The sequence below is a fragment of the Anabrus simplex genome, chromosome 1 (genome assembly GCF_040414725.1).
Source record: "Anabrus simplex isolate iqAnaSimp1 chromosome 1, ASM4041472v1, whole genome shotgun sequence".
Lineage (NCBI taxonomy): Eukaryota > Metazoa > Arthropoda > Insecta > Orthoptera > Tettigoniidae > Anabrus > Anabrus simplex.
Genome location: NC_090265.1, coordinates 1581608494 through 1581731388, shown reverse-complemented (window position 1 = coordinate 1581731388; position 122895 = coordinate 1581608494). Strand labels below are relative to the sequence as shown.

General features: G+C 40.1%; 1 protein-coding gene across 1 annotated transcript; it reads right to left on the bottom strand.

Moving 5' to 3' along the window:
* Positions 1 to 33238: 33238 nt before the first annotated feature.
* LOC136881027 (protein obstructor-E) lies at positions 33239 to 109635 on the bottom strand. The gene is made up of 4 exons (XM_067153626.2): positions 109490 to 109635; positions 53029 to 53256; positions 48797 to 48985; positions 33239 to 34793 (listed from the first exon to the last, which is right to left on the bottom strand). The coding sequence occupies exons 1-4, from the start codon at positions 109533 to 109535 to the stop codon at positions 34501 to 34503; spliced, it is 756 nt and encodes a 251-aa protein (XP_067009727.2). The 5' UTR covers positions 109536 to 109635; the 3' UTR covers positions 33239 to 34500.
* Between the last annotated feature and the right edge of the window lie 13260 nt (positions 109636 to 122895).

Here is a 122895-nt window from a genome sequence, read left to right as displayed (position 1 = left end):
ATACTTGATATCTCCCTTTCCTTCACTGTCACTTTTGTCATCAAACTACAAGGTGTCCACGTCGGATGTGTGACCTGACAATCCAACCTAAGTAAAAGTATTCTTCTTGTCTAGTGTTCAGTGGGTGATATACTGCAGAATGCTTCATATTTGGTCGTCCTGCTATGCAATCAACACCTCACATCGGCTGACCATTTTCTTCAGATCAAATTCCCTAGTAGAGGATATTCGTAGACTTCTTGGGCATGCTTTACTTTTCCCAGGTATAAATAATTTCTAATTCTAGTCCCAGTTAATAAAAATACACACAGCTGTACAGACAATAACGCCACATGGGATAGCCTACATGCACTGAGACATGACGAAAATTTTCCCGTGTGGAAAGGACCAAACGGGCTTCGACTAAGAGATGCAAGTTCAAGACACAACCAGAAGAAATGGAACATCTAAGGCTTGTCAACTTTATGCGACTACGGAAAGTTGCAATCAATTTAGCATTTATACCAATGCAAGCTACTTTACACAAAATGTACGTTTGAAAATCTGCTCTCAGCAGATCGTAAGGCCATGAAGATTGGTACTGGCTTAAATCTTCATAATGTAAATCAATTTATAGTAGGTTCATTTTATGTAGTTTAATTCATTTACAGTAGATCACCGTGTCCCAAGCCCCAACAATAATAATGATAAGTTCACTTCCCGGTCCTGGGTACCTCAGCTCGTGTACATGGGCGTGCTGTACACGGCTGATGGTCTGCGTAACTGTGACGCCCCTTTTAGATCACGTTCATATTTTCATGTTTTCTATCAAAACTGGGTTAATTTCACTGATACACTCCGTAACCTGTAAGCCTTTAGGGTAAATTTGTTTCCTGTTACTTCATAATTGAGTTTATGTAAATAATAAATATTCTTTTAATTATAAATTACAGCTGTAATTTAGTCGCAATTATTGAAGGTATCGGTGGTCGTTTGTGAAAAAACGACAGCGTTTTTCTGCAGGTAAAATAGAACAATATGGTAAAATATTAAGAGGATAAGTAATGGTGATATGTGAAGCCAAGTGTTTCTCATACTCAGGACTTAAAAATCTCGTAGGTTATGGTGATGAACCAAACTGTAGAGTGAGTTAATTAAATAATTATTTTAGTAGTATAAATTGACTCTTAGCACTTGTGTACACTCAATTTTCAACTTTGTAGAATTCTTTTCCTTTAGGGGATTATAAAAGTGTTTGAATTAGTGGTTATCTATTAGATATGAAGCGAAACATTCTTGTCATCAAATGGTGGTAGAGATCGTCACTTTCACTCCGCAACACTCAGCACCGCCTGAGGGAATTATGGTGGTGCACTGCGTTGCTTAATCCCAAAGAGAGTTATGCAGCAATATATCTCATTTTATTAAATGCTATAAGGTAAGTAGTATAATAAGCAGAATAATTTTCCCATCTCATTATACTACAGTTAAACTCCTAAGTAGTGGAAGTTCAACTTTCTCACAATTTAGACAATTGAATGTCCTTTTTCTGAAAGGAGGTTACCTTTGTAGGATATTGAAATTACTACACGTTGTATTTATGTCACTAATAACACTCCAGCCTATCTTATGTGATGTCGATGTTGAACATTTTGTATACAAAACCTATATTTGAAACACCGTGGCTTTTGATTGATTGATTGATTGATTGATCGATTGATTGATTGATTGATTGTTGATTGATTGATCGATCGATCGATTGATTGATTGATTGATTGATTGATTGATTGATTGATTGATTGATTGATTGATTGGTTGATTGATTGATTGATTGATTGATTGATTGATTGATTGATTGATTGATTGATTGATTGATTGATTGATTGATTGATTGATTGATTGATTGATTGATTGATTGATTGATTGATTGATTGATTGATTGATTGATTGATTGATTGATTGATTGGCACATCAAAGAGTGTTACAAAAACACGGTTGCTAGGTAACATTGTCTGACCATCCAGCCTGCACGGTTGCTATGGTTAAACTTCCATCACACATTTTGTTGCGTCACGTTACACAAATTTTTGGATGACCCCCATCCATAAGACATATTTATGTCAAAAAATCGAAGGGAGGCATATAAGGGTACCATACCAGTTATTTATTGCCCATTGAAACAACAAAGGAGAGCTCTACAACAATACAATGTTGCTTTCTCAATTTGAGTTACTGAATACAGCACCCACCAGTAGGCCTACATTTTAACATGTCTCCTTGCGTTGGTGTGTGCCTGAATTCGTCTTGGTGTAATGCTGGTCCAAATTGTCCCGCTCCTCAATGGTGATCCGTCGCAGATCTCGCAGATTGCTTGGTGAGTCTCGAAATCTATAAATACTCTTCTTTAACTTTTCCTAGGCATGGAATGTACGATTTATGTCCGGGTAACACGGCGGCCACTCTAGTCGAGCGATATTGTGATCATGAAAGAAGTTATTAACGAAAACCGCACGATGGATGTCCATTAAGACAAATTTTCCTCCGAAATGCTGGCGATATGGTGTCACCATGGTTCGGAGGATGTCGTCCCTCTATCGTACGACCATGACATTGTCGTGCATGACTACGAGTGGCGTATGGTGGTATTCGAAAACATCATGAATCTCCACCCTTCTGCACGTGCTGGACAGTGTGTCTGAGACGTGAAGACTGACCAGATTGCCTCCAAATACGTTGGCGACGATTGTCAGGAACAAGGTTTATGCGACACTCATCGGTAGAAAGGACTTTATGCCAGTTCTGTAGGGACCATTCAGCGTAATGCTGGGCCCATCTGTACTGCACCCCAAGATGTTTAAGTTTGTGAGATGGGCCTCGCCTTGGTCGTCGAGAGTGAAGTTGTGCCTAGTGCAATCTGTTTCTTAAAACTTGAGCTGAAATACGGTAACCCTGTATCTCATAAAAATTACAGGTAAATTCACTATCACTATCACTATCAGCCATATTCAATCCTTTTTACGATGTGGCCTCTTTAAGTCCAAAGCAAGGTGGGTTTTCATGAGGTCTCTCCATCTGGGACGGTCTTGAGCGATGTTCTGCCAATTGATCCCAGTAATCTTCCGGATGTCTTTATCCCATCTGTCCGGTGGTCTTCCCCTTGGTCTGAGATGATCTTTCGGACACCACTCAAGCACAAGCTTTGTCCACCTACCATCAGTTCTCCGAGCAACATGGCCTGCCCACTGCCATTTTAGGGTAAATACCCTTTCTAAAATGTCACTGACCTTTGTGACTGACCTGATGTAATCTGCTCTCTTCCTGTCTTTCTTCGTCAAGCCTAGCATGAACCGTTCCATAGCTCTTTGGGTTGTTCTGAGTTTTTGCTTAACAAACTCGCTCAATGTCCAGGTTTCACAACCGTAAGTCAGTACGGGGAGAACACTCTGGTCAAAGACTATCATCTTTAGGTGGGGTGGCATGTTGGATTTGAAGACTGAAGAATTTCTTCCGTAGGCTTGCCATCCTAGTTTGATACGTCGGAAGATTTCCGGTCTTAAGTCCCCTTTCATGTTTACAAGTTGCCCAAGATAGACAAATTCATTGACCTGTTGTAATGTGGTGTTTCCCACATGCAGCTAAATGAGGAATAATTAAACCATACGGAGTAGTAAACACAGAGGAGAAAGCATTGTGGCAGTGTTCAGGGTTGCTTCAAGCTGAAATACCGAGGTAACGGTTATCGACTGCAGTCGTAGCTCTTGGACAGTTACTGTCTCCCTGTACAGGTTCCACGTTCAAACAACACCAACTTGATTACGGCCCACACGTCCATCAACTGCCCTTGTACATCATCCTTCATGATAGCATGTGATTATGTTTACATGTACACATATTCCGCTTCGTGCCATCCTAGATGCTCATGACACTGTTTAGAATACATCTCTAATGCTTCCACATTAGTGCTATAGGTTTTGCCTCCCATTTGAGCGTGTCGTTCTGCCTGTGAGTTAAGTGTAGTTGTGAGTATGTTTATAAATATCCTTAGGGTTGTCTTTACGGTCTGCACAGAGCAGGTCTAGATAGCCACACAGCTAAATGACACAAAGAATTCATGAAAAATATTTTTGCTGTGTGTAGACTCATTGATTGACGAAGTGGATTGGCAGACGCTAAAATTAATGAGATCATGGAAACGGATAGTTTGAAATGAGGATGAATAATCTGCGCTCATAAAAATTACAGATAAGTTAGGAATAAATAAACCATACGGAGTAGTGGACACAGAGGAGAAAGAAAATTTAAACTCAAAGTATAAATGACATTTATCCAAGAGTCCATCGGAAGATATGTAGAGGTTGATTCCTTCAAGTACTCACTGACTATGAGAGTGTAACCCAGAATCCACAAATAACGGCAGATCAATAATGTGCTGGCAAGTCCGAAAAGTTCTGAGTACGCCTTGACAGGTAAATATTTCTTTTTTGTTTGTTATTTGCTTTACGTCGCACCGATACAGATAGCTTTTATGGTGACGATGGGACAGGAAAGGCCTGGTGTGAAAATGGGAAACATGGGTAAACCATCTTCATGATTGCCGGCAGTGGAGTTCGAACCTACTATCCCCCGGATGCGAGCTCACCGGTGCGCGCCCGTAACCACACGGCCAACTCGCCCAGTATATCTATTTCTTAATAGTATACTTCGAAAACATAATGTTGTAATCTTTTGCATGGTTAAAGTATGTTTGTATCTTCAAGGAAAGTTTTGTCGCGATCAATGATGTATGGGTGTTGTTATAGATTATCGAACATGAATGAGCGCATGTTTGGCAAGTAACACAACATATACTAATCGAAATAAATTTAAATTTTTATCTCACACTCCTTACTTGTCTGAGAATAGGAGGTATACATAGCCACGATACTCTACCGCTATAGATGCATGAGAACTGTTCACGAAGAAGTTCACCAACCTTGGCTCGAAACTTGAATAAATTACCTCTTTTAGCCACGGCAACAACGAATGCAACAATAATGTTATTTTATTTACGTCCCATTAACTACATTTTAGGGGTTTTTAGAGACGCCGAGGTACCATAATTTCGTCCCGCGTGAGTTCTTTTACATGACGATAAATCTGCCGACAAGGGGCTGGCGTATTTGAGCACCTTTAGATACCACAAAACTGAGCCAGTTTCGAACCAGCCAATTTGAGGTCTGAAAGCCAGCGCCTTAACCGTCTGAGCCACTCAGCCCGGCAACAACAAACTATATGGTGTGCGCGCTGACGGCCTATCGCATCAGCTCATGACACGTGATATTGGTTGGAGACATTATCACAATCTTAGAAGTCTCCTTCAGTGCTACGTAAATCTCCTTGGCGTGATAAAAGGAAATGATTGAAACTCTCAGTGTGCTGGAGTGAGCACAGTAAATTCTCCCCGTCAGACATCTTAATAGACGATTGTATGAAGATCTTCTTCTTCTCCTTCCTTTATTCATGGGGTCTCTTTAAAAAGTTTTAGCGTCGACCTCGAGGATCTTTTGCTACCATGTGTTTTCCTTCATCCCCACCTAGTTATACCTGCTCCCTTCATAAAGTTGCAGGTCCTCCTTATTGGGTCATCTCGGATGTTTCTTCTCTCTTCACTAGGTAGTCCCAGTGTGGAGATTCTGATTATTTCCAGCGTCTCACATTCAATGAGTATGTGTTCAGCTGATTCTTCCGCATAGTTACATTTCCTATATACATTGTCTCTTATTACTCCAATTCTGTGTAGGTGCTTTTTAAGATGGCAGTGTCCAGTCAGCAGTTCTACTGCCTATCTTATATTTTATCTGCTGAGTTCCACCAGTTCCTTAGTATGCTTCTTGTTTGGGATCTTTATTAGTTCTTTCGCAAGTCTGCATCCTGGAACATTTTTCCAGTTTTCCATTTGTTTCTTTTGTACCCAGTTACCTATGTAAAGTCGGGCTTGTCTATAAGAGATCCCACATACTGGCTCTGGGCCCAAAAAGATGTTTCTGACCCTTTTCTTGCCAGTCGATTCGCTTTTTTCATTACCCTCTATGCCGGCATGCCCTGGTACCCATACGTTTTTAACAACATTGTGTTCTGAGAGCTTCAGGAGAAGTTTATGGCAATACCAAACAATTTTGGATGTGATCCGGACAGCTTCAAGTGCCTTAATGGCTGCTTGGCTATCTGTTAATATGAAAACGTTCTTATCTCTGTAGTTCATTTTCGGGTTTTCCTCAAGGCATGTAATGATGACTATCACTTCAGCTTGGAAAACTGTAGTGTGTCTGAATAGAATCATTTATATTTGTGTGAAGGTAGTTTCGTATTCGTGTTCGGGAATTTAATGTAAGAGTCAGAGTTCAGCAGAGTGTCGCTCAGGGTAATTTGGTGAATGGCAATGTAGCAACGTTTCACCTCGTCATTTAACACTCAGTACCCTCCTACATTCCTTATTAAACAGATGGAAAGTGCAAACTTGGCATTGCTTTCGATTTCATATTATACAGTAGCTGATGCCGTTATTCCTTGCTATACTGAAGGCTGTAATGTAATGTTTTCTTCTGTTATTTATTCACTAGCAAATGTGTGCGTGTTTCATTACAGTATTCTACCTTGTATACGATTTATACGTAAATAACTGTACTCGCAGTGAGTAAGATAACAATAAATTGCATGCCTCTTAGTGCTATCCGACGAACACCAAAGAGATGACCCCAAATGTTGTTTCCGACGTGCGCGTTGGGGATATTGGTGATAACGGCAGAACACGTTTCCTACTGCCATTCACAATCGAGTTCCAGAGTTTCTACTATAACTGTAGGCTCACATGCCTACCGCAATTCATAATCGATATCGGAAGTTTTAATTATAAAGACAGGCCCCTTTTCCTAATGTCAGTCACAATCGAGTTCTAGAGATTTGATTATAATCGAGAAATGCAGCTCTATTTAAGGTATAAGGGGTCGACATTCGACAAAAGACATAGGACCAAAGTTGTAGATCTCTCAAAATTGATGTACGATTGTGCTATCTGTTTTGTGATACGATTTACCGTTCAGCCACCAATTACCCCAAAATGAAGACCTGCACCGTCATTGAAATTGCCTCCATATATAGACTTTTTTCGAGACCAAAAGCTACACAATTGAACAGCTTGGATTTTTCATTAAAGGAAAGGGTGTGTAGGATTCGGGATTGGTACTCCTATACATACGGAGGAATTAAGCGAGAAAATAATACAGTTAAGGAAGACGACATTAATTGAAAATAGGATAATACCTTAAGTCAGCCGGATAGGACAAATACTGTATGTAAATACCAAGTGGATGTACAGGAAGAATGAAATGTCCCTCAGTAAATTGTGACGATATGAGTCACGGTATTAAGAAAGCGGTAACAGAAGAGAAATTTAGGAGTAGGGATTATTAGCTAAACAGGTATTCAGACGACTTACGGTGTTATTACATAAGCCTAAAGAGGCAAGGAAGAGGCAAGAAATTAAAGCAGAAAATAGAAATATAAGAGAAATACAGTAAAAATTATATCATATGTCAAAAACACATTACTATGTGAGATAATGGGCTACACTCCACGGTACTGTTGAAATATCAAGAGCCACAATAAGTGCTATTCGAAGACGATTGTAATTTCCAACGGTATTTCCCAAATATCCCACAGAATGGCAGCTTGACGTTTCTCTCGCCTTCTAACAAACGAACAACCACGCGTTTTATAGGAATGATGACGAAAAGGGCATTACGTTACCTCCCATCTGACAAGCAGGCAGAGACGCTTCCATGGTAACCAGTACGTTCGTTGTCGGTCTGCGAGCATGTCCGTCATCCAGCGCAGAGCACAGAGCACGAAACCTGCACATACATACACATACATATCACACGTCAACGTAGTCAACTCCGGTTCAGAAGACCCTGGGTTTGATTCCCGACTGGATCGGAGATATTTACCCTTAAGTGGTAAATTTCCCTGGCTCGGTGGCCACTTATTTTTAATGCCCAACATTCCTGCAACTCATACACCACACACAATGCTATCGTTAAGTACAATAATATGCAGTTTACCACTTACGGAGATGCCGCCCACCCTCCTCCGAAGGCCTGCCTTACAAGGGCTGCACCAGGTTAGAAATAGCCTCACGAATTATATTATTATTATTATTATTATTATTATTATTATTATTATTATTATTATTATTATTATTATTATTATTATTATTATTATTATTATTATTATTATTATTATTATTTAAAAATCGTTACGGCCTCATTGGACCACGTTTGTTTAAGATTTCCAACCACGTTTACGTATCCTTACCAAACATGTTCTGTCCTCTGACCAGGGATGACATTTCGCTGGTTTGACATCATCTTCAGGTAACCTCCAACAATCGTGGATTTTTTGTTTAAATATGAGTCTATCTAGGACACTTTGTTCCGTTATCCCGCTCAGCCTCAAATCATCAGCCACTCCTTGGTGACATTATTATTATTATTATTATTATTATTATTATTATTATTATTATTAATATTATTATTATTAATATTTTGCTATTTGCTTTACATCGCACCGACACAGATATCATTTGCCTGGTGTGAAAATGGGAAACCACGGAAAACCATCTTCAGGGCTGCTGACAGTGGGGTTTCGAACCCACTATCTCATGATTACTGGATACTGACCGCACTTAAGCAACTGGAGCTATCGATCTCGATATTATTATTATTATTATTATTATTATTATTATTATTATTATTATTATTATTATTATTATTATTATTAAATAATATGTAACCCTGTGTTCAACAGTCAAAATCAGCATGTAAATGTAATTAGAAAATTGATATGAACATGTTAACGTTCATATCTTATTAAAAAAGTTACACTTCCCATGTGTCATACGTGTCAATTATACAGAATCATAATAGGTATTACGAAACTTCCTTTATATACAGTATATTTCTCAAACGGAAACGTCCGACCGCACTTGCGGATGATCGCATGGATCCGGAACATAAAACAAATACTTATTTCCATCCGGGCCAGACTCTCTAAAACTATTCTTGGAATAAAACAAGCTTTTCGTGTGAAATCGAGTTCATAAAAATATCTGTACAGACAATATTTTTGTCTAGATTTACCTCAGTCAATCGCATTCCGTTAAAACGAGTTTCAGTATTTATATTATAAAGAAGAATATTTCGACACATGGAACTTTTACGACTAACTAGTGAGGTGACATGCCTGAAATATGAAGTAAGTTCAGAAATTCAATAGGATAAGGCACTACTTCACAAATCTACGGAAACAGTTCTAACGAATAGTCTCACACCCAACGCCACCCGAAAAAAAGAATGAACGAATGGTGTTTTATGCTCCTCGCATTTAATATTTTATCTGACTTATGTTTAATTATTATCAAAGTATAATGTACCTCTCCCGTATATTCTAACCCCATAGATACTGACAACACACATTACATATTAAGATTTAATATTGTTTCTGAGAAAATGTACCTGCGAGCAACTAACTTGTACAATGCCGTGCGCTCATCCATTTCTTTTCTTTTTGAGCGACTGTGCGTTATTTTATCAGCTTTCCAAATGTTCATAACTTGTTGGTTAACCATTAAATGCACAGCATTGCATATGTGCAAAGAAGAATTTACTTGCCTTTTATATCTGGTTTACGATTTTACAGGTGTGCATTGTAGACCTTGTAGACAAACTCGGTAGGTAACGCTAATGTATTAAAAAGAGCAATCGTTTATTTTTTTTGCTAATAAGATGGAGTAAAGCGTGAAGTTTAAACAGTTCGTATAAAACAAATACAATGTTGTTTACCTCAGAGAATTCGTGAGCAAGGACATTCCTAAGACTGAAGTGTGACAGTAGATACAGTTATTGTACAGGTTTCCACATATCAATACGTAAAACATTCAAAACTCTTAACATCTTGACTGATCCAAACATATAAAAAATATGTATTTTGACAAATATTTTTTAACATTTTTCTGATAACAATATATTACTTCTGGAATTAAAAACCATAATATTTGAAAGAAATGATAAATAGCGCATTTAATGTTTAATGACTTTAACTCAGAAAAAGAACTGAATTCTCATTACAATGTGAAGTAAATCCAAACAAACACGGTACATATTGTTTTTGAAATCTGATTTTGAGAAACCTCAAAAATACCATTTTGGCCTGGTTCTTTATTGCTGAGTTTTAGAACCCATGTATTATAGTTGGAATCTCTAGAAATTTACACTAATTTTATTTCAAAAATCATTGGACGGCAGAGGGTAGAATATTTTAAAGTTGACTGGACAAGAGTTGGAAACAGCGAGGATGTAAATCCTGCTGGCACATTCATTTAAAGTCGTTTGAAATTTTCAAAACATCTGCAGTTAATCTTATTGTCGTTTCCACTTTCCCGTCGTTCAAATGTAAAATTAGGATTTTCTTTTTTCTTTTCTAAGTGAATGCTCTCCATTTTTTGAAACCCCTTTCAACGTGTCAGTAAATTCAAATCATAATACGGAATTCTTATATTTTCTGTAAACGTCGTAAATTGATCAATAGTAGATAAAACGGTTATAACGTTTTTCTTTAAGCAAAATTGCAGCCACGCGAATCCGCTTGTTTCAATTCTGGCAGCACATTGGTATTGTGTTGAATCTTATTCGAATTCATTGCAGTATGTGTTGCCAAATCTCTTCGTCCACTTAAGTCCTACGAGCACCAAAGTAAAGGCCACGTACCTCTCATGTAAAATCAACTGTAGGGACATAGTTTGACCTCATGCCATCAGTTGAAGATGTGAGTCAATGTAGCGAATATGGTACAATAAATTCACTGAAACAAAAGTAATTTTCTTTGAAAACTAAACCATTCGTGGTTGTCAGAGTTTCATTTTATTTCCTTGTAAAGGAGAGGTAATAATTTATACGTGGTGTCAATTTCAGCTGCTGAAACTTTGACGCTGTGAATTACAGACAGAATGTCCGGTTCCATGGCTAAATGGTTAGCATGCTGGCCGGCAGGGTCGGGAATTTTAACCACCATTGGTTAATTTCCCTGGCAAATGTGTTGTATGTGTTGTCTTCATCATCATTTCATCCTCATCATGACGCGCAGGTCACCAACGGGAGTCAAATCCAAAGACCTGCACCTGGGGATACGAACCCGTCCTGGAATCTCCCGGCACTAAAAGCCATACGAAATTTAATTTTACAGGCAGAATAGGGATTTTATATATATAAGTAAAGTACAAACCAGCTGTTGAAGCCAAGAAGGGTGTGGTGAATTATCACCACATCTGTTCATTTGGAGCTGCCATACATTTTTGACAAAAAGCATTTATTTCACGCTCTTTCCTTGAGGTGATTTCGAAATAGAATATGGATGATAATTATTTTCGGCACGGATATCACAAATTACTAAACAGCATGAAAGTACAACTTTATTTATGAGTAGCTGCACTTCGATGAGAAAAGTAAGTTAATACCACGCTTTAGTAATATATTATAACGAAGATATCTTAGAAAAGGGACCGGGATTTTAAGCAGGTATAAAATGCAAAGAATGTTCGCGAGATTGTGTGCCTGCTTCTCACCCCGAAGCTTCGGGTTCTAGTCACAGCCAGGTCAGAGATTTTTACCTGGACTAGTTCGAGATCCATTCAACCTACGTTATTACAGTTCAGGAGCTACCTAACGGTGAGATAGCAGCCCCGGTCTAGAAAGCTAAGAATAATGGCCGAGAAAATTCGTCGCGCTGATCACGTATCACCTCCTAATCTGTAGGCCTTCGGTATGAGCTGCGGTGGCTTGCAGGCCAAGGTTCATCAGGGCTGTAACGTAATGGGTGTGTGGTTTGTTACTTGGTTGATTGGTTTGTAGAATGCAAACGAGCATCGAATTTCCTGTTACCCATTATACTGTTGTGACGGGGGAGTTGCGTAAGTCGCAGGGGATATAACCAGTCGTACCCTAAATACCTGCACAAATCGCAGAATATAATCGTCGTGCGGGCAATGGGACACTTGATACGCGTTTGGTTTCTAGTCTACTACTGTATGAAATTCATAGCTCTACTTATAAAGCTTCGAACTTAACATATTCATTTTATGCCTTTCGGTGGACTATGGATAAAAGAACTCCCAACAAGAGAGAGTTCCGAACATTTGATATATAAGGTATACATTAGTATTCCTATTGTCTGGTTCTTGGTCTGAATGATTGATGTAGTGGCCTTCTGTTGGGAGTTCCAGGGTTCAGTTTACGGGTTGGTCGGATATTTCAACAGCGTCTGGTTAGTTCCGCTACCTCAGGGACCATGTGTTTCTATTCGTCTCAATACACCTATCTCCATATAAACACAACATACTGCACTGCCAACCAGCAGAGAAATATACAATATATCCCTCCACATGGGGAAGGGCTAGGTCCACATATAAGACACATTTAGCACCCGTGACCCCATTAGGGGGCGGGAAAAGTGGATATGATGACGAATGAGGCAACGGTATTTTCATTACCATATTTAATATCTTATATAATCGTACGGACCTAATTGGTGCCAAAATAATGCGCCGGTATATTCCCCATTGACAAGTAACATTATTAAAATTGAACGAATGCGGCCGTACATCGCATTAGGAGTATTTCGTTCGATTGCTCAGCGGATCCCAGAGAAACAAATCAATTTCACATGAAACCGTAGGTTAAAAATACAAAAGTGCATCTTGATGATAAATGATTCAGCGTGACGACCCCATCTTCTTCCTCCTCTTTTCTTCGTCATGTACTGATACTCTCATCTCAAAGCGTAGGTTTCTGTCGTGTAATAGGCACGGCTGGCAAACGAACATCCTGAGAATTATGTCGCTATATGCATGACCGTAGATACTATGGGATGTTATCCATATGTAATTATCATAAATGTGGGCTAGGGCTGTTCAAATACTGAATGATATAATCAATTTATAAAATATTGAGAGAGATGCTTTTCCCGTTTGTTGCATCCCAATAAGAGAGATATGTGGGAGGATTAAGACTTATCAATCAAGGGACAGAACAATTGAGGATATAAACAATAAAGTTAGCCGGCGGTGACTTTTGACAAACACGCCACTAATAATGAAACAGCTGACTATCTCACTACTGTACATTCCACACAACTTAAAACTCACAAAAGAAATACACCAATGGCAAAAAATGAATCAAATAATACAAATTGTATTTTAGAAATATAGCTGGTAGTTCACTCAGATTCACAATTAAACTAGGCAGGTTCGATCCTGGTTCAGTCCGGTGGTAATTGAAGGTGCTCAATTAGGTCAACCTCGTGCCAGTAGATTTACGGTCAATTAAAAGTACTTCCGTTGGACTAAATTCCGTCATCTAGAGATCGCTGAAAACCGTAAAAGTAATTCGTCGGACGTAGAGCATTTTATAAATATTTGCCTTACATCTTACGAACACAGATAGGCCTTATGGCGATGATGGGATATGAAAGGGCTAGAAGTGGAAAGGAAGCGGCCGTGGCCTTAATTAAATTAAGATAAATAATAAATAAATTAGATAATTAAATTAATTAAATTAAATTAAATTAATTAAGGTACAGCCCCAGCATTTTTCTGGTGTGAAAATGGGAAACAACGGAAAACCACCTTCAGGGCTGCCGACAGTAAGGTTCGAACCCCCATACCTCCCGAATTAAATCTCATAGCCGCACACCCCTTAACCGCATGCCCAAATCGCTAGGTGTAAAGCAATTATAATTATTAATTCTCTTAAAACTACATTCCAACTGCAGGATTCACCATATTTGTCAGTTAAGATATGTTGAAGTGAGTGGGAAACAAATTAGGCAAAATGTCACCAAACTGACATTATTTAAAGGTCAGTAAAAACGTCATTTGTCAGGTATTTTTACATCTCATTGAATTTAAAGTAATTCTCTATTATACAGTCTAGTACTTACGTGTCTCGATTATAACAAATATATTGTCAATAGTTTGTATGTGCATATAAAATTTGCTTCTCTTATTGATTGTACGTAACATTTGTAACCTCTATGTGTCTTAATTGTGATACCAGTGAGAATATTCTAGGTAAATGCGTGTCGTATCGTAATTAGTTGTTAAAATAGTAATACAAATTTGAAAACGTGTATATATTCTTTATTGTTTATTACCGTATTTATAACACAATTAGATTATTATGGTGCAGGCAATGAGTTGACGAGTTAACAGAAGTTGTTCCGGCGAAGCACTCGGACAACTCAGCGCACACCACGTTGCCGCGCCCACTTCCCGCTTGCTTGCAAAAAAATAACGGAGCTGCTTTCAATTTTCTTCAAAGGTGACAAGTCATCCACCAGTCAAAGTAGTATAATCTGGGTCGTAGGGTCGAACAGTAGTTTCCTATTCTAATCGTTGCATTTCTTCCACCAGATGGAGCATCGTCCCGGTCATTACAGGCGCTAAGAGTTCCGTGAGAAAAGTGAAAGGGAATGAGAACGTCGTGGAGTCAGGCTGGCTGCAGTAAGCAAGAGCAAGTGCTGTAGTGATGGGTAGTTCGCGAACGAACTAGTTTTCGGGAACTACTTCACTCCCACGAACTGTGAAGTGTTTACTCGTCTCTCGAGAACTACTTCGCGAACTGTAGGATTTCACGAGTGTGAAGGAATGGGAAGGAACTTGTTCGCGGACGAACTACTTCAGCGGTTGCAGAGTGCTCTGGTGGGAAAATTACACATTTTGAAATAGTTCGTGAAGTAGTTCTTTCTTGGGAGCGAGAGTGTTGGAATCTGACGTTTAGCGCCACCGGCGAGGAAAAGGTTGACCAACGCTCAGATGTTATAAATTTATGTTTCAGTCAGGAGATGAAATCACCACCAAGAAAAGGGTTCTCCTGCGATAGCAAATCCACGTTTAAAACATCTCATTTTCAAGTCGACAATATTTAACAGAAATTTTGATTATCTTTGAAAAGAAATAGATTTTTCCTACACTTACATTTCTGAGGGTTTGAGGGCGGGGGGAGTGTGAACTGACATTACCGGTAATAGGAACGTTCACCTCTATAGCATTTATGAATGTTACTACAGAGAAGTGCACCTGCGTGCTACCTGTTGTCCGCTTTGTGTACTTCCTCGCTCTGGAAAGCTCGCGAAGCGATGAAGCCTTGTGTGAAGGGAATGAGAAAGAACTTGTTCGCGGACGAACTACTTCAGCGGTTGCAGAGTGCTCTGGTGGGAAAATTACACATGTTGAACTAGTTCGCGAAGTAGTTCTTGAAGTAGTTCTTGGTTGGGAGTGAGAGTGAATGAACTAGTTTCCATAGGTGAACTGCTTCTTCCCATTACTAGACTGCTGGTAATTACATGAAAAGCTCGCTGAGTGGTGTTAGTGTAGAAGGTAGATTGTGGCGCACCCTATTAGGAACTCCTCAAATCTAGTGTATAGACGTACTTGTTAGAAGTGGGTAATAAATTAATTCTGTGAACTAACGTGATTAGCATAATCCTTTGCGCGTTGCAGAACTACATTTATCAAGAAATCATGTCGAAGTTTCAAACATAAGTTGTTCATTCATGTGATTGTTGAACCTGATCAATTTTAACTAACGCTTTTCAAGTGTTCATCTCATTCATTTGTTACCTACAAGTGATACGTTTCTTTGAGCTTACTATTTGGTAGTGGTTTTTAACGTAGCTGGTCGGTAGATGCAGAGGGGTTCTCGGCCCATAGGTGGCCACGGCTGGTCCATGGTCCAACAGTTCTGCAGTCTGACCGGCCAACCGAGCAGATAAGTGGTGGCCCCGGCTATATCGGTCAGTCACTACTGATCTGCACTTAGGGCTGTCGCCCAGGTGGCAGATTCCCTATCTGTTGTTTTCCTAGCCTTTATTAAATGATTTTAAAGAAATTGGAAAGGTATTTAACATCTCCCTTGGTCATTTATTCCAATCACTAACTCCCCTTCGTATAAATGAATATTTGCCCCAATTTGTCCTCTGGAAATTTCAGCTTTATCTTCATATTGCGATCATTCCTACCTTTAAAGACACCACTCAAACTTATTCGTCTACTGATGTCATTCCACGCCATCTCTCCACTGACAGCTCGGAGTATCAGATGAAGATTGTCAACTGCAGAATGCATAAGCGAATTCGCTAGTAAAAATTAGTGATCCAGGCTAAGAAGAGGAGGGAATTAAACTTGCTTCTAGGAGAGAGGGTAAACGAAATTTGCTTATAATGGTGGAAGCACATCTGCATAAAAACAGAATACTTCGGAACACCAAAGAAGCGCTTTTAAGAAAACACATACCGGTGATCACTTGCATTGAAATCAAGACGACGGCACCGTCACCAAGAACCTGCAACAGTAACATAAACTCGAGGGAATCTGCATAGAGAAAATCAGAGGAATCACAGAAATCATCAAAGCAAAGAGACTGATAGATGAGTGACTGATAAATGAGGTGGTAATTACCACGATAAATCTCCTTCCTTCCCAACCGACAAAAGGAGAGCCCAAGGATAGTTGTACAGTGAATGCTACATTAAGAGAAAGAAAACGTTCCTAGAATTGTATAAAGCGAGAGAAAATGAAAATCAAGAATGCAAATAGATGCTAAAATAGTAAAAAGGATCCCATATAAGGCTAGTGGCACATAAATAAGCAGAATAAGCAAAGGCAGGCTCTTTGAAAGTGCTAAGGAAAAATACAACACCAAAGGCAACCGAAACGACAATTGAAAATTGGGAGGAACATTTCACCACCCTTTTAAACAAAGAAAACAAAACCGTAACCAAGATTGACACTAAAAGATCAGTGTCCTCGGTGCAATCAACACAAGACAAACTAAACTACACAATAAGAAAGCACCCGGACCAGATCGGAAATGCAGTACAGTACAGTACAGTGAACATATAACAGCTCAGCACATATATTCGTACCAATTCAACAGGTGTATATTAACTGGAAACGTACCAGACAACTGGAGAACTTTTTGAGATATTTATCCGTCTTAGGTCAATTCAGTGGTCTTTAGCTTTCGCGTCTGTTTTTTGTTTGTTTCGCCACCACGACGAAACGTCCTAATAAATTTCTACCAAACTTCATATTTGGAGTACACTCATCCAGGAGCGGGTTTTGGTACGTTTATGATTTAAAAATCGGTTAATAGATTTTGGGTCTATAGAAATACCAAGAGAGTTATTTAAAGTTTTCTCAATTACTGTTGCTTTTCTGTAAAATCGGTAGACTATATCTGAAAAGTCTCTTTATATTAAATAAAAAATCTTCTGTATATATTCGCTCATTTTTCAAATGATGGAGAAAATTGCTGTTTACTGTGGTATTTGGGACAGAAGGACACACTTGCAGTTCGACAGCGAGTCTACCGATTGCCATGGTAACCTTTCAGCCTACCTACCGACAATGTGCGTCATCATTTCTGTAAACTCGTGTTTGCTCGTTGGGTATTAGGATAGAGCGGCGTCAGGCAACCATTCTGCGAGATACTTGCAGAATACGATTGGAGCTTACTGTTGTATATAAGTAGTGCTAATCGTGATTGTTAATATTTGAACATTACTGTGAAATATAGTCCATTAGTTCGCACTGAAATGTGTTTTCTCGCATTTGTTATTTACATGTCTATCACTCTGACGTCAATTCTCCAGGACCTCTTCGTACACCACGTAAATACTCTTGGTCAGCTCTGACGCTAATTTACATCTTATGGGATGATGTCTTGTGTTCTGAAAGAGTTTTCTATTTTTGGCAAAAGCCAAAGATGTGTGCAAGCGTTTCATTCCCATTGCAGTGTCTGTCAGTGAAAACCGTCACGATTTCTTTCATAGCCTGCTCTCAGAGGGTGAGCATTACATTTAAAGGAATCCGGACCCTGGAAATCATAATGCTTTGGATTTTCGTTTTATTATGAAATAAAATACTGCAGATTTTCCTCTTTAACATTACATTAATCTACCCGTTTGCTCAACTGAATTAAAAATATTTTTAATATTGTGATGTTGTGGGAAGGTCACCACATACAATTTCCAAGGATACGTGTTGAGTGAAAGCATCCTTATTCTAATTTTCTGGTCTTTCCAAATACATTACATTAAGTATGTACAGCATATTTCTTTTGTTGGCTTCATTATTTGACTGGCCATTGTTTTGTCTTCATTGCTGTATTACTTGGATATATTTCTTTACATTGAGTCATTTGGTGGTTAGTTCAAGATTTGTATTGCGTTATTTCTATTGTGTAACTAGAACTTATCGAACATTCCTCGGTTTAGTAATAAAATCCATCAGATGGAAAAGCTTCCTTAGCGACACTAGTGGAACTGAGATAATTTCTAATACCACAGGATAAGATGCTGAAAATAGTGCGATTATACATGAAGTGCCTCTAGCACAAGCAAGAAGTTGCATAGATCAACAGAAGTATGTAGGGAATATTTCTTGTGCTGGCTACATGATTTGACAGGCTATTGTTTTGTTTTCATTGCTGTATTCTTTGGATATTGTTTTTTACATTGAGTCGCTTGGTTGTTAGTTAAGGATTGGTATTGTATTATTTTCATTGCGTAACTGGAACTTATCGAACAATCCTCGATTTATCCTCCTATTTATTGGATGATAATGTGAACGAAATAATGAACATTTCATTACTACAAAAGGTGATAGATAATTCAGTATTGAGTAATGTATGCTGCAAAATGATCTATACCACTAAATATCAACAGACACAAAGGACTTAAAAATCAAAATGAGAGTGTGAATAATGTAATTTGGGCAAGAATCCCCAAAAATTGTTGGTGAAAATGTATATTTATTTCGTAGTATATGATTCGATTGTTACATACAACAAAGGTAAGATTATAAATTCCGATGTGCTGCAGAAGATGGGAGTGATGCCTGGAAAATACACAGGCAATGATGTTGATAGGCAATGAGAGGAAACGGAATGTTGAAAGGAAAGAAAAGGAGTGTGAGAGGCAAGCTAGACAAAGAATGAAAGGTGTAATAAGAAGGCCAGATGAGGAGGTGTCTACTGACAGTAAAAAAGAAAAAGACTCTTTATGGTGCTGAATTCGAATAGAAAGTAAGTTTAACTTTGAACCTCGTTTTCCACAAGTTTACTCTTTTGCAATTTAAGGGACATTTTCTTGTAAACTATTAGAGAGACAGAACTAAAATTTTCCGTGATTGAAAACAATGGCTATATACATCTTTTGTAATAGCCCTTTTGAATTGATAACATATTTTATGTCAAAGATACTCTATCAAAAATGTGTATATTATTTTCAGTAACAAAAATAATTAATATCTTCTCATAAAATACCAATACATTAAGAACCCTACGGTACATGATGTTAAGTAAATGTAATATACTAATGTAAAATTTTCAACATTCTGGTGTTAATAGGTTAGAAGAAAACGTTCCTTACATTTAATATTGGAGGTATAGGAAGATAGGGTCCACTTGTCTTGTTGTTATAATTTGGACACTCGCCATACAGAACTACACCTTTGAAGTATATAACATACTGTAACTACACACGTGTATTTATACTAAAAGTTGTATTGTAAATATCATAATGCATTCCGTTATACATTGTATCTTTTTTCTTACTCAATATTGTTCTAGTCAATATAGTAACGTCTTCGTAATCAATTTTTGTTATAAAAATGCCCATGATAAATGAAAATCTTTCTGCGTACTCAAAAATCTCTCGTGCGTTCCATCTCGGATATGTTCAGTGGTTAAAGGTGTTCGAACAGGACAATGAAGAGAAAGGAAGAGCCATACGTTCAGAAGATAGATAGACAGAACATTAAGAACATGGAATTTTGTAGAACGTTTCCCTGGATAATGAATTCTAATCCCTCACTCCTCCTCCTCCTATAATTAATATTTGCTCCAGTTTTGTCCTCTTAAATTCCATCTTCATATTGTGATATTTCCTACATTTAAAAGCTCAGCTCAAGTTTATTCGTCCACTACTGTCATCCCACGCCATCTCTCCACTGACAGCTCGAAACGTACCACTTAGTCGAGCAGCTCGTCTTCTTTCTCCTAAGTCTTCCCAGCCCAAAGTTTCCAACATTTTCGTAACACTACACTTTTGTCGGAAATCACCCAGAACAAATTGTGCTGCTATTCTTTTGACCTTTTCCAGTGCTCGTATGAAGTAGTCCTGGTGTGAGTCCCATACACTGGAACCAAAGGTGTCTTACCAGAGGCATATACGCCCTCACTTTTACATCTTTAGTACAACCCTTAAATACCCTCATAACCAATTGAAGAGATCTTTAACCTTCCTTTATAACCTCGTTAATGTGACTCGTTCCTTGTATTAACATCTACGTACTTATAGTGATCCCCATGAGGTACCATCACCTCATCAACGTGGAAATTAAAACTGAGAGGACTTTTCTTCACGGTGAAACTTACAACCAAACATTTCATTCCGTTCACTATCATATCATTGTTCGCTGTCCATCTCACAAGATTGTCTAGGTCTTTTTGCAGTCACTCACAACCTTGAAACTAGTTTACTTCTCTATATAGTGTAGCACATCCACAAAAATCTCCTGCGGGACGAAATTCCGGCACCTCGTCTTCTCCGTAAGCCGTAAAAATAGTTGCTATGAAGTAGTCATTATTATTATTATTATTATCATTATTACTATTATTATTATTTTCTTTCTTTCTTTCTTTCTTTCTTTCTTTCTTTCTTAATCCGTTTACCATCCAGAGTCGGTTTTTCCCTAGGACTCAGCGAGGGATCCCACCTCCATCGCCTCAAGGGCAGTGTCCTGGAGCGTGAGGCTTTGGGTCTGGGGATACAACTAGGGAGGAGGATAAGTACCTCATTAAGACGGCCTCACTTGCTATGCTGAACAATGGAATATGGGGGATGGAAAGAACGGAGAAGATAGACAAGGAAGAGGGAATGAAGTAGTCGTGGCCTTAAGTTAGGTACCATCCCGACATTTGTCTGGGGGAGAAGTGAGAAACCACGGAAATCCACTTCGAGGATGGCTGAAGTGGGAATCGAACCCCCTTTACTCAGTTGCTCTCCCGAGGCTGAATGGATACCGTTCCAGCCCTCGTACCACTTTTGAAATTTCTTGGCAAAGCCGGGAATCGAACCCGGGCCTCCGGGTATGGCAGAAAGTATCTAACCACTACACCACAGAGGCGGGCATTATTATTATTATTATTATTATTATTATTATTATTATTATTATTATTATTATTATTATTATAACGATGGAAGTAACGCTATTCCCTCTGTAGCTAGTCTCCATGATGAATGGAACGAGGGTACGGCTCGCAGAGTCGGTTGATGAGTTATATAATTAGGGGGCTTGGGAGACATACGTAATTGTAATTACATTTTATGGTTCGACAAAGAGAGTAACGAGAAACCATCTCTCTGCCATTTTACTAGTACTTCTCTTTGTTGACACCTGTGTACACTATGGTAACTCATGGTGGTGATGTGTATCCAATCAGCCTTCGAACTAATGACTCGTCAATTCATCAGTTCATTGAAACTCATTGGCTTGCATTTACTTATGTGGAGCATAAGGATAAAATGGTCGCCAAAATTATTCCCTACTATGTATTTTTAAACACGAGGCAATTCTATAACCAGAAGATATCTGAATTTGTATTGAAGTCAAAAGAAACGAGGAAGCTCTCAAAGCTACATGTTGCCTTGGTTGTAAGTTCATGTACAATACCTGGCCTTCCTTCTGTGTAGTTAGTAGATTTGGCACTGGAATTCTAAGTGTAACTACATGGAATTGAATATCAGCGCAGTCGACTGTGATTTAAGAGTCCCTAAATGTAAACGACCTGTGACAGTAGATTTACTGACCAAAATTCAAACACCTCGGTGTATCTTATAATTTGTAGCGCCGAGCTGGATGGTTGCAGTCGCTTAAGTGCGGCCAGTATCCAGTAATCTGCAGATAGTGGGTTCGAACCCCACTGTCGGCAGCCCTGAAGATGGTTTTTCCGTGGTTTGCCATTTTCACACAAGGCGAATACTGGGGCTGTACTTTAAATACGGCCACGGCCGCTTCCTTCCCATTCCTAGGCCTTCCCTATCCCATCTTCGCCATAAGACCTATCTGTGTCGGTGCGACGTAAAGCAAATAGCAATAATCTGTAGCAGTTGAGGGGATGTTAAGCCGTAACATTAATTGGTTTGGCTTTGTCTATAAGCGCATCGATTATGATAATTTTACTGTATTCCAATCAATCAATCAATCAATCAATCAAATCAATCAATCAATCAATCAATCAATCAATCAATCAATCAATCAATCAATCAATCAATCAATCAATCAATCAATCAATCAATCAATCAATCAATCAGTACTGAACTGCATTTAGGGCAGTCGCCCAGGTGGCAGATTCCCAATCTGTTGATTCCTAGCCTTTTCTTAAATGATTTCAAAGAAATTGGAAATTTATTGAAAATCTCCCTTGATAAGCTATTCCAATTCCTAACTCCCCTTCCTATAAACGAATATTTGCCCCAGTTTGTCCTCGTGAACTCAAACTTAATCTTCATATTGTGATTTTTCCTACATTTAAAGACACCGCTCAAACATATTCGTCCACTAATGTCATTCCACGCCATCTCTCCGCTGACAGCTTGGAACATACCACTTAGTAGAGCAGCTCGTCTCCTTTCTCCTAAGTCTTCCCAGCACAAACCATGCAACATTTTTGTAACGCTACTCTTTTGTCGGAAATCACCCACAACAAATCAAGTTGCTTTTCTTTGGATTTTTTCCAGTTCATGAATCAAGTAATCCTGGTGAGGGTCCCATACACTGGAACCATACTACACTTGGGGTCTTACCAGAGACTTATATGTCCTCTCATTTACATCCTTACTACAACCCCTAAACACCCTCATAACCATGCGCAGAGATCTGTACCCTTTATTTACAATCCCATTTGTGTGATTACCCCAATGAAGATCTTTTCTTATGTTAACACGTAGATACTTGCAATGATCTTCAAAAGGAACTTTCACCCCATCAACGCAGCAATTAAAGCACAGAGTATTTTTTCTATTTGTGAAACTCACAACCTGACTTTTAACCCCGTTTATCGTCATACCATTGCTTGCTGTCCATCGCACAACATTATCGAGATCGGAAGATAGGAAACTTAAAAGGGTACACCTTTTCAATACCTTTTCCTATCTTCCATTCTCAGTTCAATACGGACAAAAATGAAATTCCTAGATTTAAATTATCGAGGTCATTTTACAGTTGCTCACAATCTTGTAACTTATTTATTACTCTACACAGAATAACATCATCCGCGAAAAGCCGTATCTCGGATTCCACTTCTTTACTCCTATCATTTATATTTACATATATAAGGAAACATAAAGATCCAATAATACTACATTCAGGAAATTCCCTCTTAGTTATTACAGGGTCAGATAAAGCCTATCTATTTTCTAGAAATATAGAGACCAATTCAGTCACTCTTTTGTCTAGTCCAATTCCACTCATTTTTGCCAGTAGTCTCCTATGACCCACCCTATCAAATGCTTTAGACAAGTCAATCGAGATAAGGCACGTTTGACCTCCTGAATCCAACATATTTGCTATATGTTGCAGGAATCCTACAAGCTGAGATTCAGTGGAATAACCTGTCCTATACCCGAACTGCCTTCTATCGAACCAGTTATTAATTTCGCAAGCATGTCTAATGTAATCAGGAAGAATGCTTTCCCAAAGCTTACATGCAGTGTATGTCAAACTGACTGGCCTGTAATGTTCAGCTTTATGTCTATCACCCTTTCCTTTATACACAGGGGCTAATATAGCAACTCTCCATTCATTTGGTATAGCTCCTTCATGCAAAGAATAATCAAATAAGTACTTCAGACATGGTACTATATCCCAACCTATTGTCTTTAGTACATCCCTAGGAATCTTATCAATTCCAGCCGATTTCCTAGTTTTCAACTTTTGTATCTTACTGTAAATATCATTGTTATCATATGTAAATTTTAATACTTCTTTAGCATTAGTCACCTCCTATATCTGGACATTACCCTTGTAACCAAAAATATTTACATACTGCTGACTGAATACCTCTGCCTTTTGAAGATCCTCACATACACACTCCCCGTTAGGTCACAGCACACTAAGCAAGCCATCAAGGCACAGGCTGTATTTTACAAAGACCTAGCGAAGTAGAAATGTTTATGACTAGTCTTGGATGTAGTGTATTTTTGCAGTCTCTATAATGTTTATTAAACATGTCAGATGAACAGAGAGTTTAGACCTTCGCTTTTCGAAGGAGCATAAAGGGTATACAAGCACGTACTGTCGATAGAGCATTTTACGGGTACATCAAAGGAAATGTACATAATTCCCGTCTAATAATATCTCCCTTAAAGACAAATCTAGCTTCGGGATTCCAGTTATTAATGAAGATATAAAGGTTTTTATCACATATATTCATCGCATAGTGTTACCTAAGATTACATCACGGAATACATCTCACGTTAACGTGCATTAGTTACGTGATGCACCCCAATTACACAAATCATAGTAATGTTTGTATGCCACAAAATCTAATTATTAGGGCCCGGATGTTTACGCAGTAATAGATTAGAATGCAAACTTACTGAAGCGAGTAATAAGTAGAGTCTACCCTCACGACGGTAATGCTATGAGTTTTGCATAAACATTAGGGGTTAGGCCCATTAGAACCCCTAGAATTTGTTACTCCTACTACACTACGTTAGAGCGGGCTAGTCGACATTTCCTACTAAGTAATTTTGTTACTAAATAATTTTGTTAGTAGGAAATGTCGACTAGCCCGGTCTAACGTAATGTAGTGGGAGTAACATAAATTCTAGGGGTTCTAATGGGCCTAACCCCTAATGTTTATGCAAATCTCATAGCATTACCGTCGTGCGGGTAGACCCCACTTATTACTCGCTTCAATAAGTTTGCATTCTCACCTATTAGTGCATAAACATCCGGGCCTTACAATTATGATCATCGAATTGTCTTAATCGGCTAATGAGTGTTATCTTGCCCAACGACAGAAGTTAGCAGCAGAGAAAAGGGGAAGATACAACGAGGATTAGAACTTGTAAATCCTCCAAACATTGCGCTGGGTGCTCTAAATCCCTCGAGTTACTTTTACTACTAGGAGAAGATAAAATAATACAATCTTTCCGGTTCTGACTTTATTTTGTATAATTTGTATCTCCTAACATCTAAGCTATCATATTGTTGATAAATTCTAAATTAGACCTAAACATTCAACGAAGCATAATTATATGAGGTTTGATTTAGCGCATGCCCAAAGTCAGCTCCTGTCTTAATAATAATTTCCTCTTGATATGTCTAGTGAAAAGTAAATCCTGTACGGTTAAACCAAGTAGCAAACGATGACAGTAGAAATAAGAGCCACTTCTAAATGTTTCTAAATCAGATCCTAATACAAGAAAGGTTGGAGGAACTCTAATTAATTTGTTAGTTTCTTTGTTCTTATTATTCTCGGTCCAGTATAGAAATCTCCAATACTGCATAATTTCATTTCGCATGTTCATTTGTAATTATTTCTATTATTTGGTACTGAATGATTAGAAATAATGTCCTCGAAACAAATTCGAAATGAGTAAGTACACGTAGATAACCAGAAGGAATATAAAAAGGCGATGACAGCTGTGAACCTCCCGAGAATGTGAATCTTAGGCTTACTGAAATTTCAGCTTCCAAGTCGTATAGTTACCAAGAAACACATTTAGCTTCTGAAATGGGTGAATGGAATTCCTTTCTGCACATTCTTTCACAACAGTGAGTCTGCCAATTCAGGTAGGTGTACACTGTTTTCATTGATTCGTGTTGTATGTCTTTTCTATATATTAACTTTTCAAACTGATGTATCCTTAACTTAACATCTTAACATATTTTTCAAACATAGGCACCGTTGGAGGAGTTGACAATGAACGATTTATCCCTCGGATACCTGAGATAAACTGTTTGTATTTTTTTTTAAAGTCCGCCTCTGTGGTGTATTGGTTAGCGTGATTAGCTGCCACCCCCGGAGGCCCGGGTTCGATTCCCGGCTCTGCCACGTAATTTGAAAAGTGGTACGAGGGCTGGAACGGGGTCCACTCAGCCTCGGGAGGTCAACTGAGTAGAGGTGGGTTCGATTCCCCCCTCAGCCATCCTGGAAGTGGTTTTCCGTGGTTTCCCACTTCTACTCCCGGCGAATGCCGGGATGGTACCTAACTTAAGGCCACGGCCGCTTCCTTCCCTCTTCCTTGCCTATCCCTTCCAATCTTCCCATCCCTCCACAAGGCCCCTGTTCAGCATAGCAGGTGAGGCCGCCTGGGCGAGGTACTGGTCATACTCCCCAGTTGTATCCCCCGACCAAGAGTCTGAAGCTCCAGGACACTGCCCTTGAGGCGGTAGAGGTGGGATCCCTCGCTAAGTCCGAGGGAAAAACCGAACCTGGAGGATAAACAGATGATGATGATGATGATGATTTTTAAAAAATTGAAGTTATAATAATAACAATGTACCCTATTTGGTTTGCTTAGTGAAAGTAGTAACTTCGTTGCCCTTAATTTGTCCGACGTAATCTTCAATACCAGATCCAAATAATGCCCCATATGTTTCGGCAACATCTTTGCCAGACTTGTTCGGCGGGTACGCAATATCTCAGGCAACTACGAATATTATACCAGTTCATCATCTTGTATTACATTCATTTTGAACTAATATGCTAAGTTGTATTTCACACATTTCTGTTGGTTAATCATACACTATGGTTAAAATTTACGTAAAATTATTTATAAATTTCAGTTATCAGTTAAACTGAATGAAATGTACATCTTAGTGGGATTTTAGTGTGACGACTAGGGATGGAACAGAGTTCCATTGTCTTATAGATAAAACGGTAAGTAGTAGATCTATGGGACGAAGTGAATGATTACATTTCGGTGGTTTTTATGTGTTAGGTGGTGAAAAGAGTTGTAACTGAATTAGTGAATGTTTAATGAATAATTTCGGTTGTTAAATACATCATTAATTTTCTGGAAAATTTTGTAAAAGCCTCAACTAATTTGCATCTACTAATTTTTTCATGTTCATTAAGTTATGTTTGTTGGGGTATATGATGCTTTTTAGGTACTTATTCATGAATTAAATACTGCAAAATAGCATACCTCATTTCTCTGATTTCCTTCATGTAGTGTCATTGATTGTATTTAAGTAGCTTTACATACACATAATTCCTATCCTTACACAACTGTACCTTACAGATATCGTAAGGATAAAAATACAGTAGGAGGTGGGACTAGGAGGGTTTCAAACATTTGTCCTAGTAGGAACTTTTTCCTCATGGAAACCTTTTTAAAAATTATTATTTCGCAGACTGATAGAGATTTCCACGTTCAGTTTCATGATCTTATGAACTGTTCTGTTTCTAACTATTGGTATGTTTTACTCATTGATTTATTTCCGTCTCCGGATTAAATACAATTCTTTTAGAACTCAGCAACGAGGACACTGTCAGCACATGAATCATCTTGGAAGCACGACTGACTCATCTTTGGGCAGACTAGAAGATATTTCTGATTCTGACTGTCACCACACTAACAAAGGATGTGGTACCGAGCTCGATAGCTGCAGTCGCTTAAGTGCGGCCAGTATCCAGTATTCGGAAGATTGTGGATTCGAACCCCACTCTCGGCAGCCCTGAAGATGGTTTTCCGTGGTTTCCCATTTTCACAACAGGAAAATGCCGGGGAAGGTCACGGCTGCTTCCTTCTCACTCCTATTCCTTTCCTGTCCCATCGTCGCCATAAGACCCATCTGTGTCGGTGAGACGTAAAGCAAATAACAAAAAAATAAATAAACAAGGGATGTCTCCCGATGCACGAAGGAATCCACACTTCATTAAATTATCCTTACATATCTGGATATAACAACATGTAAACCGTTGTGAAACTTCCAATAGGGATATGGCAAGCCACTTCAATTGGTGGCAGATTATAAAAGACAAAATACAAAATTTAATTCTGACACTGCAGAAGCAAATGTGTCTTCTTCAGTTTTGTGAGTCAATAGATTAGTGTGATTGTGGTTTAAAGCTTATTTTCTCTACATTTAAGTAAGTGTATGAGGTACGTAAAACATTTCTCTTCTAGAGGGTTTCTAATAAACTGTGATAAAAATGCACTTCGTTTGCTGAAGAATTAGAATAACACGAGTAAAACACATGACAGCAACGTGTCCGATTGTATGTTCAAAATTGATTAACATTTAATTCGAACTTTTTTGATGAGTTTTGAAATAGTTGTGTACATAAACATATGATTACACTTAAAATGTGGAAAACACATTGTAAACGAAGGAATATATTCTTTTAATGAATAGCGTATGGTCCCCGAAGAGGCAGGTCTTTCGAACTGACGCCTGTAGATGACCTGAGCGTCTGTGTGAGTAGAGTCCTGCCTATGATGAATTCTAGTGCTGAAGATGGCACACACACCCAGCCGCCGAGTCATCGGAATTAACCGAATAATTCCCGGTCAAGAATCAAACGAAGGACTTCTTGGACCAAAGACCAGCAACCTAACTATTTAGCCATAGAACCGAAATAGTCCTATACAGGCTGAAGCGAAATTCGCGCACTCGGGCATCACAGCGCGATTCCTCACATGCCAGCAATAAAAAAAAGTATCTCACAAAAATTCGTCCTGCGAGTATATCCGGGAGATAAAGGTCATTGAAGAGTGGCAATCTGGCAACAATGTAACCACATGTACGGTAACTACCTCTGTCAGCACAGACTCGTCCTGCAGTGCAGTCGGTGCAGGGGATAGAGTTTTTGGTTAGCGTGCAGGAGGTCGAGGGGTCGATCCTGGGTTGAGGCGTAAGTTTTTTATTTCGTAAATGTAGTCCAGGTGGTATGGTATGTGGCATCTTAATCGTCAACAGCGATTGCAGCGGGTCCTCTAGAAACAATTTGCACTTACATACTACGATCCTAGAAATGGACGAACATTCGTTTTTATTGGTCAGCTTTGAAAGACGCCCTTTCCACGTCGTGGGCGTGAATTTATTCGCACCACTTCATCTACTAGATGCATTACAACGTGTTCAGCGTTACTAAATTTTGTAAATGTAGGATACACGTGACCTAAGAAACGGTGTCTTACTGTATCACAGTATTAATGTCCGATGGCAATTAGCAAATAAAAAAGCGCCTCAACCCAGGATCGAACCCTCGACCTCCTGCATGCTAACCCAAAACTCTACTCACTGCACCAACTGTACAGCACGGCTAGCAAGTGCTGACAGAGGTAGTTACCCTACATGTGGTTACAGTGTTGCCAGATTGCCATTCTTCAACGTTCTTTTTCTGCCGGATATACTCGCAGGGCGATCTTTTGTGAGAGACATTTTTTACTGCCCGCATGCGAGGAGTCGCGCTGCGACGCCCGAGTGCGCGAATTTCGCTTCACCCTGTATATTCCAGTGTGACTTGTGCTATACACTTACTGCGATAGTTAAAGTCATACGTAAATTATCCATGATGCATACATGTATTATTATTTGACTAGCAAGTTGCTTTACGTCGCACGGACACAGACAGGTCTTATGGCGACGATAGGGCAGGAAGGGGTTAGAAGTGGGAAGGAAGCGGTCGTGGCCTTAATTAAGGTACAGCATTTGCCTGGTGTGAAAATGGGAAACCACGGAAAACCATCTTCAGGGCTGCCGACGGTGGGATTCGAACCCACAATCTCTCGAATACTGGATACTGGCCGTACTTAAGCGACTGCAGCTATCGAGCTCGGTTTCCCATTTTCACACCAGGCAAATGCTGGGGCTGTACCTTAATTAAGACCACGGCCGCTTCCTTCCCACTGTACACGGATTTTTCCGTAAATTATTGTAAAGGCAGTGAGTAAGATTATATTCAATTGCATATCTCATAGCGCTACCCTCGAAACAAAACAGGGAGGAGGACATACGTTGTTTCCGATGTAACGTAGACATTGGGGAAGTTTGGAGGATAATGGCAGGCCACATTTCCTACTGCAGATCAAAATCGACTTCAGAAGTTTCTATTATAACGGCAGGCTCACTTGACAACTGCCATTCAGAATAGGGATGGAGAGTTTTCGTTATAAAGTCAGACCCCTTTTTCTAATGACAGTCAAAATCGAGTTGAATAGACTTGATTATAATCGACAAACGAACCCTATCTAACGTGTCAACAATCGAGACACGACAATAAGTGATAGGACCCAAGTTGTAGATCTCTCCAAATTGAACGGCAATTGTGTTTCTGTTTTGAAATATGAGTTACCGTTTAGCCACCAATTATACCGAAAGGAAAGTCTGCACATATAGACCACGTATTTGAGAGAAAATCAATAGTTTAAGACAAAACGGAAGAAAACTGTTCTGGTTTCTTAAATAATTCAGAAATTTTTAAATCACTTGCATATCAAAACCTTCCCCGGGATGAGTATACTCTAAATATGAAGTTTCCTCGGGATCTATCTAGCCGTTTTGCCTTGATGGTGGAACAGACAAACAGACACGAAAAATATAAAACCAATGATACGGTCTTAAGTTGGCCTAAAACGGGTAAATATTTGAAAAATTGGCAAATCAAATGAAATTACAGACAGCGGACCCCCTACAACTTTATTTGTATAGATATACTTTCTTATTGTGGTCCATCAAGTTTTAAAAAATGGAGGAAGGAAGAAGGAAAGAAATGGAGTGAAATGGCGTATGGCTTTTAGTGCCGGGAGTGTCCGAGGACAAGTTCGGCTTGCCAGGTGCAGGTCTTTTGATTTGAGTCCCATAGGCGACCTGCGCGTCGTGATGAGGATGAAATGATTAAGACGACACATACACCCAGCCCTCGTGCCAGCGAAATTAAACAACGATGATTAAAATTCCCGACCCTGCCGGAAATGGAACCCGGGACCCCTGTGACCAAAGGCCAATACGATAACCATTTAGTCATGGAGCCGAACAAGGAAAGAAATAAAGAAACATGAAAGAGAAAGAAGGAACGAGGGAAGAAAAGTGGTGATATTCACAGTCAGCAATCTTGCCTAATCTTAGTTAGTTTATAACATGACCTTTTCTTTTCAATTCTACGAATCCTAGCCAGCATAGCATTAAACTGTACAGCATAAAAATGTTTCTAACTATATTATTATTATTATTATTATAATCATTCGTTAATAATATTTTGCCAAGAGTTATGACATTTGCGCTAGTGTTAAGCATCACACTGTCTCGGGTCTTTTGACGACGATGGAATAGGGCAGGGCTAGGATTGCGAAGAAAGCGTTCGTAGTCTTAATTAAGATACAGCCTGGTGTGCAATTGGGAAACCACGGAAAGCCATATTTAGGACTGCTGACGGTGGTGTTCGAACTCACTGTCTCCAAAACCCAAGCTATATTTATATAATGAACTCTATATTACTGATGTTAAGCACGCAAGAAAGTTTAAACAGTGAGAGTATCGTCGTATACATGAAATTTAAAATTCAAGAAATGAATTCGTGTTTCTGTGTGTATTTCGAGTTGTGTTTAGTTTCATGATGCATAGGTATATTATTATTTGATATATTTTCTTCTTGTGGTGTGTCAAGTAAAATCTGGAGATAGGAAAAAAGAGATAAAGAAGAAAATCAGGGGGAAAACTCAAAGGAAGAAGAGGATAAAAGTATTATAATTAGTAGTAGTAGTGTATTTTTCTGTTGTTGCTGTTGTTGATGATGATGATGATGATGATGATGATGAATCACGTGAGCAGCCTTGAGGAGAAATGAAAATAATTGAATACACAAGTATTCAGCAAAATTATGGTTAATATTTAAAACAGTTAGCTGATCTCTTTAAAATCAATTGGTTGCAGATCAGAAAAGAGTTTTCAAATGTAAGATTTTACTAATTTGTTTAAAAATTTTTGTTTTGTTTTGCTGGTGGCTTTACGTCGCACAGACACAGACAGGTCTTATGGCAAATTTAATTTCAATGAGGTGGCTGCAGTGATCCTTTATATGATAAATTATTTAATGTTGCACTTGAAACATAAATCTTCCTTTGCCACCTAAGACTTTTCATAATCATGAACTTTGCATTTCTCTGATTTATTTCCAAACTTATTTTGCATCCAGCCTCCTCTATTTCTCTAAGTCAGTCTGTCAAATACTTTGCGACCTATATACTACGTTATTGGTGGTTATTGCCACCACCATGTGCTAGATAATGTCGTTGTATTGCATATTGTCGCTCCTGATTTGTTACTTTCTGAGTTACAGGTTTCAAGCATGACAAACCTGTTATGAATTCTTCTGACAATATTTCACCTCGAATCTACACCATACTTCTGATTTTAGAAATAATCACCTTCACAAGATTTAACAGCTTTGCATGAATTCAGAATTCGCGTATGATGTATAGTTTCTGCCTTGGAATGCTCATAGGCCTTCTTGCATTCAATGAACAACCGATCTACTGTATTTATATAATAAAATGAATGAAACTCCATGGCACAACAACCTCGAAGGCTCGTAGCCTACAATGAGACTTCTGCTAATTCTAAAGGCCTGCAAATTACGAAGTGTCAGGTAGTCGGTAGAACCAATACTCGCGTCCATTATTCTTGGCTTTCTAGACCGGGGTATTAAATAATAATAAATGAAATGTAATGGCGTGTGGCCTCCGGAGAGTCCAGGTGCAGGTCTTTTGATTTGACTCCCGTAGGCGACCTGCGCGTCGTGGTGAGGATGAACTGATTATGAAGACGGCACGTACACTCAGTCCCCTTGTCAGAGGAATTAACCAATTATGGTTAAAATTCCCGACCCTGCCGGGAATCGAACCCGGGCCCTATGACTAAAGTCCAGCACGCTAACCATTTAGCCATAGAGCCGGACAAATAATAATAATAATAATAATAATAATAATAATAATAATACGTAGTAGTAGTAGTAGTAGTAGTAGTAGTAGTAGTAGTAGTAGTAGTAGTAGTAGTAGTAGTAGTAGAATTTTGGTATTGTTGTCGATGATGAACCACCAAAGCAGCCAGCGAAAGTGATTAAAAGGGTGAGAAATGAAAATTACACAATTACCTTACAATAATTATTTTAATATCGACACACAGCATGACAATGACAGTAGAAACAAAGGCACTGACCATAATGTATTGAAACTCACTACAAACAGCCTACACTTCATTTTTAACATGCTATTACCTGAAAAAAAATCTGTCAGTCTTTAAAAAAAGGTACATATCATACAGTGTTATCGGAACATGGAAAAGGAAACTGGAGAGTCAGAAGCCCATATAATCTAGGCTTTCATCGAGAATGCCATCATGTCAAGTACGCATCAATAACATAAACTATCCATGGAAACAACAACATAATACATAACAAAAACCACCATACCAAGTCAAGTAGACGATGTGGAATGGACATTTTAAATTTAATTTATGCAAATAAAGTAAAAAATGATAGTAGCAAAAGAAAGTAAATATTGAGGATTATAATTTATTCACTCTTTTAGAAATAATTAATGCCATACTTCTATGATTTTGGGCTTAGCGGAAACAGTAACGTGTCCGGTAGTGACATCAACCTGTTTCAAGGAAGCCAAGGAATCAATATTTGGCATATTCATCAGAAATTGTGTCCTTTGGACACTCATGAAAACTGTAAACTGTAAATATGAACAAACAATAATTACTGCTTAAAATGTGGATGGCGTCCAACATTTAGCATGTAAAATTATATTTGTCATGAGATATTACTGTACTGAGAGAGAATTTATAGAAGGTTCCTACATGAAATCTGTTTTTCTCAGAAGTGTTGTTGTACCACATTGTAATGAATATTTTGTTTGCAGCTCACTATAAAAGTAAGAAACACAGTTAAAAACTAGTCCTTTATTGTCTCTTAAAATTCGCACTGAACTATTCTATGACGCAACATTCAGAATCACATACATCCAAATGTTCTCAGAGTACTATTTGTTTGGTCCACGAAACCTCACATATGAAAATCTGAAATATTTCCATCTATGTTTGGAGATATTAGTTCAACCTGGAAGATTTTCAGGATTTTCCTCGGCAGTCAAAAACCACAGAAATGTTCAGAGAATATTTCTTTAAACATTTGTCGAAACTTTTCTATGTTGTGAGAACGTAGGAAACTGCTCTAAACAGCCACTGAAGTTCATCCTACGAAAATAAATGGCATTTTCTTTGGCCATAGCCGTCTTCTTATGGAAATATTTCGAGTTTCATACGAGGCTATTCCTACTGGGCTCTAGTGGTCCGTAAAATTAAATAGCACAGTGTTCTTCCCACTTAGTCCGTACAGAAGCTCACTAATTCCTCGGTCTGTTTCTCAGAGGAATGGGCACAGGGCCTTGCTGGTTATCTGGCCTTGGTCCTGGAATGTTCTGGACACCATCTCCCTCCAGTTCGTCGGGTAGGGGTGCCTGAGTGGTTGGCACATCGCAGTCTTCTGTTGGTGGCACTACACAGCGGAGAGAGCGGCGGTCGAACACGAGCATGGCGGGGCAACGCTGCAGACGAGGGTAGCCTCCCTGACATTGCCAGTAGCGGTTACACGACTTGCCCAGGGCAACATTTCCATTTGCTTCATCGTTACACAGGGCTGAAAAACAGATACACAAATTTGAAATAGACTTCAGCTTATTAGTTCATGTCGAGTACATATAGCACATGCCGATTATGTTAAGTAAAGAGCAAAAATGACCAATTAGATACCGGTAAGAACTGAACACATGACCTTCGAATTTCATGTCCAATGCTCTCATGATTGAGATATTGTGGCCGCGGTCATACTTATTCTGTTGATAGGGATCATCGATCATAAAAGCAGAATTTTTAAGAGAGGGAAGTAATTGAATAAGGAGTAGTAAATCATTTACGGGCTGCCTGGCCGAGACGATAAAGGCTTGCTCGGTTCACCCGGAAGGACGTAGGTTCAATACCCGTCAGGAAGTTGAAAAATTTCAGAAACGAGATTTCCACTTCCGGAGGTGCGTATGGTCCTGAGGTTCACTCAGCTTACACCAAAATGAGTAGAAGGTTAATTCCTGGGGGCAAAGGCGGCCGGGCGTAGAGCTAACCACTCTACTCCACTAAGTGCCGAGGTTACGGATAGTGGAAGCTTTTACCTTCCACCCCCTCCAAAGGCCTCCATGGCCTGTATGGAGATGACTTTGCTTTTTTTTGTTAGTAAATCATTTATCGATCACAAATTATCTGTGGTAAAATAACAAGAGCTCACAAATTATCTGTGATAAAATAACATGAGCTCACAAATTATCTGTGGTAAAATAACAATGGCTCACAAATTATCTGTGGTAAAATAAAATGAGCTCACAAATTATCTGTGATAAAATAACGAGAGCTCACAAATTATCTGTATTAAAATAACAATGGCTCACAAATTATCTGTGGTAAAATAACATGAGCTCACAAATTATCTGTGGTAAAATAACATGAGCTCACAAATTATCTGTGATAAAATAATATGAGCTCACAAATTATCTGTGGTAAAATAACATGAGCTCACAAATTATCTGTGATAAAATAACGAGAGCTCACAAATTATCTGTGTTAAAATAATAATGGCTCACAAATTATCTGTGGTAAAATAACAAGAGCTCACGCCTTATCTGTGTTAAAATAACAAGAGCTCACAAATTATCTGTGGTAAAATAAAAATGGCTCACAAATTATATGTGATAAAATAACAAGAGCTCACGAATTATCTGTGGTAAAATAACAATGGCTCACAAATTTATCTGTGGTAAAATAATATGAGCTCATAAATTATCTGTGATAAAATAACAATGGCTCACAAATTATCTGTGATAAAATAACAAGAGCTCACAAATTATCTGTGGTAAAATAACAATGGCTCACAAATTATCTTGATAAAATAACAAGAGCTTCAAAATTTATCTAGAGAGAATCTGGACCTCGAGTTGTATTTAGCTTGACTATTTAGTGAATACAGTAACTACAAAATTAAATAAGTAATGATAATAAAAGTGCATAAATATAAAACAAAGCAAATACATAGATATTCATAACCTTTGCAGAGAACAAAACTTTCAGCACGAAAAATTTAGTGTTGTGTTTTTGCATTTAAATTGTTCGCGCCGCTAATTCACAATAAGATGGCTACCGGATTCATCAGAATAATAATCCTTGCTGATTGTGTAGTCTGTGGTCAAATGCATTACTGAAGATATTTCAGTGTGCTATTCTGATGCACGTTTATAAAATGAAGTTCACGTATTGTAGGCATGATAAAATAAAAGTGATAACACGAAAACCATAAAATTGTGAAAGATGGTTGGTTGAAGTTCCTGATATCCTTATACCAGATTGGTCATGGAAGCCATGAGCTAAATAGTCTGCTTAAAGTTCTCCACCTAAATATCGAAGGAGGTAAAGTTAATGAAAATGATGAAGGTCATGATTCTAGTTTCAGGGATCGAAACTTTGACATCATCGGTGCCATGGAAGTATTTGTATCACAGTCAATGCATGAGGAGTTTTTGAAACAGAAGCCAGACAATATTAGAGGTTTGCTTTGCTTTGGAGATAATAATATTGTATAGGTCTAACACGCACACAACACACACCTGAAGCCAATTTCAAGTTAAATGATTGGTAGTTTATAAATAAATCAGCTAAACAAGAATACGGTTTTGTGTGACTGTCGATATTATGATCACATCAACGGGACGTGCGAATTTCTTTTTTTAAATTTATATGTTTAGGAGTATCGAGCTTGACAGCTGCAGTCGCTTAAGTGTGGCCATTCTCCAGTATTCGGGAGATAGTGGGTTCAAACCCCACTGTCGGCAGCTGTGAAGATGCTTTTCCGCGGTTTCCCTTTTTCACACCAGGCAAATGCTGGGGATGTACCTTACTTAAGGCCACGACCACTTCCTCCCTAACCCTAGCGCTTTTCTGTCCTATCGTCGCCATGAGACACGTCTGTGTCGGTGCGACGTAAAACAACTTATAAAAGAAGTAATAATAATAATAATAATAATAATAATAAGAAGAAGAAGAAGAATAATTTAGGAGTAAGTTAATCTAAATTACAGGGACGTGATCTTTCAATTTTTCATTGACTGTAATTCGAACCATGATCGCTGTAGTAGGAAGCTGTTCACGATGCCACCTGGCTATCACTAAACAAAGAAACTCCATGGTGCTACTTGCCTACAAGGCGACAGTTTCTCAATCTAAAAGCCTGGAAATTACGAGGTGACGCGAGGACAGCGTAACGACGTATCCTCCTGACCGATATTATTGTATTTCTAGACCCGGACCACTTCTCCTTATCGTCAGATAATTCATCAAGTGTTCTCACGTAGGCTGAGAGGACATCGAACCAGCCCTGGTAAAACTCCCTGTCTTGGCCGGGAATCGAATCCGAGCGTCAAGGTAAGATGTCGGCTTATTACCTTTAGGCCAATAAGCCGGCCTGGCAAATCAGAGGAACTGAAACCCACTAAATACAGAGCTCCATTACGGTAAACATCATTTGTTATAACTCTTAATTCTCTTCTTCGAAAACTCGCGAAATGGTCGACTAATTACAAGGACCTAATATGAATTCCTGTACGAAATGTGTATTCGCTGAATATTTCTTTCCCAAAGATCACACGAAGAAAAGAAAGTTGTTCGTGTTCCATTTACTATTTATTTTGTGTCTATGGGTTATGTGATAGATCTAAAGGATGACAAGCTGTATATTTTTCTTATATCGTTCCGGGGCGATAGTTGAATTTTGGAAGTGTGCATCGAATATTTTGACTACGAGGGGATTATTGTCAAATAAATCTTCAGTATCTCTTAGCTTCTTAAAGTACGAAGTGCCATCTTCACTGCCTTCTTTATTTTGTACAGTAACATATATTAACTTGGTATTTGAGAGTTCTATGCCGATTGAATGGTGAGCGTGCTTTGTGCTTTGGTTGTGTTCGTGTTGATATGTACCACTCCATAGACACACGCAATAGTGAATACATCCTTCCACATAAGGTCGGCGTCAGGTGTCCGGCCGTAAAAACTGGCCCAAATCCACATGAAGTGATAATCCCTAATAATTGGTAAAAGGTCAAAGTAGAAGTTGGTATTTGATATAATTCCTTTTTTTTACGTCGCACCGACACAGATAGGTCTTATGGTGACGATGGGATAGGAAAGGGCTAGGAATGGGAAGGAAGCGACCGTGGCTTTAATTAAGATGTCCTGTTGTGAAAATGGGACACCACGGAAAACCATCTTCAAGGCTGCCGACAGTGGGGTTGGAACACACTATCTCCCGTGTACAAGCTCACAGTTGCGCGCCCCTAACCGCACGGCCAACTCGCCCGGTGATAGAATTCAGTCATTTTGAGGGCGGGGTTGAGATGACATATAATTTTCTGAGCAAGGAATGGGAAAGTTACATAAAGGTATCTTTAAAAATTACAAATTATAAATTATAGGCGGTTTTTAATTCCATCTTGAAACACAATTTCTGGATTTTAAGTGTTATTTACGTCTTATATAAAATTCCAAAGAAGTATTTCTTTCTATCACACTACGGTATTCCGCAACCTGAAATGCTATGTCAAAATGCTCACTACGTAATAAATTCAAATAACAAGGTGTATATTTATTTTCCAAGCCGCCTCTGTGGTGTAGTGGTTAGCGTGATTAGCTGCCACCCCCGGAGGTCCGGGTTCGATTCCCGGCTCTGCCACGAAATTTGAAAAGTGGTACGAGGGCTGGAACGGGGTCCACTCAGCCTCGGGAGGTCAACTGAGTAGAGGTGGGTTCGATTCCCACCTCAGCCATCCTGGAAGTGGTTTTCCGTGGTTTCCCCCTTCTCCTCCAGGCGAATGCCGGGATGGTACCTAACTTAAGGCCACGGCCGCTTCCTTCCCTCTTCCTTGCCTATCCCTTCCAATCTTCCCATCCCTCCACAAGGCCCCTGTTCAGCTTAGCAGGTGAGGCCGCCTGGGCGAGGTACTGGTCATACTCCCCAGTTGTATCCCCCGACCAAGAGTCTGAAGCTCCAGGACACTGCCCTTGAGGCGGTAGAGGTGGGATCCCTCGCTAAGTCCGAGGGAACAACCGAACCTGGAGGGTAAACAGATGATGATGATGATGATGATATTTATTTTCCTCTGGGCTCTACGTTTTATAAACTTTCTGTAAGTGGTAATTTTTAAAGTTAATATTTCATCATACATATAAAGTAATTAATAGACTCCGTATCATCATTCAGTTTTTATTAGCGAGTCTCCTTCACCCAAATCCCACCTAGAGAGAGATACGCTATGATCAGGAGATGGTATTAGTTTCATAACCACGCATCTAACGAGGTTAATCATAGGTGGGGTACGTTCGCTTTCACTCTACGCTGTCGCTGGCTTGTGTTGCGACAAGAAACACTTCCTTGTAGGACTACAGAGATGCTATTACAACCTGAATAAGTACGGATACGGAAGTAACCTTTAGGAACAACGCATGGTCAGAAAGTGACTCCGAACCGGGCGAGTTGGCGGTGCGCGTAGAGGCGCGCGGCTGTGAGCTTGCATCCGGGAGATAGTAGGTTCGAATCCCACTATCGGCAGCCCTGAAGATGGTTTTCCGTGGTTTCCCATTTTCACACCAGGCAAATGCTGGGGCTGTACCTTAATTAAGGCCACGGCCGCTTCCTTCCAACTCCTAGGCCTTTCCTATCCCATCGTCGCCATAAGACATATCTGTGTCGGTGCGACGTAAAGCCCCTAGCAAAAAAAAGGAAGTGACTCACTCGCTGCTATGAAGAAAATTATACCAAGAAGAGTATGGAATAACTTACTGAGTACGGGTTATTGTATGAAATATCCATGAGTGCCGAGATGAATACAATAATATTAACTTTCCACTTTTGTTCAGAAAGATTGTTGCATCTAATTTTAGGCACCACAGTGTTCGCTCTTGCTTCCATCCTCCTAATACTAAAAAGATGACTTTGCTAATAAAGTTTGGTATTTATAGGGTGAATTTGGATGATCTCAGGAATAGTATATTTGCATATTTTCACGTTTATGTTATCCTGTTCATATCCGAGACAAGCGGAAAAATCCACAGCCTCTTTCCAGTCATTCAACCGGGTCAGGAATGGAATGAGCAAAGTTTCATCTAGCGGCGAGGATAGAAATGATACCGGCTGCCAAAGCCTGTCGCACTCCTCTGGGGCAATGATTAATGACTAACAGATTAAATGTTATGATATTGGGGAGTGTTGATGGAATGAAAAATGACAGGCAAAAATCGGAGTACCCGGAGAAAATCCTGTTCCGCCATCGCTTTGTCCAGCACAAATCTCACATAGAATGACCGGGATTTGAACAACAGAACCCAGCGATGAGAGGCCCGCGCGTTGCCACCTGAGCCACGGAGGCTCATACAAGAGCATCAGAAATGAAACAAAAATTATTAAACATTATTTATAATCATATATTGGTCTAATATACTGATTTAGCATTGGAAAGGATATCTGTCCCACAGGATCACCGTGTCAAATGTTGGACAAATGTGTATCTCAATAACTACACTCAATTATACACTCATGTTCATAAAAAATACAGAACACCTTGAAGGACTAGAGATAGGAAGTTCATATTCACAAGACATGTTCATTAGTATGATCTGCAGAAACGATTAGCATTTCAGTCACCTAGGCTCAGCATGTGTCTATTAGGCACTGGGTCGTTCTATGGGAACTGATAACTTGTTCCATGCGTGATGGCATCGACGCGTATAAGGCGCGAATGGCGTCCTGGTGTATAGCCATGCATGCTGCATTCCCCTGGTTCCACAGTTCATCTTTGGTAGTTGGCATTGTGTCACAGCGCCGCACCCGTCGTTTCACCATATCCCACACATTTTCGATTGGCGACAAGTCCGGTGATCGGGCGGGACAGGGCAGCAGTCTGACATCCTGTGACAACAAGAAGGCACGTGTTCGAGCAGCAAAATGGGGTCGCGCATTGCCCCGCTGAAATATGGCGTCTGGGTTGTCGCGCAGAATGGGTTGGCAGGATGTAATTCACGTAGGTCAAACTGATCACAGTGCCCTGAACACGCACCAACCGTGATTTAGGGTTATACCCAATAGCACCCGTCAATATAAGGACTTGAGTTGGCGCTGTATGTCTTGTGCGAATGCAGTCAATGTGATGTCTCTCCCCATGTCTGCGGCGAACCAAAATGCGGCCATCATGTTAATAATAATAATGTTATTGGCTTTACGTCCCACTAACTACTTTTTAAGGTCTTCGAAGACGCCGAGGTGCCGGAATTTAGTCCCGCAGGAGTTCTTTTACGTGCCAGCAAGCAGAACCTGGATTGGTCCGAAAATACTATCTGCTGTCATTCCTGTCCCCAGTGACGTCGTTCCATACACCATTGCAGTCCAGCATATTTATGCACATTAGTCAAAGGTAGGCGGAGAAGTGGACGACGCGCCGGTAACCCTACCGTAATAAACGGCGCCGGACTGTCACTCCTGATAGTGTACGATGTGTTGCACTGTACCACTGTTGCGCCAGAGTCGAGGAGGACGCAGGTCTGTCCTTCATTGCCATTCCGGTGAGGTGTCGATCTTCTCGGGGGTGGTTTGGGTGGTGTTCTGCGGCCTCCTGTGAACCATTCTGTACACACCCGTTGCACTGCCGACACACATCGTCCCTCACGAGCAGCAAATTACGTTCTCCCATGTCAATAATGCGCCGTCTTTCAAACTCATTCATTTGACGGTACGGTTCTCGCATACGTCTGCCCAAGTCAATTTTACCAGTCGGTGGTGGTCCGCCGAGGTATCGATGTGGACCTTGAAACTGAGGGCCGACATGGTTCAAATGCTAATCATTTCTTCAGAACATACTAATGCACATGTCCTGTGAATATGAACTTTCTATCTCTAGTCTTTCAAGGTGTTCTGGTTTTTATGAACTTGAGTGTAATATTTTGAAATAATAACAATAAAAATAATGGCTTATGGCCTCCTTAAAAGCCAGGTGCAGGTCTTTTGAATTGACGCCTGCGTCTGGGAGGATGGAGCTCTAGCTGGATGAATTATAATGTTGAATATGGCACACACACCGATCCCCCAAGCAATCGGAATTAACCAATTAAGGTTAAATTCCCGAACTCAGCCGGGAATCTAACTCTGGATCTCTTAGACCCATTGAGCTGGATATTTTTGAGATGAGTAATTGGAACAATTGTGTAATTGCATCCATCAAGCAGGAAAGTGTGAGAAGAAATACCAGGGCTGTTTCTTTATCAGTGGAAACACTGCTGTATGTACACCTGGAAACGGAACCAATGTTTCTCGCGTATGCGTACCTAACTCACAGTGTACGGACTCGTCCATCCTACGCTTCGCTCATACACTGTGCTGCGAAGAATAGCATCGTCTCTACGAGACCGACGAACGGTTAGTTCCCATGAAAGTCAAACGTGCGTCAGAACCCCAGCAGTGTGAAGGTATTGATGATGATAGATGTACTTTCTCTACGCATTACGTGGCCATACCACCTAAGTCGGGCCTCACGTATCTTGTCTACAATCGGGGCAACTTCCATGATTTTCCATGATTTCTATGTTGGTGACATGATCTAGCCGGGTCTGGCCAACTGACCAGCAAAGCATGCACATCTCCGTGACATGAAGTGCTTGTTCGTGCTTGACGTTTGTTGACCAGCATTCAGAGCCATGCAGAGCGACTGGGTGAACAATAATCCTGTAAACTCTGGACTTCAGGTGGATTGGTATCCGAAGACCGTAGAGAACACCAGTGTTTGCTGCCACTTCATCCAGGCCGCATTTACTCGTGCGCGGGCATCTGAAGTAGTGTCACACTCAGCGTTGACCAAAGAATCAATGTACTTAAACTGTTCTGCTTTATTGAGATCTTGGTCATCAATCTGAATGATTCCATTCGTCTGCGGGCCCCGCTCCATGTGCTCAGTTTTCTTGGAACTCAGTCGAAGTGAATGTGTTGTTAATCTTTCTCTCCACTTCTGAACCTGCTCTTGAATCTATTGACGCTCCCCCAGCAGTCAGGAGGACATCATCAGCAAACAGGAGTGACCATGGGGATGATGACTGGATCTCTGAGGTGACTGTGTGCATACACGAAATGAAACGAAGCGGCTGAAAGGTGAAATTTAACACTAGAAGTCAATTGGCCTACATAGAATCCGTTCAAGCTCATAAATTCTCGTTTACACGGAGTTCAACATATCGCAACATTCTTCCATTTAGCTCTCTCAAATCTTTCTGATTAATAATATAGGCTGAAACTTGGATTTCTAATTTTAAATCTTCATTTTCATTAAACTCCAAAAGTATTCAGAATGGCTGACGTCCAGGCTTCGATTAGATCAGGAGCAAACAGCAGTGGTCTGAAGCAGCGGAATACAAGTTGTAATTTGAGGCGCTGAATGTTATCATGTTGAGAAATTGAATTATCACTAAGTGGTTTCTGTACCGGTGGAAGCGTTACACCTCCTAGTGATAGAATATATTGTAGACTATTACTTGACCTGTTAACAAAAGCAATTTCTTCGGGTCACTCGGATGTGATACAACCCCAAATTATAATTGTCCCGTCTTTACTGTAAAACGCCTTCTATTAACAACGTGACACAGTACACAGGTTATCTCTGCCAGTTTCATAATTATTTACATTTCATTGTTACTTAATCCAAGGGGTCATTTTCTTCGATACCTCCCTTCATAAAGATTCTTCAGTGCTTTTGATTTCTAGAGTTCTTCTGTTGTCTCATCCACGATTCTTCTCACTATTTCTTCCTTTCCTGTGTTGGCCCGTTGTTCAACTGAACACAGTCTCGCCACACTGTTTAGTGTTACCTATCCAGCATTATAAACATCTCACTTTGGTCGCTGGTAAACTCGATATACAAAATGACTCACTTTCTCGGAGCCTTTATGCCCTCTTCAAACTGTGGCGTTAGGAAGATTTATACACCGATACCTTAATTTTATAATCTCATCGTACAGGAGATGCAACAATCTGAGAGTCATCCACCTCTTCTTCTGCCAGTAGTGGTGGTCGTTAGTGTTTTAAAGGGAAGTACAAGGCAACCATTTCCTGTCCGCATCTTCTCCGCTTCAACATTTTCATCAGACCAGAAATCAGCGTGAGCCGAAAAAGAAATTAGTCACACTGCAGCATAAGATGATCATGTGACCTTAAGATATGTCGTTTTCTTTGTTATCTGAGTGATTCTACTACTGTTTTTCTGCTATATTTCGATTTATAATAATGATTGTACCAAGAAGCCAATATCTGATTTTCCTCTGTTCTTCTTCTAGCTTTTGGAATTCTGTTTTATTTGTGGGTTGATAGACAAGTAGTGCACTCCCTTGCGTCTCATCTACGCGGACGCGATTCAAATGCAGGTCGATGCATGCAATTTATTTTATTAAATTCATGTTGCTGTTGTACAGATTCCATATAAAATTGGAAATCCCGTGGCTATGATCACTACATCGACGGTCAGGTAAAACCAAAGGTAGGTTGCTTGCATGCTTTATTTATTTATTTTATTATTTATTTATTTATTTATTTATTTATTTATTTATTTATTTATTTATTTGTTTATTTATTTATTTATTTATTTATTTTTCTTGTTCCGTTAAGTCCCCTTGGACCACGTTGTTCCTAACTCTGGTGAGCTTTCTCTTAACTCAGTATTACTTCATTTCTTACCGGGCGAGTTTGCCGTGCGCGTAGAGGCGCGTGGCTGTGAGCTTGCATCCGGGAGATAGTAGGTTCGAATCCCACTATCGGCAGCCTTGAAGATGGTATTCCGTGGTTTCCCATTTTCACACCAGGCAAATGCTGGGGCTGTACCTTAATTAAGGCCACGGCCGCTTCCTTCCAACTCCTAGGCCTTTCCTATCCCATCGTCGCCATAAGACCTATCTGTGTTGGTGCGACGTAAAACCCCTAGCAAAAAAAAACATTTTTGCACTGCGGATTTCTTTCCTTTCCTGAGTAAAATTAACTCCCACTCCAGGACGCAATATCAGTTATTGGAGAGTGTCGTATGTTTTGATCAGCGTTCTAAATTTATGGGATCAATTTTCAAAAAATTCTAGTTCATTTCGAACCAGTTTCGTCCATTTAGCATTTGTCCTCTTCCCCCTGGAAATAATGTTGAAGATTCTTGAGGTCAGTCTCTTGTTGTCCATTCTGACCATTTAACCGTAGAAAATAAGTCTCTTCTTTCCCATGACTGATGTTATGCTCTCTAAATGTTGGTAAAGCTCGTCGGTGCTTAAGTGGGCCAGTATCCAGTAATCGGAAGATAGTGGGTTCGAGCCCCACTGTCGGCAGCCCTGAAGATGGTTTTCCGTGGTTTCCCATTTTCACACCAGGCAAATTTAATTAATTAAGGCCACGGCCGATTCCTTCCAATTCCTAGACCTTTCTATACCATCGTCGCCATAAGACATATCTGTGTCGGTGCGGTAAAGCAAATAGCAAAAAAAAAAAAAAAAAACAACTCGATGTTCAGCTTGATTCTGTATTCAGCTCCCTCTTTGATGGGGCCCATGATTTTTCTCAAGATCTTTCGTTTATTTATTTATTTATTTATTTATTTATTTATTTATTTATTTATTTATTTATTTGCATTTTAACCATTTTTATCAAGAAGTTCTATTAAGACTTCGACGAAAAACAAAACGTTTGAAATATGTACGTACTTATCCTTCCCTCTCTGTGGCACTCGCGACATAAGACAGTGGAGTGACAAATATGGGGGACCTAGCAAGTGTTGGCATTGGTTTCACTTACTCGCACCATGCTCTTCACTTTCATCTTTCAAATTTCCTATCTGATCTCCCTTGCTCAAAAGTTGTTCTCTTCCGACCTCACCGGTATTAGATTTGAGAGACCTAGGGAGTCTTTGTTTTTCACACCTTGCATAGCCCTTCACTGTCCTTTGCCGATAAAGTCAGTCTTCAACTTGTCAGATCTTTCCTATTTTCTTCTCTGATTAGTTCTAAGAGAAGATGGTTATTTCCTTTTTTTTTTTTTTTGCTTTACGTGGCACCGACACACATAGGTCTTATGGCGACGATGGGACAGGAACGGCCTAGGAATGGGAAGGAAGCGGCCGTGGCCTTAATTAAGGTACGGCCCCAGCATTTGCCTGGTATGAAAATGGGAAACCACGGAAAACCATCTTCAGGGCTGCCGACAGTAGGATTCGAACCCACTATCTCCGGGATGCGAGCTCACAGCTGCGCGCCCCTAACCACACAGCCAACTTGCCCGGTGGTTATTTCCTGTTAAAACATTAATCTGCTATAAATTTATCTCAGAGCATATGTGAACTATGTTGGATTCCATAAGTACATGACAGGAATTCAGGACTTCATATAAAAAATAACTGCTGCTGCATCCCGTTCGATGGCAACTTATGTTCTGTGAAGTCCAGAGTCACCTGATCAGCATCAGATACATTTGAAGGATACTCTTGAGAATTATATGATAAAGACGACGAAGAAGGGATTACTTTATTTATAAAAATTAATAGCGACCTCTCATGCTGAAATATATGCTATCATGGTTCTCTCGTTCAGATACAAACTACTCCCTTCCGTACTTAAGCTTTATATGCAGGGTCATCGAAAAAGAATACTTATATTGTATCAAGTAGGATAAACATATTGAGGCGATTATGTCTTAAACTGAAGAGGAATGATGTGAGTTTTCTTACATATCTTAATACATTTTTATAAATTCCCCATTAGTGACAAGACAGACATCGAACTGTTAATCATCTTCTTGCCTCGTATGCTGGAGCATGTCTGGACTGTCAGTTGCGATAGCAGCAGTGCTCCTTTTTCTTAGATGCACTAAGTCACGTAAATTCTCACAATAAGCAATGCTCTTAATGTATCCCCAGGAGAAGAAGAGTCCACTGGAGTGAGATCAGGGAATAGGGCCATCTCCACCTATCCAACCATTCGCAAACTGATCATTCTGTGCGTTACGTACATAGTCCACCGCATTGCAAGACTGGTCAATTATTCTAAAGTTACGTTGAACAAGCACATTTGATTTGAATTCCGCGAATAAAAGCACGCACTGAGCTTTCTGTTGGGCGGTCCACATTGTACTTGCCTGGCTACACAGCATACGTGCAGACGAGCTAATCATAGCGAGGATTATATTTTCCGGGTCAACGTGAAGCAACTACTACGACCACTAGCAGGGGTTTCAAAACGACGCCCTTATTTCCTCTTTAATACCATAATTGCTCCAGTATGTTTATCCTACTTGAATCATCTTTTCAAAAATAAATATAGGTGTTCTCTTTCGATGACACTCTATGATGGTTTAGAGCCCCACATCAAGGTACATAGTTTAGGTAAACCTTTTTAATATGTGAAGAGCCATTTATATTTTATGTATCATGATGAACATTGCTTTCTGACATAAATAATATGGCTGGGGTTCTTCTGAAAATTTGCTGTATGGAAGTAGTGTAACAGAAATGCAACCGTGCAGGCTATGTCTTGTGGCTCATGGTCATCTGAAATTAACAACCGTTGATGGATGACCATGACTGAGAGATATTTATGATTATTTGTTTTCCGCAAAGAGACAAGTGGTTTCTTTTCACGTAGACTTTTTTCTCAACAACGGGTACATGGAAACATTAAGACGCTTTCAGTGTTCAACTTACGATTATGTTTACCCTGTGTAATGTCTCAGTTGGCAGATAAAAAAGGAGGCTACCTTTGGCAAAAAAAAAAAAATAATTGTAATACACATTTGTGCGCAATTTATTATTATTTTAAAATAATGAAAATTCGAAACGTAATTATCACGAAATATCCCTTGAAAGTAAGGTAAAATGTCTGCTAAATATGTGGCATCACATTCATACTCTGTTACAAGATGGCGCTGTGATGACTCGCGCACTCAGTTGAAGGTTAGCTGTCGTTGTGAACACATCGTGGTCTGTTGTACAGAATAAGGAGTTTAATAATGGAATCGATCTTAATTTGGCTCGTAATAATACTCCCGAATTCTTTAATTAAGTCTCTTATTCCTCATATTACAGACCCGTATTACACCGAGTTTTTACCCGCATTCCAAGTTTTATTGAATAAAACCCTTTATCCTCATAATTTGTAAGTCCAGGAAACCCTCAACACTCTACAGCCGTTACAATAGAGACAACCGACCGCCATTTTTTAAATTTTAGTTTACTTACAGTTACCTATGGTATTTATTATTGATCTTTTCCAAACAGTTATTTGTCATAAGACGCGTTGAAGATTTACGTGAAGAATCAAAGAACTTATAATTTTCATTTAAGCAAAAATATTATATCTGTTGATGCTGTAGCTTGCGTCAATAAAGAATTTGTAAGACAAGCAGTTTGGAGTTCACTCTCTTTCGGAGCTAAAGCTGCATAACCTACGTCCAAAACAGTCCACTGGAGTATCCAGTGGCTATGGGGCTCTTTAGAAACCCGATAGACACTATTAAAATGAATGCTATGTCCAGAATTAGTGTAGAGTACTTACGGTGTTTCTGGCAGCCTTCAACATTTTCGGGCCAGTCGCAGGAATGTTTTTCCTCATTGTAGAGCAGACCTCCAATACACAGCTGTTCAGTGGCAGTTCCGTTCCAGCAGGTCCAGAAGCGAGTGCATGAGGTCTCGTGTCCGAAGACACCGTACAGCCAGTCACAGTGCTCGGTAGAAATGGGAGGGTCTGTGGGACATTGCAAGAGACAATAAAACACACGCTTTTTTAGCAAGGGTGCTGACAGACACAGTATAACAGAGGCTAACAAAACAGTACCTTTAGGTAACAGGTTCACTAGAAAAAAACTATAAACATCATAATTATACCCTACACCGGGTCGGCCTGCATCAAAATTAACATACCCTCACAGGAGGTCATGCCTCACTCAAGATTCTTCTGTTTCAACCAAATAGCTAACATTACGAACAATGAAAACTCATGTACTCCAAGTGGATTAACATCGCCCAATGCCCTATTTGAACGAAGTAAAAACTGAGATAACATATAACCTTCGTGCATTAATTATGTCTTATGCAGGTTTTTAGATTACATTGAGTTTGCTAGAATCCTTTCTGATCTCCAAGAAACCATGGCTCAACATCCCATTAGAGCCTTGGCCTGCCAAGACAGCTGCTGCTCAACCATATAACCTGAAGATTCTGAAGTGCCACGCGGTCCGTGTGACGACATTCTAACCCTATGTTTTGGTTTTCTTGACCGAATTCACTAACTCTCATATCAGTTGGTACCAAGAGTCTGATTGAATCCCGCTCCAGACCTCAGACCACAATTAAAATAACTGGACTGGCCAGATAACAGAAAGGCACAATACAATAACAGCATGAGTCTGGCCGATTATGCGAAAATGAAAATCCACAGCCTGTTTCCAGTCATTCGACCGGGACAGGAATGGAATGAATGAAGCCCCATCTAGCGGCGAGGATAGGAATTGTGCCGGCTGCCGAAGTCTGTCGCACTCCTCTGGGACAATCATTAATGAATGACAGATGAAATTAAATGATATTAGAGAGTGTTGCTGGAATGAAATAGGACAGGGAAAACCGGAGTAGCCGGAGAAAACCCTGTCCCACCTCCTCTTTGACCAGCACAAATCTCACATGGAGTGACCGGGATTTGAACCACGGAGTCCATCAGTGAGAGGCCGGCGCGCTCCCGCCTGAGCCACGGAGGCTTTGTGGCTACTATGTATACATCGAAATAACCAACATTTTATATAAATTTTTAAGAGACTCTTGTAGGAAACTTCGTATTTTTTGTTTTCAATATAATATCCTAATTTCCTTCCAATAATGATCATCTCGATAAGTTACTAAAATATTGCTATTTATTTATTTATTTATTTATTTATTTATTTATTTATTTATTTACAACAATATTTTCTAGAAGAAGGTATTCCAGAATTTGGAATCCAGTATGATAAAATTAATCTCTCAAAACCTGCAAAAATTGCAATAAATGAAATAGTTAATTACTTGCAGCATTAAATGGATGTTATTAACATGCAGAGAAGAGTATTATAAAAGTAGGAGTTCAGAGTAAGCAAGAGGTTAACAGTTCAGAACAAGCACATTCGTTGTTATGCCCATTTTTAAAAATAAATGGTTAGAACACAGCATGAAACAAGCTCCAGATGGCACTGCAAAATGAAGACAGTTGGGCTGAAAAGTAGTTCATTGGTAAGAGTTACTTGGTCAGTTCTCCGTGAAATATTACGTTTTAAAGTCTGCACTTAGCGGACGGGAAAGTGCATTAGTAAGCAGAAGGAAAGCTGGGACAAGTATAATTTATTGGTAGCGACTAGTAAACGTGGCTTCAGAATCAGAGCAAGACGAAATAAATATCTTAGTCCAGACTAACGAACGTCGTTCATAATTAATATTATTGATAATTTTATCTGTCGCCTGTAGGCTATTGATACCTAACAGCAGTTTTTACAGGCATTGGCCACAAATGCTAATGATGAGTATTAACAAAACATCACAAGAATTTTACTAAAGTTTTCAACAATGTGTCTTCTCCTGCGTGGAAAACTTTAGGAGAAGATTGATTCCATTCAAATTCTTGAGAAATCAAATGTGCCTATATATTCTAAAAGTGGTAGCTTATTTTGAGTTAGGGACAGTACCTGTGTTGATCAACCTAAAGGTAGATTTTACATGTTCGATTTACATGTATGAGAAAGATAAAGAGTCATCCAGTTCATGGGATAGAAGCTCTGTTTACTTTAAAACGTAATCTTTCAGTTTACCGGTGCGGCTTTATCGGTCGATATCACCTGAAAAGGTTCGATTTTCTTCTTCTTCTTCTTCTTGACATTATATAAGTATCGATATTTCAGCTAATAGTCAGTGGCCCTTATCAAAACAAATTTTGCAATTTTATCTTGACAAAATCTACCGATTAGGGGGTGAAATGTCGATATATTTAAAATTTCAATACAGCATAATATCCAGGAAGAAGATCTAAAATGTAATTATTCCAAAATAGAAATTCTCCGATTTTACAACTTCTTGGCGTACAGATATAGGAGAAATTAATATTTCGTTTATAGCGAGCAGTTCTCTGTCTTTTGATAATTTATAATAAATATTAAAGCTTTGTATTTGAACAATCTCTTTGAAGGCCCAATATCTTGCCTTCTGAATGTGGCCGTAACTCAGATTACAGGGCGACTTCTTCGTGTTACAGTAACCTTGTTATTTCACGGAGCACTCTACTTTCTCGGGAGCGTACAGTGGGTGAAAGTTACACACACTGGAGGAGAGCAAGGGATAGTCATGCGGCACTTGAAGAAAGTCTTTCATACGGAGAAGGAGAAGATAGTCCCACGCAGCATGCTAGACACCTGTTAGTGAACATCCTCAACACGTGTTGCTCTTTACCATTTAACAAGTTCTTTTATTCTCGTGAAAAAATTCGTTTACAAGCATGAACTCTTCGTTTCAAGCATCAAGGAGAGTTCCATATTCAGTACTGTCCTATATGAACCAGGGCATAATGTATTACAGTCTTCTGAACAAAACAAAACAAAAACATTAAATGGCAGCGCACAAAAAATAGCAATGATTTTAAATGAATCTCTTAGAAATAATCGTTGCTGTAAGGACGCCAAAATTTCTACAATGTCGAAAGCTTAGGGCTGAATTAATCGAGGATACTTTATTTGACAGCGATATTTTACAATATCAAGGTAGTACGAATTATTAAGTTCAATACGAAAGGCAGAAAGTGTAGAAGAACATTAGCTTTCTAGATTTATTCCCTATCATACTATTAATAAACTTGCTCAACGTTCAGTCCAACTTATAATGCGAATTTTTAATGTTATAGACACTTCTATTTGGAAGTCTTTATTCTATTTAGATCAATATTTATGAATAAAGATTAATAATAATATAGGTTTATTCTTGGAACTCTGAAGCCAACCTGATAGCTAAGGATATTTTGGTATTTACATTAAGTTTCTAATAAATATCAGAATGTATATGCATTAATTAACTTCGGAATGAGGTAAAACATCAGTTGGTTGACTTTACATTCGTTTCTCCTAATTCACCACTTAATAAAGTATGGGACTTCTTTCTAAATGTCTACTTGAAGTATTTTTAAAATTGCATTACTTAAGCCGGGAGGAGAGAAATGTATAACAAATGTCTAAACAATTCTTTCGTTTAAATCTTCTTATAAACCGAATAAATATTGTAACAATATTTGTCACAATTTTCATAAACACTGATAAATATGAAATCGAATTCTGCAAAGTGCATGTTATTTATATGATAAATTCAAAGTGTTATTTTCCTGGTAAGAATAATCAAAGGAAAGCAAGTAATCTCGTTGATTTATGTAAATGAATATTCTATGATCATAGGCAGCAGATCTCCAGTTTTACGTGTAATTCGAACCATAGGAACGCGAATTTAACTGCAAAATTCTCACATCCATTGGGCGGAAGTTTGAACTTCCGCCACCTTAGCGAAAAACCAGTAAAAATTTTAGTCTAAATAAAAAAATGTAACTCATTTATTTTTAAAAATGCATGTTTATGGGTAATCCCCGTTAGTTTTACGGAGGACATGCAGTATTTTGTTCAGAATACTATATACTTCGTTCATTTAGGTCTTTCTATTCCATCGTAATATTCGAACGGTGGTCACTTGGTAAGAACAACACGTGAGAGGCGATGAGAGACAGGCCGCTGAACATACTAGCAAGCTGTTTGCCGTCGCAGTAGTTGGATCTCCAAGGATAATCGCAGCCTTCAGTGACTCCTCGGTGTTTCCCAGCGAACACTAGGCCGTTGGGGCAGTCGTAGAGCTCCGGCTGGCCGCCTACACACTCCCAATAGCGGTCGCAGTACGTGATGTCTCCCACCACTCTGCTCTTCAGTTTACAGGGGTCCTCCTGTGATCCTTTCAGCTGCTGGCCATGCACACCTGTGGGACCTTTAAATGTTAGCAAGTCTAAAACTACAAGACTAAATGTGGACAAGAGAGTAGTGACGACGCTGTCCAAGTAGAGTTACGACATCTAGAGCCTAGGAATTTTTAGCAAACACAGAGATGTTATTTAAATTATACCTTTCAATTCCCCACTGATTAAAGAAAAACAAACAAAATTTGAAAGAAATATCATATGAGTCTACCCCCGGTATGGCTGGTGAATTTATAGATGGTTCAAATATAAATGCGGTCGTGAATCAATTTAGTATCCAGCCAAATCAATCAAATCAGTTGCTCTTTCTTGATTCCCACATTTTCTAAAATGTATGTAATTCATAAGAAAAAATTGAAATTAAAAGGATAAAACTGTTAAACTTAAATAGACCTATCTAGGAGGTCTTATACGAATCAAGAGAGCTTTTTCCTTCACTTTCTTTAGAAGAAATTAATATGATATAATTATATTTATGACTCCACTCATAAAAAGAAGATTTAACTACGATACGGTACTGTATTTGTAAATGAAAATCTGTTCCCTAAATTGAAAACCTGTGGTGTAAGAATAATATTTGCGAAGTATTTTGTGACTGGAAAGGAACCTTCCTGTCATGAAATGCATGCCAAACATTGATGTTTCACAAACCAAAATGTGATTTAAAATGAATTCATCTCAGTTATAATTAAAACAAAAATTAGGAATCATATGCCTGGGAGAAATATTAGCAGAAATTAACGAACAGATTAAATTGTAAGATCTCTGCTATATTATGCTTTACTTTGAAACCTACTGTGTCAACGAATACACAAAAATTAGTGAAAGAATATTATTTTCTTCTTTCAAACAACTGGTGAATGTCTCTTCCTCTATGCTAGACAGCGTCACTCTACCTCCCGCCACTCAAGCACCCTTCACTTACTGCGCTTCTCGCGCCCTCCGCAGTCCACCTTGAAACTGTAGTCGCAGACACTGTCGAAAGGTCCACTCAGCCCTTGTCCTACGTACACGAGGCCGTTAGGGCAGTGGAGCTCAACAGGCACACCGTTTTGACAAGCCAGATACCGGTCACAGAACTCAGGATGTGCTGTGGTCATCAGCTCCTTGTTGTTGCACGGATTATCCCACTGTTGTTGGAGTAGCTTCTGCTGACCTAAGGTAACTTAACAGAACAACAAACACAGGACAGAGTTACTAGAAGCACTGCGAATGTTACTGAGAAAATGTTTCTTAACTTTTATTCTTGGGATTTTAATATACGAGGTTGGTCGGGGAATTGAAACTGGTCAATCAACTGCATTTGTCTTATGTCTCAGCATATATTATTACTACCGTACTCTATGCGATTCCTGGTAATGGTATAATCGACAGTACCGAGCTCGATAGCTGCAGTCGCTTAAGTGCGGCCAGTATCCAGTAATCGGAAGATAGTGGGTTCGAACCCCGCTGTCGGCAGCCCTGAAGATGTTTTTCCGTGGTTTCCCATTTTCACACCAGGCAAATGCCGGGGATGTACCTTAAATAAGGCCACGGACGCTTCCTTTAAATTCCTAGGCCTTCCCTATCCCATCGTCGCCGTAAGACATATCTGTGTCGGTGCGACGTAAAGCAAATAGCAAAAAAAGAAAATTAAAAAATCGACAGTTATAGTTTCTGAGGAAACAGATTCCGGGCTGTTCACTCGACATGATATACAGGGTTATTCACCTAGAGATGTCACACGGAAATAACGTCTAAACCATTAAACATATCGGTATTCTGTTTTCGTATTCGTAAATGATACCCAGGGGCTTGTAAAATAATGTGCTACTTATTCCCATGGGGTGATTAATAACCGACAATTTTTTTTAAATGGAACGGCACGAATACATACAGTTAATTTTTGAGATATCAATGAAAACCGCATTTGGGAATTTGAATGCCCCATCAGGCAGCGTGCAGTCGGCCAAGGACGTATAGGCACGCAAGCTGTTTCCTGGAATTGATTCCAGCCACTGAGCGGACACCAGGTATGTACTGTAAACCATCGTTCACATAATGAGATATACCGGAACATACCCTGAATGTGCAACGTTATTGTGTGACTGGCGAACACACAACGAGGAAAGTTTCTTTGTTTTGTTTTGAAATCCATGTGTAACAGGTTGCGCTCAGTTTGGCGTCTTTCCCCACGGATGGCAATGGGAAGGATTTGGAAAGAACGTCGGCCGTGGCCTATTTCAAAGGTACCAATCTGGTATTTGCCTGGTGTTGAACATGGGACACCATGAAAATCACTTTCAGGTCGGGCTAGGCAGGACTCGAACCCGAATGCCCGCTACTACATTATTCATTTGCTTTTCTAGTACGAGATCTTCAGGTGTCCTGTGTTATGTTTATTTCTCAATTGTCAAGTCATAGTTATTATTTTATTCCTTTTAAATGCATCAACCGTCTTTGTCCAGTCATGAGTTCGCCTGTCGTACACACTTTGCAAACCCATCGCATGTGTATATGTTTACAAGCCTATTATCCATTATGTGGCTGGAATCACACCCAGGAAACTGCTTGCTCGCCAAAATGTTCTTTCCCGACTTCATGCTGTCTGATGCGGCATGCAAAACCGCGCATGCTGTTCTTATTGATATATCAAACAGTAAATCTTCAATTTTGAAAATAATTACATAACTTGTACGCAGTTGAACTCTTAGTCCAGCTGTAGGCCTATGAATTTGTGCCGTTCCATTTAAAAATATGGAGTTTCTATCAATATCTCTGTTATTAATCACCCCATGGGAATAGGTAGCCTATTATTTTACAAGCCCCTGGGTATCATTTACGAATATGTAAACAGAATACCGAATATTTAATGGTTTAGACGTTATTTCCGCGTAACATCTTAAGTGAATAACCCTGTATATTCGGTCTGTGAAGTGAGGCTACTATAAAAGTAACATTTTTCTCCATTGTTTTTCATCCGGGAGATAGTGGGTTCGAACGCCACTGCCGGCAGCCCTGAAGATGATTTTCCGTGGTTTCCCATGTTTACACCAGGCAAATGTTGGGGCTGTAACTTAATTAAGGCCACGGTCGCTTCCTTCCCATTCCTAGGCCTTTCCTGTCTCATCGTGACCATAAGACCTCTCTGTGTCGGTGTGACGTAAAGCAAATAGAAAAAAAAAAATCTTAGAACTTGCTTTACATCTCACCAACTGAGATACTGTGTAGAGATGAGAAGAATGCAAGAATGAGGAATGTGGCCTGCACGCCCGAACTTCCTGTTCTGCCCAGACAGATCGGCTCTTATCTGCTGTTATCTGCTACACGAAAACATTGACTCACACTTTGCAGTTCGCTGGATTACAACTGACAAGAGCGAAGCGCTGCAAGTAGAAGATAATATAAAGTCGTCTGGATAGTAGCGGAGTTTCTATGGTAACCATTGCGTCACTGGCTCTGCTGGTGAAAATCCCCTCGCCTCATGCCTCACCGGGCATGTTCATTCTTCTAATCTCCCAACAGTAGGTCTTATGGCAACGATGAGAGAGGACAGGCCTTGGAGTGGAAAGAAAGCGGCCGTTGCATTAATTAAGGCACAGTCCCAGCATCTGCCTGGTATGAAACTGTGAAACCACGAAAAACCATCTTCTAGGCTGCCGACAGCAAGGTTCGAGCCCACTACCTGCCGGATGCAAGTTCAGAGCTGCGTGCCCCTAACTGCACGGCCAGCTCGCCAGGTAGGAAAATCAAGTAATTAATAACGAAAATCCACAGCCTGTTTCGAGTCATTCAACCGGGTCAGGAATGGAATGAAATGAAATGAATAAAGCCCTCATCTAGCGGCGAGGATAGAAATTGTGCCGGCTACCGAAGCCTGTCGCACTCCTCTGGAGCAATGATTAATGAACGAAATTATATTGGAGAGTATTACTGGAATGAAAGATGACAGGAAAAACCAGAGTACCCGGGGAAAATCCTGACCCGACCGCTTTATCCAAGTCATGGAGTGACCGGGATTTGAACCACGGAATCCACCGGTGAGAGGCCGGCGTGCTGCCGCCTGAGCAACGGAGGCTGGAAATAATAATAATAATAATAATAATAATAATAATAATAATAATAATAATAATAATAATAATGGATGATCAGCGTTGAAGATTATTATTCGTTCGATTCTTGGTTGGTTCAGGAAATTTAATCGCATCTGGTTAATTCCTCTGACTCGGGGACAAGGTGTTTGTGTTTGTACCTACACACACCTCTTCATACCTATACAACACACCGCTCTACCAATCACCAAAAACACGCAATAGTGAACACATCCCTCCACATAGGGTTGGCGTCAAGAAAGGCATCCGGTCTTAAAACATGCCAAATCGTGTGTACGCCGTAGTTTCCACCCGTGACCATACCAGAAGTATGAAAAGCGGTAGTTTTAGCAGCAGTAGAAGAAGTAGAAGAATATTTATACCATATAAAATTCATTTTGATAAAATCTTCGCACTTGCGCGATTATTCATTGTTTCCTTTTTTGTTTCGTTCTATCCCGTTATTCTTTCCTTCTTCCTTCTGTAATGAAAATCCACAGTCATTCGACCAGGTCAGGAATGGAATGAATGAAGCCCCCTTCTAGCGGCGAGCATAGGAATTGTGCCGGCTACCGAAGCCTGTCGCACTCCTCTGGGGCAATGATTAATGAATGATTAATGAAATGAAATGATATTGGAGGGTGTTGCTGGAATGAAAGATGACAGGGAAAACCGGAATATCCGGAGAAAAACCTGTTCCGCCTCCACTTTGTCCTGCACAAATCTCATATGGAATGACCGGGACTTGAACCATGGAACCCAGCAGTGATTGGCCAGCGCGCTGCCGCCTGTGCCACGGAAGCTCCTTCTTTCTTCTATAATAAAATACTAGAAGAATTCCCCCATACTGTCATTCCGTCTTTCAAGGCAAGTTAAATACACCTCGTGAGAAAGGAGGATAAAATACGCTGATCAGTTAAAGAAGTAATTTAAGGATAATACTGTACTTCACTTTTGAGTTACTGAAGTTCAGAGATCTCAAGACTAAAAGCGGGACTGATTGTAAGTTAGCGTGTCCCACATGGGGGCCAGTGACCTTCAGGAGCGGTACTTTCTACCGCTGTAGTGCATGTCTTGTCATTCCAGTAACGACATATCGAACTCCATACTAAATATTAGTCTATGGCGTACAATGAGATTGTTTAAGAGTAAAACTAAAAGCAGCATATGCTCTTCGTAGGTTTATTGAAAGGGAAAAACACAGTTAATTATTCTAGCTCGGGGACTGGCTATTTGTGTTCGTCTTAATGTTATCTTCATCTACACACAACACACCACGCTACCAGCCATCACAGAAACACGCAATTGTGAATAGCCTACATCTCTCCGCCTAGGATTGTCGTCAAGAAGAGCGTTTGTCATAAAACGGGGCCAATTCCACACCTAGTGCAGACCACAATAAGTAAATTGGTAAAAGCGCAAGAAAAATAATAATATATTTCAAAGCTACCAAATTGTGACCGTATATATACATCTCTACATCACAAGAGAACACAACTTCTGATATCCACTTGTGTTTGTAACTGCACTCAATATACACCGGGAAGAAATATAGGCTACTGCTGTAACTTTTCATTCTATATAATCGGTAAGTACACACACATCCTTACCTAGGATCATTAATTTGGTTTCCAAAGGAAAAATGGATGAATGCAGAAAAATGGTACAAATTTATTAAATTTGGAGATATATCCTGCACCATTCATAGTAGCTTAGAAGGCAAATATAACTGCAAATCTTCAGTGAATTCAAGTCAGACTGGCAACGTTCAAATGGCGCGCGAAATCACGAGCCAAGGTCGATACCGCGGCTGGCAGAAACTGCAGAAAAGGTCTCTGCGTTACACGAGGCCGACAGTGAAACTGTTTGTGAAATGCCATCATGAGCCATAAAGGTTAGACAAAGGTTAAATCGATCATAACTCACCAATGACCCCTTGCATTAGCGGGAATTTTTTCCTTTGTTGAACATAGGCGATTACTTTGAAACCAAGGATACAAAGACCCTCAGTAAATGCTACGCTAAGTCTCGTCATCTTAGGTGTTCCTTGTTTGAACGTGGGTAGTATACTATAAACGTAAAATTGTTACACTAAAGAGTGAAGAGTACATAAATATTTCATTCTTGTTTTTATAGCATATTGATAAAGAAGAGTTTGCAACGCATGCATCACGTTGTCTTTACCAAATGGTACTTAAGTTCGCTTCTATCCACCAAATGAAACCTGAAAGCTGGTGACTCTACTTTGACTTAAATGGTTACGGTTGTTCATTACCACTAAAATTGTCTCACGACCGCAATGATTAGACTCAGTAGTGGGTAAAATATTAACACTTTGAAGTAAGTGTTTGCGAGTATCAGCTTCCACTCTAGAAGTTATTATTTAAAGATGATCCAACTCAAACTACGAAAGAGTCCACATATCATATAACGTCCTCGACTGTGCATATTCTTCGCCTTGTACTCACATTTGAATAATGATTTTTACGGGAATGTAGAACAACTAACCAATATCAAAACACCTGTTGTAAACACTATTTATCCCCTTTATTCATTTTACTAACCTAACGTTATCGATATTCCTGCTAGCAAGCGTATTTAACCGTTCTTCTCCAGGTAGACCGAGTAAGTCTCTTGTTCATCTATGTTCGAAATAGAGTTGCATAATGTGTTGAAGAGTGCATGATGACAGAATTTTATTGGTTGATATAATCTTACATAATCTTAATTAAGTACCTCACGGACACTTGCTATGTCATAAGAATGACAACCATAGGCAACCATTTCCCGGGACATAAGATTTCTGTTGATAGTGAAACTTTTTAAAAACGCATTTAAGAGTGGCCTATATTGGATTTACATACAGGTTGTACCAGGAGGAAGGGGCCATACGTTAAGAGGTGATAGTACTGGTCATTCTAAAGCGAAACATAATATGAACATATGTTTTATTTTCAATAGTTTCCGTATTGGATAATTGTACTAAGATGGCCATGGTAGCCTAGCCGGTTGCCATTGTGACGTTTTTTTGATAAAATTGTATGTTTAACGTAGAAGGCTTAGCAGAAAGTATCGTATTTCACAGTTTGTACATTTCACTTGTAGCAGTGTCCGACTCGTTGGCTGAACGGTCAGCGTACTGGCCTTCGGTTCAGAGGGTCCTGGGTTCGATTCCCGGCCGGGCCGGGGATTTTAACCTTAATTGGTTAATTCCAACGGCACGGGGGCTGGGTGTATGTGTTGTCTTCATCATCATTTCATCCTCATCACGACGCGACAGGTCGCCTACGGGTGTCAAATAGAAAGACCTGCACCTGGCGAGCCGAACCCGTCCTGGGATATCCCGGCACTAAAAGCCATACGACATTTCATTTTCACTTGTAGCAATGGTGCAGTATCTTCAATCTAATTTATCCTGAACGTTGTGTCGGATGTGATGTTGCATGGCCACCTAGGTCTCGCCGCTGGATTATTGTTTCTGGGGTTTACAGGGAAATGTGCAAACAAGTGAGGACTTGCTTGCTCGCATCTTTCTGCAAGAGCTGCAAAATGGATTTCACTTGATGGGGTATTTTTGAGAATAATTTTTAAAAGGAAATGGACAATTACACAATAATTACACATACGTTGCAAAGGGAAATTGACAATTAACAATTACGTAATACGGTTCGTATGTAGGAAACTATTGAAAATAAAGCATACGTTCATATTATGTTTTCGCTTTAGAACAATACTATCACCTGCTTAACGTATGGCCCCTTCCTCCAGGGACTCCCTGTATAGCTAATTGGTCTTTGCTGATGAAGTCTTGTTTCAGGATAGACGGCACTCGAAGAAGGGAGCTTGTCTTATCTTAATAAGTACAGAGACATCTAAATGACACGGTGTATTACTACATCATAGAATTTGCGTCAACGATCATGAGAAGAAGAAATCGTCGGGTATGTAATTACGTTTGTTTCGGAAAAGGAAGAAAAGAATTACTTTGCGACTCCTGAGCATTTCTCCTATAAGAAAATTAACACTATTCAGAAATATTTTGAGAATCTAATCTTATGGGCAAAATAACTGAAGTTCGTCTCCTTAGCTGAATGGTCGGCTTTGTGATCTTCGATTCAGAGGGATCCGGGTTCATTTCCCGACCGGGCCGTAGATTTTAGCTGCATTTAGTTAATTCCTGTAACTCGTCGGTCGAGAGTTCGTATTCGTCTTCACCTACATACAACATACTATCAATTACCCTAGAAAACACGCAATAACTAATACATCTCTTTACGCAGAAGTGGCAACAGGAAGGGCATCCGGATATAAATTTAGGCTCATATATACATTTTGATAAAAGGTAAGGAAAGAAGAAGTGCATAATTGAATGGTCATGGTTATTTACTGCATACCAAACTCCTCAGTGGAGTGCTTGCAAAATTCATATGCAAGTAGAGATGATATCGCATAAATAACCTTTTATTTTACGATAAATGGAAAACTATAGTCACCATAACAGCAATTGCTTTGCAGATCATCTAAAAGAACATTACGATGCTGATATAACCTTCGGCCTCTATACTTTACGGTAAGGTAAATAACAAGTTATTCTATTGAAGAAAAGGCTGTGAAATCTCTTAGAATAATCAGGAGAGCGTTACCATAGACAAGATCGTTCAATCTAAGGACGTGACGTAATACTCCCGCTATTCACTGGTCTGTGTCAAGGTCTTATACGAAGAGTGCTTATTGTTTGCCATGTTGGAGGAGTATTAATAAGTTTCTGATTTAAGTGTAAAGATGGGAGTGGAGACAGAATAATTTCCATATCTACATGAGACTGGGCACCGAAGCCCAATGATCCACAATGAATTTAAAAACATTGCATTAAAATTTAATCATTCATAGCTGAAGGAGATTCTTTATTTTATAAGGAATATTTCATGTATGTTGTCGATGGAAAGTTTCTCGCACTAATTATCCTATTTCCTTTGTTATCCATTTTCATATTTCAAGCTGGAAATGTTATTAATATCTGTGTGTAAATAAATTCAGGCAAACAGTTTAGTTGCCTAGCTCCTTGGTTGAATAGTTAGTGTCACGGCCTTCAGTTCAGACGATTTTAGGTTCGATTGCGGGATGGGGACTGGATGCTTATGATCGTCTGAAAACATTTATATGTAACACATCACACTACCAACCACCACAGAAACCTGCAGTAGTGATTACATCTCTCCACATATGGTTGGCGTTGGGAAGGGCACTCAGTCGTAAAACTGGGTCAAATTCACCTTAGTACTACTCCCAATTGTTGGGAAAATGGTCAGAAAAGAAGAATACTGGTAGTTTTATAAATAATTTAGGAGTTGTCTACCAGTATATAAGGACAGTAAGAGGTATGGTTAACCTAATACTTCTCAATAAATGAAGTGTAGAAATATACATGGCACTCGCTATCGAAGAGTGTAGACTTACTAATTAACTTCGACTATGGATCGCTGGTATACTTTGCAACTGCTCAGTTCATTTTTACCAGTAACATTTCTGACATAAATAGAAATAAATCAATCTCGCACTGATTGTAAACCTTCTGAAATTCATGAATAACTCGAATTTCTATTTTGGTTTCATCAACGTTTGTGTTTCTCAGTCAAATAAGTCCTTAATTAACCTCGATAAAGACCCCCGTATTCCAAAAGCGTTTGACTTGTTGAGTATCGTGAGAGGGAATGATGTCCTCTGACCATGGAGCATAGCTCGAGTGAGAGGGGACCACACCGGTAAGACCAGGGAAGGCCACTCCTTTTGCGTGTTAGCTGCAGTCACCTCTCAAGGTATCCTTATAAGCACTATGTTTACCTGCTTGGAAATTTCCATCTCGTTATTAAAATGCTGATGCATTTCTTCAGAATCTCTTTGCCCCGTAAGGTCTCACACCAGTGAGAATTATTGTCATCCGCGGGACGTCATATTAAATGACTGATACACTTGTGCTAGTCTCTTTAAAATCTCCTTCCTGTCCAATTTTCGTTTGTGAATTTTTTTTCTGTACTCGATTGAATTGCGAGTACCTGAGGTCTAGAACACCATATATTTTCAACTTACTCTCTAATAACCTGCATCTTGTGATTGCGATTGCCTCATTCTTCGCATTACCGGAGTCCTTCTCTTTCCTCCATCGCGAAAATTTAAGCATTAGCTTTCCAAGAGTCAATTTGGAGAATAGCTTGCTCTGTCTTCAAATTCTGGTCATTTAATACATATTCGAATATGGCTTAACCTTTCACTCTACCTCAACTTTGATGTGAACAAATTCAGAAGCTTCAATGGACTCAGAGCATCTCTCGATGAATGATGTTCTAGAAACACTCAGACATTCTCGGACACGACTATTTGCACCATATCATTTGTATATTCATCTTTAACATTTTCTGTATAAAAGAATTAACAGTTTTCACGTAATGTAATGCTATTTTCAAAGTACCTTGGAGAGATAAAATAAATAGTATGTTTATCCAATTACTTTGAACGAACTGGAAATTATTTCCCGGTACAGTACTCATTGTGAAACTCTCCATGATGAGGCAGTCACGTTGGACATACCACCTCAGCGCAGTCTTGAGGAAGTATGGAGTCACGATTGAATTTCGCCACGGTGAGATGGAAATAATTAGAAATAGTAGACAATTGAACATTATTTCTGTTGAAAGAATGGCACCCGCTAGATTCCTTTCTGTATCATTACAGTTTTTATACTCTGCAATCAAGGACTTGTGCAACAAAGTAGTTATCCAGTTTATTTACACTTCATGACTGAACGGCTCTTTTCGCCCAATGTTGAGGGATCTGGCACTGGGGCATGTGAAAATCCACATGGCGATATATTCTCATTCATACCCAGATCTAGAATCTTATATACACACACAAGGACCCAGAAGCTGTTTTCACCGAGCGACTTGGCTACTCTGTTTGGGTATTTTTGCTGCCAACTTGCATTCGGGAAATGGTGGGATTGAAACCCATTGTTGGCAACATGAAGATGGTTTCCGTGGTTTCCCATTTTCATATCAGGTAAGTGTTGGTGCTGTCCATTAATCAGGCCACTGTCACGTATCCCTTTACCACCTCGTCGCCGCCATAAGACGTGTCTCTCAACAATGGGTGAAAAGAGCTTTGGTGTTCAAGACTCGCTTGACCTCTCTGTTTGTGCCCAGACACATCAGCTCCATTGGGTGATGCAGGCTTTGCCGTTCAGTCGCGAAGTGTAAATAAAACGTAAAACATATACCATGCATTCGGTTTTCAGAAGATGATGTGGATTCAAACCAAGCGGAGGACAGCAGTATTCATGTGGACCAACTCTTACAACTTGGCTCTGTTGCGTTTGCTTCAGGATATTACGGGATTTTTCGTCAAATATCGCCCAGAATATTGAACGTAAAATATAGTTTAGCACCAATCATTAAGAGTATTAACACTGTACATACTCGTAAAGAAATATCTGGCTCCATAGCTGAATGGTCAGCGTACTGGCCTTCGGTTCAGAGGGCACCGGGCTCGATTCCCACCCGATCAGAGAATTTTAGCAATATATGATTAATTCGTCTGTGTCAGGGGCTTATTTGTGTTCATATTAATACTTTATCTTCATCTACATACAACACACATCTACAAATCACTACCAATCACCACAGAAACACGCATTCATTCCGCACACAGGGTTGCCATCAGGATGAACATCTAGCCGGAAGACTCGACCAAGTCCACAGCAAGCGCCGACTCCAACAAATTGGAAAAAAGGCCAAGAATAATAATAAGATATGCGTAAAAGGAATTGCATCTTTTATGATTCAATTTTCCTTTCTCCATTGCATTTATTTTCAAGACTATCTCTAAATATGGATCTTCATGGTGTTTGTACATTCCCATTGCAGATTTTAAGGGCTTGCAGTGGGGACTAAGACGGTTAAGTTTAGCGTAGAAACTTGTGTCCGGAAACGCACCGTCTTCCCGCTACCCGTAAAAAACCCACCACTACACATGTTCAAATCTCTTGCATTGTATGCGCCACTGACTAGAGTACGTACGTCATTGAACAATCACGTGATGTCTCATACCTCTACAGGTTGGTTGACATTCCATGCCATTCAGTTGAGTGTGTGATCCGCATGGGGACGTGTTGTACCTGCTGTTGTACTTGTGATTTTCGTTCATACTACAGTACAGCACCGTGGTTCAAATCCCGGTCATTCCATGTGAGATTTGTGCTGGACAAAGCGGAGGCGGGACAGGTTTTTCTCCGGGTACTCCGGTTTTCCCCTGTCATCTTTCATTCTAGCAACACTCTCCATTCTCATTTCGTAGCATCTATCATTCATTAATATATCACTTTGGAAGTGGCGACCCCATCGTAATAATAGCCTATATATGATTCATTCATTACATCCCTGACCCGGTCACTGACTGGAAAACAGGTTGTAGGTTTTCATTTTCACTACAGTACAGCAGTAATTCTTTTCTACGTACACAGCAGTAAGCTGTACGTACAGTACTTCATCTGCACCAAAGATTTGGGCAATAGTGGATAGGTCGTGCTGGCCAGATTGCTTGGCCTGCTCGTTCACCGGACTTGACACCGCTAGACTACTACCTGTGGGGTTACATGAAAACTTGATTTACGAGACCCCTGTGGAATCCGAGGAAGACCTACTGGCGCGGGTTATGGCTGCGGTGGATGTTGGAGGACCAGAGATTGATGATCGTGTGTACGAGAACATAATACATAGTTACAGTCCGTGTCTGTGTTGACGTCGGTGGTCGTCACATCGAGCCCCGCCTGTAACTGGACCCAGACAAGCAGCAGAAGTCGAACAGAGCGCCGAAAATGCGGGATCTGTGAAAGTGTGCTGTGGTGGATTTTTGCGGTTAGCGGGAACACGGCGAGTTTCCGGACACAAGTTCCTATGATAAACTTAACCGTCTTGGTCCCCACTGCAAGCCCTCAAAGTCTGTAATGGGAATTTAGAAACACTCTGTATAAGTGACATTCTGTCTAACTAGTAATCGGCATCACATTTGCTTGTGTTATCCTTGACATAAACGAGGAGGGGACATTGACAATTGAGCTGCTCCAAGACTGTTACTTTGCTGTCCTTACAGTGTCTCTGAACATATAAGGCGAAGCCAACACTAAACAGTTTTATTTAAGACTATTACTAAACTACAGTATTTATAAACTTTAAATTATTTAGAAGAATTTTAGTACTTCACACACCTAGAAGTATCTTTCAACACGGAGGTGACAAATTGCAAGTTTTGTATATGTAAATAATTTTGGGAAAAGTAATGTCGTATTGACGAAAAAGCGAAGAGAGTAAGGAATAATTCCTTGACAATTAACCTCTGTCAGAGATTGTTATCCACTGTAGATGCTAATTCAAAATAACGATTATTGCTAAGAGTCCGGCCGATAGATATTTACCCAGAAGTGAGAATATTTAACACAAGGTACCAAAAAAGTGAGATTATTAACAGGGTGCATTGAAACTGGAATTATTCCTGTATCCGAAATTCATGATTAGGTTTCGCTTGAACGTTACTGAGTAAGACTACCTAACAAAGTTCAGAAAGGAGAAGGATGGCCCAACGACAAGGAACACGGAAGCAAGTATGACATAAGTAGAGGACGGATTTCTAAATGAAATGTGACCTCCAGGAGAGCTCGTCGGGAAGTTTCTCCGCCGAGAAAGTTGTCGGCGTGTGTGGTCCCGCTCAAGTGAGATGCTGCAAGCTCTGTAGCTCCCACTAACGAGATTCATCAGGATTTAAGATCCCTCTTGATTGCTAACGGGCTTATGAAGGTTTCTAATCAAATTTGCATGACTCCTTTTTGAACTGAATTCTCGTTACATCAAAATGTGCATGTTACCATGTGGGCAAAGAGTACCTTTACAAGAGACGATTATCGTACGTTAAACTGAACAGTCGCAAGGTAACATTGAAGCTTTGAAATAGTGGTAATACCACAGTACAATGAAGTGGTGTCTCAGAGTACCTTAATATAGTTGCTGCAATATTATTATTATTGTTATTATTATTATTATTATTATTATTATTATTATTATTATTATTATTATTATTATTATTACTATTACTATTAATTTTTTTTGCTAGGGGTTTTACGTCGCACCGACACAGATAGGTCTTATGGCGACGATAGGATAGGAAAGGCCTAGGAGTTGGAAGGAAGCGGCCGTGGCCTTAATTAAGGTACAGCCCCAGCATTTGCCTGGTGTGAAAATGGGAAACCACGGAAAACCATCTTCAGGGCTGCCGATAGTGGGATTCGAACCTACTATCTCCCGGATGCAAGCTCACAGCCGCGCGCCTCTACGCGCACGGCCAACTCGCCCGGTTTATTAATTATTATTATTATTAATAATAATAATAATAATAATAATAATAATAATAATAATAATAATAATAATAATAATAATAATAATATTTTACCAGATGACACAGAATCTGTAACTAGATCTAACAACTTACTGCTGAATTTTTAACTTCTCAGCTGTAACATCGAGCGTACCAGATATCTTTTATTAAATACCGACATCATACGACATGGAGTGGCGAATGAATATTTTTTTTCTACCGTCCAAAACTCTGGTTACCTTTCTCAGGTTTGAACCTGCGATCTTGGCATCCAGAAGTAGATACTTTAGTCTACTGCTGATCCACGTAGGGAACTTCCTTTGGTAATGAAGAAAATGGAACTGGTAGGAGCTGGTCACGCTAATCATTTTTCTCCGAACTTAGTCCGCCTTTTTGGCACTACAATACTTCCCTGTGAGTGCAGTGCATCTTGAGGATACAACCAAACTAGATGCTGATAACTCTACAAGTAAGATTATCATGAACGGAGGAATTTCGTTTACATCAGTTAATTAGAGCTGCCCAGTGTGACAATCAGTCCGAAACCGTAAACAAGTATTCTTTAAAGCTACATAGTGGGAAGCAGGTACAGGAATGGCGTCGTGACTTGAAAGGAACATCGAGGCGGCACAGCCTTGTGATTAAACGAGACGCAGTGGAACGTTACGTTTGAAGTGAAAGGTAGCATTTAAGAACTGTTTTAATTGCAGAGAAGGAAGTCGGTTATTCATTACAACTACCACAACATAATGCCATCATGTAGTAGATACAATATTTGATCGACTCACTCTTATTCATTTATTTATTTATTTATTTATTTATTTATTTATTTATTTATTTATTCTTTCTTAATCTGCTTACCCTCCAGGGTTGGCTTTTCTCTAAGGACTTAGCGAGGGATCCCACCTCTACCGCCTTAAGGGCAGTGTTTTGGAGCGTGAAACATTGGGTCGGGGAATACAACTGGGGAGGATGACCAGTACCTTGCCCAAGCGGCCTCGCCTGCTATGCTGAACAGGGGCCTTGCGGGGGAATGGGAAGATTGGAAGTGACAGACAAGGAAGAGGGAAGGAAGCGACCGTGGCCTTAAGTTAGGTACCATCCCGATATTTGCCTGGAGGAGAAGTGGGAAACCACGGAAAAACACTTCCAGGATGGCTGAGGTGGGAATCGAACACACCTCTACTCAGTTGACCTCCCGAGGCTGAGTGGACTCCGTTCCAGCCCTCGTACCACTTTTCAAATTTCGTGGCAGAGCCGGGAATCGAACCCGGGCCTCTGGGGATGGCAGCTAATCACACTAACCACTACTCCACAGAGGCGGGCCATTTATTTATTTATTTATTTATTTATTTATTTATTTATTTATTTATTTATTTATTTATTTATTTATTTATTTATTTATTTATTTATCTATTTGCAGTTTCAAATATTGTTGGTTCAGTTTCACTCCCAAGGAATAAAGAAAGACAGAAAGAAAGAAAGGCAGGAATTACACTCGGATTTATGAATGAGGTAATACGAATATTATAACCGGGCGGTATGCAGACCACAGTACAAGGACAATGCAAGCAGCCGGTTGAATAATCACCTTTCCCTAAGTCCTCCTGACAGAAGCGATAGAAGGGTACAGAATGCATACTTTTACACTTAAATACGTATTGTTATTACGTACGTTTCTTTCGGTGCGCACTGCGTCGATTTATTTACACTGTCAGACGTTTCACCTCTGTTATAATGTAGCATTTTCAAACACATAAGCCTACGAGTGAATAATTTATTGTTGTCTCCAAATTTTTCGTCCTAGACAAAATGTTAATTCCTTATATTTGGGTGTGACTTTAGTGACTGGTTCGAGTACTATATTATATAAATTTGATCTAAAATTGATATAACTGTGTTGGTCAAAAGTAGGTTGTTATGCAATATTTTATTAATGTCTAGTGTATGGCATGTTTTAATTCCTTTATTTGTTTGAGTAAACACGTAGACCTAATAGTTTACATTTCTAATTGGAATTACGAAATACACACACGCGCTTTCTCTTCTATAGTGCCTTTATTCACTGTCAAAAGCGAAAGCTACCTAGTCATTTAAAGCCTCTATTTTAAAGCTTATTTTCTTACATAAATAATTGTATACCAGTTACACTCACTGTTATGTTCACATAAAGTCTTTGAATTTTATTTTATTCTCTCTTTCTCTTCATGTTTATGATCATGTCCTGCCAGACATTTATCAGAAAACAAGATGAATGATTTTGGTTCATAGAAGCGGTGACTGAGAGCGTTGACTCCATAGTAGACGTCTTCGAACCCCACCGTTGGCAATCGTGAAGAATGGATATATCTGTGTCGGTTAAAAGTTTAATTAATTTCGTGTGGCTATTTCTAGCCGAGTGCAGCCCTTGTAAGGCAGACCCTCCGATGAGGGTGGGCGGCATCTGCGTGTTATTGTGGTGGAGGATAGTGTTACGTGTGGTGTGTGAGTTGCAGGGATGTTGGGGACAGCACAAACGCCCATCCCCCGGGCTACTGGAATTAACCAATTAAGGTTAAAATCCCCGACCCAGCCGGGAATCGAACCCGGGACCCTCTGAACCGAAAGCCAGTACGCTGAAAATTCAGCCAACGAGTCGAACGGTTAAAAGTAAGTTGTTATGCTATATTTCATTGATAGAACATGTATATTTCTGATTGGAATTATGAAATGCACATACACTCTTTATCTTCACACAGTGCTTTCTTGCACTGTCTGATAACCCATCTTTATAACAGGCAAATCGTCGCTGCGCCTGCGAAAACAGCTATGTGGTCATGTTGTGGGAGAAATGCTGACCCGCAGCACATATGCCATCAACATAGAAAATTCTTTAAAATTACTGACACAATCATCATCATCATCGGTTTACCCTCCAGGGTCGGTTTTTCCCTCGGACTCAGTGAGGGATCCCACCTCTACCGCCTCAAGGGCAGTGTCCTGGAGCTTCAGACTCTTGGTCGGGGGATACAACTGGGGAGAATGACCAGTACCTCGCCCAGGCGGCCTCACCTGCTATGCTGAACAGGGGCCTTGTGGAGGGATGGGAAGATTGGAAGGGATAGGCAAGCGGCCGTGGCCTTAAGTTAGGTACCATCCCGGCATTCGCCTGGAGGAGAATTGGGAAACCACGGAAAACCACTTCCAGGATGGCTGAGGTGGGAATCGAACCCACCTCTACTCAGTTGAGCTCCCGAGGCTGAGTGGACCCCGTTCCAGCCCTCGTACCACTTTTCAAATTTCGTGGCAGAGCCGGGAATCGAACCCGGGCCTCCGGGGTGGCAGCTAATCACGCTAACCACTACACCACAGAGGCGGACTACTGACACAATACTGAACCTTATGTGTCCGAAACTTACAGGCCAAAGTTCTAAGCTGAAATATTTCACATAGCGGTTTTCGCAGGCTAAGACTACGAACTTCAAGTCAGGCCGAGAAGCTCTTCTGAGAGTAAGTTAACGGGTTCAATCCCGGCTCACTCTGGTCGTATTTTTAATAATAATAATAATAATAATAATAATAATAATAATAATAATAATAATAATAATAATAATAATAATAATAATAATAATAATAATGTTATTTGCTTTATGTCCCACTAAATACTTTTATGGTTTTTCGAGACGCCGAGGTGACGGAATTTAATCCAGCAGGAGTTCCTTTACGTGTCAATAAATCTACTGGCACGAGGCTGACGTATTTGAGTATATTCAAATACCACCGGACTGAGCCAGGATCAAATCTGCCAAGTTGAAGTCAGAAAGCCAGTGCCTCAACCGTCTGAGCCACTCAGCCAGGCGATTGTATTTGAAGGTGATCAAATACGCCAGCCTCATGTCGATAGATTTATTGGCACGTAAAAGAATTCCTGTGGGTCTAAATTCTGGCACCCTGATGTCTTCGAGAACCGTAAAAGTATATAGCAAGACGCAAAAACTATTATCATTATTATTATTATTATTATTATTATTATTATTATTATTATTATTATTATTATTATTATTATTATTATTTATCCGTTTACCCTCCAGGATTAGTATTTCCCTCGGACTCAGCGAGGGATCCCACCTCTACTGCCTCAAGTGCAGTGTCCTGGAGCGTGAGACTTTGGGTCGGGGAACAACAGGGTAGGAGGACTAGTACCTCGCCGGAGAGGCCTCACCTGCTATGCTAAACAGGGGGCTTGTGGGGGGATGAGAAGATTGGAAGCAAGAGGGAAGGAAGAGGCATTGGCCTTAAGTTAGGTACCATCCCGGCATTTGACTGGGGGGAGAAGTGGGAAACCACGGAAAACCACACCCTGGATGGCTGAGGTGGGAATCGAACCCCCCTCTACTGAGTTGACCTCCCGAAGCTGAGTTTACCCCGTTCCAGCCCTCGTACTACTTTACAAATTTCGTGGCAGAGTCGGGAATCGAAACCGGACGTTCGGGGAATGGCAGCTAATCACACTAACAACTACACCATAGTAGCGGATAATAATAATAATAATAATAATAATAATAATAATAATAATAATAATAATAATAATAATAATAATAATAATAATAATAATAATAATTTATAATCTGCTTTACGTCGCACCGACGGTGACGCTGGGGTAGGAACGAGCTAGGAGTAGAAGGAAACGGCTGTGAACTTAAAAGGTGTGAAGATGGGAAACCATGGAAAACCATCTTCAGGGCTGCCAACCGTGGAGTTCGAACTCACTATCTCCCAAATACAAGCTCATAACTGCGCGCCCCTAACTGCACGGCCAACTCGCTTGATTATTATTATTATTATTATTATTATTATTATTATTATTATTATTATTATTATTATTATTATTATTATTATTATTATTATTATTAGCGTATTCTCCCAATAATGGAAGACAAGCAAACAACTCAATCAAGCTTTCTTTGGGTTCTTCTTGTTTATTATTATTATTATTATTATTATTATTATTATTATTATTATTATTATTATTATTATTATTATTACTATATAATGATAGTTCATTTTATGTAAAACATTTTCCTCTGCCTTGAGCACGGATCGTACCAAGCATATGCGAGTGTTTTTATTGAATAAGAAAAGAGTTATTGGTCTAACAAAAAAAATCAAGGCTAGTATTCTGAAGTCAAGATTGTTGTTCCGGTATGCGTAGTTTAAAAACGTTTAACACATTCTGTAGAGAACCTGTTTCAATTGCTGGTGTCCTCTGTTCATTCCGGTCCATTCTCTGTGCACTGTGGCCTCTCGACCAGTTCCAAGGCGGACTGGCAAGTAAGCCAACTCTAGACGGAGCGGAGAATGTGCCTGCCAGCGAGGCTGGCAACAAGCAGAAATCTTCTCGACTTCGTATTCCTGAATGTATCCCTGAACACGAGGCCCTTTTTAGGACCATCAATATTCACGCAGAGGAGATTTTTATACGCTTTACACAATACAGATAAATTTTACCCACTGTAAATACAAGTGGTTCTGCTCATCGTACATGAAGTTGTATGCCTTTGTTTAAAATTTATATTGTGATCATTATTAGTCCAAAAATTCCAAATTAGGTTATATCAGTGGACCATTGTGTTACAGCAGAGTAAAATACCCATAGAGGCAAATATTATCAGTACTTAGGTAGTAATGCCAGGATTGGAAGAACACGAACATGCAAATCAATAAACAAGACGAACCCCCCTGTAGCCTCCGTGGCTCAGGCGGCAGTGCGCCGGCCTCTCACCACTGGGTTCCGTGGTTCAAATCTCGGCCATCCATGTGAGATTTGTGCTGGACAAACCAGGCGAGGGACAGGTATTTCTCCGGTTACTCCGGGTTTCCCTGCCATCTTTCATTCCAGCAACACTCTCCTATATCATTTCATTTCCCCTGTCAGTCATTAATCATTGCCTCAGTCCGCCTCCGTAGCGTAACGGTTAGTGTTATTAGCTGCCGTCCTCGGTGGCCCGGTTTTGAGTCCCGCTACTGCCAGAAATATAGAAATGGCAGGAGGGTTGGTATGCGGTTGAAATGGTACATGCGGCTCACGTCCATTGGGGGTGTGCCTGATAGGAGCTGCGCCACTTAGGAATGAGGACACAAGTTTACTTTGTTATCATTGCCTCAGAGGAGTGCGATAGGCTTCGTCAGCTGGCACAATTCCTATCCTCGCCGCTAGATGGGGACTTCACTCATTTCATTCCCGATCTGGTTGAAAATGGAAACAGATTGTGGATTTTCAAACTAACCCCACTGTCGGCAGCTCTGAAGATGGTTTTCCATCATTTCCCATTTTCATAGCCAACGGCCGTAGCCGTGTTGAAACACCGGATCCCGTGATATCTCCGAAGTTAAGCAACATTGGGCGTGGTCAAAATTTGGATGGGTTGCCACGCGCTGTTGGTGCGGGGTAAAGGAATGGAGAGCGGGAAGGAACTGGCCACCCTACCGTACGTAAACTCCCGCTCAGGCACACCTCTGCGCAGATTCGGACCTGCCTTCGGGCAGAATACACCCTTGCCTTACCTTACCTTACCTTACCTTACCTTACCATTTTCACACCAGGCAAATGCTGCGACTGTACATAAATAAAGACTACTATCGATTTCTTCCTACTCCTGGGCCTTTCTTCTCCCGTCCTCGCCATAATACCTACGAGTGTCCGAAAGACGTAAAGCAAAGTGTAAAAAATTAAACAAAAAATAAACAAAGCACGAAAACAGACGGATGAAAGAAAGGGGGAGAGAAAGATACATCTGCCTATATTAGAAAGAAACTTAACGTCTTAATTAAAGCTCGAGTTTACAGAGGACGTGTCAAATGAGAAAGGGGCAGTGCTGTTTTCCGACCTCTAAACGCTTTAGCTCAGCTTGTCGCCGTCATACAGTTTGAATCTCACTTTCACGTCGACCGGTCTGATCACGTGGCACGAGGAAAAGCCGGAATCAGATGCTTCTTATCCTTTTGAGGACTTATCGGATATGGTGTTAACACGTGAAATGGAAAATAAGATATCTACTGAATGTTTTTAATCTAGCGTGGAGTCCGGCTCCATAGCCAAATGGTTTGCGTGCTGGCCTGTAGTCACAGGGGTCCCGGGTTCGATTCCTGACAGGTTGGGAAATTTTAACCATAATTCGTTGATTCCGCTGGCACGGAGGCTGGGTGCATGTGTCGTCTTCATCATCATTTCATCCTCATCATGACGTGCAGGTCGCCTACGGTCGTCTGCATCTGGCAACCCGAACTAGTCCTCGGACACTCCCGGCACTAAAAGCCATACGCCATTTCATCTAGTGTGGAATGATACGACTAGTAGCTCAGTGAGCAATTGTATCTGCCTAACGCATCACGAGTCTCCCTTTATTAGCCTACAATACATTAGTGAGATTATATTATTATAATCTGAATGTGTCACGAATTGTAATTGGTATTCTTTAAGGTTTCAGTCTGAAAACGTTTTATTTATTTATTTATTTATTGAATTTATTTATTTATTTATTTATTTATTTATTTATTTATTTATTTATTTATTTATTTATTTATTTATTGAATTTATTTATTTATTTACTTATTTATTTATTTATTGAATTTATTTATTTACTTATTTATTTATTTATTGAATTTATTTATTTATTTATTTATTTATTTATTTATTTATTTATTTATTTATTTATTTATTGAATTTATTTATTTATTTATTTATTTATTTATTTATTTATTTATTTATTTATTTATTTATTTATTTATTTATTTATTTATTTATTTATTTATTTATTTATTTATTTTCCTTTTTAAATTTGCTTTACGTTGCACTGACACTGATAAGTATTATGGTGATGATGAGATAGGAAAGGGTTAGAAGTGAGAAGGAAGCTATTGTGACCCTTGTTTAGGTACAGCATTGGAAAACACGGAAAATCACCTTCAGGGCTGCCGACAATGGAGTTCGAAATCACTATCTTTCGAATGCAAACTGACAACTACGTGACCCAAACCGCGTAGCCACACGATCGGTAGTTTGAATCTAATAACATTGTTCAAGGTTAACATCTTAGACAACTATATTGAAACAGAAAAACAGAACGTGAATTAACGTTCATTTCTTTCAGCTCGGATTTCATGTTAATTGATAAGATAATTAACATTACTTTATTATAGAAAACTCAGTGCACATCATATGGAATTAGATTCACCTATAGCTCTTCTATTAAGGTATATTTATGTAAAATATTCCATTTTTATTTTCAATTTTAATCCAGAATTATAATATGTTAAAATTAAACATCAGTTGATCATTGTTGATACACTAACGTTATTAAAATTGTGTCATATTCACCTGAAGAAATAGTTCTATTTTTGTACAAATGTATTTCAAATGTGATGGCTTTATATATGGAATAGACTGAGAGTAATAATTAGCCTACATACATTTATAGTACTGAGGAAAATTGATGCGGTGTATCATTTTCCTACTCCTCGGAGTACAGGTAGGAAATGCAAATCAATATTGACTCAAAAAAAGATATAGGCTACCGTTGTGTGAGAGTGTACAGTAGATGCACTACGGGCTAGGAATGGGAGGGAAGAGGCCGTAGCCATGAGAAAGGTACCACCGCGGCATTTTTTAGGAGTTGAAATGAGAAACCACGGAAAACCATTTCGCGGTGTATTCGAACCCACCTGACTCCCGACTGCAGAGCTAGCAGTCATAAGTGGTCGTTCCGCAACGCTAACCTATCCGGTGTGGGGTACATTGATTACCATACGAACATAATGTATTTATCTATATATATAAAATAACTTGTCCTGACTGACTGACTGACTGACTGACTGATTCATCATCGCCGAGCCAAAACTACTGGACATAAAGAAATGAAATTTTGGGGATATATTCATATTAAAATGTAGGTGCTTGCTAAGAGAGGATTTTTGGATATTCCGTCGCTAAGGGGGTGAAAAGGGGGGTGAAATTTTAAAATGAGTGTATCTATATCTCAAAACTTTAAAAGTTTACAGGTGTAAAAAATTGGTATTTAGAATCTTCTTTAAAAATAAGGAAACACGTATTTTTTTGTTTTCAGAAAATCCCAATAGGAGGGATGAAAAAGGGTGAAAATGGGGGAAAATGGGTTGAATGCCTTTAATCAGGATACCGGTACTTATATCTCAGAAACTGAAGATATTACAGACCTGAAAATTGGTACTTTGGATCACTTTTAAAAATAAAGAAGCACGTATTTTTTTGTTTTTGTAAAATCCAATTAATGGGAGGGTGAAAAGGGGGTGAATTTTTAAAATGAGTGAATCTATATCTCCAAACTTTTAAAGTTTGCAGATGTAAAAATTTTTATTTAGAATCTTCATTAAAAATAAAGAAACACGTATTTTTTTGTTTTCGGAAAATCGCAATAGGAGGAGTGAAAAGGGGTGAAAAAGGGGTTGAATGCCTTTAATGAGGCTACTTATATCTCAGAAACTGAGGATATTATAGACCTGAAAATTGGTGTTTGGGATCTCCTTTAAAAATAAAGAAACACGTATTTTTTTGTTTCTGGAAAACCCAATTAAGGGGGGTGAAAAGGGGGTAATATTTTAAAATGATTGTATCTATATCTCAAAACTTTTAAAAGTTATAGATGTAAAAATTGGTATTTAGAATCTCCATTAAAAATAAAGAAACACGTATATTTCGCTTTCGGAAAATCGTAATAGGAAGGGTGGTAAAGGTTGAAAAAGGGGTCGAATGCATTTCATGAGTCTACTTATATTTCACAACCTGAAGATATTACAGACCTGAAAATTGGTGTTTGGGATCTCCTTTTAAAATAAAGAAACACGTATTTTTGTCTGTGGAAAATATAATTAATTGGGGGGGTGGGGTTGAAAAGGGGGTGATTTTTTAAAATGAGTGTATCTATATCTCAAAACTTTTTAAGTTTATACATGTAAAAATTGGTGTTTAGAATCTCCTTTAAAAATAAAAAAACACGTATTCTTTTGTTTTCGGAAAATCCCAATAGGAAGGGTTTAAAAGGGTGAATAATGGGTTGAATGCCTTTCATGAGGCTACTTATATTTCAGAACCTGAAGATATTACAGACCTGAAAATTGGTATTTTGGATCTACTTTAAAAGTAAAGAAACACGCATTTTTTCGTTTTTGGAAAATCCAAATATTGGGGGTGAAAAGAGGGGGTGAATTTTTTTTAAATGAGTGTGTCTACATCTTAAAACTTTAAAATTTACAGATGTAAAAATTGGTAGTTAGAATCTCCTCTAAAAATAAAGGAACACGTATTTTTTTTGTTTCCCGTAAATCCTAATAGGAGGGGTGTAAAAGGGTGAAAAATGGGTTGAATGCCTTTAATGAGGATACACATATCTCATAAACGAAAGATATTACAGAACTGATAATTTGCATATGGGATCTCCTTTAAAAATAAAGAAACACGTATGTTTTAGTTTTTGGAAAAGCCAATTAATGGCGGTTAAACAGGAGTGACAAATTGGGGTGAATTCTTTGAAAGACTATCTACAGAATATCTTGGAAACGTAAAATGTTACAGACGTAAAGAGTGGGTGTAAATCTCCTGTAAATGTAAAAAAATATAGGTGATTTGTTTTTGGAAACTCCACTTAAAGGGAACTCAAAAGGGGTGAAATTTTAAAATGAGAATTTTTACAGTATATCTAAAAAAACTTAGCATGTTACAGAAGAGAAAAATGGTATTTTTTGATCTCTATTAAACATAAAGAAACGTGTACTTTTAGTTTTCGGAAATACCACTTGGTTGGAGGGAGGGGGAATGGGTAAAAGTGACTGAAAATGGTGATGAATTCTTTTAATTAGGCTACTAATATCTGAAAAATGAAGATGTTACAGACGTGAAATTTGATATTTGCAATCTGCTTTAAAAGTAAAGAAACACGTATTCTCGGAAAATCCAAAGAAGGAGGGGGGGGGGGGTGAAAGAATTGAAAAATTAATTGACTTAATTGTATGAGAATACATACATCTAATAAAAACTAAAGTTGTTACAGACGTGAAAATTCGTATTTGGACCTCCTTTAAAAACAAAGAAGAACGCGTTTTGGTGGGGAAACCATCTTGGAGGGCGGGAGTGTAAAGGAGTTGAATTCCTTTCATGAGGACACATAAATCAAAAACTGAAGAAGTCAGAGTCGTGATAATTGGTATTTAGAAGATCCTTTACTATTAAAGAAACAAGTACTTTTTGCGGGAAAATTCACTTAGGGGGGGGGGGGGGGGAAGGAGTGTGAAAGGAAGTGAAAGAAATTGAATTATTTTTATGGGGATATTTACATCTCAAAACTGAAGGTAATAGACGTGAACATTGGTGTCTGGAATCTCCCTTAAACATAAAGAAACAAGCATTCTTTTAAATTTGTTGGTGGTGGGGGGGGTTGGCGGTAATTAAACTTAACGGCGGTGGGGGGTGGGGTGTAGAAGGAGGTGAGACCAATTGATTTTACTGTTATTAATGTACTTATCAGGATCCTCCCTTTCTCAGGCGGCAGCGCGCCGGCCTCTCACAGCTGGGTTCCGTGGTTCAAATCCCGGTCACTCCATGTGGCATTCGTGCTGGACAAAACGGAGGCGGGACAGGTTTTTCTCCGGATACTCCGGTTTTCCCTGTCACCAGCCATTCCAGCAACACATAATAATAATAATAATAATAATAATAATAATAATAATAATAATAATAATAATAATAATGATATTCCGGACCGTCGTCAAATGCGCGGACCGCGCTGGAAACGGCTCCTGGACGGGTAATGACTAAGAATGCAGTCCGGCCGCGGGTTCAGTGCCACCAAGGCACCCAATATGACACCACGCCGGATCTCCTGAAGGATTTTATCCATATTAAAAATATTATAGGAAAAGATGGCAAAGATTTACGAACCCAACTGACCGGGAGGAATACCTGAGCCTAGCCCGGGAAGTACGAAATCGGTTGCTGGAAAGGGAAGATTTAAAAATGGGAGGAAACGTGCCGTAAAATCATAGAAAACCAGTCAGATCGGGAATTTTGGTGGATTCTCGCAGAAAACGTGTCAGATCGCGAATTTCGGTGGATTATATATCTAAAACAATAAGCATTCAATTATAAATTTCAGTATAATACCGTAGCGAAGCACGGGTATCTTGCTAGTTATGAATAATGAGGAAAAAGTAAACTAGCTAAGAATCTAAACGATCATTAGCTTCACATTTTAGTCATGCTGGTACTCGGGGACTGAACATTTTTAAGCTGATCGCTTTCTTTTTGCTAGTGGTTGAACGTCGCACTAACTCAGATAGGTTTCCGGCGTCGATACAATTGGAAACGGCTATTATTGGGTAGGAAGAAACCGTGGCCTTAACTGAGATACAGGCTGATGTGAAAGTGCGAAACTTCAGGGCTACCAATGGCGGTGTTCGAACCTATCATCACCCAAATGCAAGCTCACAGCTACGCAGCCAACTCGCTTGGTGTTGTTCATATTTTATGTCATGAAGAGTCATCCTTATAGTCGTCACCACGACCATAAAGGTTTAAAGACAATAGATGACAAGTACTGAAGATGTTAATGTCTATTTCTCAATTCTTCTGCAAGTTAAGGATTGCAGCAACTCTAATTTTGAATCCTTCGTGGAGGAATGACACAAAAGGAAGTACTTACTTTGTTCAGATGTAATTTGCCATAAAGAAAGAACTATTTCAGACATCATTTCTAACAAACCAGCTTAATCCCAGTCACATAATAAAAAACTACCTTACGACTTAATGATCGTCTGTACATAACCGGCTTGCTTTTACTTCCCAGTCGCTAAGCCTAGTTAAACTCTAAAGGCCGCTAACAATAAAGTACTTAGAATGCAGCGACCCATATTTCTTTCAACCCATAGCAGTACAGTCTCAGCTATTTCCCGAGACAAATACAGGTCGTGCTTTATTTGTGTGTTTGTATACTTAATCTGTAAAACTAGGGAAGAAATCGTTGTAATACGTCGTCGTTTTTCTAGTCAATTATTAGCCAAGATGCTGTGAAGGCTGTTTGTTGGGCATGTTGAACTCATGGCCTTTGTGGGTTCAACATAAGGACATCTTCACATAACAATACAACATGGGCGCATGTCCTCAACCCGTGTTTGTTCGAGTATTCCTCTCTATAATTTATGTTTGTCCGATTATACCCACTACATGTGCGGTGCAGGTAGTTCTATATTCAAGATTCAGGATCAAGTATTGGTACAGTTGACTGGCATTTAAGGGAGCGTAAATGCAAGACACGAGAATCAATGTAATTACTGACAAGTTTGAAAGAAATACTTTTCCAGAGTAAACTTCCGGCACTGTGATATCCCTTGGTGAACTTACATCGGGAGATAGTGGGTACGAAGCCCTAAAGATGGTTTTCCGTGGCTTCCCATTTTCACACCAGGCAAATGCTGGGGATGTATCGTAATTAATGACACGACCACTTCCCTTCTGCTCCTAGGCTTTTCCTATCCAATCGTCGCCACAATATCTATGTGTGTCGGTGCGACGTTTAACAGATTGTTAAAAACAAAGATATCCCTTCAGTTATATAGTAATTGAAGAGATACCACAATGTAATCAAGCAAATTTGAATTTTGCATGATTTTTGATAACATGCTAATAAACACAATACCGGGCGAGTTGGCCGTGCGTGTAGAGGCGCGCGGCTGTGAGCTTGCATCCGGGAGATAGTAGGTTCGAATCCCACTATCGGCAGCCCTGAAGATGGTTTTCCGTGGTTTCCCATTTTCACACCAGGCAAATGCTGGGGCTGTACCTTAATTAAGGCCACGGCCGCTTCCTTCCAACTCCTAGGCCTTTCCCATCCCATCGTCGCCATAAGACCTATCTGTGTCGGTGCGACGTAAAGCCCCTAGCAAAAAAAAAAATAAAAATAAACACAATACCTCCAGTTGTACGTGGAAATCAAACCATACGGACGTAACATTTCAGTTTCAAAATTCCCATATGCATTAGCCAAGATTCGAACCGTAGCCGCCTTAGTAAGAAAGCTACCGATGAAGTTGCATGTCTATCACGCCCCGGTTAACTCCATGCTTGCCTGCCTTTGTCCCAGGAATCAGCCTTGTACTCATTTTCGTTATAGACTGAGTAAACTCCAGGGAGGGAAATCGAACCCACGTCCGTGCAATTATGAAATCGTTCCTTTATCGCTTCGGGAGGCAACCTCACCTTTCTCAATCCTACTGCCAAGAATTTGTTTAATTTATCGGATGATATATATTTACACATTGAAATAATTACAAGTTAAAATCTAAATTGCAAATATAAACAGTTGTCCACGATGTCCCTTGGTACAGATCATTCAATTCACAGCTGAAGTATCTCAGAGGGCAGTCCTCATTCTCAGCCCTGCAGTCAGAACATGGTAGAAAGTCTTCTTCTCAATTCGTGCAGGAGATACCCAAACACCGTGCCTTGTCCGAATCCGATTTTATTTGGACCAAATCTCTCGAGGTTTATCAAAGTCGGGCTCCTTTATTAAAATCTGGCTGTACTATCCGCCGTTGACTTGACAATCACATAGCATGTGCGTGATTACATTTTGGTCCACTCTTCTCATTGTTCCCCAAATTCTGAGGCACGTAAGTGGAAAGATGACTGAACAGTATTTCCATGTTAGCAGTGCTCGGCGTTGATATGGACCAAGCAACAAATGTCTAAATTCATGAATTCTATTATCATAGACTGTACCTTAAAACTGTATCTCATAAATGATCGGAAATTGTATTCTCTATAACTTTTGTTAAGCAGTACTTTTCGATAGAACCAATAAAAAAGGTACTTAAAATGAAATTTTAGGCGCCTTCCCCTAAACCACCATTTCATCCAGCGCGAATAAAATTATTTATAACCTAGACTGTAGTTACTTTCTCTCCGACTTTTTCTTCAATTCTACTCACACATTTTCTCGTGGCGTGGCGTTTATATGGACTTGGCATCAAAAATCGAAATCCATGAATATTTCTGTAACCATAACCGGTACGGTAAAAATGTATAATACATAAATGATCAGAAATTTAAATCTATATAACTTTAGCTCTGTAGTGTTTACTGACAGTGCCAAAATAATATAGATTTTTGAGAATTAAATTTTAGGCCTACCTCTAAACTTCCATTTCATCCAGTGTGAATAAAATTATTTATAGCCTATAATGTAGTGCCTTCTTTCCCAACTTTCCATACCGATTTTCATTCAATTCTTTTCAACCATTTTCTCGTGAAGCGCGTGCATACATACATACATACATACATACATAGACACATATTATCGGCACACTTTTTCTGGATAGATTTGTGTGCGGGTTTGAGGAGTAAGGAGGGAGCTCTGCCGGTTCCGGTAGTGCTGCCAACTGAATGGAATGAATCGATAATATGATCGATCAATATAAAGTTTCCAAACCGTCATTATCTTAAGCCAACAACTGTGCCACACACACATTATATAACATTTCTCGATGCGAATCTTGTTCCTAGCATGAATTCTATAGTTTGGCTTTGCTGTGTAAACAACAACAGTACTAGTACGTAAAATGTCCGCCAGATGTCGCACAGTGATGCATAAGCAATTCATAGTTTGTGTTTCAAAGGTTGCCAGTACGAATCTCGAAGATTGCTGAGGTCTCCCGATTCAGCACTAGGGTATAAATCTATCCAGAAAAAGTGTGCCGATAATACATACGTACGTACGGATAAGGAAAAAATTTAAAAATGTATTTCCTGGTTATTGTGAACACGACCGATACAGAAATACCATTCCTTTTTAATTCTGAACAATGTAAAGACAAAACTCTTGTTTTATATAGCCTACTGGATATAGATATACCAGTACCAGTCTACTGTATATTAGACAGACTTCATAAACCAAGTAGTTGAAGCCGTAGATTAGATGTCTCAAGTACCTGACATTTGCCATACCAACCATAATAATTTGTCCAGTTGTGGAGTCACGTTACCTTAAACGTGATCTGAGCAGGGTAATAAAGACACACGCAATGTTGTCTTAATGTCGGAAGTAGAGATCAAGGAAGAGAATTCACTAATGTTTATTACATGAGGAACGAATATTCGCTCTCCCATGACCTGTGGCACCCGCCCGCCTTTCACTCTCGTCTCAGCAGCTTTCAATGGAATACAAATGACACACGAATTCGAGCTCATTCACACACACGAAAGTGAGAGTAAAAATACAAGTACACAGCTCATTTCTTCAGATACTCATCTGCGTTGTGTAAATTATAAGTTGGTAAATGATATCAGATAATATGTTTTAAGAATAAGAAAAATATGAATATGAATAACAGATTTGAACCTGTGAACATGGGAAACCACGGACAACCATCTTATCCACATAAGAGCAGCCGGCCGTAGTGCTCACCAGTCACTTCTTCTTCTTCTTCTTCTTCTTCTTCTTCTGCTTCTTCTTTTCTAGCCTATTTCAATCCACTGCTGGATATAGGCCTCTCCCATGTGCTTCCATCGTCTTTGGTCTTGAGCCACTTGGAACCAGCGTGTTCCAGCCAACAGCTTTATGTCGTCGAGCCATCTCTTCAGGGGTTTTCCAATGCCTCTCTTGTGTCCCCATGGTCTCCAGTGAACAATCCTAGAGGTCCACCTGTTGTAGTCTTGTCGAGTTACGTGTCCTACCCATTGCCATTTTAGTCTTGCTACTATCTCTAGGATGTCTGTTACATTAGTTCTTCTCCTGATGTCCTCTGAACGGATCTTATCCCTAAGGCTGATCCCTACCATCTGTCGCTCCATGGCTCGTTGTGTTCGCTGAAGCTTGCGAGCACTTTCCTTCGTCTGAGTCATCGTTTCCAGACCGTAAGTTGTAACTGGCAGCACGCACGTATTATAAACCTTGGTCTTCAGGTTAATTGGAACATCCTTGTTGGTGAGGATGAATCTTAGTTTTCGGAATGCAGTGAAATTCATACCTATTCTGCGAGGAATTTCTGCACGTTGGTTGTCTTTTCCAAGTTTTATCTTGTATCCAGTCACATAACAGTATAAAGCCGGCTCCTTGGCTGCTGAATGGTCAGCGGTGAGGCCTTGGGTTAGCGTTTTCCGGGTTCGATTCCCGGCCGGGTTGGAGATTTTAATCCAGTGTGATTGGTTCTTCTAGCTCGAGGACTGGGTGTTTGTGTTTGTCCCAGCACTTTCCTCTTCATGTTCAGATAACACATCACATTACCAACCACCACAGAAACACACAATACTAGTGATTACATCTCTCCACATAGGGTTGGCGTCAGAAAGGCATCCAGTTATATAAAAGGGCCATATCCACATGTGCGACACAGTTCCCACTCGAGATCCCACAGATGTGGAAAAAGCGGTAGAAGAAGAATAATAATAATCGTATGTATACGGGTATGGGCATCAAATCATTTAAGCATTCTTAAAAACTGCACCGAGAGTCTATATGGCAACCTTGATTGCATCCAGTAAGCTTCTCAACTAACTGCGCTACTCATTCGGTTGACTAACAATAATATGTGGTTAACAACTCCATTTTTTCTCTATAGATATACTACTACTAAAATCTTTTCATTCCTCCCCTGAAGGGGGATGCGGGCCTCTTAGACGGTGACGCCGTCTCCAGGCCGGGAGATTTGTTACGGTGATGGAGATGCGCGGAGAAGGTGAGGGTGTTGGCAGCCGTGGCCTATACTAGGAACTACCTTGGCATTGGCCTTAGTGCAGGAGAATGGAAAACCACGGAAAACCATTCTCAGGACAGCCGACGATTGGAGCCAGCCGTGAGATCCAGCCCTGTGCCGTCTCCCGAATGCAGAGGTGTAGAGCCACGGTAGAGCCGTGGCCACCCCTCCTCTGCTCGGCTGGCCGGTCAGAGTGCAGAGCTGTTGGACCACGGACCAGCCGTGGCCACTTACGGACCGAAACCCACTCTTCATCTACCGACCTTGATATACGTTCAAAACCCCGACCTAAAGACAGTCACAGAGCTTTTTGTCTTCATATTTCATCCAAACATGATCTACGATAACACTTCGGCCAGCTTGGAGCAGTCAAAATCAATATACTGCAATATACTAAGGAGGTGTTAACATGCAAACATGGTTTATTTAATACACAATTTACCACTGTACTATAAGTCACAGGTCAAATCCTAGTCATAATAAAACTGACCTTTGTACTTCTTTCAAGACACAGGACATGGGTCCACAACTTATTCAATTAGCTGCGTGGCACAAACCCTACGACTGGCCGCTCTAATGTGGATAAGATGGTTGTCCGTGGTTTCCCATGTTCACACCAATCCAAAGCCGGTGCTGCACATTGATTAACGCCGCTTGCCTTTCCAGTCCTAGTCTCGTTCTTCTAAATTGCACTCTAGTATCTCCGTATCATCTGCAAAATGGGTAGCGTTTATTTGCTTTCCATTGATCTTGATTTCTTTATCAAAGATTATTTAAAAATAGCTGTAGAGTGTAAGTGAACAAGGATCGGAGACAGGACACATCCTTCTCTCATACATGTTTGTATCTTGATCTCTTCAGTAATGTAGCCACTAGGCCCTATTGATGTGAGCTGTCAAACTCCAGTGCAGCTTTTGATAATGTTAACATCTTAAGGTCAGTTTTGTTTGCAAACTATCTGAGTGGGTTATTCAACGTTGTACTGGTCTTTGTTCCGGCCCTCACGGTGTTGTTCTTCCTCTTTTTACCTTTTCTTACAGTTGGCTTTACGTCGCACCGACGTCTTATAGTGACGATGGGACACGAAAGGGCTAGCAACGAGAAGGAAGCGACCATTCCCTTAATAAAGGTACAGCATCAGCATCTGTATGCTATGAAAATAGGAAACCATGGAAAACCACATTCAGGGCTGCTGACAGTCGAGTTCGAACCTACTATATCCCGAATGCAAGCTGACATGTACGTGATCTAAACCTCGCAGCGACTCGCTCAATTGTTCTTCCTGTAATATTGAGCAGTCCCTGACCGTAGCCTTCCTCTCTTCACCACGCAACCAAAAGAGTCGTTAAAATACCTGTTAAGAGTGAAAGTACTTCAATGTTTAAACTGTGTATTACGTTGGTTCTGTACGCGGAAGAAAACATTCATAGTTGACATTTACCGTAACCATCAATGAAGAGTTTCTCTTCCTGGAGGCTGGTACCGTGTTTTTACATCAGTTCTTTCTCTATTTTAGAGGCAGTTGTTAGAATAAAAAGGAGTTATTGTTCACTTCTAGACCTTATAATCCTTCTTAAGAGGACTATATCTATGCTTTACCCCTTCTCCTCTCTGTTGACCGGGCGAGTTGGCCGTGCGGTTAGGAGCACGCAGCTGTGAGCTTGCATCCGGGAAATAGTGGGTTCGAACCCCACTGTTGGCCCTGAAGATAGTTTTCCGTGGTTTCCCATTTTCACACAAGGCAAATGCTGGGGCTGTACTGTAATTAAGGCCACGGCCTTTTCCTTCCCACTCCTTAGCCTTTCCTATCCTATCGTCACCATAAGACCTGTCTGTGTCGGTGCGACGTAAAGCAAGCAGCAAAAAAAAAAAACATAATAATAGCCTCTCTGTTGAGAAAATCATAAGATATTCGTATCAAGGAAAGTGTGGTTTTAGAGAAAACACTTTGAGTTTCCGATCGAGAGACGTCCTACAAAGCGAGTATGATATCTGAGTGACTTCGTTCTAAGCTTCTCATCCAGGTGACCATGAATTGAATGTCGGTCAATGCAAGTGAGATTTTTGAAATGGAAAGTGACGTCCTAGGGCTCAAACTCGGCGTAGAGCAGTAAGTCCCTTGGCTTGTGACAAAAGATTATAGCGAGGTAAAACGTTTTCTTTCCGCAAATTACTTATGATGACTGATTAATTTATATGGTAAAATATTGAAAATTAAGCGTAGATACTATGCAGTTCAAACTGATCGCAAAGGCCATTATCATAGTAAGCTTCGTTATTTTGTATGTATTGTTCTGGATAAAGTTAACACGTATTGTATTATAACGGCTTGTCTTTCAACAACACAAAAGCTGCTGACAGTATGACTGTATTATCAGTAGGCCTAAGTTAAAGGCATGTATTCCAAAGGCTATACTTTTGTCAGCAAGCCGGTCAGTTCTTTCTGCTGATTTTGAGACTTTTATTATGTTTTACTTACGTAAGGAGGGAGACCCAGCTTAACAAAGGAAAAAAGAAGGTTAATATTCATTCGATTGTTAAATATGCTACAATTGTTGTTGACAATTCCTGCATATATCCCAGTGTTGGCATGCTTCCTGGCAACCGGAAGCAACTTCAATAATGTCAGAATTTTAATCATTTTAATATTTTAAAATAAAATGTTCAAAATTTCCCGCCTTTTTAAGAATATATCACTGTTTCCCTTATAAATTCCAAGTTTATAAGAATTTTCGTACTTTTCCTTTTTTAAAGTGTGTATCAAACCTCCAGCTACAAAATGAACCTCAATCATTAACATAGACGGTAATTCGGATTTTTTGTTGGGTTTTATCCAGAGTACCAGAAAATATTAATATTTTTGTAAATAAATATGTTATATAAAATCGAATTTCAATCCCATTGATCTGAATGAGGTACAGATTATAGTAGAACACTATGGGAGGAATGAACAATTCATAATTATCCGTGAAACAGTAAGGGAGTTATGAAGGAAACCGTTAAGAAGGCGGGAAATTTTGAACATTTTATTTTGAAATGTTGTAATTAGAATTTTGACATTATTGAAGTTGCTTCTGATTACTCTGAAGCATGCCAATACTGGGTTATGTGCAGCATTTGTCAACTACGTTTGTAGGATATATAACAATCGAATGAATATTGGCCTATTTTCCCTGTGTTAAACTAGGTCTCCCCCCTTTCCAAATTATCTTTATGTTATTAGCCCTTTATTTATATCGTCACTTGCAATGAAGGAATGTATTGAGGTGAGACCAACCTTATTGTTTGTCTTGCACACTGAAACGCTTCTTTCCCGTTTTATTAAAAATGCACTTCACTGTATTTCAGCTGACATAAAATCGTGCAAAATTAATAGAAACGATTGGAAAGAAAAGTATTTTTCGACCTTCTCCTTATTTGGCCTTCAGTAAAAATAAAAAAATCCAATAGAAAATTCCAATATTTTTTTTTTGCTAGGGGCTTTACGTCGCACCGACACAGATAGGTCTTATGGCGACGATGGGATAGGAAAGGCCTAGGAGTTGGAAGGAAGCGGCCGTGGCCTTAATTAAGGTACAGCCCCAGCATTTGCCCGGTGTGAAAATGGGAAACCACGGAAAACCATTTTCAGGGCTGCCGATTCCAATAAATTAACATAAAGGCCTTTAAATTAAGAATACATGTCTCTCATTATATAACGTTCCAACTTCTTATCATCATATTTTTGTGGATCCAACGAATGTCACTCTTCGCCAAGGAAAACTATTCCTTTATTCGTAACATCAACACTATTTAGATCTATGTCTGGCTGCCTTTCCGCCCAAGAATTAATATAATTTGGAACTCATTCATGGTGTAAGCTGACTGAACTCAAGGGCCATGTATCTCTCTGTAGGTGGAAAACCAGTTTCATTTCTCAACTTCTTGATGGGGAAATCGATCCCATGTCCTTCCGAGAGAGCAAAACACACCTTCAGTCTACTATCTCAGATAGAAGGGCCTCATGACCTCTGCCTTCTTCTTCATCAGGAGAGCATTGTTTTATTGTGTTTGGAGGTTCAATTCCCTCTTCTTGGATCGTTTGACAAGTACGCTTGTGTACTTCGGCTGACAATCACGTCGTTTTCCCCCGTGGGGTAATTATCCCCACCATCATCACTGTTAAATACCATTGTGTACAAACAGAATTTTCAGTTCAGAAAGCGTAGATTATATGAAACAAGAAACATGCGAGAAGTATTACCATGAATATTTCAATAAAATTGAGAATGTTTAGTTGTTTATCCTACACCTTAGCTGAATGGTCAGGCAGCGGCTTTCAGTTTGCAGGGTCCTGAATTCGATTCCCAGTTGGGCTGAAGATTTCACCACGTCTGATTAATTTCTCTGGCTGGGGGACGGGGTGTTTGTGGTCGTCTTAATACACACTACCAACTACCACATAGATATGCAATAATTAATGCATTCCTCCATATAGGAAGGGCACCCGGTAGTAAAACTGGGCCAAATCTACACGCGTTGCTGAAAGGTCAGGAAGATAAAGAAGAAGAATTTATGATTGTTTATACATTCATCGAAATGTTTGGAAACCTGTTTAGTGTTGCTGGTATATCAATAAACCAGCCCCGAGGTGTAGGGGTAGTGTGTATCTCTCTTATCCGCAGGCCCCGGGTTCGATTCCCGGCCAGGCCAGAGAATTTACCTGGATCTGAGGGCTGGTTCGAGATCCACTCAGCCTACGTGGTTACAACTGAGGAGCTATCTGAGGGTTAGATTGCGACCCCGGTCTAGAAAGCCAAGAATAACGGCCGAGAGGATCCGTCGTGCTGACGACACGACATCTCATAATCTGCAGGCCCTCAGGGTGAGCAGCGGTCGCTTGGTAGGCCATGGCCCTTCGGGGCTGTTGCGCCATGGGGTTTGGTTTGGTTATATCAATAAAGATCAGGCGATATAGCTGTAAATATAATGAAAAATAACACTAATTGTCTTGGAGTTCTTCAAACACATCGTTTCATGCCGTGACGGTCATGAGAACGCTCAGAGTTGAGGTTCGTTTCTTAACGTATCGTAACGGTATTGTTGATGCATAGAGAGGGCCTCTGATTGTGAGTATACACAGAACCAGCGTGCCAGTCTTCTTCAACATTATGAGCTGAAGTATCGCAAGGCCACTGCTGACCATGTAGGCTATTGGCGCAAGTCCAAACGATTATACATATAGTCCGCACACTTTATGTTGGTGCATTTGTGTACGGGGTTGAGGAGTAAGGAGGGAGGTGTCCCGGTATCGATAGTGCTACCAACCGAAGGAAAATGAAATCTGAATTGAATCGAGAATATGATCGATCGATACGAAGTTTCTAAACCGTTATCATCTTAAGCCAACAACTATGTCACATACACATTATATAACATTATAAAACATTTCTCGATGCGAATCTTGTTCCTAGCATGAATTCTATACTTTGGCTTTGTTGTGTAAACAACAACAGTACTAGTACGTAAAGTGTACGCCAGATGTCACACAACGATGCTTAAGCGATTCATAGTTTGTGTTTCAAAGGTTGCCAGTACGAATCTCGAAGATCGCCGAGGTCGACCGATTCAGCACTAGAGTGTAAATGCACCAACATAAAGTGTGCGGATAATACATCTGAGAGTCAAACCTGGCTCCTCAGCGGCTGTGTGTCACAAGCATTAAATACCAACGACTTCAAAAGACCTTTAAGTTAACCACTGAATATTACATAATTTAAAGTATAAATATGCATTCATAGAAATTAGGCGCCACATTTCATGTCTGTTTTCTCATTCTTAACATTCACTCGAAAGTGTGAAAATGTTTAGAAGAAAACATAACTGTTATACTGTACATGGTAGTTGGCAGAGTATTACATGGACCACCACCATGGCCTTAGGTACGAAATTTGAATAATTCAAACTGGATGTTCTCTGTCTGTATATTTTCTTCTTTACTATATACGGTATATCTGCTTTTGGTTTAACGTCGTACTAACACATTAGAGGTTTCCTGCGCCGCAAGGGTGGGGAACGGCTAGGATCGGGAAGGAAGCAGCCGTAGACTTAATTAAGGACATCCACAGATGTTTTCCGGTGTGAAAATGGCAAACCCGTCTTGATGGCTGCCGAAGGTGAGATACAAACCCACCATCTCTCGGCTACACGACCCTAACCGCACGGCCAACTCGCTCGGTCTTTATCATTGTTGTACTCATCTATGGGCTACGAAGTCACCAAAACGTTCCATTCCTTCTTCAAGGTGTTTTCTGCTTGCTTTTCACCTTTTCTGCAGAGAACCTTCAGCCCCGGACTTCTTCTTAGTCCTCTTCTGAAAAAAGTATTTGTCCTTTCTCTGTCCCATTCCGTTTCGATGTTCGCACTTTTCAATTTCTGGTGCACTACTTGATGCCACAGGGATTGACTCCCACTTCTCTTGGAAGATGAGAATTTTGTCCGCCAGTCAGTCGGTTCCTATTCTTTTGATATGTCCATAAACATCTTTTTCTTTCCCATGCTGACTCATATCCCTTCGAACTATTCGTAGAGCTCCTTGTTTAACTTAGGTGACATGTCAGTCCACTACGGGAACTTTATTAAGCCCTTGAATTCTCCTTAGAATTTTCTTCTTTATCAATATGGTCTGTTTAGGAGTATACATGTTAAGTACTGGACACATTCTGGCCTTCATTATCGTGACTTTCATCGCGTGTGTTTGCTATTCTCAACCATTTTTACGTATATTATGGTTTATTTTACGGTATCAGAAATCATCTTTAAATAAGGCGACATCCAGCTTTCACCTGAAGTGAGTGTAAAGATATTTGAAGAGTGGAAGATAGGTGCATTAGTCCCCGTAACAGGGCTGAGTGGCTCAGGCTGTTGAGGTGCTGGCCTTCTAATCCCAACTTAGCAGGTTCGATCCTGGCCTAGTCCGGCAGTAGTTGAAGGTGCACAAATATGTCAGCCTCGTGTCGGTAGATTTAATGGCACGTTAATGAAGTCCTTCGGGAATAAATTCCGGCACCTCGCCGTCTCCGAAAATCGTAAAAAAGGTAGTAAGCGGGACATAAAATCAATAACATTATTATTATTATTATTATTATTATTATTATTATTATTATTATTATTATTATTATTATTATTATTATTAGTATTAGTATTAGTATTATTATTATTATCGGTAGTCCTTGTGAATTCGAACAATGTTCAACTACTGCTGATGAATTCTCTCGTAATTTGTGGATTTATGCACAATAAAAATTACCTCAAACATCGTAAAAAGTTCTTATTTTGCCACTAGTTTAGACTAATATCAAACAAACCGACTTTCAAGATGCAAAACTCCATCTTGCGAAGGTAGGGGGTAGTTTACAGCCCCGGCACTACCTTGATGTGAAGATATTGATTCATGGACAGATATTTTCATGGCTGAAGGGATTGAACCCTGTCTCTCAACTCTTGATACAATTGGGAACATGCATCATTTTCAAAAATATTTTTTTTGAAAAGTACACCAATGAAATAGTACGTAAACGTATTACATTGTGGTATGTTGCCTTGTTTTATACCATTAAAAAAATATTTAATAGTGCCTTTCCGCAAGGCGAGTGAAACGGCCTCTGACGTAAGCGGCGCGCTGTGACGTCACGATCCAGTACCGCATGGAGCTCTACCAGCCGTTGTGCATCAGCCGTTGCTAAAAGCCGATTGTTTATTATTCATGATCGCGAATAACTTCGAAATGACAGAAGAAAGGTTCAAAACAGCACAGTCAGACAATCTACCATGTGTAGATGTCATCATTCCTGAAAAATGTGACTTTTGTGGCCGCAGAAATTAGCGGATAACAAGCAAGTTTGTAAGTGGCGTCTTTTATATACGTGCAATGTACTGTAACCCATAGTATTAGGATAACAACGAACCTGGATATATATCACATCACTTTCAACATTTCCTTCTAGACTGATTCCCCTATTAAAGAATAACATTACATTTTCGGGCTTTCAGCATTAGTAAAGTAAGAAATCGGATTTCAGCACTAACATAAACATATAGGTAGCATTATAGTACTAGTCCGCTTCTGTGATGTAGTGGTTAATGTGTGCCACTCCCGCAGGCCCGGTTTCGATTCCCGGCTCTGCCATGAAAGTTGAAAACAAATAGTACGAGGGTTGGAACGGGGTCTACTCAGCCTCGGGAGGTCAACTTAGTAGAAGGGTTTCGAATCGCACCTCAGCCATCCTCGAAGTGGTTTTTCGTATTTTCCTACTTTTCCTCCAGGCACCTAAGGCCACGGCCGTTTCCTTCCCTCTTCCTTGTCTATCCCTTCCGATCTTCCCATCCTCCAACAAGGCCCCTGTTGAGCATAACAGGTGAGGCCGCCTGGGCGAGGTAATGGCCCTCCTCACCAGTTTCATCACCATACTCAAAGTCTCACGTTCCAGGACACTGCCCTTGAAGTGGTAGAGGTGAAATCCCTCGCTGAGTCCGAGAGAAAACCAACCCTGAAGGATAAACTGATTAAGAAAGAAAGAAAGAAGGAAAGAAAGAAAGATCATAGTACTGTAGGTCTATAACCTATCATTTCTGAAAAAAATATATATTTATGGTTGGGGCAACTGGCCTACCCACTTCCGGGGCCCATGAAAGAGAATTAAATATCTTTGTGGAGGGAAAAAGTTAAACATGATAAAGATAAATATGACTTCATCTAGTTTTCACAAGTTGGGCTGAGTGGTTCAGACGGTTGAGGTGCTGGCCTTCTGATCCCAACTTGGCAGGTTCGATCCTGGTTCAGTCCGGTGGTAGTTGAAGGTGCTCAAATACGTCAGCCTCGTGTCGGTAGATTTACTGGCACGTAAAAGAACTCCTGCAGGACTAAATTCCTGCACATCGGCGTCTCCGAAAATCGTAGAAGTAGTTAGCGGGGCGTGAAGCCAATAACATTAATTACATTTGGCTTTTAACAAGCTGAGCATATCAGGAAAGAAAAGTGTCCTGGTGACATTTTAGTCGCTCAATACAGGAATGTCTTTGGGTGCTGTGACTTTTACTTTTTTGTTTTTGTTTTTGCTGTTTGCTTTACGTCACACCGTCACATATAGGTCTTATGGCGACGATGGGACAGGAAAGGCCTAGGAATGGGAACAAAGCGGCCGTGGCCTTAGGTACAGCCTCAGCATTTGCCTGGTGTGAAAATGGGAAACCACGGAAAACCATCTTCAGGGCTGCCAGCAGTGGGGTTCAAAACCTTCTATCTCCCTGATGCGAGCTCACAGCTGCGCGCTCCTAACCGCACGGCCAACTCGCGCGGTATTTTTACCCTTCTGTTTATTGACTTGGCTTGTATAACCTAAAACTTAGGCTAAGTTGGATAATATTTTAAACACCTACATCACTATTTTCACCTGTGTGCAATTATGGTATTTATTTCATTAATATTATGATAATTATTATAATGGAGTATTGTTAACTTATAAGACCCCAACAAACAAGCATTGGTTTTGTGTAGAGTTATACATTTGTTAAATTCACGTTGTTTCCTTTCATGATGTACACGCCTATTCTTTGTTACATTATAGAGTATTTAGATATAGCCTAAATTTCTTTACCAATTAAGCTCATTAATAAAGACATACATAACTGTCCCATGCCAAGATATATTGGTAGAATTAGAGCTGTCAAAATGGTTCATAACCCCTTTGATTTATTATCTTGACATGCATCACCCAAAACATAGGTTAGGTTTGGAGAATACTTTAATAATCAGCATTATTTAATGCACTGTTTATTACTTTCATATTCCAAGATGTAATTGAAGCATTTAAATAAAGCATCATACATTAAAATTTAAAGTTTTACCACTAGAACAGCGGACATGGAGAAGTGGTTTGAAAATTCAAACAAATTCATCTTACGTTAAAATCTTCAAACAAATAAACTGTAGACTTTCCCGATATATCACCAGCATTTCTCCGGCTCGCCAAAATCCATTTCTCCCTAGTTTTAGCGTCTTTGGAACATGTATAAACAATTTGTTTGGTATGGTATGCGATGTGCTATTGCACATCGGAACTCTACACCATTTATAAGTTTTCTGCCTCACTGTCTGCGCAGGATTCATTTTAAGTCTAAAATATACCACTCAGATTATTATCCGATGTATAGACCTCGAATTTAATCATACTAGACACTAACGTAAAGTAGAAATACGCGAAGTGTATCCTGCTTCTCACAGCGCACTATGTGTTTTCGTCTGCTAATTCAGTCAACCTGTACGATGACGTCAGACCAATGAGATCGCGTACTTGCGTGACGTGACATTTTCGTAGATTTTTATCATGTTTGGAGTTATTATTTGTACATTCTGATCACATTTTTGAATTCTGCATGAAATTTTGAATCAGATTAGCATATTTTTAATTAAAACCCCGGATCATGCATGTTCCCTATTCTACGCTATCGTGCCCTAGTATTTGCCTGGTGTGAAAATTGGAAATCACGGAAAATTATCTTCAGGGCTGCCGACAGTGGGGTTCGAACCCACTATCTACCGGATGTGAGCTCAGGGCTGCGCGCCCCTCACCGCACGGCCAACTCGCCCGGTTCTGATAATTTAAAGGAATCTGCAAGAACACCATGGTCCTAGGTTTATGGGATACATTTGGACAACCATGTTAGAAGAAAATGTGTTCTTGCAGAATTTTATTAACAATAGAGTGGTCGAAAATTGCGAAAGCATTATTCCTAACATCAGTTTAATTATCCGTGCTGTATTTGATTGTGAAATAATGGGTTGGTTCCTAACTTAGAATTTCTTATAATAACCTCTTCTACCATGCCCTGATGTCCGAATACAGCAGCATTCTTTACATTCCGTGCAATATTTTCATCCCATAATATTCTTCCTTCACCTCCTGAGGAAGTCAGATCAAGATGTGCTAGGAACAGGCTTCTTAGAGTGTGGTCTACACCGATGATACGATTCGCTTCACTGAGGCGGGATCTTGTCCATGGTACTGTAGTTGACTGAAGTGTGACGGTGAGTTAACGACAAAGAAACACTAACTTCGTAAAAGATTATTTGAAAGGAAAAGTGAGGACCTCCGGGATGGAGGAGATGAGCATTCAAAAACTACAAAAACAAAACTACACTGAAAACAAGACAAATATTTTCTGACATCTAGCGTAAAACTTTCCACTGCTTATCTCAGTCATTCTGGTTCATTTTAAAGTCTTGATCCGGGTTTTAATGCGAGATGCCCTTCCTGACGTATTAGGTGAAAAAATCAGCATAGAATCCACTAGGTATGGAATCACGGCCCACTGTACTAATGATTAGCTTCCTTCCTGTACCAGAAAATTACTGATCTCTGATATGGTATATTTAAAGTATTCACATTGAGTGGTTAATTTTGATTCGCAGGATTTAAGTACGTGATTTCATCCTTTACCACTTAACTTTGCTCCAACTGGAGATGTGTTCTACCCCTGCATGTCACAGGAAAGACAGCGAGTGGCGAATAGGAAGTTGAGTAGCCAGAGCACTGAGGATTTGCGTTCAATTTCTGATTCGACATTACAAAACTTAAAGACTTCTCAGATCATTATCAACAAGTTTATTTGTACAGTAATTGTAAACCATTACTAACTCGTAATATTTCAATAACGGCGCCAGATTTGAATTACATTTTTTACTAACGAAGTAAAGTCAGTCGAGTAGAAACAAGCAACTATCAGGTCTGTCTGTTAGGTCATCAGCCCAGAGGCTAGTTGGATCCTCAAATAGCACCACCAAAGGCTATGCAGTAAAAAGGTAAACCACAAAAACCAATGGCAGAGACCAAATGAGGCGTATAAAATATCAAATCTATTATTTAAATTATTATTTTAAGAAAAACATACAAACCCCTTTTGTACTGATTTGTGTTATTCAACTAAATATTTCTGTAACTTGTGATATACTACTTTTATGTATTAAAAAAATTGTCACTACTGAATCACTGTGATTTACTGGAAGGTACCTTATATACTGCAAGTTCTACAAAATATACTACAGCAAAACGTAACTAGTAATCCTAAATTTTTCCCCTGTTTATCCTTGTAGAAGGCATATTCCATTATTAAATCTCTAGTATCTCGAAAGATCTAATAAAATATTCCTTAAGCTAACTAGTATACAGGTTTCATTAAATTGGATTTTACTTTCTCTTATACATCCTTTTATCAAGTTGTGCGGCTGTTGGTTTATTTATTTCCAATAAGTGAAAACATGGTCATTGACCATTTTTACTTCTTGTATTTGAATATATCGAGTCAGTTTACTGTGATTGTTATGACTGAAGTTAGAACGAGAAAAATTTCCCTACATCGAAATAACAAAATGTTCTTAATTGTGTGTGCAATCACTAAATTAAAACTATTTTCTCCAAATTGGAACTATTCAAGGGTTTGTCCTGATATTATTCCGAAATGTAAAAACTGAATTTGAACAAACACTTGAGAATTGCAGTGAATTTCTTCATGGCTAGAAAGTAATTCTAGTAAATATTAATGAATGATGTTTATTGATTTTTATTACTGAATGTCCTAAATACAAGCGAATTGAAAGAGACATAGTTTGTTCTGAGGCACGTTTTTACAACGACGACTTCCATTAAAGAATCTGAAACCAAAGGGGACACCGCCAGAGATCGGCCCCTGTGCTTCCTTACTCTCTGTAGACAGCGTTGCCAAAAGCACCATATAATTTCACATAATTGTTCATTATTTCGTATGTTTATTCTATGCTAAATCTAAAGAAAATTTGAATGATACCTAGGTAAGAGTCATAACCTTAATAATGTCTGAACGTCGAAGCCATAATTAGTACTTCCCATCAGAGGACTACTGGACAGACATCCTTATAAAGAGTTTACATGACGTAAAATTCCTAGTACAGTACCGTAAGGCTCTACACATTTGCCGCATCGTCAGAGAGGTTCCCACTTGCTCTCACGACACTGAGGAGACGCTGTATCGTTCTACATTGTCTTCCAGATTCTTAAGTGGACTCGGAATCGAAGTGAAGGTTCCTCTGTAAACTTCATAATATCGTTGGATATTATCGAACTCGTAGAAAAGTTAATGTTAACAGGAAATGTTTCGACCACTGCTAATTGAGTTCTTATATTCCAACTTCAGTTTTTCATTTGCATGGTAATTGCCTCATAGCGTTTAAAGAAATATAAGGACCAAAGAACTTATTTACTATCTCTTCATGAAAACAAAGCTTCATGTTTCATTTTCAGTCACGTTCAAAACGTTGCTGCCTCAAAGCGAAACTCTGCTCTAGGAATGTCGGGGTCAGGTTCGTCACGCAATTCTCCGTGACCACGACAAAGAAATGTTATTGTCGGCATGTTCCTCGAACAACAGGTAAAGCAAACCGCGAAATACTGAACAGAAGTAGCTTCTCTGAATGGATTTAAAAAAAACTTTAACACAAAGCACGTGGGTGGGAGAGAGGGGCGTAGGCTGGAGGGGGGAGTTTCTTTTTCTATTTTAAAGTTTTGGTCTTGGTTCCAGTGTTTGAAGATTTATTTATTTATTTATTTATTTATTTATTTATTTATTTATTTATTTATTTATTTATTTATTCAACAGCCAGTTCATTCATTCATATCCTCCTCTAGCCAACTCATCCAAGTTCCCAGTGGGTTTTATATGGCTACGCCGTTGGCCGACGGTAAGATCAGAGACGGGAGATGAGAATACGACAAAGTACTGCTCACAGATCGACATTTATGGAAGCGACTGATACACTCACAGAGACTTGAAGACTCGAACGTTCAAATCGTCACTGTGAGAGGCCATATGACCAGAGCTGATCAAACTTCACTTGTACTTAATTTGATTTAAGGACTTCTGGACTCAGGATATCCTGTTCATAAGATAGAAGTGGCGAGAATGATTGTTGATACAAACAGGTGGGAACAATGACAGGAGGGTACTCGGAATCAGGAGATAAAGTATAAGTTAGGAATGTACACGATGGATGAAGTTTTATGCATAAACCAGCTTCGGTGGTGGAGTCATATGAGGCGACTGGAGGATATTTTTTTCTAGGACTGTGGTTCGGCCTTGGAAGGTAAGAGGAACAAAAGGAGACCAAGGCGACGATGGTTAAACATAGTTTTTAATGATGCAATTATAACAGGCTACAAAACTGGTTGCAAATAGAGGAGTGTGGAATTCACAAAGGCTTGCCGACTGAATGCTCAGATTTGCCGGCCTGAGTGGCTCAGACGGTTGAGGTGCTAACCTTCTGACCCGAATTTGGCAGGTTCAGTCCTAACTCAGTCCAGTGGTATTTGAAGTTGCTCAAATACGTCAGCCTCGTGTCGGTAGATTTAATGGCACGTTAAAGAACTCCTGCGGGACTAAATTCCGGCACTTCTGCGTCTCCCAAAATCCGTGAAAGTAGTTACTGGGACGTAAAGCAAATTACATTATTTATTAGATGTATGTTTAATATTTCTTATCCGGTCCTACTTTATTCTCTTCTGATCTCGAATATGTGAAACTTGCTAGGCCTAGGAATTTCTTCATTTCTCCACTTTTCGTGGTCTTCTCATCTCATTACCCGAACTGTACCTGACCTCCTGGATCAGAACTCTCCTCCTTGGAATAGTCACGACGGTGTGATAATCCCTTAAAACAACGATCTCCCCTCTTCCCACCAGAACAGAAGGGGTGTGTGGGCTGTACGAAACTAGGTATTCAGTATACAGAACGAGCTTCCTCAACCCTGAATTTGGTATTCCGTGGTTTCCCATTTTCATACCAGACAGCTGTCGAATCGCTTCCTTCCCAGTCACCTATCCCGCCGTCGTCATAAGACCTTTCTTGACTCGGTACGACGGAACGTAAAACTAACAGAAAAAAATGATCAGTAGCTTACAGTTGGCCGAAGACATTCTTTGAAGCACCATAACAGGAAATCAGCCCAGGAGTAGTGTCAACGACATCTTATGTATTCTTTGTTTCGTCACACCAAATACCAGCCCCGCCCAGCTGCTGAATCCATCACCTGTTTAAAATTCATTTCGAGACGTGGAGAAATGTCGAGAAGAAAGTTTCATATTCACGCAGCAATAAATTCCATGTCCTGATCCTTTTTACAACCACCGACAACGCCTTCAGCAACATCAGTACCACTCCGTCATAGATATGCACCTATTCGATGAATATCGGTATTAAAGAATACTGATCTAAAAGGAAAGCAAAGAATTATTGCTTCCGCGTGGTCCTAAATGACCGAATCATGAGAAGAAGACGCCAAAGTGACTCAATATCGTCCTAGTTTCTTAAGGTACTGGTGAGTTCTTTAAAGTACTGTACCTTAAAATACTGTATATTCACGCGCTTGCATATATCCAAATACTAACTGCCTATGTTGTCGGGTTCCTTTTCTGAACTGTCAAAGTAGTGGTATTCTGTTCAGATGTTCGATTCCCGGCCGGGCTAGGGATTGTAGCTGCGTCTGGTTAATTACTCCAACTCAGGGATTGGGTGTTTGTGCTCATTTTAACACCATCTTTATTTACATAAAGCTCATTACAATACCAACCACTACAGAAACACGGAGTGGAGAATACCGGGATTTAAGTGACCACTACTTTACTTCTTCATATCAGGTGTAGCCAGGCTGAGTGGCTCAGATGGTTGAGCGCTGGCCTTCTGACCCCTACTTGGCAGGTTCGATTCTGACTCAGTTCGGTGGTTTTTGAAGGTGCTAAAATACGACAGCCTCATGTCCGTAGGTTTACTGCCAAATGAAAGAACTCCTGCGTGACAAAATTCCGGCACCTCGACGTCTCCGAAAACTGTCAAAAGTAGTTAGTGAGATGTAAAAATTATAACATTATTTATTATTCTCAGGTGTACCCGAATGATCACTTAATATCGTCTTTCCTTGTCGCATCTCGTTTAGGATAAAAGACCGTGTCCATTATCATTCACTAAATAAATTTACACAGTCTTCTTTCTTTCTTAATCTCTTTACCCTCCAAAGGACCGTGTCCATTATCATCCACTAAGTAAATTTACAGTCTTCTTTCTTTCTTTCTTTCTTCCTTTCTTAACCTGTTTACCCTCCAGAGTTGTATTTTGCCTCGGACTCAGCGAGGGATCCCACCTCTACCGCCTCAAGGGCAGTGTCCTGGAGCGTGAGACTTTGGGTCGGGGAGATACAACTGGGAAGGATGACTGGCAACTCACCCGGGCGGCCTCACATGCTATGCTGAATAGGGACTTTGTAGAGGGATGCGAAGAGTGGAAGGGATAGACAAAGAAGAAGGAAGAAAGCGCCCGTGGCCTTAAGTTAGGTACCATCCCGGCATTTGCCTAGAGAAGTGGGAAAACACAGAAAACCACTTCGAGGATGGCTGAGGAGGGAATCGAAACCCCCTCTACTCAGTTCACCTCCCGAGGCTTAGTGGACCCCGTTCCAGTCCCCGTATAACTTTTCAAGCTTCGTGGCAGATCCGGGAATCGAACCCGGGCCTCCAAGGGTGGCACTTAATCACACTAACCACTACACCACAGAGGCGGACAAAATTTACAGAGTCACTCATCCAAATACTGACCAAAAGTAATGTTGCTTAACACAAGAGATAACACAAGGAACGATGTTCCACATACTGTAGGGTGTCAGAAAAGAGATCCAGCTATGAAAATGTTAATCCACGTTAGTGCCGACCTCAAGCAATTGGGAAGTGGAGAAATAATAATAATAATAATAATAAGAAGAAGAAGAAGAAGAAGCGTTAACTGCAAGTGCCGGAATTCGATTTTGTAACCTTGGGCACAGCCGCACACAGCCGGCAGACTAAGATGTAGAAAGTTACACATGGTACCGTTTTGTTTTGAAAATAATACCCTGCAAGTTGTCATCTAATAAATGGCTGACAGAACTTTCTCAAGCAAGGTGGAAAGTGAAAGAGTTCAGCGGCGCATCGTTAAAATATCACATGTCCTCAGCGAGTGAAGTGGGTCGCAATGAAAGTGCTCTCTGATTATTCTTCAACCATGTCCTGCCTACACAGAGAAAATCGTTCTTTTGACGCATGGTCTCGACCGTGAAAACTTTGTTGGATCTTCGAATTGAATGTCTTCAAAGTCGATTGCGTTGTTAGACCCTCTAAATACCTTCCTCTTACAGATAGATGGATTAGTTATTGTTTTGTAATCGGAACAGAAGGAAAGTATATGACCATGTAGTAACTATGCTGTTGGTTTTCCATTCCGGTTTGAATGTATCTTTTCTTGAATTGTCGTGTGGATTCAGGAAGAACATCTAGTCTTAAAACTCAGGCCAAAATCCAACAGAATTCAAAAATAATTCAGAGACTTCATCAATATTATTGACCACCCAATAAATTCTATAGTCCTCACACAGAGTCAAAAATTCCGAGATGTCTTCTTTTCTATTCATCTCAGGAGTACCTGAGTGGTTACTTAACATCGGATATCCCTTGTCACATGTCGTTTAGGGTAGAGGGCCGTGTCCATTATCATTAACTAGGTAAATGTACGGAGTTAACTATCCAAATTCTGACCAAAAATAATGTTGCTCCAGCTATATAACGAGGAACAATGTTTCAACGGATAGGCAATTCGACCTGCGGATTACTTAGTTAAAATTTACTTAAATTCCCACTATAGGTCATATCCCCGTTATTTGTAGTCGAAAGGAAATTATGGAATTGAGATTTGGGCATTTGTTGTCTGATGAGAATTGACGTACGAAGCCTTGGAGCATCACTGGAATGAAACTGACAGAGGAAATCTTCATTCTTGAGAAAAGTCTCTATCTCCTTATCTATACTTAGTAATTAGTATATATATCTCAACTGATATTAGAATAAGCTATTAAAAGCATACTACTAACTAGCCACCTCCATGGAATTGGACAAGCGTAGTTTCCTAAATCTCTGGCTCTCTGGGTTCGACTCTGCACTCGTCAAAGAATGTTAATGCTTACCTAAACTTTAGAATGTGGTTCACTCACCCTTGAGAGTTCAACTAAGAAGCTGTTGATATGAGAAGTAGCGAGTCTGGTGCAGAATGAGTCAATCGGCATGCTAAACTCGTTGTACTGTAATGAAATCAAATGGCGTATGGCTTTTAGTACCGGGAGTGTCCGAGGACATGTTCGGCTCGCCAGGTGCAGGTCTTTTGATTGACTTCCGTAGGCGACCTGCGCGTCATGATGAGGATGAAATGATGATGAAGACGACACATACACCCAGCCCCCGTGCCGGCGAAATTAACCAATTAAGGTTAAAATTCCCGACCCTGCCGGGAATCGAACCCGGGACCCCTGTGACCAAAGGCCAGCACGCTAACCATTTAGCCATGGAGCCGGACTGTACTGTAATATGTGTATGTTATGTTCCTGGTAGACCCAAGACACCTAATGGGCAACAGTGACCACGAGGCGGGGAGGCGTACATTCAGCTATCTATGACAGTAAAATATAGTTAATGCGTTGTAATTTCTTCTCTTACCCAGTCTTTGTAACAATACTTCTAGAACAACACCTGCAACACCAGGATGACTCTTAGCACTTTTTGTGTCACCAGAGAGTCATGTCAGGCCCAGACAATGGTGCGCTTTCTTCCATACAAATGGCTCATTTGACACATCGTTGTGTAATCTTCAATGTGGGTCGCTCAACCGTAAGAAAATCCTGGTGCCTGAAGGTCGAGCCGTTCAACCGAAACACTACAAGAACATGTGGGCGATGAATGATGTTGTACGTTATACCTTTCAGTTTACGGTGGAGAATTAGAACATTCCAGTTCGTTGACATTCGTTAACGACAGTAATACAGGTCACGGCAAGTTGGATCACCGTTCACTCTCAAATGTTCTCTTGTGTTTCTTACTCGTACTTAACAAAACCAAACCAAACCCTATGGCACTACAGCCCTTGAAGGACCTTGGCCTACCAAGCGACCGCTGCTCAGCCCGAAGGCCTGCAGATGGCGAGGTGTCGTGTGGTCAGCACGACGAATCCTCTCGGCCATTATTCTTGGCTTTCAAGACCGCAAGTATATTTACAATGAAGCCTCCACGGTCTGTTGAACATAATACATATTGTTCGCCCAGGTTATACCGTGCCTATAAAGAGGTGGGTGACGTTTCATGTTCATTCATTGTCAAGGCAATTCAAATATCCTACTCAATCTGTTAAAATTCAGCTGCCAGGGAACACTGGTCAAGTAGTGATATTTCGATCATCTTGAGTAAATACTGCGGTATATTCGTAATATCGGGATTGATGCGTCATTTTGGCCACTTAAAGTAATAATTACCAAAATCATCTTTTTTTTTCTTTTTTTTTTTTTTTGCTGTTTGCTTTACGTCACGGACATGTCTTCTGGCGACGATGGGACAGGAAAGGCCTAGGGGTGGGATGGAATCGGCCGTGGCCTTAATTAAGGTACAGCCCCAGCATCTGCCTGGTGTGGAAATGGGAAACCACGGAAAACCATCTTCAGGGCTGCCTACAGCGGTGTCAAATGCTGCATGTAACTGAAGTAGAGGCGCGTGTTATGTATACGTTGTAAAGAAGTGTAGTGAGAACACAAACATTCAATCCCCGGTTCATGGAAATTAGCCAATCACGATTAAAATCTCACAACATGCCGGAGAATCGAACGCAGGTCCTCTCGGACCAAGTAGGCGGACATACATTCTACTGATCGCATTATTGCATCTACATTATTGACAAAGGCGCAGTTAATGTGGGCGGTCCCGCGGTGTAGAGGTTGCGCGCCTGCCTCTTACCCAGAGGCGCCGGGTTCGATTCCAGGCCAGGCTAGGGGCTTCTACCTGCATCTGGGGGCTGGCTCGAAGTCCACTCAGCCTACGTGATTACAGTTGAGGAGCTATCTGATGGTGAGTTGGCGGACCCGGTCTAGAAAGCCAAGAATAACGGCCGTGAGGATCCATCACGCTGCCCACACGATACCTCGTAATCTGCAGGCCTTTGGGATGAGCAGCGGTCGCTTGATAGGTCTCGGACCTTCGTGGCTGTTGTGCCACGGGGTTTGGCTTTTTGGCTGTTAAATGTCGGTTCGCAAATTGCCAGCTGCAACAAATCAAACACTAACTTTTTTTGTTTGTTTTGTTTGCTAGAGGTTGACTGTCACACTAACATATGGAAGGTTTTCGGCGACGTACGAATGGGAAGGTAGCGTAGTGGCCGTAATTAAGGTACACCGGGCAAGTTGGCCGTGCGGTTAGGAGCGCAGCGGGTTCCAATCCCACTGCCGGCAGCCCTGAAGATGGTTTTCCGTGGTTTCCCATTTTCAAAAAAGGAAAACGCTGGGGCTGTACCTTAATTAAGGCCACGGCTGCTTCCTTCCAACTCCTAGACCTTTCCTATCCCATCGTCGCCATAAGACCTATCTGTGTCGGTGCGACATAAAGCCACTAGCAAAAAAAAATAAGGTATAACTCCAGCTTTTGCCTGGTGTGAAAATGATAAACCACAAAAAACCATCATCAGGACTGACGACGGTTGGTTCAAACCCATCATCTTCCGTGTGCAAGCTCTCAGCTTCATGACACGAGCCGCGTAGCCAACTCGCACGATGAAAGAACGAAATGGCGTATGGCTTTTAGTGCCGGGAGTGTCCGAAGAGAAGTTTGGCTTGCCATGTTCAGTGTTTTGAATTGACTCCCTTAGGCGACCTGCGCGCCATGACGAGAATGAAATGATGATGCAGACCGTGACAGCGGAATTAACCAATTATGATTAAAATTCCCGACCCTGCCGTTGAAACTGATGTAAAGTGTTATTTACCGTATATTGTAAATTACTAGACTACAAGTGTAAAACATTATCTTTTTACCGCAAGCATAAGATCAAGTATCGTATCGTAATCTGTTTACCCTCCAGGGTCGGTTTTTCCCCTCGGACTCAGCGAGGGATCCCACCTCTACCGCCTCAAGGGCAGTGTCCTGGAGCTTCAGACTCTGGGTCGGGGATACAGCTGGAGAGGATGACCAGTACCTCGCCCAGGCGGCCTCACCTGCTATCCTGAATAGGGGCCTTGTGGGGGGATGGGGAAGATTGGAAGGGGTAGACAAGGAAGTGGGGAGGAAGCGGCCGTGGCCTTAAGTTAGGTACCATCCCGGCATTCGCCTGGAGGAGAAGTGGGAAACCACGGAAAACCACTTCCAGGATGGCTGAGGTGGGAATCGAACTCACCTCTACTCAGTTGACCTCCCAAGGCTGAGTGGACCCCGTTCCAGCTCCCGTACCACTTTTCAAATTTCGTGGCAGAGCCGGGAATCGAACCCGGATCTCCGAGGGTGGCAGCTAATCACGCTAACCACTACACCACAGAGGCGGACATAAGATCAAGTACAGAAGATAAAAAATAATTTCGTTCATCTATTGATTCGTTCTGCATTTTCTGTATACATCTGAAAATAATTCAGTGAGTAGTTACGTTGTCGTTTGAAAAAAAAAAAATCTTTCGAAATCTCAGCTTCAAAATACTTCATAGACTGGAGAATTTGCTGTTAAAGTTTCACGTAAATAGACAACTTCAGTCCTGATTGACTACGAAAGAAGGCCAGGTTGAAAAATCTTACTAGTATTCTTTTCATCAAATACATTTGATCTGTCTACAGAGATGGATTTATAAAAATTTAGGATTATCTTAACGCTACGATAATTTAGTTTTTATTTTATATAATTCTTTAAATATTAATACCATTATATGTACACTGAAGTTGAAAAAATGCATTCGAGATGCATTTATATCTAGACGTAAAATATGAAGAAAGCAAATATACATATATATATATATTATGAAATATCCAGAATTATGAAGCTCAACAGATCGTCAAGAGAGAAAGAAAGGGATTGAACAATGAACTAGAGCATCCTCAGAATGTAAAATACAAGGGAAGAAGGTTTTGGGGCCGCACGACGAACATAAGCTCTTCCAGTCTTAAGGCCGATCAAAATATTACCACTATCTCGACCTTCATTCTCTCCCTCGTTTCCTTTGGACATAAATAAAAGATAAAAGAAAAGAAATGTAAATTCTACCTAGTTAAAACTCGCCATATGACCGAATAGAAGTTTCGAAGTCAAGAGTATATGTCTGATTAAGTAATATATTCTCTTCATCAATAACATCATTCTCGAGATGTGTTGTAGTGGAGGTCTCACTCATTCCTTCTCTTATAGAACTTTATTACGCCTATGGAAGCAAGAACCTTGATCTGTAGTAACATTCGCAGCACTTTCACCAGTAAACCCTGATCCATATCAACACTCATGATGAACTGAAACAAAACTAGAGGACATAGAAACTTCTTGAAACACCGTAACCTTCATTCATAGAGCCTATTGCGATATGATCTTTCGCAAGAACATGTGAATTTCCAAGTGTTTAAAAAATACATAACACGTTGATTTATTCGGTAATATTTCGTTGAGAAACATTCCTTCACTTCATGGGAGTGAAGGAATGAGTCCAGCGTATTCTATCACCAGCTGAAAGGAGTCAATTATTTATCTTACGGGTGACCTTAATTCACTGCCATGAACGAAGGTGACCAGACAAGTTCTGGAAGCTGGAGAGTTAAACGCTGGCTAAGGAAAGTAACACCACATAGCTCATCTTCAAAAATACTGTACGATGTAGGATAAATTTACCGGGAACTTTAACCCACGGAAGATTCTTATATTTGATAATTCTATTGAATGTAGGACTAACCTACGGTGAACTTTCCTTTGCCTCATTCATTTTTGAGCATGTACTTCAAAGAGCATAATCTTTATATGGGAATACTTTTGAATGTATAATGGGATAAACCAAGGACGACAATTTAGATAGCCATCCTCATGACATGGTAGGCTAATGAGTAAAACAGAATCAAAGTGTAGATAAGTAAATGCATTGATTTCTCATTAATGATCTATTGAATTTCGGAAGAAAAGTTTAATACCAGTCGTTTCTTGTGACTCGGAAACGAAGTATGTGTGGATTCAAAATGGTCCCAGGTTAGATATATCACGAAAGATGAGCGTGTTTACTGAAGCTGTGGATATGCGTCAGCATGAAAGGTGCGGTTATACAATGTGAATGGATGAGTTACAAATGAAACAATGCTCGGTACCTTTCAAAGTGAGAAAATATCAAGACTGGAAGAATCTTAACAGAGAGAAAAAGAGGATATACCAACTCAAGGAGATAACGAAGTAAGTTATAAATCACCTCGGGATTATTGATTTTCGATATTAACAAAATATGGATGTTCGTCTTATCCCGAATGACCTTCATGGTCCCTGGAGCCAGCTTTGCTTATCTTCGATTTAGGGCCTAATATCCTTCCTGGCCCAGTGTGATAGATGAATCTTCCATTCTAAAACCATCGTCTGCGGTCATCAGAATGAAAAAATAAAAGCAGTAGATAACCTACGGCCTTCATCACGGCTCCAGCCTCAGTAAAATATTTGAATTTTTATTTGATTTATTACCAAATCCCGTTAGAATCGTAATAAAGAGAGCACCTGTCAGTTAGTATTCCTTCCAGTATATTTTGTGTCGACTTAAAGTAAACTTTTCCTTGGATACGAAAACCATTTCATATGATATACCGTTGTATAAAAACTAAAAAGTAATAAAAATACGTTTCTAGTTCATAAACGAGCAGTTCTGAAAAAAAAACCGAAATGTTATAAACTACGCATCTTTGTTTTGTTGATATCCCGAGATGGCTGTAAAGACAACGCCTCTTAGAGCTCAGGCGACAGTGAAAGTTGCAATAACTGTATCTTATCTCTCATTTGGTGAATTGTACCGCAATCTCAGTATATCATTTATAATTTATGAATGAAAATCACGTCATTTCTTGCTGTTTCTCCGTCCTTACGGTAGTTACGGGCTAAGTCTCACCTGCAGCCAGGGCGGCCATCATCACCAGTACGGTCTCAGTCTTCATGTTCTTGTCTTGCAGGCACCGCGAGTACAGGACAACTGACAAACACAGACGCTCGCACAACCCTGTGGAACAACTCTCGCCGGCAGAAAGCGGTACTCACCTCCCATTGGTCACTTCCCCGCTCTCCACGGTCGTGACGTCGTGGGGAGATGATACCCAAGGGGAAACTATGCCAAGACGATGTAGTAGGCGGATATTCCCTTAATATCAGCCCTTTCACACTTCCCAAAAGTAATGTGACAGAACATTTTAATGTTCCGGTTGATACGCATTTCTTCCTGCCCTCTCTCCTGCTGTACGGTTTATATTATTGTATGGAGAGAATTGTTATGATGAGGAAGTACTCATAAACATTCACCTCGTCAATGGCGTCCTCATCATAACGCGTTCCATCACGAAGATCGTATGACTGCCGACGTAAATGAAGAATATTGTGTATGCTGTTTATGGGGATGAGACATGAAAGGAATACTGAGTGTTAAAGTGCAGATACCGACCAAGGGAAACAATGGGTGGGTTCGGTTTACCTTCATTCCACACGGGGCGCTGAAGATCAGGCTGTTAACCTCTATTACTACAACGTAGTTTTCTCACAGGCACTGTGAAACTTAATACTTTGAATTTGGCTTGCACAACGTGTTGACACAATCGGAGACGATGCTAGAAGATGGTAAATTGTCTCCTTTACCTGAAGAGCGAACGTGCTTAACCGTTTATCAATCAATGGCCTACGCCATTGTAATCAAATTATCTACCTACTTCACAGAAGGATGTAGTGGTGGTTGTAGTTTTAAGAGGGAGTACAACTAGATAACCATCCTCTCTTAGCACTAATCAGAAATGGAAATAGAGTGGTCCGACCTTACGAAGAATAAAGTATCGGCAAAATAGAGAGAAGGACCACGTAGGGTGTGAAAATGAAAGACCCTAGGCCTCACGACCTAATACCGTCTGGGTCGGAAGAGAACAAGAGAAGAATCAAGGAAGGTCACGTAAGAAAGAATGTAAGAGAATGACAGAAGTAAGTGGAAACATTGCCAGTCTCAGCTAGGAGACCATAGTCCCCTCTTCCCCCCTTCCTCACTAAGCTGTAGTCATCTCTTACAACAGGCGTGAAATACTGTGGATGAATTGTTTATTTCTTTCCCTCTTTCTTTCATTCTTTCTTTCTTTCTTTCTTTCTTTCTTTCTTTCTTTCTTAATCCGTTTACCCTCCAGGGTTGGTTTTTCTCTCGGACTCAGCGAGGGATCCCACCTCTACCGCCTCAAGGTGTACTGGAGCGTGAGATTTTGGGTCGGTGATAAAACTGGGGAGGAGGACCAATACGTCGCCAAGGTGGCCTCACCTACTATGCTGAACAGACACCTTCTGAGGGAGATGGAAAGATCGGAAGGGACAGACAAGGAAGAAGGAAGGAAGAGGCTGTGGCCTTAAGTTAAATGCCATCCCGGTATTTCCCTGGAAGAAAAGTGGGAAACAACGGGAAGTCACTTCGAGGATGGCTGAGGACCTCCAGAGGCTGAGTTTCAGCCCCCGTAACACTTCTCAAATTTCGTGGTAGAGCCGGGAATCGAACCCCGCTAATCACACTAACCGCTACACCACAGAGGCGGACCCGGCTATATCTACGAAGCGTTAATGAATATCTTCCGGTTACGCAAAAGAAGCTCAACAAGTAAGTTAAGAAATTCGTTTCTCTCCTTCTCAAAACACACAGCTCTGCCCCACAGCTTGAACATTTCGTTACCAATTCTGCCTTAGACGAAATCAACACGACGTAATTTCGGCGGATGGACAAGTAGTTCCACGTGAGATGCACTCATAGGCAGATTCAAAGATTCGAGTCCTAGGTTTAATGGGAGGCAATTTATGTACGTTTCTAGTAAACAGAAGGCAATTTTCTTACTTATAACAAGTTCAACAATTTACATCAACTCGATGTGCTGATCTGATGTACAAGTAGGGGAAAATCCTCAGTCCAATATGCAAATGCTGATTTCCCAGAGAAATCATCAAACACGTTAGGGGAGTGTCTCCTGTCTTCCTACTCGGGAAATGTTCTGTAGCCGAGTGAGTTGGCCGTCCGGTTAGGGGCGCGCAGTTTTGACCTTGCATTCGGGAGATAGTGGGTCCGAACCTCACTGTCGGCAGCCCTGAAGATAGTTTTTTGTGGTTTCCTCTTGTTTCACACCAGGCAAATGCTGGGATGTATCTTAATTAAGGCCACGGCCGCTTCCTTCCCACTCCTAGCTCTTTCCTATCCTATCTTCGCCATAAGACCTATTTGTGTCGGTGTAACGTAAAGCAAATTGAAAATAAGTTCTGGATTTCTTGGATGCTACCTAAGAGGATGTACAATCATTTACACGTTATTTTGTAACTTCCTCCTTCGGACTTTTAGTTTCCTTACCTTACATTTAATAATATTTGTAATTCCATATGCTAAATAAAGTAAATAAATGCCAAGCATAAAAGTCAAAGCAATTTCCATATAGGCCGTGAAGATCCTTGGAGGAGTGGACGATACTTCCACTATTCGTAACCTCAGCACTCAGTGGGATAGAGTGGTTAGACCTATGCCCTACCGCCTTTGCTCCCAGGAATTAACCTTGTAACCAAACAAGTTGGACGTGTGGTTAGGGTCGTGAAGCTGTGAGCCTATATTGGGGAGATAGCGGGTTCGAACCCCACTGTCGGCAGCTCTGAAGATGGTTTTCTGTGGTTTCTCAGTTTCGCTCCAGGTAAATGCTGGGGCTGTATCTTGGTTAAGGCTACGGCCGCTTCCTTCCTCACTCCTAGCCCTTCCCTATCCTATCATCGCCATAAGAATTATCTGTGTCGGTCTGACATAAAGCAAAGTTGAATAATAATAATAATAATAATAATAATAATAATAATAATAATAATAATAATAATAATAATAAAAGGAGCCTCCGTGGCTCAGACGGCAGCGCGTCGGCCTCTCACCGCTGGATACCGTGGTTCAAATCCCGGTCACTCCATGTGAGATTTGTGCTGGACAAAGCGGAGGCGAGACAGGTTTTTCTCCGGGTACTCCGGTTTTCCCTGTCATCTTTCATTCCAGCAACACTCTCCATTCTCATTTCATAGCATTTATCAGTCATTAATTAATCACTTTGGGAGTGGCGACCCCATCGTACTAATAGCCTATATCTGAATCATTCATTACATCCCTGACCCGGTCAAAGACTGGAAAACAGGTTGTAGGTTTTCATTTTCAATAATAATAAAAATAATAATAAGCCTTGTACTCACTTTTAGTGCACGCTGAGTGAACCTCAGAGCCATGTGTCTATCCAGAAGTGGAAATGTCGTTTGTATATTTTGAAATTCCTGGCAGGGAATCGAACCCATGTGAACTGAGTACGTCTTTATCACGTCTGTTAGGAAGCGCCGATTACTGAAATATGAATTAATCAACTATTCGACAGATATTATCGACAGAAAGCAAAATTCATTCTGTATCCAAAGTCAGTTCCGTTGGATAGTTGGTTGAGACATTCGCCTGACATGCTCAGAGTAGCATTCTATCACAATCGATTGGTATTTATGAGTACTTAAATGAGAGAGAGACTCGTGTCATTGATCTTCCTGCCACGTTAAAGAAACCCTATTTAGGGCAAAACTCCGGCACCTAACGTCCCGTATGAGACAAGAGACTTCAATTTCCACAACCGTCTATCAGTCAACGAAATTCAAACACCAATTTTCTACTAAAATCCAATAAAATATACTATTTTGAAATTCTACTGATCTTGCATATTTGGAGACGTTAATTTTTTATTCAAAGACGTCATGAAACAGTAGCTCATGTTTTGACCATTTCGGTAGTCTATTTGTTAGACCAGCAAGCAGATATCCTAGAAGCCCTGAATTAATTTATAAACTCTGCCAAGAATTTAGCCTGATTTGGTAGTATGGAACGGAATGTACTGTCACGGGTGAATAGCTGGGGAACTAACATAATCTTACAGAGTGTGACCACGTATACTGAGCTCATCATACGGCACACAGTCCTGTCACAAGGAAAGCAACAGCTGGTTAGAGAAACATTAGTCCATAAGTCATACGAGGTCCAAATGCTCGTATTTTGTATGGTTTCTTGGTCGGTCGGTCGGTTAGGCTGAACATTAAATTATTGTGCCCTAAAAATTAGGAAAGGGGAAACTACCTAACCAAAGTGGTCAAGATATGCTTGTTTCATCATCCAGATAAGTGTCGGTTCAGCTCTGTCACGAAGCCGAGACATTTGGAGACGAATTTTCCACAGACATGTGGTCTTAACTTCACTCGGTCTACAGCAGAAATATATCTGGATATAAAGCTATCTACGCTGCGCGAATCAGTAACGAAATTACGAATAGCGGAAGCATTTGCTTTCTACTCCTTCATAGATCTCTATCACTTTAAAAACGGAGATAAGTTTTATCAAGGATAGAAGGAGAATATGTATAATAGAAAATTATGACGAAGTCTCCTGAAATTATTTTCAATCCTTTCGAAATCTTAATCTTTAAATCAAGCACTTCTTGATAGTTTGCAGTATGGGTTTTATTTACTTCTAGTCCGCAAATGTTGCATGTGGATGTGATGTGGATGATCAAATGATAAATTAATTTCTGACGAAAATACATAGTGGTAAGTGCACTCGGCAACTGGGAATGGTTCAGGCCTACCATCCTGACTGACGTTAGCTACAGTAAATGAAGTTGATACATCTTCTTCATTGATAGCAAGGGAGATAAGTAGATGTTGTGTATATCTTTATTCCCTGAATAATGTGATTTTTCGCAAGGGACGGGCCTTTGATGTAGCCAGAAACCTCTGTACCAATCTCCCACAAAAGCCATCAGACATTAGTGAACACGTCATGTTACTTCAGGTCGACACATTTCAAGTGTATGAAGATGTCATGTGGGAAGAAAAATATGAATACAAATACTTTTTGCCAATTAATCTTCAAATCCCTTCAATCCTTTGTCTTTTCGGTGCGATTGGTAGCAAATCACAAACGAAACTATGTTCGAACTCAGCTGCATCCAAACACCACCTAATCTGGGCCTCAGTTTCCTTCCTGTCTCTGTAGTCGCTTTACAAACTAAGATATTCAATTTTTCTCCACCAGTCCTTCGTCCAGTGAAACCTACAACCGTTCATTTTTGCATAAGGCCATACTTTAATAAAAAAACTACCACGATGAAGGTGAAATACTAAAGGGATATAGTTACCGTTGAAATGACCATACAAGGAAAACTGCTGAAGAAAATTACTATTCACAACGCCGAAGAGCTAAAGAAAATACAAGAAAACCACTTGGTGACCAGACGAGTTTATGATTTAACAAAACATACTTCAAACGGTGAAAAGACAGGCTATCTTACGTTTGTGAACCGATTGGGGATGAGATGTGCAACGATGGATTGAAGATGTCACCTGCAATTTATTTTGAAAATTCCCCTTCATCTGACAAGCTTTGATACATAACCCCAACATTTAGAATACAATATAGTAGAATAATTTTTATTGTCGTTAGGCAACTGGCAGTTGCAATGGAAAGTGTCATGGGTGCGTAGTTACAAAATATTAAAAGTATCTACAGAAAATAAATACAACTATATACACAAAAGTTAAAATAAACATAACACTATTCGTCCAAGAGAGTGATAAATAACTACTAATTTACCAACGTGTTAGGATGGCGTTGGCCTATATTAACCCCCCGCCCCATCTTGAAACAGTGTTATTTTTTCTTCAAATTCGGACACTGAGTAGAAGCTATTGGATGTCTTTTAAGGGTTCTTTTAAAGTTACATAGGAGCATATCCTTTACTTGGGCAGGTAGTCTGTTGAATAATTTAATGCCATTATACCTATAGTTTTCTTGTGTTTTTTTCAGCCTAAGATGTGATAAATCTAACTCGTTCCTATATCTTGTGCCATATGAGTGTACATTGCAGCGAGTTGTTAGGTCGATGAGATTTTATGTAGTATTGAGTATACTATGGTAAATGTATAATAAGGGAAGAGTCATAATTGCAAGGTCTTGGAACATAGGTCTACAAGACTCCCTTGTGGCCTTACCTTTAATACATCTTATTGGAATGATAAGGCTACAAAAGAGTGAAGGACAAACACTGATTGAGTGAGGTAACGTAAAAGAGCATCCGAAAACTTTAAAGATGTTTATCTCCAGTTTACTAAATTGTAAGAGAACAAGTTCCATCCAAAGATAGACCGTCGGAATTTTTCCGTTGTGGAAAATACAAACCCTAGAAAACCATCTTAAGAGCTGCTAACGGTACGGTTCGGACGTATCAACTGCTGAAAGCAGTTATTTGAAAGTACGATGGAAGTGAACAACCAGAAAAGCCCTCGGTTTTGATATTTTAACTGATGGTGATAACAAAAGTAAGATGAAAAGGAATAGAAGGGCTAAAATAGTAAACTGCATGTAGATATTCATCACAAACCGAAAAATTACCATTAGTGATGGAGAAGTACCGTAAATGGTGTTCGGAATTTGAAAAAGATGATGATGATGATGATGCTTGTTGTTTGAAGGGGCCTAACATCTAAGGTCATCGGCCATGATTTGAAAAGGAAAACTCTAAATCTGTCACTGATCAACAGACACCTAATTCAGAGTGAGAAAAGCACACAGGGACAAAGAATTAAATCTTACTGTAAGGCATTGTCAATTTCTTATTTACTAATTGGAAGTTCTCGGCGTTGAGTTCATTCGTCATGTTAATGGAGTGAACTTCTGTACCCATACATCATCCAAAAGATGCTTAAATGCTTTAACGCATACTTCTTCGAGTCTTCTTTATTTATCATGAAAATTACATCGAAAATCTAGTAGAATATTAAAAAATTTGGTACACATATTGCTGGATCTGATTTTACATGTTACATAAACATTAACTAGCAAAACTCTCACTTAAATTTTGGTTCATTCAATAAGTTGATCTTGTGTATCATAGTGTAAGCTCACTTAGAGATGGGGGGGGGGTTCCAACATTTTTTTCCGGTGGCTTTACGTCGTACCGACCTGTGTTGCTATGTCCGGTGCTCTAGTACGGCACTGGTGAACACCTAGCCGGCCCCGTGGTATAGGGGTAGCGTGCCTGCCTCGTACCCGGGGGACACGGGTTCGATTTTCGTCCAGGTCAGGGATTTTTACCTGGACCTGAGGGCTGGTTCGAGGTCCACTCAGCCTACGTGATTAGAATTGAGGAGCTATCTGACGGCGAGATAGCGGCCCCGGTCTAGAAAGCCAAGAATGACGGCCGAGAGGATTCGTCGTGCACACCACATGACACCTCGTAACCTGCAGGCCTTCGGGCTGAGCAGCGGTCGCTTGGTAGGCCAATGCTCATCAAGGGCTGTCGTAACATGGGGCGGGGGAGCTGAACACTCACACGTTATTCAATATATTCTTGAATAGTTCTTTGCTATAAAACTGTAATGACGTGATCAAAATCTACTGGGACCGAGCAATTATCACAGATAAGACGACTACCCACAACAGACAGATATAGTGGTGTTAAACTGAAGAAAATGCAAATTGCAACACCCAGGAGGAGTGATGCTACATTGCTGGAATTGAACATGCACGACGAGTGTTCGGTTGTGATTCGATGACTACACTTTCAGGTCCCTCTGACCGCAAGTTTGGACAACAATCAATACAGGATGTGCCCACCACGAGCTGCAATACATTGATGAATTCGTCGAGGCATGGAGTCAATAAGGCCCTGGATCGCTTCCTGAGGAATTGTGGCCCATGCTTGCTGCACTGCACGGGTGAGTTGTTCCAGAGTTGTGGGTGGCTGAGGACGGTTGGCCAGTTGTCGACCCATCATGTCCAACACATGCTCAATAGGACTAAGGTCCGCGGATCTGGCGGGCCATTCTAAGGTTGTGATGTCATGGAGAGCTTCTCTGGAGATGCGTGCAGTGTGAACCCGGGCATTGTCCTGCTGAAATATCTCATTAGCAATGTTCGCCATCATAGGGACAACCACTGGATTGAGTTCCCTATCAACGTACTGTCGAGCAGTCATAGTGCCCTCAACAAGCACTAATTGTGATTTCACATTAAAGCCAATAGCTCCCCAGACCATAATGCTTGGTGTTGGCCCTGTGTGCCTCTCGACAATAAGATCTAGGCGGCCCCTCTCCCCGGTACGTCGGCGCACACGATTCCGGCGATCACTGCGGGCAAGACAGAAGCGCGATTCATCACTAAAGACGACCCTGTGCCATTCGTCGACCCACGTCGATCTTTTTCGACAACAGGACTGCCTTACACGTCGCTGTTGTGAGGTCAACGGAAAACCTTCTGCAGGGACACGGGCTCGTAAGCCAGCTGCACGCAGGCGATTACCAACTGTTTGTTGTGTAACGTGGGGTGTCACAGCTGCTCGAATTTGCGCTGCTGTTGCATGGGGTTCCATCCGGGCCATCCGAATGATGCGGCGATCCTCTCTCACAGTTGTCTGTCGCGCTGGGCCTCTGCCAGGTCTACGAGTGTGGGTACCTTCATTTGACCACTGCTGCCATACACGTTGTACCGTAGATGCCTGTCGGCCAACACGTGCAGCAACAGTCCTTAGCGATAATCCAGCCTCACACAGCCCAATTATCCGAGCCCTCTCAAACGGTGACAGTTGTTGATAGCGTGCTCTTCTCTGTCGTCGAGGCATGTTTGACGGAGGAAACTTCACTGCACAGACTGCAAGTCAACTACGCTACACCAGAGTCCGTATACTGGAGTTGATTCCTCCGCGACCAATCACGTGGGGAGACCTGTAGCAACAATCCAATGGGTCTGAAACTTTGATCGTTTACATACCTACATGGCATCGTTCCATATTTGAAAATCAACACAAACGACCAATGCCTTCATGGTGTTGCAATTTCCATTTTCTTAAGTGTAGAAACGGAAAAAGCAATTTGTTCTCTGATCGACGTAGCCGTCCCGAACATCGGGAACCTCCATGAAAAGTATACCGAGAAAATCAACAAGGATGGTGGGGGATATTCAAAGACTATGGCGCTGTGAAGAGGCGATAATTGTACCATCCATCCTTTCGAATACAACTGCTATAGGGCCTACTTAAAACTTAGATCTTCACTTACTTGATTAAGCTTTCCCTTGATTTCATCGCATGTTTGTTTATTTTCAAACGCGATTTGTCTTGTCTCATGATCTTCTGAAGTTCCAGAGTTCAAGAAAATGACATTCATCCCGTAGACGCAACTTCAGCAAGCAAATATATTGTCGAAAGGCCTGGAAAAATCTGCAACCGGAAGAACTACGAATAACACCAAAGCAACAGGAGAAATCGCAAACACAACGACTGAGGCTACCAATTTCAACGCAGACAATGAAGTGGTACAAGAAAAGCACCAAAGACCTCAAAAAGGAAGAAAGCCCGTTAGTACGGAAGGAAACAGGCCAACAATCACAACAACCACTCCAAATAACAATGACACACCAAGCCAAGATATAAACACTGGAGCAGACTATCCCGCAAGAAGACCACCTCAGCAGGGATCAGCGGGCATAGAGAAAGGCAAATTAAGAGCAGCCCCAAGAACTGCCTGGATCTACATAGAAAGATTGGACACAGACATATCAGAGCAAGACATAAAATATCACCTACTAAACAACGACATCACCAAAATCATTGGATGCGAGCAACTACCTACACACGGCATAAATAAAGCATTCAAGGGAGGGATACCCATGGAGGACCGGGAAACAGCCTTCAACCAGGACTTCTGGCCAAATGGCGTAACATTCCGCACTCATCGATTTCGAAACCACTTCTAACAAAGAACAAGAAGAATGGCAAGTCTCCACGAGAAAGGAATTGGACGTCCTATTATGGAATGTAGAAGGATTAAAAAATACAATCCATAGAGCACCAGAAGATATATGGGTAGGAAAAGAAATAATAATAGCCACAGAAACATTCTTGACAGAACCACTTGACATTACAGGATACTATACGGCACACTCATACGCAAAACATAAGCCCAGATGCAGACCGGAAGGGGGCGTCTCCATCATGTTTAAACCAACCTTAGGATCAGTCAAAGAAATATTGAAGGAAGAAAACAAAGTGATTGTAAAAGCTACAAACCTATCCATAATCGGGATGTACAGTGCATATGGCACATCCATAGATGATACAGCAGAACAACTTTCAGAGGCAATAGCGCAAGTTAGATCAGATAGAAACTTAATACTAGCAGGGAACTTCAACTGTAGACTGGACAAACCCAACTACAAAACAACTGTGATGCTAAATATCTTACGAGAAAGACTCTGCCTTATTAATAAGCCACACGAAAAAACCTACGTCGCCTAAAATGGCGCAAGCACAACAGACCTAGTTTTCTACCGAGGAGAGGACATCGCCATCAAAAGTCAGCAAGGGCTATGGCAAACATCCAACACGCCGTTGACTAAGCACATCGCTATCCATACTAAACTTCTACTGCTAAGAAACAATAACGTGAATATTTAAAATTACGATATCCATATCTCACAAACTTAAAAGTTTACAGATTTAAAAATTGGTATTTGGAATCTTCTTTAAAAATAAAGAAACACGTATTTTTTTTGTTTTCGGGAAATCTCATTAAGGGGGTGAAAACTGGGGGAAAAGGGGTTGAACACCTGTTATAAGGAGACTTATATCTAAAAAACTGAAGATGTTACAGACATGAAAATTGAAATTCGGAATCTCCTTTGAAAATAAAGAAACACATATTTTCGTGTTTTTGGATAATCCGATGAATAGGGGGTGAACAGGAGTAACAAACGGGGTGAATTTTTAAAAAGACTATATCAGCAAATTATCTCAGACACGTAACATATTACAGATTTAAAAACTGGTATTTGAAATTTCCTGTAAAAGTAAAGAAACATAATTTTTTTCGGAAAATCCACTTAAGGGGAACTGAAGAAGAGGGTGAATTTTTAAAATTAGCGTATCTACAGTATATCTCCAAACCTTAACATGTTTCAGACGTGAAAATTGGTATTTGGAATCTCCTTTAAAAATAAGGAAACATGTATTCTTTGGTTTTCGAAAAAGACCCTTAACGGGAGGGGGACGGGGAGTTGAAAGGATTGAAAAAATATTTGAATTATTTGTATGAGAATGTATATATACATAGGCTTACCAAAAAATCTAAAGATGTTAAAAACATGAAAACTGGTATTTGGAATCTCCTTTAAAAGTAAGGAAACACGCAAACATGCATTTGCGGGGGGGGGGGGGGATCTGCTTGGTACAGGGGGGATGAAAACGGAGATGAATTCCTTTTACGTGGATACATATATGTCAAAAACTGAAGATGTTACAGACATGAAAATCTGCATTTGGAATTTCCTTTCAAGCTAAAGAAACACGTAATCTTTTGTCTTTGGGAAATCCACTTAATAGGGGGGGGGGGGTGAATGAATTGAAAAATTAGTTGATTTCTTTGTGTGAGGATACGTGTATCTCAAAAAATTAAAAATGTTGTCCGGCTCCATGAGTAAGTGGTTAGCGTGCCGGCCTTTGGCCACAGGGGTTCCGGGTTCGATTTCCGACAGGGGGCTGGGCGTATGTGTTGTCTTCAGCATCATTTCATTCTCATCACGACACCCAGGACGCCTACGCGCGTCATATCAAAAGACCTGCACCTGGCGAGCCGAACCCGTCCTGGGATATCCCGGCACTAAAAGGCATTCGCCATTTCATTTCAACTAAAAATGTTAAAGACGTGAACACTGGTATTTGGAATCAATTAAAAAATAAAGAAACAGTTTTGGGGAGGGGGAATCAACTTAACGGGTACGAAGGAGGAGGTGAAAAAGGAGTTTAATTACTTTCATGAGTATAATTATATCTGAAAAAGTGAAGCTGTTACAGGCGTGAAAGTTGGTATTTTGAAAGAAGCTTTTTTTTTTTTTTTTTTTCCGGGAAGTCCACTTAAGGCGGGAGAGGGGTGGAAAGAAGTGAGGAAGAAGAAGTTGAATAATTCTTATGAGTATACATTTATCTCAAAAAATAAAGGTGTTACAGACGTACAGGCATGAAAACTGGCATTTGAATATCCTTTAACAATAATGGAACACGTATTTTTTTGCTTTCGGAAAATCAAATTGAGGGGCTGAAAAGAATTGGAAAGGCGGGAGTACCGGTATATCTACATTATATGTCGTCCGGCCCCATGGCTAAATGGTTAGCGTGCTGGTCTTTGGTCACAGGGGTCCCGGGTTCGATTCCAGACAGGGTCGGGAATTTTAACCATCATTGGTTAATTTCCCTAGCATGGGGGCTGGGTGTATGTGTGTTGTCTTCATCATCATTTAATCCTCATCACGACGCGCTGGTCGCTTACGGGCGCCAAATCAAAAGACCAGCACCTGGCGAGGCGAACCCGTCCTGGGATCTCCCATCACTAAAAGCCATACGCCATTTCATTTTACGTTATATGTCAAAAACTTAACATGCTAGAGAAAAGAAACTTGGTATTTGGAAAGTTTGAAAATAGAGGAAACTGTACCTTTTTGTTTTCGGAGAGGACACTTAACAGGGGGTGAAAAGTAGTGAAAAAGATTTGAATTTTTTTATGAGGATACTCATATCTTAGAATCTCAAAATGTTACAGACGTGAAAATTGATATTTGGATATCATTTAAAAATAAGGAAACATGTACTTTTGTTTTCGGAAAATACACTTAGATGGAGGTAGGAGAAGGACTGATAAAGGGGTTGAATTCTTTTTATGGAGACCCTTACGTACATCTCAAAATATGAATATGTTACAGATGTGGGAATTGGTATTTGGAATCTCCTTTAAAAATATAGAAACATGTATTTATTTTTTGACTTGAGAGAAGACTGTTTCTCGCATGTACAGTTCTATGTCGCGGGTCATCTTAGCCCCAAAAGGTAATGCCACAGACATGGTTTACAAATAATTTCTGGGTTGAATGACACTCAATTTTTGGGTGAGTTTTTATACTGTAGGAATTTTCAGATAGTCTCTTAGTACAATAACGAGGAACGATTACTCTGATCAAATTACGAAATCCACGAGAGCGAAGCCGCGGGTAATTGCTAGTACTACTATAAACTCTCTACAGATAGAATCTATCTATCTATCCATGGATAATGTCATTTGACGACTCTGGTGTTCATCCCATCCTTTTGGTTGCTGTATCCGTGAACATTCATTTCCATATCATTGCGGTAATTCCATCTGACCTCGGACCCATCAAGACACTAGTCTTGACTTAGGCCCACATCATTGCCTTATCTGGATTCA

Excerpts from the sequence above, each read along its gene's own strand:
- LOC136881027 (XM_067153626.2), bottom strand. The coding sequence starts at position 109,535 with ATGAAGACTGAGACCGTACTGGTGATGATGGCCGCCCTGGCTGCAG. Across the intron at positions 53,257-109,489 it reads GATGGCCGCCCTGGCTGCAG|GTGTGCATGGCCAGCAGCTG; the intron begins GTGAGACTTAGC and ends AAGGTCCCACAG. Across the intron at positions 48,986-53,028 it reads CGACGGCAAACAGCTTGCTA|ACCCTCCCATTTCTACCGAG; the intron begins GTATGTTCAGCG and ends AATGTCCCACAG.